We start from the raw sequence: 144,179 nt of genomic DNA on the forward strand, positions 1-144,179 counted from the left end.
TTCTGAGGTCAAAAGACATACACAGTTAAGTGACTTTTTGTGCATATTTAGAAAATACTTTTCCAAAATGACTGGAACAATTTTCAACTATACCAGTGGTGTATTAGTGTATTGTTTCCTGAAGTCCCTTCAAGTGTTTTCACTTGGCAGTCTGATGGGTATGAGGTGGAACTCTGGAACAACTTCTCTAATTCTTAGAGACAAACATTTTATATGGCTATTTTTGATAGTTTGGATTTCTTCCTTTGAAAACTAATTATCCATTCTGTTCTACTATTTATCCATTGAGTAATGACTCTTGGTGTTATAAATTTGAATTGATCCTTAAATATCTTGGAAATGAGACTTAGAGAAATTTCTTGTAAACTTTTTTATCATTTAACTTTCTAATTCTGGCTACATTAGTTTTGTTTATGCAAAATCAATACCTAGCTTCTGCCAGAATACTTTCAAGTTTTCCCAGGAGTTTTTTGTGAAACAATGAGTTCTTAAACCAATTGGTGGGAATTTTGGTCCCCCCCCCCCATTGTTTCTTAATCCTTTATTCAACTACCCTTTTTGGATATAATTTTTATTGCACTGTGATTATGAAAAGATGTGCTTAATATTTCTGTCTTACTGAATTTGTGAGTTTGGTTTTTTTTACATATGTTCTCTAATACAGAGTAAAAATTCTAATTGCTTAAGATATCCATTTACAACATTAATTGCTTGCTTTGTAACAGGCACCATGCTAAGTACTACAGATGCAAAGAAAGGCAAAAGATAGTTCCTTCTCTTTGTTTACAGTCTAATGAGGGAGACCACATAAAAATAACCTCATACAAGCAAATAATCAGTAGAGGGAAGGCACTAGAGTTAAGAGGAATGGAGAAAGGCTTCTTGTGTGTGAGGTGGGGTGTTAGGAACTTGAAGGAAGTCAGGGAAATCAGATAGAGATGAGAAGAGAGAAATACCAGGCATGAGCGAATAGCCAATAAAAAGAGATAGACAATCTTATTTGCAAGAAGGTGGTGATTGTCACTAGATCGCAGTATTTGCTGGAGCAAGTTTTAAGTTTTAAAAACACTCGAAAGATAGGATGAAGTCAAGTGATGGAGTGCTTTGACTTTCAAAATATCCGAAGCTACAGTGTATTGAGTAGGAGGAAATGTCTTTAGAAAGAATATTTTGAAAGCTGAGTGGATACTGTATTGAAGTGGGAAGAGACCTAAGGCATGGAGGTCAACCAACAGATCTGATGTCAGAAAGACCTGTGTTACAATTTAGTTTCTTACACATATTAGCTGTAAACTTCCTTAATCCCTCTGAGACTCAGACAGCTCTTTTCTAGTGGAAAGAGAGCTCTCATCTCTCCATAATCAAAGATCCACTATATATATTTAGTGCAAATTTCTATAGACAAATTCAGTTTGATTTTCACTCTAAAATTGGATTGCATGTGTGCACGTGTTTGTGTGTGTGTGTGTGTGTGTGTGTGTGTGTGTGTGTGTGTGTGTTTGGGAAAAGGATCATCTAGTACAGTGGTTTATAGAGTTTTCTATAGTTGGTAGAACATGTATAGAAAATTCCTCCAAAATCATTATTTTAATGCCTACTAACAGACAACACAAGGTTAATTAAAAACATTAGCAACAACAATAAAAACTTTGAGATGTTTCAGTGTTCCTTGAACTACATTTTGAGAAATCCTGCCTTAGTAGAGGAGTTCTATTTTCTAAAAAGAGCATTACTGATGATGAAAGGGGCCATGAGATCCCTCATAAGATTTAGATCTAAAACAGACTAAAAATTTTAGTTCATCTGGTTTAATCTCTTCATTTTATCATTGATAAAATTGAGGCCCAAAGAGTTTAACTGATTCACTTAATTTCACACAGATATTAATTTTATGGCAGAGCAAGGATTTGAACTAAGGCTTTGGATTCCAAATCTAGTAGTCTTTTTACTATATCACACTGCTTCCCACAGGCTCCTCCTAGCAATTTGCTTTTCCTTTATAGTAACATCAGTTCTTTCTCAGTCATAAAGCCAAAGACCTAATATGTTTAATATTTAGTTTCTGCCTGAATAAAATGAAGGTGGAGGAAGAGTCCAGCTATATTGTATTTAATATCCATTCCAGACTCTAACTATGATTTCATCCATCACACACAAGATCTCCCCTATTCAAAGGAACTGGAATTCAACTTTCTCGGTATTTTTATTTTTTGTTAGTAATAGTGCAGACAAAAGGTATGGTTGATTAAAGTGAGGTTTGCAGATCATCTGTGAATTTCAGTTATCCATATTATACTTGTGATTCATTAGCAGAGTTAATTATATTCATTAAAAGTGAGAACTAACATCTCAAGGCAAGCTGAGATTGTCAGAGTTTAGGAAATATATTTTGAGTATGAGAAATTACTGAGTAACATATATATTTCTGATTATATGTCTCAAAGTTTAATATAACAAAATCTACAAATGTTTAATAAAACAGTACAGATGGAAAAGATGACATTTAACACATATGCTAAGGATCAGTGTGGGGAATACAAATATGAAATGTCCCTCTACCTACAGTCATTCAAAGCCCATTTCTGATTCAGGATGGCAGTGTCTCAAGAGCTAGTCTTAGGAAGACCTGAGTTCAGATGTGCTACTTACTAGCTATGTGATTGTGGAAAAGTCATTCAAACTCTGAGTATGATTTTCTTTGGTTTTAAAAGGAGGTCTTAGTAACCTATTTGAGAAGATTGTCGATCTGATTTATGGAAAGTGCTTTGCAAACTTTCAAGTACCTTATGTGTTAGTCATTAAATGACATTTAATAGCAGTGTTGAAAATATGAAAGATTCAAGTAGATGTCTTCATGTCATGTAAATGGTTTCCACTAAGTTTTATATTGTATTCTGAGAACAAATTGCCACTCATAATGAAAAAGTAAAGATCTCTTCTTTCCCATTATATTTATCAGGAAACAGCACTATAATGAAACCAGAAAGATTACTACTGTGCCTCATGAGACACATCTGACTAGCTTCGGTTTCCCAAATCTTAATATACATAGTAAGGTATGCAGAGCCTCCCAAAAGTCTCCATGCAGTTTTCAAGAATAAATCTGCTCAAAGACTTTTGGAACATCCTGTATAGTCATCATTTTGGTCTCAAAATGGGGGCAAAATGTGGCAGACTCTTGTAAGTAGGAGGGCAGTCAGCCTTTGCAGGAACAATTTGTTCTCTATGGAAATGAAAAAAATGTTACTGAATTTCACTAGAGACATACTTTACTGACGACACTTTGGAAAGAAAGTTTTCAAACAACTGGACAACCTATAGATAAATTTGAAATGAAGTTCTCTTAAACCATTCTACTACTTGGAAATAAGAAATGCTGTGGAAAAAGAATTATGTTAGGAATCCTCTCGTTTTGTGCATGTCCAAACTTATATGGTGCTTTGCAAATAAATAAATGATCTTGATGTTTAAAAGGATTAAATTAGTAATACTTCCATGGCGATTTGTTTCCTTATTCCCTTAAAAAATTGACTTGTTCCACTAAGAAATGTTTTATTTGCCTCAAGGTAATCTTGACATGGGTTTGAATAGGATGTACCTTCAACTTGTGCCTGAAACACTTAAGTACATGGGGATTATCTTTAAAATATTTGATTTCATAAAAAGTAATATAAAACTCTTAATTTTAAAGTGCAGAACTCTGATGGATCCATATTTCACTTGATCATGTGGAGTTGCCAAGGAATTTTGATGATTCTTGTTCTCATCAGCAGGTAGAAGTAACTGAACTTAATTAAGAGGGACTGTTCATGAAAATAACAAGCTGCTCCATGACCTAACTCTAGCTTACTCCCTCCTCTGGCAGAAGGAGAACAGTGGCTTCTCAATATCTTAGAGTCTCTGCCCCCACAGCCTGGTATTCTGAGATATTCTTATGTCTCCATGAGACCTTAAGACCAGTTTCTCTAGCCACACTCAAATGAATTGGCCCTATACATCAATTTCAGGATGCTGTATGTTCCTTTATCCCAGTTGAATTTTGTGATGCCTCTCTAGTTGCCAGAATTACAGTCCTGACTCTGGATTCTGGTGCAGAAGATAATGCAGACAAAATGATAACTTATATTTTCATAGTGTTTCATTGTTTACAAAGGATTTTCCTTATAACATAAACCTTGTGGGGGAGGGGAGTAATCCACATGCTGTGATAAATAGTAATTCTGAATACTTAAAATTCTCCTTTCTTATTTATACTCTACACACACACACACACACACACACACAAACACACACACACAGGTAGTTTTCATAGTATTTAGATCTGGAGGGAACTTAGAGGTTATTTAATTCAATAATTCTTAACCTAATGTCTGTAAAGCTTTTATATTTTGATAATTGTATTTAAATGTATTAAATTTCCTTTGTAAATTACATGTATTTTATGTATCTAAAAATACGATTTTGAGAAGGAGATCTTAGACTTCATTACAGTGCCAAAGAAGTCAAGGACACAAAAAAGTTTAAGATTTCCTGATCTGATTTGCCTCATCATTCTACAGAGGAAAATAGATGCAGAAACCCTCAGAGAAGGAGTTACCTGCTAAATGATATCCAGCTGTTTAGGGTTAGATTTATAATTAGCACCTAGGTCTTCAGATTTCCAATCCATTGTTCCTCCTTCTACAGCCCAAACACATATATATTTTACCCCTTGAAAAATGGCAGTTAACCATAAGGGTAGGGATGGAGAAGGCTAAATTAAGGGTCCTCAGAGGCAGGAAAACTCCGCAAATTTCCTTTCACCCTAAAAAAAGGCCTCTTTGAGAGCTAAAGTAATGTCAATTAAAATCAAGTTGAGAGAAAGCAACACATTTTTTAGGGAGTGGGCCTAAGATTTTGTTGATGTAGCAAACTCATGGTGAGAATTTCCCCTTCATCTCCAAATCCCTTGACATCATCTCCTCATTCTTCTTTATTTCACTTGGATGCAGAAATGTCCTTTCTCCTCTCCAAAACTAAGTCCTCTCTATATTTTCCAGATTCTATCCTCTTCTGTCTTATTTAGTGGATTACCCTTGGCAACCTTCTCCCTGAATGTCTAATCTTCACTTGTCTTACCTGTGTGTTCATTCCTCTCTTGAAGACTAAATACTCTGCTAAGTCCCCTCCATTCTTGGAAACCTTTTGCTAGATTCTACCATCCCTTCAAATATTCACCCTCTTCGTCTCTACTCCTACCACCTTCACTCTAGTTCAAGCATTGACCTCCCACTTGCATTTGTGCCCTGCATTTAAATCCTATCAGAGCCTCAACTGAGTATTTTATAAGCACAGTCTATGTTGCAGGGACTGTGCTGGATTCTGAGGCTACACAGGTACAAACAAAATAGTCACTGCTTTCAAGCAGCCCCCCCTATAATAGATTACTCTTTGGTCTTTCTGTATTCAGTCTTATTCTATTTTCCTCATGGCTACCAAATGATTTCTTGTGGAGCTCTGTCTCACTCCCTGCTTCCACTAAGATCACGTGAGATTCTTTCTGCCTATCCTTGCAGCCCTGCAGAATTAACTTGAATTTACTTTGTTTATATCGGAGTGATAGGAATATGTATATATTTGTCTCTCCCCTCAGACCGTAAACCCCTTGAAAGCAGGAATTAGGATGTTTCCTTTGTGCCTGTGTATCACATGGGAACAGTGGCTTGACTGATAGGGGGACAGAGTTTGAATGTAGAGGATAGATCCCAGATATTGAAAAGGAGCAAGGAATATGTTTATTGTTGATTCTATGTTCCAGTGTTTAGCATGGTCCCCTGGTTGCTACCATTTTGAAGTCCTTCCTTGCCAGAAATTTTCACTCTCTTCTGTTACAAACTCACTTTGTTTTGTTGGGGTTGGTCATCTGTGTCTGGAATTGAAATACTGAAGGACAACACAGGTCTGTGCTATGGAATAACTTTGGGAATGGGTGCTTTTTGGAGAGCTATGCACATAGAATGTTAAACAAATCCTTGCAGTTTTGTCCTGCTGCCCAACAGTAGCACTGCAGTCTTTATTTTGAGCAGTGACATCAGAACATTTATCCATATACTTGTTTAAATAGAAATGGCAAAAAAAGGTGCATTGCAGTTTCTGCTGAGCTGTGGAAGTTGATTATTATAAGCTCCACAAATGAGTCAGAAGCCTTGTCTTTCTAGCCTGAAGTCAAGATTACTGTTATCTCGTTCATTTGACATGACCCTTACCCCAATCCCATTGATGGTAGGGCTCAATCAAATTAATTGGATGACTGCCATGTTTCCATTTGATTTTCTAATGTTATTGCCCACTCTATAGGGGAGCTGTATGTAAGTCATTATTCATAAGTGTATCTAGTTTTATTTTTTGGGATATGAGAGAGGACACCCTTCAGGGGGGAATGAATTATGTTGACTGAATGAACATAGCAAGTAACTCACTAAGAGCACTCATAAAGCAGTGAAATCACAGGTCCAGTCCCTATGAATTTCTTCCCTGATGATCATAAGATTCTATAGTTCTCTTCTGGCTGATGGAGCAGCTACAGTCCCAAACACATATGGAAAAATCTGTAAATATCCAGGTTCAAACACAAATTTTCCTCATATTGGAAATCAATTGCTGGAAAGCATTAGTGCCCAGGTACAACTGTACCATGCTTACTATCACTTTCCCTTTGGACCTAGTACTTCATAATGAAACCAGTGAAAGATGTAGAAGGTAGGAAAGAGAAGGAGAAATAGTTATCATCTAGCTAGCTATTTTTCCTGTGTATTATTGCATTTCTATTCACGGAGCCTTTGTACAAATGCTGTTCCATGCTTGTAATTCTTCCTTGAGTATCATCAGATTTATTTAGATTGCAGCTCAAGTAGGTCCTGTCTTTCTTGGTACCCTCTTTCCCTCCTGAAATAACTTTTCACTTACTTTACTGTGTATACATGGAGAAAATGAGGATTGGAATGGAAAGGGCATTGGATTTCGGGTCAGAAGCCATCAGTTTGAAACTCTTTGAAACTTAGTTTCCTCTTCTTTTAAAAAGATGTTTGATTGGTTGACCTCTTGGATCTCTTCCAAATTCAGCTCTGATTCTGTTATATCCTCCAGGAGAATGGGAGTTATTCAAAGGCAAGGGCTATTATGTTGTCATCTTTGTATGCCAGTATCTACTAGAGTGTCTTGTATCCAGAAAGGATTTGATTCATGTTTGTTAGCTTCTCTTTAAAAATTGAATGGGATCCTGACAAAGTACCTAATTTGTTGCGACATTGTGCTTGCAGGTTTTCAGAGACAATCTTTCTTCTTAATTTGCTTCTAGTTTCTGGTCCATGCTGGCAAGGAAAGCAAGATTTCTGCCTTTCTTGTATTGCTAAGATGACAGTATCTCTTTCCTATTACTGGACAGGGTACTACAGTAGATGAGTTTGCCTAGTTACCCAGGTGTTGATTAGCTAGCATATGATATGTTTTTAGTTTTTTTCCCTTTCTTCTTTTGTCTCCTGCTGATTTCTCTTGGTCATTTGAGTGCTCATTAGCACCTCATCTTTGCAGTATTCAGGGACTGAAAGAAAAGGTGAAAATCAAATTGGTCAGTTTGGGTTCCTATTAGGTGCCCTAACAAAAGACTTGTTAGAAAGGAATTTGAAATTAATGACTGAAATTACAGGAAACTGGTGTATGATTCCTTCTCATGGAAGGTCTGTATATGACAAAGAAATAAGAAATTTTGTAAATATAACAGTCCCTTGGGGAATTGGTTCAAATATACCTTTTGTTCAGTAGAATTGCAGGGGTATGAAGGTCTATTTTTGAGGTACCCTCTTCATAAATAAGGTACCTGGGCAGCTCTTTTGAGGGATGTTTCAGTTCAAATTTTTAACATAAGAAGTTAATTTTGGCAGTATATATATATATATATATATATATATATATATATATATATATATATATAGAGAGAGAGAGAGACATAATCTTAATTGTTTGGTGTGTTTTGGATACTAAAAAAAATCTGGCTTAGGTAGTCTTAAGATATATGCTAAAGCTAGAAAATGAAGCTCTATCAAAAAATACATTGCTGAAGTTGACTATCTAGGTAGGAAGTGAATTCATTGTAGTAGAAGTTTAAAACTAGATGAGGGGCAGCCAGATGGTACAGTGGATGGATATAGTACCAGCTCTGAAGTCAGGAGGACCTGAGTTCAAATTTGACCTCAGACTCTTAATACTTACTTAACTGTGTGACCTTGGGCAAGTCACTTAACTCTATTGCCATGCAAAACCAAATTAAACAAAAAATCTAGATGAACCATAGAATAGCATGTCTAACTACTTCCTTTTATAAATGAAGAGAAGTAAAATTACATATCTAAGATCAAGTAGTAAGTAGTAGATAGAATTTGAACCTCAATCTTATTACCCCAAACAATGTTCTTTTTACTTCATCTTATAGCCCTCTGAACTCATGGGAAACAAAAGAGTAAGACATGGTTTTGATACCATTTTGATTTCTCCTTTGAGGACCTTTATCCTTAGGACTGAAGGAGAAGAAATGACATTCTTCTGAAAGGTGGTTTAGGTAAGCAGATTTTGTTAGTACGTCCTCTAGCACAGAGAGAAGGAAATTATGTTCGCTTGATTCTTCACATGCAAAATGGCCAAAAATCACTGCAGGAAGAGTATCACTCACATTTTATTTCTGAATTCCAAACTGTGGATTTATATAATTATTATAGCTGCTATCTCATCTCAGGATTGTGTAGTTAAAACATAAGATGTTGGGATGCTTATTGGCTCATCCATGGAAGCAGCAAACAAATGTGAATTTAAAAGGATGCCATCAAGTAATGAGGACAAATGCTGACTTTTATTCTTGATAATATATCCATTCCTTCTTTATATTTGAAAATTCTACTGCATCAGACAAATATACTATGATGTGGCAGGAAGGAAGGTTCAAAATAATTTTCATATTTGTCTTTGAATTCCATGTAAAAACATATTGAGAAAACCTGAATATTATACATATATTCTGACATAGATTTAGGATCTAGAATTGTGACTTAATTACAATAGGAAATTCTTGAATAAGAAAACTCCTTCTACCCATGCAGGCTGGCATCTACTCTGCAACCTCTGGTTTTTGAATAGATCATTGAGAGGTCAAGTATCTGAAGTGGGGCTTGAGTCAGCTCTCTATACTGGCTTTCTCAACCTAGAAATAATATACAGTCATTTCTGGATAGGGCTTGCAGTGAGAGTAAATGGTAACTGATACAGCCTTCTATACTAAAGAGAGTCTTGTCCTTGCATTTTCTCCCTATTTTTTCCTTATTTGAGTTTGGTCTTTAAGAAGAGATGAAACAGTACTCCAGAAAAGGCTGTTTCCACTCAACTTGAAGCTGAAGACCTACCAAAGGAAACAACATGAACCACTTGTATGGCCTTTGGATCATAATATATGAAGATCAATCTAAGAGCCTAGGAATGTATAACTTGGAGAAGAGAAGACTCAGAGGAGCCAAGAAATCTAACTTCAGATAGTTGAAGGACTGTGATGTGGAAGAGAGATGAGAGATGTACTATTTATTGCCATAGGTGGAATCAGGAACAATGAATGAAGCTGTAAAGAGGCAAATTTGCCTTACTGTAAAGAAAATCTTCCTTAAAATATGAGAACATTGTAGAATTGGAATGTACTTCCTTGGAGTCAGGAGGATTGGAGTTGGAATCCAGCCTCAGTCACTTGACACTTACTAGCTGTGTGACTTTAGGCAAGTCATTTAGCCCCTATTGCCTCACATCCAGGGTCATCTCCAGCCATCCTGATTTCATATCTGGCCACTGAATCCAGATGGTTCTGGACACGAAAGTGATACTGGTGACTTAGCACTCAAATGTGATCTATGTGCTTGTCATGGCATCACCTCCCTTATATCATGATCTTCTTCATGAATGAAGGACAAATATCATCATCATCATCATCATCATCATTATCATCAATTGTGTTATGCTGGACATGAACAAATTCATTTCATAAATTGATAGCTACTCACTTAATGGTCTAGATTATGAAGTATTAGGGATGGATTTCTGCCTCTGCTTTGTTTAGGGTTAAATGACTATAAGCATAAGACAAAATATTTTAGGCCATTTGTCGTTGTTTCTTTGAGGAACACGGAACAGGAATGAGACCAGAAGGATAAAAGCCTACTTTTTTCCTTAGAGTAACAACTGTGTACAAGTGTTGGCAGCTACCTTGTAAGAGTCATAAGACATTTATTGCAGATAGCAATCTATGGTGTATGGGTCTCCTCTGGTAACAATAAACCTTGGTGAAATGAAGATATGTGATTTTCCTCTGTTGGGAGCAACATCACTAAACATTATTTCCCAGCACTGTCTAGTTATGTTTTTTAATCTCACCAGTAGAAAAACAAGATATTGTCATTTAAAAGTCTACTTATAGACAGAGCCAAGATGGTAAAATGAAGGAACGGACTGAGCTCTCTTAAATTCATCTTAGAGGGGCAGCTAGGTGGTGTAGTGGATAAAGCACCGGCCTTGGAGTTAGGAGTACCTGGGTTCAAATCTGGTCTCAGACACTTAATAATTACCTAGCTGTGTGGCCTTGGGCAAGCCACTTAACCCCATTTGCCTTGCAAAATCCTAAAAAAACATTCATCTTAGAAAAATTTTAAAATGATACCTGAAAACACATTCTTGAGTGATAGAACCAATCAAAGGTCAAGGTGAAACGATTTTCCAGCCCAAGACAATTGGAGGGTTGACAGGAAAGATTTGGCTAAATGAGGTGAGGGAGGAGTACAGTTCAACACCAGTCAAGCCCTGGCAAGCCAGCACCAAGACTTGCTGATTGAATTGGTGACAGTGACTTCTGGAACTCTTAGCCCACAGATCGTAAGATGGCTGGTCTGTGCTAACATAGGGTACAGAATTCCATTGCATTGCCTATACATGGATCTGGGTTGAATTATCAGGGTGAGGAAAAGCAAGGACCCTGATTACAGTTTCAGAGCAGATCACACCTCTTCTTAAATCATATTACCTTGGAAGAACCAAGAGCTAACAGACCCAAAGAGTCAGCTCTGAAAAGCATGACATAAAAATATCTCATGCAGGGGACAGTGCCTCCTCTACCTTGAATGAAAAATTAAGTATAAAGCTAAAAGTCAAGATATAGTCTGGGGAAAATCAGCATACAGCAAAAAGAAAAAGAATCTGACTAAAGGAAGTTAATATGGTGTCAGGAAAAATGAAAACTCAACCTCAGAAGAAAAAGACAAAGTCAAAACAACTACTTCCAAGTCCTCAAAGAAAAATATTAGTTGGTTTCAAGTCTAAAAAGAATTACTGAAAAAACTCAATAAATTATATTAAAAATAAAATAATAGAGGAAGAGAAAAATTGGGAAAAAAAGAAATGAGAGGGATGCAAGAAAATCATGAAAAAGTGTCAACAGCTTTGTAAAGGAGACACAAAAATACTGAAGAAAATAACGCCTTAAAAAGCAAAATAAGGCTAAATGGTAAAAGAGGCACAGAAATCCATTGAATGGAAGAACTCTTTAAAAAGCAGAACTGGCCACATTGAAAAGGAAGCAAAAAACTCAATGAAGAAAAGAATTCCCTAAAACCAGAATTGGCAGCTAATAGATCCATGAGGCAACTTAAAACACTCAATGTGAAAAGAATGAAAAATAGAAGAAAATGTGAGATATTATATTGATCAAACATCTGATCTGGAAAATAGATTGAAGAGAGAGAATTTAAGAACCAAGCCTGTGTGAAAAACCATGATAAAAAAAAGCCTAGATATCAAATTATTAAGGAAAACTATTCTGATATCTTAGAAAAAGATGGTAAAATAGAAGTGGAAAGAATTCATAGATCACCGCTTGAAAGAGATCATAAAATGAAAACTTCTGAGACTATTATAGCCAAATGTTCCCAAGTCAAGGAGGAAAACATTGCAAATAGTCAAAGGAAACAAATCCAATATTGTGGAGCCAGTCAGGATAACAAAAGATTTAGCAACTTCTGTATTAAAGGATTGAAGGATTTGGGATGTAATAGTCCAGAGGTCAAAGGATCTAGGATTACAATCAGGAATCACCAGCAAAATTGAGTGTAAAACTTCAGGAAAAAATGAATATTGAATGAAGTAGAGAACTTCTAAGCATTCTTGGTGAAAAGACCAGAGCTGGATAGAAAGTTTGATTTTCAAATACAAGGTTCAAGAGAAACTTAGAGGGGGTAAATAGGAAAAAGAAATCATAAGGAATTCAATAAAGTTAAACTTTACATATTAGAGCAGTTAGAAGGAATATGCCTAGGGAGAGAGTATGAATATGATTTGACTAAGATTAAGGGATGAGAAAGAGGGATGACAGTGATGGGATGATGTCTAAAAATAAAATTAATGGGTGAGAAAAAGGAATGCCTTGAGAGAAGGGGAAAGAGAGAGGTAGAATGGGGAAAATTATCTTGCCTAAAAAGACACTGAAGAGCTTTTATTATGCAAAGGAAGGTGGGAGGGATAGCAAACATTGCTTGAATATTCTCATTGGAATTGGCTTAAAGATGGAAGAACATTCATATTTAGTAGGATGAAGAGCTCTATATTCCCCTACAAGGAAGTAGGAGAAAAAATAAATGGGTAGGGACTGATGGAAAGGAGGGCAGATTGGAAAAAGACTTTAGAGAATGGACTGGATGAAAGGAGAGAGAGTGGTGGGTGGTGATGGGTGGAATAGGGATGGAGGAAAATACAAAGTAATTATAACTGGAAAATGTTGATAGTAAATTTCTCTGATAAAGGTTTCATTTTTAACTATATGGAGTCAAATTTATAAAAATTCAAGTCATTCTCAGAAAGATAAATGATCTAAGGATATGAACAGGTAGTTTTCATATGAAAGAATTTAAGTTATTCATAGTCATGTGAAGAAAATGATTTAAATCACTCACAGAAAAATACAAATGAAAATAATGCTGAGTTCTCACTTCCACCTATCAAATTGACTAATATGACCCTAAAGCATTGTTGATAGAATTGTGAGCTGAACTAATCATTGTGGAGAACACTTTGAAGCTGTGTCCAAAGCTATAAAATCATGCATATCCTTTGATCCAGCAATATCACTACTAGGTCTATATTCCTTTTTTGGTTGCTTGTTTTTTTGCAAAGCAATGGGGTTAAGTAACTTGCCCAAGGTCACACAGCTAGGTATTTATTAAGTATCTGAGGCTGGATTTGAACTCAGGTCCTCCTGACTCCAAGGCCATTTCACTATCCACTATACCACCTAGCTGTCCCTAGGTCTATATTCCAAAGAGATTAAAAAACAAAAAGGAAGAGGATCATTATGTACAAAAATATTTATATCCATTTTTTCATGGTGGCAAAGAATTGGAAATTGAGTGGATGTCCATCAATAAAGGAATGATTAAATCAGTTGTAGTATGTGATTGTGATGGAATACTATTGTGCTTTAAGAAATGATAAGCAGCTTTTCTCTTCCATGGTGGCTCCAGGATCAAAATGAAATTCAGTCCCTTTGTGACCTCTGACCAAAGCAAGAAAGAACAGCAAGAGGCATTGTACTTCTGTCTCAGCTCCTTAGAGAAGGGAGAAGACATAATATTCCTTCATATACCCCTTCCCATATATGAAGGAATATAATGTCTTCTCCCTTCTCCAAGGAGCTGATACAGAAGTACAATATCCATTCCATGCCCATTAAAAAGATGATGAAGTCCAGGTCTTTCGAGGACAGTACAGAGAACAGCAAATTGGCAAAGCAGTCCAAGTTTACAGAAATGTGTTCTGCACTGAGCATGGATCATGGGAGAAGGCTAATGGTGCAACCGTCCATGTGGTCATTCATCCCAGCAAGATAGTTATTGCAAGGCTAAAACTGGACAAAGATGCAAAAAGATCCTTGAACAAAAACACCAAATCTGGCCAAGTAGGAAAGGAAAAGAGCAAATATAAGGAAGAAACTAGCGAGAAAATGCAGGAGTAAAAATTACATGTCTGTAATTAAATTGCAAGAATTTTTTAAAAAATGGAAATAATGAGCAGGTTTCTTTAAAAAAAAAAGCAAAACAAAACCTGAAGAGTCTTAAATGAGCTGTTGCATAGTGAAGTGAGTGGGAACAGGAGCACAGTATACACAGTAACAGCAATATTGTACGATGATCAACTGAATACAATGACTTAGCTATTCTGAAGAAACCAGTGATCTAAGATAATTCTAAAGGAGTTCTGATGAAAAATGCTATCTACCTCCAAAGGAAAAAATAGATGGAGTCTAAATGTGGAAGGAAGCATACTTTTTTAAATTTTATTTTTCTTTTTGGGTTTTTTTTTTGGCCAGTGTTTTCTAGAAACACAACTAATGTAGAAATATGTTTTGTGTGACTGTACATGTATATAACCTACATCAACTTGCTTGCCTTCTCAATCAAGGGAAGAGAGAGAGAAGTAGAGAATTTGTAACTTAAGGCTTTTCAAAAAACTATTATTACAAATTGTTTTTATATGTAATTGGAAAAAAATAAAATATATCAATCAAAAAAATACAAGTCTACTTAGCTTTGATTTGGAGTTTAAAGAAGTAACTACTTGTTTACCTCATTTTAATCTTCAACTAGCTATAAAATCATAAATTGGGTACAATAAAAAATCAGCCATGTAAAGATAGTGAAAAACTAAAATCACATGAAAAATAGATTCATTAGACTGCTTCTTTATGCATTTAAATTTGAGTGGAATTGTACATTGAATTTATAGATACTTTCTGTTATAATGGAAATCTTATTTGAAGATTCATTTCTAAATCACTTCTAGATATGGTATCGAGTTAAAGTGAGATTTCTATATTATTAGGTGAGACTGAATATGAAAACCAACAAAAAAACCAAAGCCATCTTAGACTTCATTAAGACAGGTATAGTATTCTGGACTAGGGAAATTCAGAAGTGAGCAATAGTTTGGTTAGAAAGATAAGCAAGGTAAGAGATTACATGTGAGTAGAAACTTAATTTTTTACTTTAGTCTATTAGATCATAGTTAATAAAGTATTATTTGCTAGATTATTATACTCTTTTATTTGGCTCAAATGCATTTCAAAATACTAAGCATGTTAAGCTTCCTCTAAAGTACTCCAATTACTCATTGAAGGAAAAATGACCCTAAGTTATTAAAGATTATGCTATCAGAGCCTTAGAAGGGCTCCTATTATGGTACCAGTGATGGGTTGATTATTTTTTTGTATAAAGACTGCTTGAATAAATTCTGAGTGACTCTCTACCACATTGGTTGTAGGATGATGAATTTTTTGGCCTCAGCAATTTTCCAAGATCATTTACCAGACTAAAAAAGAGATATGATCATAGTGAAGAAATTATAGGTCCTTGAAAATGAAAAAATATAATTGATATTTGATGAAATAGTTGATTCAGTATGGTGACCCTTCAAAACTTTTAGATGATGGTGAACTAGACACTTTCTTCATTCTTACTTTCAATCATTTCCAAAATTGGAATCATGCAAAAGACATAAAAGATTTTCAGCTATCTCCATGGTGTACTACACCAAGAACCCTAATGATGTATTCAATAACTTTTAATGTGCTTACTTAGTACCTCTTCACCTACTTACAAAATATATATAAAATATTTCAATGCAACCCCAAATTGGCACCTTCTCTAAAGTATTGTAAAGATTACAGTGATTAAGTACTATACTATAAATGTTTATACTATATCATTTCAAACATTTTCAAAAGATATTGTTTTATGAAAACTATTTTTAAACTACAATATTCAATTCAGAAGAGTCTAGATGTGATATTCATAGTACACCAACTTATAAGCAAAAATCTAACTAATTTTGGAAAGATATGTACATATATCCATTCATATGCATTATAAATGATATAGATATTTGCTTTTTATAGATTTTTTAGCATTTTATTTGCAATATTATTTAGATTTAAAAACAATTCTGCAATTAAAAGACGATTATAAATAGACACACACACATATACACACACACAAACACACACACACACACACACACACACACACACACACACACACACTTTTCAATAGTAAGATTCTTCTTGACACTATTACCACCATAATATTTCAAAGGTGCTATTGAACACTGTGTGATATCTCTTTCCCTGATCTCATATATTACACTATGTTAGTAGTGCATTATTACTTGAATATACTTCAACTTTGGTTTGTCTTCAGCACATTCTTACAAAAGGGACCATTTTAAAAATCTGCAATTAATAGAGCACTGGACTGAGGCTCAGAAAGAAAGCTGGATAATTTGTAAAAGTAGTTAAGTGTTGCATTCTGGGATTAAAATTCAAGCCTATGTTAAGAGGCTCCACTTAAGTCTCCTTCAATCCACTTAGTAAAATTAGAGAATTTAATGGATAAGCAATAGACCCAGTAAAATGAAATGATTGTGTATGCCACTTTAAAATGTTGAATATTCCAATTGCTTTTGAAAGGAAAAGGATGTAGGGGAGGAGACATAAAGATTTTGATAGTAAAGAACTTTTTCTCTTTTGCCTTCCATTCTCTGAGTTTGGCAATGTTGACTTGTAGAAATATATGGCAGAATCCAGTGAAGCTTCATCTGTGGAATTAGTGGATGTGGGGGCTCAAGGGATTGGCCCTGAAATCCATCTTGTTAGTCAATGTAGTTTGATTTTTATTTGACCTGGGGTGTAGTTCTTTCTGAAAATAGACCTAATAGAATACAGAGCTAGAATGTCTCCTGAACCCAAAGACAGAGGCAGTGGTGACCACAGCAGAACAGTGAAACAGGGTTCCCTAAAACAACATCTACTGATATCTGATGGGGTGGCATCCAGCAGGTTACATTGGAATAATATTTGTCACCTTTTATCTAGTTACCTATTATTTACCCATTTCATTCTATATAATCACATGGATTGAGGGGATTCCATTATATCCCCTGATTAATAATTCCAATACATTTGTAATTATCAACCAATGCCTTCATATCCTCTAATTATTTTGGAAGTAGCATTTGCTTTTTATAAAAATTATTTTTAAAATCCTTTTTTTTAAATTGAGTTTCAAATTCTCTTCCTCTTTTTTGGCCCTTCCCTTTCTGAAAACTGCCTGTTCATACCCATGGATAGTTTATCAATTGGGAAATTGCTCTTATTTTTATAAATTTGATTCAGTTCCCTATATATTTGAGAAATGAGTCCTTTATCAGAGAAACTTGCTCTAAAGATGTCTGATATTACTTCATTGTACCTTTTAGGAAAATGTTGTTTCTCTGATTATCCCTTTTAATTAGGTCCATTTTTCCTTTGTTTGAGATCATAATTGTTACCCTTACCTTTTTTTTTAGTTCAGATGAAGCATATTATATATTCTGCTCCAGTCCTTTAATTTAGCTCTGTCTGTGTTTTTCTGGTTAAGTTGTGTCTCTTTATAAACATATTTTGGTTATATATTGTTAGATTCTGGTTTTACATGCATTTTGCTATCTGCTTCTGTTTTATGGGCAAGCTTCTATCTTTTACATTCACAGTTATGATTATTAAACTTATTTCTCTCCATCTCATTTTCCTATGTTTCTTCTTTGTCTTTTTTGCCTCTCTTGCCTCAAAAATCTGTTTTGTTCTAACCACCAGATCCCTTAATCTGTTCTCCTTTTTATCATCCCCTTCCCTTTTTCTTATTCTTTTGCCTTCTTATTTTTCTATAGGGCAAATTATATTTTTAAACACAACTGATTATATGTATATGGATGTGTGTACACACACACACACACATTCACGTTATGTAAAAAAAACTTCCCCCCCCCCTTCGCATAAATTCTTCTTCCTCATACTTTCCTCTTTTTGGAGAGGTCATTCCAAAATATTCGATTCACAACCATGCCTTCTAAATAAATACCTTTTAGCTTCCCTAATAATGTTAAAGTTTTTAGGAGTTACATGTATCTTTTTATAGAATTAAAAACAGTTTAACTTTGTTGAGATCCATATGATTACTCTTTCATGTTTATGGATCTTCAATTTGAATGCTATATTTTCTATTCAACTGTGGTCTTTTCATGAGGAATGCCTGAAAGTTCTCTACTTCATTAAATATCCATTTCCCCTTAATAATTACTCGGTTTTGCTGAATAAGTGAATCTTGGTTGTAACCCTAGGTCTTTTACCTTCTTTTTTTTTAGGTTTTTGCAAGGCAAATGGGATTAAGTGGCTTGCTCAAGGCCACACAGCTAGGTAATTATTATTAAGTGTCTGAGACCGGATTTGAACCCAGGTACTCCTGATTCCAGGGCTGGTGCTTTATCCACTAAGCCACCTAGCTGCCCCTCTTTTACCATCTAGAACATTTTCTTAACTCTGTTCCTTTAGTGTGAAAGCCACTAAATCTTGTGTTTATTGCCTACAACTCTACAATATTTAAATTGTATCTTTTTGACTGAAATATTTTCACTTTGACTTCAAAATGCTTGCATTTGGCTATACTATTCCTGGGAGTTTTCATTTTGGGATGTCTCTTAGGTAGTGATTGGTGGATTCTTTCAATTTCTAATTTATCCTCTGGATGTAAGATACAAAGATGATTTTCCTTGATAATCTATTGAAATATGATGTACAGGCTCTTTTATTGATTATGGCTTTCAAGTAGTTTAATCATTCTTAGTTTATTTATCCTCAGTATATTTTTTTCAATTCTGTTGTTCTTCCAGTGAGCTCTTTCACATTTTCTTTTCTTTTTTCTTTCTTTTACCTCTGTTTTATTGTTTTTCAGTGTTTCATGAAGTCATTAGCTTACAATTTCCACATTCTTATTTTTACAGAATTATTTTCTTCACTGAGCATTTGTACCTCCTTTTATTTTTGGACAATTCTTTTTAAGGAATTCTTTATTTGACAGATTTTTGTGCATCTTTTAACAGTAGACTCATTTTGTTTTTTAGGAAATTGTTTTCTTCAGTACTTTTCTTTGTGCCTCATTTACCAATCTATTAATTGTCTTTAATACTTCTCTTATATCACTCTTACTTCTTTTGTTAATTTTTCCTCTACCATGGTTATTTTTAAAACTTGTAGAAATTTTTATTGGGCTTGGGACCAACTAATATTTTTCTATGAGGCTTTGTCTGTAGTTTTTTTTCATATTTTCTTTTGTTCCTGAGTTTTCTTGGTCTTCTTTGACATCATAGTAGCTTTTTATGGTCAAATTCTTTTTTTGTTGTTTGCTCATTTTTTCCATCCATTTCCTAGACTTTGAACTTTATGTTAAATATAGACTCTGCTTAACAGGGTGTGGGGAGGTACTATGTCAAGCTTCAGGCTTTTTCATGCTGCTGTTTTCAGAGCTAGTTCTAGGTATCTGTAGATTTCTGATGCTTCCAAATTGATGTAATCCCCTGAAAGGTATGGTCACTGCTTTCCCCTTCTGCGATCTGGTCTTTACCAAGGAAGGTGCTCCCAGTTCCCTGCAATTCTAAGCACTAGTGCTCTCTTTATCTTGAAACTGTGACTAATGAACCTTGTGTCTAATGTCCTGCTTGGAATTGTAACCCACCTAGTGCTGCAAAGAGGCCCCTGTAATTTCTTTCTGAGCAGTATTCTGACTACCTTACCATATCTGATCTGAGAGCTGAAGCGACTGATGCTCCTATTATTTTAGCTGCCTCTAAGTTACAATTGATGCTACCATTGTGTGTACAACTGTTGGGTTTTACCTTGGTGTCATAGATCTCTCCTGCTGACCTCCTGAGTTGTTTTAGAGTAGAAAAATATCTCACCTTGATCTTTTGTTGGCTCTACTCAATGATATGCTTTTATCAGTAACTTTTTAATAAATCTAAAATGTTAGAGAGTACTATTTAGTTCTGAGAGGGACAGAAGAACTAAACAAGAACAAATTTGTTCTTCTCTTCCTCTTCTTGCTTTTTCTTTTTCTTTCTCTTCCCTCCCTCACTCCCTTCCTTCCTTTCTTCCTTCCTTCCCTCCTTCCCTCCTTCTTCCTTTTCCTTTCTTCCTTCCCTCTTCCTTCCTTCCTGATAGAAAGAAAAGCTGTTCACTGCAGATCTTTCTTTTCAGAAGTGACCCTTGTAGGTACCATGAATATGTCAAAAGAAGGCTCTAGTTGTGAGGTCTTGGAAAGGAGGAATTTCTTGACTGGTTCTTTGAGTCATCTTTTGCTTCTTCTTATCCTTAAGATACATGTCCCTAACTGGCCTCCACAGGACCAAGAAAGGATTGGATTTAAAACTATACTTAAAGAAAACTAGGGATTCTAAAAAGTAGATCGTAAAGTGGAATCACATTCCAGTGCATGAGAACATGAATAGAAGGTAGAGGTAGTGTGTAAGGTAAAACCAGTATTCAGTTTGCCTTGAATAATAATGATAATAAAAATAATAGTGGCTAACTTTTATATAGGGTATTAAAATTTTCAGAGTGCTTTGATATTTCATTTTATCTTCACAACAATTCTATGGAGTAGGTACTGTTATTATTCCCTTTTTGGAGATATGGAAACAAGCTGAGAGTTTAAACCTTTGCCTTAATGGAATGTAAAGTGTGTTGAAAGGAGTAATATGTAATAAACTTGAATGTTAGACTAGAGCCAGAGAAACAAGGCAGTTACTGAAGCTTGTTGAATCAGGAGGAAGAGACAGACCTGTGTTTTGGAAATATCAGTTAAATCAATTCTGTGGAAGACAGATTGGACAAAGGAGGGACTTGAGGTAAGGAGACTAGTTATGAGATCATTGAAGTAATTTATGCAAGAATCTATTAGAGGCCAAACTGAAGTTGTGGTCAGATTAATGGAAAGAGGACAGATAAGAGACATTGTTGTAGAAGTAGAATTGATAAGACTTGGCATTTAACTATATGTGATATTAATGCATTCATTCAGGGGAAGAGATGAGGATAAAGAGTCTGGAATGAGTAAATGAACCATAGGATTCTACTTTCACTCTACCATCTCAGAAAACCATTTTCGTTTTTTGGCCTTAGTTTCTTCATTTCCCAGATGTAGTTGAACAAAATGCCTCTTCCTTCTGGTTCTAGTATTCTTTAACTCTACAGATGAGCATTTATCAAGTAATTTTATTTTATTTTTTAAACGTTATGATAGAATGACATGGAGAAACTCTTATCTTAATCCCTAAACTCCATCTGCCTTCAGTGTCAGGATAGCAGTGGACCTCATACTATGTATTTATTAAAACTCCATCCCCTTCCCCACTAAAACTATAGAACATGGCAGTGATCTTTGTGGGATTATAGATATTATGATAACCATGAAGCATCAGAACTATCATGGAAAAGTTCAGCAGAGAAGTTCTTATAATGGAGATCCTTTTTATATTTTATAGGAAATGGGTCTTATTTTTTAGAAGAGGAAAGATTTTTGATTTGAAGCATGAATGCCAGGATTTTCACTTTTTAGCAACTTTATTTTTAATTGATGTCATATTACTACTTTGAACAGTATACTGTTAACAGTTAATGCATCATCTTTATAAAATTTATAAATTTATTTTGGGAAGTTCGTTTCCAGAAATTAATTATACATATATATCAGACAGAATTATTGTACAAAAGCCAATAAAAAGTTCAATTAAACATCTAAATAATAAGTTTAATCATAGTCTTAAACTGTACAAACTGATTTGCATATATTTTCATTTGAAAAATGCATTCTATAAAATGAACATTGCACTTCTGGGCTGTCTCAACTCTATTAGTTATTTCTGCTGCATAAATAGACATTCGTCATTTGATCAAACATATTTTTGCTGAGCCTGCAGTTAGTGGGGGGAAATCTTTTTTTTTTTTCTTTGCTTTTGCTTAAAGTCTTTGCTCAAATTCAGATAGTTCTCTCAGTATGAACTCTAAAGTTGCATAAAAAAATTATACCTGTTACATACAAAGTGACATATTTTATATCATTGTCAACCATTCTGAAGTTTCCTATTGTGGTTTTATTGGTTTGGCAAAAATCACATAAATCTCCTTCACTGTTTGTTTGTTTGTTTTCAGATTTACCAACAAAAGAAATTTGGATGTACAGAATACTGCCAAGGCACTACCATTAAGCTTTGCTCATCAGGGAAGCCCAAGTGTGTTTTATTACCTGTTTTATAAAAATTAAAAAAAAAATCTGATTTGTAAGAGACCTCAGAAGTCATCTAGTTTAACACGTAACAGAACTAGACCCCTTATCCCCCCCCATTTCCCCCCTGCCTTCCTCCCTTCCTCCCCCCAACACCCCCTAGACATCTAGATATTAAACAAGATTGAGCATTCTCTTAACAATTCTTTTAATCCTGTGCTGTGGAATTTGGCCAGGAATTAAAATAAAACTCATTGCTTTCTAGTTTTTATACTTTTTACTTTTCTGTTTTCAAAAATACAGGGAATTTGATCTTCTCCAATCCTGTGGTACCTCTCCTATTTTCCAGAATCTTTTAGAAATGACTTGTGTTGGCTCAGCAATCCCATCTGGGTTAGTGACTTAAATTCATCATGGGCAGCTAAGTAGTCTTTTACTCTCTCCTTATTTACCTTAGGCTTAGATACTTTTACATGTGCTTTCTGGGCCAATTGACATTTTAAGCAGAGAAAAGATATATATATATATATATATATATATATATATATATATATATATATATATACATATATATAAATATATACACATATATGTGTGTGTGTGTGTGTGTGTGTGTGTGTGTGTATTAAGAGCTGAGCAGAAATATGAATTAGTTGACTTCATGGTCTTCAGCATGAGTGATCATAAGAAAGATGATTCTATTATCTGATTCTCCCTTATCTAGTCTGTTCTATGGATCAGACTCTGTGTTTGTTCACCATTAGACTATTGCTTTAGAAAATCATTTGAGCATTCAGGAATGCTCTTTTCATGTTGTCCCTACCTCTTTTTTTTAATCCCTCTTAATGTTCTAGGTCTTTTAGTTTTCCAAATTAAGTTTGTTGTTATTTGACTGAGTCCTGCAAAGTTTCCCTTTGATATTTTAATTGGCATAATATTAGAACTGTAAATTAACTTTGTTATTATTCTTACTTTTATTATGTTGGAATGGCACATCCAAGAAGCCCTAAATATTCCTCCAGCTATTGAATCTTCTTTGAAGAACACTTTGTAATTGAACTTGTAGAAGTATTTCCTGTGCTTTGATAGATAGAAGCCCAGATAGTTTATGTATTTTTTTTGATACTTTTAATGAGATTTCCCTTTCTACTATTCGCTCATAAATTTTGTTATCATAGACATGCTGTTGTTTTTTGACACTTTTTTTGTAACCTGCGGCTTTGCTAACATTATATTCTCAATTAGTAGCTTTGCCCTTTCCATAGAATTTTCTTAGTGAATCATGAGATAATCAACAAATTGGGATAGTTTTATTTCATCTTTCCTGTCTTTACAGCTTTCATTTTCTTTTATTGTGTTACTGTTTTTAACTGGCATTTCTAGTCCTATATCAAATAATAATATTGAAATTGAGAATCCATTGGTCCTGTATTTACTAGGAAAGCTTCTAAAAGAGTATTCACATTGTATAATATATACTCGCTTTTAATTTTAGTCAAATATTTTTGTATTTAAAAGTTTCCTCAATGCCTATACTTGGTGAGATTTTTATCATAAATAGAATAATAGTAGAAAAATAAAACTAAAACTTTGTCAAAGGCTTTTTCTGCACTTATTAAGATATACTTGTGATTTACAGTGGCTTTTTAAATATGATGTATTAAGTTTTAATATTGAACTATTGATACACCTCTGATATGAATCCAACTTGATCATGATTTGTTGGATGAATTGTTATAGCTGCTCTTAAGTTTTAAATTATATTTGTCTGATGGACTCTGGAAGAGTATTTTTTCAATTTTGTGGGATAATTTTGTAATTTTGTTAATAATTTTTCCTTCAAAAATTTAGTAGAATTCATCTGTGAATCCATCAGGACTAGGAAATTTAATTTTTGTTAAACTCTTTATGATTAATTCTAATTCTGTGTCTGAGATTGCATTATTCAAGATCTCTCATCTTCCCTTAGGTTGGATATATTGCACTTTGGAAGCTATTCCTCAATTTCTTTGGTGTTTGGAGTTTTGTAATAGCATATTAATATACAAATTAGGTTTTGCTGATTTTTTTTGTGATTTTATTTTTATTTGCAATTTTCTTAACTTAGTTTTCTGCCCTTTTTATAATTAGATTGACTAATGGTTTATCAATTATATTATTTTTTCAAAGTACTTACTTTCAGTTTTATTATTTCTGTAGCCTTTTAATATAGTTTTATCATTTCTCCTCTTTTTTACTTTCTCCTTTTTTACTTTCTAATTTTTTTTAAATTTTAGAGCTGTTTTTACTGACTCCCAGAAATTTTAGTATATGGTTTCATCATTATGATTTTCTTTTACACAATTATTTAGTTCTGTGATTTCTTCTTTTGATCCACATTATGTCAGATTTAATTGTTATGTCTTCATTTAGATCTTTGTGTTTTGTTTGTCTTTCTTGAATGTATTACTATTTTTAGGACACTACAGTACATAATAGATGTGTTTATTATTCTGCCCTTTTCTATTTATTTGCAAAATCTCTGTGTTCTAATACATGTTTACTTGTTGTAAAATTTCCATGTGCTTCTGAGAAATGTGTATATCAATCCTTTTGAATACATGTTATGCATCTTTTACCTCTAGTTTCTCCAGCAACTTGTTTAATTTCATGCAACACTGATTCATCTGTAGGTAGAATATTGGGAGGCTTAGGCCATTATGTTTCAGGCCTCTTTATCTACCATTTCTACTATCTGCTTTCTGCTTTTACCTTTTCTCCTCATAATAAAGATTTAGAAAGAAAGGTTTCTTAATGCCCTCTCTGTTGTTATTTTTGTTCCTGCCCTTGGGTGCTCTATTTCTCCCCTTTTCTTATATATCTGTTGTTTGAGGTATTTGAAAAGTATGCAATCTCTTTACTTTTAGTTTTCTCTCTAAAAGTATTCTGAAAGTCATGATATAGTTTTTAATTAGTACCTATGTTCATGTTTGTAGAGTGGATCACTTTGGTTTGCATCTTGAGCTCCTTTGTTCTTTAGAGCCTCTTCCATTGTCTCCTCTACTTTTTGACAGGTATAGAATAGTCTTGTATTATTCTCATTTTCTTTCCTTCCTTTATATTTTGAAAGTCTTTTTTTCTGGTTACTTACAGAATTTATTGCTTGACAATGGAATTTTTAAATTCTACAGCAGTGTGTCTTGGATCTTTGTAGCCTCTCATTTACTTGCAGAATAGGACTTCCCCCCTCCCCTACCTTACAGACAATCTGTGAATTCTTCCATTAGCATTTTGATTGTTTTGTGTGTGTGTGTCTGAGTTTGTTTCTTTGTCATTATTTCCTGCATTGTTATATTACTTTGTTTTATCTGTCTTGTTCTTTTGGGAAGTTTTTAATCCTCAAATTGTTCTTATGCCTCTTGTCTCAGAAATCACAATGTTTTGCTTGCATGGGAATGTTGGAATGGTCTTGCTTCTTTTCTTCCAGATTCTCCTGTCAGACACTTGATGTTTCACTGACCCCTTATAACTTATGGGGAGTATAGAGCTGGCACCATGTAGATTCTGTTCTTTTCTCTCATACTTAGGGGAGTGCTAAATAAATATCTTTTCTCAATTTCTTCTTTTTCTCAGTTTCTCTAGCAGATCATTGGATCAGCACAGAGCCACACAACCATTGTATGGAACCAGTCCATCAAGGGTTTTTTCCTTTTTTCCTTTTTTCTGTGACTTTGGGAGAAGGAAGCTGGGTGGGAGGTTAATGATTCATTTCTTTAGCAATACCATGGATTGATTAATGCAGTTTTGTCAAAGTGTGTTGGATTGTGTTGTAGAGGAGGCATCTTTAATAATCATATTAGGCCTTAGTGATTAGCCCTATCTACTTTTAGTTCATCAGTTTGGGGGTTCTTAGTGTCCTAGATTTATTGAAAAATTAAAATTATTTTTTCTCTTGTATAATTCTTATTTTGCAGAGAGTTGAGATTTCATGATGATTTAAGAAATATACAGTGTGCTCTCTCATTCATCATTTGTTATCAACAGAACTAGGGAAATTTCAAGAAAGGAGAGATTTAGGGAGAAGTTATTAGATTCCTTTTTTTTGTATTCCTTAAATTTAATGTTCTGATGATAATCTGTATAGATGTATTCAACATGAATATTGGAATGCAGAGCTGGAGTATAGAGGTGGAGATATAAACTTATGAGTCTTATGTATAGAATTCATAGGAATGGATGATCTCACCAAGGGAGATAATGTAGTGAGAGATGTAAGCACAAGGCATTTGAAGAATATCAATGTATAAGGTGTATACAGAGGAAAAAGAATTAGTTTAGCAGACTGGACTTAAGGCATCATAGAGGTGGGAGGAAAGAGTATCAAAAAGCAGGAGTTTGTCACCAGTGTCATATTTAAAAAAAGATCTTAGAAGATTTGAGAAAAGGTTTGTTTTTGATTACTAGTAGGAGCAGTATAGTGGTAGAGATAGAAGTTATATAGGACAGAGGAACTTTGTAAGGAAATTTTGTCAGTAAGTGGAGACTACTGATCTGTATAGATCAGTTCTTAATCTGCTTATGATACATAGATTTTAGGTGGTTCTATGGACATAAATGGGAAAAATGCATATTTATTTTCACTAACCTTTGGTTTCCTTTTTAAATCCTATGGGATTTATTTTATTAATTCAAAAACATTTTTTTCCATTGGCTTCATCAGACTGTCAAAGTTTTCTCTGGTCCAAAGAAGGCCAAAAATTACTTCTTCAGATATTTTATGATAATATAGGTAGAATGCTAGTTTCTAGGGGCAGTTTAATTAAGGGAACATCCTTTGTCTTTGTTTTTAAGGTGCTTAGGGAAAGTTGAACATGTTTGTCATCAGAGACAGTAGTTCTGTCATAAGGGAGAGTTATTGAAAAAAGAGTAAACAATGAATGGAACAAATGCATGTAAAATAAAATAAAATGGAATGGATAGGATGTCAAGGGCACAAGGTGAGGTCTTCCTTAATAGCTTCTCATTTATACACTGTTCCTATGGTCCTTGTTTACTTGGTGATCTGTTTTCTTATTATAGTATTTAATATGCAGGGCATATCTAGTTATAGAGTTGGTGTGACTCTTGGGCACAACCCTGTTATGAGTTTCAGAGTATTCTATTTGACCTTTGAACTGCCCTTTAGATCATAAGATCCTAGACATAGTTTTTTGCAATTCTTTATCCCTTGATCTTCTGAACAGGCCGTAAATGAGATTTCTATCATCCCAATAAAGAATTATTTCTTAGTTTATGGCGGCATTGCAAACTGATTCTGAGGACTCACACATGTTGATAGGAAGATTCCCACTCCTGCATAAATTGGACCATATCCATGAATGTAAGAAAACTTTTAGTGGAGGAAGGGAGGACAGAAGGAGCATATATGCTGCTTTGATCAAATAAGTATGCAGTATGTAAATCCTCTGTCTTGTGTGGCCTATTGCTGAAATAACATTTGTCTCCTGCCAGGTAGAAACAAAATTGGTTGAAAATGCATTAGTGACTAGTCCTACAAAATAGTTGATTTTGATAAAATTGGGAGAAAAATGTCTGGAAGACTCTTGCCTCAAGTTAAAAAAGTATAAATTAGATAGAATATGAGACAAAATAATTAGCTTAGATTCATTATGATTTGAAACAATGCAAAACCCATTTGATTAATACTTTAATATTTTCATCTCATCAATCTAGATTCCCCTTCCATTGTTTCAAAATGAACCCCTTCCTAAATGTTTTCTCATTCTGAAGGCTCCTTTCAGGGAAACTACCCAACATACTACACACCTTTCTTCTGGATCCCATAGCATTTTGTGAATATCAGCATAGAATCTAGGTTGCCCCTCTGTTCTTCCACTTGCCATTTGAGGTGCCCACAGCTTGTCATATTATCTGTGTCCACAATAGTGTCTTTTATGTCACTTTTTAAAACACATATCATCATCAATAATGTATTCCTGCTGTCTTAAACATATGTGACTTTTATATTAATAGAAGGGAAATGATAATAATAATTCTCTACATTTATACAGCACTTCAAAGTTTGCAAAGTGCTTTATACACAACACCCTTGTGAGGTATGCAATAGAGACATCCTTTCCCCACTCTTAGAAATGAGGAAACTGAGTATCAGATAGTGGAAATGATTTTCCCATCATTACCCAGTCAAGAAGTATTAGAGACAGGATCACAATATGAGTCTTCCTGACTTCAAATTCAAAGTGAAATGACATACCATTAAATACACAGGATGTAAATCTATAAGCATCAGGAGAAAGGAAAATTCTCTATGAATTATCTGCATGTATATCAAGTGAATAAATTATTCATGCCTCCTTCCTTTTCATCTCTCAGATTTTTCCTTGAATTCATCTGAGAGATGTCTAAATAACTGTGGTACTTGAGTGGTATATCTAATGGCACTTAAAGCTCAGTAATATGAAGATGGTTCCTAAGAAGTAAGATGTTTTGCAAAGTTAGTCAAGGAACAATTATAAAGGAACTTTTATAAAACATTTATAAAATTATGTATTAAGCACTGAGGATAACAAAAAATCCAGAAAGATAGCTCTTGCCCTCAAAGATTTCACAATCTAATGGGAAGAAACAAACAATCAAGTAAGTTCAACCTAGCTATATACAAGATAAAAAGAAAATTAACAGAGGAAAGCAGGAGCAGAGGTCTACTATCAAAATGAATGAGAACAACAACAAAAAAACACTGACCTTAATAAGTTAACATTCTGACAGGGATGATAAAAATGCCATCTTTGAAGAGGAAAACAGTGACCAAATGTCTACATGTGAAGGCTTAAAGGAGTTTTTGAATTGTTCTCATATTCAAAAAGACCTCTTAAAAGAGCACAAAAAGGATTTTAAAAACTAAAGAAGAAAGGAGGAGGACAAATGGAGAAAAGATTCATGAAAGGAAATTGACTGAAGGAAACAATACTTTTAAAAGTAAAATTGAACAAATGGAAAAAGAAATAAATTCCTTTAAAAGTAAAATTAACCAATTAGAAAAGGAAATACAAAAGCTACCTGAACAAAACAAAATTCCAAAAATTAAAAGTACACAAATAGAAATTAATGACTCTAGGAGACTCCAAGATTCCATCAAACAAAACCAAAGGGCTGAAAAAATAGAAGAAAATGAAAAGTACCTCTTAGGGAAAATGACCGACTTGAAAAACAGATCCAGAAGAGATAGTTTACAAATTATTAGTGTACCTGAAAACAGCCATCCAATAAAATATCTGGATAATATCATGTAGGAAATTATCATGGAAAAACAAGAAGATAAAATAGTGCTTGAAAGACTCCATCTATGATCCCCAGAAAAAATACCCCAAAATAAAAACTCTAAGGAAGATTATAGCCAAATTTCAGAATTCTCAGTTAAAGGAGAAAACACTCCAAACAACCCAAAAGAAGCAATTTAAATATCAGGGGACCACAATCAGGATTACTCAGCACTTATCAGCCTCAACATTAAAGGGCCTGGAATATGATATGCCCTCCAGAAGGGAGGCAAAGGAGCTTGGATTATAACCAAGAATCAACCACCCTACAAAATTCAATTTGTACTTTCAGGGGAAAAGATGGATTTTCAGTGAAATAGAGAACTTTCAAACTTAACTAATTAACAAACTGAACAGAAAATTTGATTTTCAAATACAAGACTCATGAAATGTATCAAAAGGTAAATGGAAAGAAAATAAAATTAAATGGGAAGACAGAACCTGTAACTCTTGAGAATTTCCTTTAGGACAGTTGAAAAGAACATAATTAGATTGAAGGTATGGGTATAAATTGATCATGATAAGGTGATTTACTTTAACTCATGAGGATTGTATTTCTTTTGGGACAGCTGGAGGGAATATACTTGAACAGTGTGGGTACAAATTGTGATGGTAATAATGCTTATGGATCTTGAGATTTGTACTTCTAGGGGCAGCTAGGTGGCACAGTGGATAGAAAAATGTGAAACTCAAAAGCTTGCAAAAGGATGAATACTGGAAATTTTCTTGCATAGAATTAGAAAAAATAAAGAAAGAAATTGCAAAGAAGATGGGCTTTTAGTTGGAGAAGCCAGTAGTTAGAGTTGAGAAGGCAGAGTATTACAGGAATGGGGAACAGCCAGAGTAAATGTTCAGAGGCAAGATATGGAGTGGTTTATCCTTGGAATAGCCAAAAAGTCAATATCACTTGATACAAGAGTAAATGTTGCTGACAAAATTGTAAGAAAACTTGAAATGTAGGGAAATGCTGAGTTATGAAAGACTTTTAAAGTCAAACAGGATTTTGTATTTGATCTTGAAGATAATAGGGAACTACTGGAGTTTATTGATTTGGAGGAGGAGAGGGGTGCTGTGGTCAGACCTTTGCTGTAGAAAAATCACTTCATTGGCTGAATGAAGAATGGATTGGAATGGGGACAAGACTTGAGACAGGGAAACTCACCAGCAGCTATTGGAATAATCCAAGCTTGAGATGCTAGGAGCTTACACCAAGCAGTATCAGATAAGACGGGGACATTTTTGAGAGGTGTTGGAAAGATAAAGTTGACAGGCCATGACCCCAGATCGATTATGAGGAATGAAAGATAGGAGTTGAGGATGATTTGTAGATCACAAGCCTCTGGGACAGAAGGATGGTGTTGTTCTTTATAACAGAAGGGTTAAAGTAGGAAGGGGGAGGGTTTATGTGGGAAGATAATGAATTCAGTTATGGAATCTTTTTTAAGTTTCAGTTTAAGATATCTATTGGACATCTACTTCAAGATGTCTGACAAGTAGTTGAAGCTGTAAGATTGGAAGTTAACAGAGAAATTAAAGCAGGAAAAGTAGCTTTAAGAATCATCATATTCCTTGGGGGAGGCTAGGTGGTGCAGTAGATAGATTACTGGCCCTGTAGTCAGGAGTACCTGAGTTCAAATCCAGTCTCAGACACTTAATAATTACCTAGCTGTGTGGCCTTGGGCAAGCCACTTGACCCCATTGCCTTGCAAAAAAAATTTAAAAAAAAGAATCATCACCATATAGATCAGAGGTGGGGAACTTGTGGCCTATTGGTTATATTGGTCTGGCATTGCCAAGGGAACCATAGGTGTAATAGGACAAAATTCAATAAATCTAGTACCTTTTTAGGGGTGATTTGATTAAATAGTTGACCAAATATGGTCTGTGAATGATGTTATAAATATCCACATGATCCTTGGCAGATAAAAGGTTCCCCACCCATGATATAGATGGTAATTAAATCAATGGGATAACCAGGTGAAGTAAAATAGAGGGATAAAATAAGAAAGCCCAGGATAGAGTTTTGTGTGACATAGATTTAGAGGATGTAATCTGGTTGAGTATCTGTTTAATGTATCTAGCAAAGGAGATTATGAGAGTAGTCTAATAGGAAAAGAACCAGGAGAAAATAGTGTTCCAAAAATCTAGAGAGAAGAGTGAATGAAAGAAGGTGATGAGCAGTATCTTAACTTAAGAGAGAGGAATTTTGATGGAATGATAAAGTTAGAAACCAGATTGTAAGGATTTAGAAGAAACTGAAAGGAAAACATGTGGAGACCTTTATTGTATATGACCTTCTTAAGGAGTTTCACCACAGAGGACAGAAATGATATAGGATGATAGCAGGGATGAAACAATCAAATGAATTTTTTTGATGATGGAGGTGACATTGGCATGTTTCTAGACAGTGGGGAAGTAGCGAGCAGATAGAGAAATTGAAGATTTGATATATTGGGGATGATAGAGGGGACACTCTGTTGGAATACATAGGATGGAATGGAAGGAGTAAGGTCACCTCTTTTTGTGAGATAGAGACGCAAGAGATAATGGAATAAGGTATCTGCATGATAGATAAGAAAGAAAGGAAAAGAGAGAGTTCCTGGGAATGACCTCAATTTATCTGTAAGTTTTGAGGCGTAGTTCTCAGTTGAGAGAATGAGGGTAGGGGAACCATGTGAGATTAGAGGAGGGATTAAAAAAATTGATTGAGCTACAGTATAGAGTGAGTTGATGAGGGAGATGTAGTAGGATTGTATGGCAGTGATGAGGGCCCAGGTAAGATTATGTAACGTAAATTTGTGCTAAACTGAGTCAGATTGTGTGATTTTCTTTACCTTCATTCAGTAGCATATGTATCAGAAGGTGGTGCATGCTGAGAGTGATAAAAGCCCAAGTCTTGTCATACTACAATTGGTGATATGATAAGGAAACTAGGGACTCAAAAGAGGAGAATGTAGAGTTAAACAAGTTCCCCAAGGAGTCAGGTTGGGGAAAAGAGGAGAGGAGATGGATGACCTGAGAGAGCACTAAATGATTGAGGGATTGGAGATCACAATGTGGATAAAAGTAGGTTTGAGACATATATAGGGATTATGAAATTCTTGAACATGGAGGTAGCATATTTGTGAATGATGCCAATATCAAAGGTATCTTTTGTGTATGACTGAGATGGAATAAAAGAGGAGTAGGTCATATGAAGTGAATAGTTTGAGGTACTGTGTGTTTTTGATGTTTGAGGGATATTTACTTTGTATTTTGAAGTCCCCTAATATGGTGGCAGGAGGAGAGGAAAATTGTGAGTCATATGCCAGACTCATTGAAGAAGAAGAATATGTTGACAACAGCTATTAGAATTTTGGGGGGTGTTAGACATGAATTATAAGAACCTCAAAGGAGGAAAAATTACTGCGTGTTGTAGATAGAAGGGGGAAAGCTGGAAATGGCAGGGGAGAGCAAGGAGTATTCCAGCTTTCCTACCTTAACCATTAAAGCCAAGGAGAATGAATGAAGGAGCATCCAGTATTGGAAAGGTAGTTAGACCATGTCATCAAGGTGACCAAGGTTTCAATATTAGCTAGGTGTTCTCCAGTGTGTCATATTGTATAGATTTCCCTAGCATTAGGGACCAAGCATTTTTGACTCCTCCTTTACCATGAATTTTTAGGGTAATAGCTGATCATATGATTAGACTGGAGTGATGTTGCAAATGTTTTCTTATAAGTATCAATGAAAAACACTTTATTAATCAGCCAATATTCACTTAAGTAGGACCAAACTATGTCTCAAGCTCTGTGCTTGATTTTCATAGCATTTGGAGCTAGAAAGATCCTTAGAGTTTATTCATTAATGGATAGTAGTAGTAGCAGTGGTGATGATGATGATGATGATGATGATGATGATAGATTCGGTAGAGCCGAAAAAGACTCAAGATGTCATGTAGCCTAACTCCCCTTATTTTTTAAATTTAAAAACAGACCTAAAGAGGTTAAGTGAACTATTTGTTGTCACACAGGTAGTAAGTGACTGAACTGGAGATAAAAAATCAAGTCTAGGGGCAGCTAGGTGGCACAGTGGATAGAGTACTGACCCTGGAGTAAGGAGCATCTGAGTTCAAATCCTACCTCAGACACTTAGTACTTGCCTTGCCAAAAAATAATCAAGTCTATTTTATTTGTTTTGTTTCTTCTGTTGCTAAACATTTATTAAGCAGTTATTCTGAACATCTACTAGCATTTTTGGTTTCTCATAATTGTTGACTTCCCCACCCCCTTTTGTGAACATATCATTTTATACACACACACACACACACACACACCCCACAGGTGTCATTGTCTGCAAGTGTGGCTGAACAGATGAAGGAGTAGCCTCACCTTTAGAATATGAAGGTTTTCCTTTCCTCCTAAGCCATACCTTTCCCTCCCTACACAGTTTCAGGGATATATGTATGTGAGGGAGTTAGGAAATTTCACGATCTGCTGCTCACAAAAGCCACCCCACTGGATCCCAGAACTTTGGAGTATGAATCCCAGTTACACTTAAAAATAAAATTAACATTTTCTACCTCTTCAAAGGCTTGTAAGTGTGCCACAGATATGAGAGGATAATTTACTAAGTTGTTTATGTTTAATACCTTCGACCCTTAGGTTTCATTGGGAGAAAGTACAATGATTGGAAGTTCTGAATATTGGGAGCTTTTGGATATTATTCCATAAATTTTCTTATTCATGTAGTATCTTTTATTCATTTAGACTTAATTACTATAGATTTGTCACATAATATCTTTTAATCAGGTGGATTTATGTTGAGAGCAACTACTCAGCCTTATTGCTAATCACTGATTCTCAATTCTACTACATTTCAGACTTTCTTAGTGCCCCTCTGATCCCTTGAAATGATATGGCAATGGCCACACCTCAGAACTGAGGGGAACCACCCACGCTTTGTACCCAGATGACTCTCCCCTTCTACAGAAAGGATATAGTACTGCCTCTTAATTTCACTCTGAATCTCCTACCCTGCCTTGAAGAAATTGATTTTATGATGAGTTCACTTTTTTAAAAATGGTTTTCTCTGGAAATGAAATGGCATTGGAAGGTGTCTCTTTTTTTTAAACTGGAACTTGTGCTAGGGATCTTTTTAAACTATGAAAATAGGTTGTTGTCTTTTTCCCCACAGTCAAACTTGTTTCTTTTTGCAAGGAATGGAATTAGTAAAATATCAACAGTAGATAAAGAGCACTGAAAAACTAGATCATCAGATCATATCTTAAATTACATAGCTACCTATCTTCCATTAACTGTGGAATGGTTTCTTTATTGAATATTGTGGAATTTGATGCAGAAATCCTTCTATTCTAACCTGCTGATATTTTCTCCATACTCTGACATTTCACTGTGTGCCTTTCATATAACTATTCTTATTTTAAAAAATCAATGTGAGTAGAAGTTTTTTTCTATGTTACATGACACTAAGATGCCTAAGCATATTAGGAATAATCTAAAATCTTTTGTTTCTTCATTTACAAAATTAGGAAGAACCAGACTAGGTGACATCCAGGGGATCTGCTAGCTTGAAATTGTATGACTTCTGAATTTGTGAGCTTGATTCATTAGCTTCTTAAGTCCAGGAAGATGATACTATGACTCTGAATGAATCAGTTGTCCATTTGAATGACAGGGCTGCTTTGAGCCTGAGACAGAACTTTAATCTACCTCCTACTCTTACTCCAGACCACAGGATCCCTGAGCTGCCCATTAAAAGGCAGACTTTATCAGAAATTCTGTCAGGAGAAGGCTTTCAACAGCCTCATTCCAACTTTTTTATTTCCCAATCCTCATCTCCCATGATTCTCCTCTCTGCATATAGACTATGCTTCAAATAGTCTATAGGCTTGTCTTGGAGATATGGGTTTGGTTCCAGACCACCGTAATAAGGCAAATATAAGTCACACAATTTTTTTTGGTTTCCCAGTGCATATAAAAGGTAAGTTTTCACTATACTGTAGTCTATTAAGTGCGCAATAGTGTTATGTCTAAAAAAGGCACTGTATATATATTAATTGAAAAATGCTTTATTGCTAAAAAATGCTTACCATCATCTCTAGAGTCTTCAATAAGTCATAATATTTTGTTGGTGAAATGTCTTACATCAGTGTTGACATCTGCTCACTGATCAGGGTGGTGGTTGCTGAAGGTTGGGATGGCTGTCACAATTTCTTAAAATAAGTCAACAATGCAGTTTGCCGCATAGATGGACTCTTCCTTTCACTTAAACACTTAGGGACCATTTCAGAATTATTAATTGAACTACTTACATTATTATTGTGTCTCAGTGAATAGGCTCAAGGGAAGGGATAGAGTTGGGAAATGTCTGATCAATGAAAAAACCAGTCAGAATACACATAATATTTATAGATTAAGTTCTACATCAAAACAATTACAATAGTAACATCAAAGCTCATCAATCACATGTCACCATAACAGATATGATAATAATGAACAAGTTTGAAATATAACAAAATTTACTCACATGTGACAGAGGCGTGACTTGAGCACATGCTGTTGGAAAAAATGGCACCAATAGACTTGGTCAATACAGGGTATCCACAAACCTTCAATTTGTAAAAAAAAAAAAAAAAATATCCATGAAGCACAATAAATTGTGGTGTGCCTGTACATCATTACTTCTTTCTCTGTTTTTTTTTAAAATGCAGACCTTTGATTTCATTGGTGTGGGGAAGCTCCCACTATCAATGCAGAACACCAACTTATCTGTCATTTAGAGTATTAGCAAATTGTCTCACATGCTGAGATATTGAATGACTTGCCCATGGTCATGCAGCCAGTGTCAAAAGCAGAACCTGAACCTTCCATATGCCAATCTATGATTATATCATATTGTAGATATTCTAACCCTTCATGGACCATAAAGCAGTTTACTTTCCTCCTGGATTTTGTACTCTTCTCAGGATTACCCTTTTCAAAAATATGTTATCCTTGCCTTGGTAAATTGCTATCTGGTCAGGATCTCTGACCTGGGACATTTTGGTAAGATGCATAGAAAAATGAGAAAATGAACCCCTAAAATTATGACTATGGACATGAAGAGCAGGCAGTAATATCTGTCAAGACTAAATAACTCTTAACATCAAGTGGAGGGGCCTTCCTTCATTCCTCCTTCTTGATATGTGATTCAATTTCCTACATTTTAAAAATATTCTGAGTTTTAGACAGATTAGTCCTTTTCTATTACTTCTAGAAAGCATGTTTAAAGGCATTCAAATGAATTGGTTTAGTTTTTCTTTGGAAGGGAGTTAATGTGATTATTACATGTGGGGAAAAGAGTTGTCTTTTTCATTCTTGTTCATTGGTGTATCTGTAAAAACAGGAAATTTTTTTCTAGACTTTTAACAAGAAAGAATGGTGAAAGGTAATATGCCTGTAATAATTAAGTAATTTATGACAGACATTTTACAGTATATTAAAATAGATCTTTTAAGTTCTTTGCCATCCACTATTGTGATATAATTTTAATCATTTTTAAGATTTAGTATTCAGAATTACCACAAGGTAAATTTTAACTGTAAAACATGACCTTTTTAGTACCTTATAACTTCTAAAATCTAGCCCCAGAGTTATTTAACCTCAGAGTGATTGAGCCTCATAAATTATAGTGTTCATCCTTATATCCAAAATGTATTAAATGCCACTGTATTGTTCAGTAGCTCCATAACAGCAAGCTCAACTTAACTTTACATAGATGTATTCTTTGAAGATAATGACCCAGATTAATAATTAATTTCTGTCATTACTTACTGAATCTGCTGCACCCAGAATGTCTCTTGGCCTAGTCTTGTTGGAAGCATGGTTTGCAGCAGTAGTCGCTCTTTATTACATCCATCTGATGTGAGACGTTCCGGTACCGTGATCTCATCAACCCCCTCCAGTGATGGAGATCTCAACCAGTCTGGGCCTTTTCTACTCTCATCCTTAGACTCACCATGTTTTATGCAGGTTCTTCACAGGGAGTCTATACAACATACTGAGTCCTTTCTCAAGTTTTTAACAAGAGAGATAAATCATGTCTTTAGGCTCATGAATTTTGAAGCATGTTTTATCATTAAGTCTCCCCAGTGGGCTAAGGTCATTCCTTATATCCTTCCTGAGACCTAATAATTTGTTCCTTATTACATTAGATTAGCAGTTATTCACCTTTTTTTAAACTGATTGTTAAATTTTCAATGTGAGCATTTACATTTAAGCAAATAAAAGACCAAGGCTTTATTTTTTTTTGTTGTTGATTGTCTAAATGTCAAAAAGTGATGTGGAAAATATTAATTTATCTTTGACTTAAAAGTATATTGTGTCTGTGTGTGTGTGTGTGTGTGTGTGTGTGTGTGTGTGTGTATGGTTTCACATGTGCTCATTTTCCCAGAAAACCAATTGTTAGACATTAACCAGGACACCCCTGCAGGATTGCCTTTAGAAGTTTGAGGAAGCCTATCTCAGAATTATAGTTTTAAATGAGTAAAGCAAGATATATTGAATCATAAAGGAAACCAGTTATATTCAAGAGAATATTGGGGGAAAAAGTTCAAAATTGGTAAATTGAAAACCCCTGATTTTAAGCTAAGCTTTAAGCCCAAATTTTTTGATCTAATTCTTTCATCCAATATTTGAATTTGTTTTTGTTCAACTCAAATGCAGGTGGTTGAGTATGAGAATTGAAGTAATATCATATAGATATAAACAGGCCTGGACTTGGCTTACAGAGGCCAAAGTTCAAATCCCATTTCGGATCTTGAGCAGCTCACTCTTTTCTGTGCCTTATTTTCTACATATCTAAATTGGAGGGGACAGCTAGGTGGAGCAGTAGATAAAGAGTTGGCCCTGGAATCAGGAGGACCTGCGTTCAAATGCAGCCTCAGACATTTAATAATTACTTAGCTATGTGACCCTGGGCAAGTCATTTAACCCCATTGCCTTTTAAAAAAACAAAAAAACTGAAAATAAAATAAGCATAATAATGCTTGTGGTATGTTCCTCCTAGGGTAGTTGTAAGGAAAATATGTTATATTTCCTAAAGTTCTATGTAAATATAATTAGTACTACTCTATCATGAATTCTTTGCTTATCATTTTCATCATTGTCAGAATAGACCATTTAGAATTTTTTTTGATAAATTCATTTTAAGCCTACTTATAAAAAGTTAACGTATTATGTCAATTCATTAGTAGTTTATTAATAACATTACTCTCAAATATATATCCTATTGCATATCTATTATATAAGAAGAGGGGGTAAGAAAAACTTTAAAAAGTTCTGCCTGAGGGTGACTAGGTGGCACAGTGGATAGAGCCAGCCCTGGGGTCAGGAGTACCTGAGTTCAAATCTGGCCTCACACACTTAATAATTACCTAGCTGTGTGGCCTTGGGCAAGCCACTTAACCCCATTGCCTTGCAAAAAACCTAAAAATAAATAAAAATAAAAAAAAAAGTTTCACCTGAGCAAAGCCTTGAAAGAATCTAAAACTTTCAAGAGGTAGAGAGAAGCATTCATGGCTTGGCGTCTATACAAAGGCATAGTTGGAAAATGAAACCTTGAGTTCCAAGACAGTGTGTAGGCCAGTTTGACAGAGATATAAGGCAATTAAAAGAGAATCACATAAATAAGTACGTGACAATAGATTGATAGATTGAGAAATAGATTTTTTCAAATTTCAGGTGAGGACTTATGTCATATCTTGAAGCTATAGAAAGTCTCTGGTGTATTTTGGGGGGCATTGGAGAAGAGAAATTGGAAAGGAAAGACATTAGGGAAGAAACCAATTAGGTAATCATCTCAATAATTTAGTAAAGAGGTATGGAGGACCTGAAGTAGGATGGTGATCCCTTGACTAAAAAGAGCAGGAGAATGATTAAGCAAATTGTGCTACAAGACTATTAGGGAATGTTACTACAATGTGAAAAATGATGAATTTGATGACTCCTGGGATGCATAGAAAGACATACATGAACAGAGGTAGAGTAAAATAAGTAAAGATGAGAAAAAAGTATTCACAGTAACTTCAGCAAGGTAAATGAAAAAAACAGCCACAGGGAAACAAAAATTCAAAAGTGAAAGATACAAAATTGTTAAGAGCAAGCATGACTTGAATGAAAAGATATGAGAGGCTATCCCTAACCTATCCCTTAGTGGAAGTGAGATGTCTATAGGTTTTAGACATTGGACATATTTTCATTATTTCAGTCTATTCATCAGTTATGTTCATTATTTTCCTCTTCTTTGTTTTATCTTTAGAAATTGTTATATGACATAACTCTGGGAGTGAGAGGAATATTGAGGATAGCTAAAATTATAATGAATATAATTGTGCAACTCATACCTCCAATCATTTGATTGATTGTTGTAGTCATCTTCAATGTGAAGCATTAGTAGCAATGGTAGTAGTAGTAGTAGTAGTAGTAGTAGTAGTAGTAGTAGTAGTAGTAGTAGTAGTAGTAATAGTAGTAATTATGTAAAAAGAGAAAATATAAATAGAAAACACATTTTAAAAAAAGAAGGGGGAGGATATGGAAGACGTAGAGTTAGAATCAACAAGACTTGATTGGAGGGGTGGCTAGGTGGCTTAGTGGATAAAGCACGGGCCCAGGAGTCAGGAGTACCTGGTTTTAAATCCGGTCTCAGGCACTTCATAATCACCTAGCTGTGTGGCCTTGGGCAAGCCACTTAAACCCCATTTGCCTTGCCAAAAAACATAAAAAAAGACATGATTGGAGGGAAAGGGAGGACTCAAGGATGACTGAAGGGAAACTGAATTACTTGGAAGGCTGAGGGTATCCTTAATTGACAGAGGTATTTTTGAAAAGTGTCCTGTTTAGAGGGAAGATGATCTTTTGAGGAGAATGTTGAATTTGAGATGCCAAGCTGGGAATATATATATGAAAGTACATAAACAAAAATGTGCAGTGGATAATGGGCTTGGAGTCAGGAAGACTCAAATTCAAATTTGACCTTGGACACTTACTGTGTGATCATGGACAAGTCATTTTACCTTTTTTGCCTCAGTTTTTTCATCTGTAAAATAATATGGAAAATAAAATAGCATGTCATTCCAGTATCTTTGCCAAGTAAATTACAAAAGGGGTCATGGGGAGTCACATGAATGAGTCATTCACATGAATGAAATGTCTGAATAGCAACATACAACCAAAAATAGAAATAACTGTGTAAAAACCATAACCCTCATTATTTTGTACTTTTAATAAAAAGGTAAACATTGATTTTTAACAAGATATTAATAAAACAACTCCCGTGTCCTCTTAGCACTTTTTTTATTCTGTGTAAATTTTTGATGGTTGTAGCATTAGTATTAATATAGTTAGTCAGTTTGTCTACTAGTCTGTTTGCACTTGTTTTCATTCCTTTTTTTCTCTGTTCTCTTCCTATTAACCATATGCTATTACAGTACTATAATTCTATTAGTATGGCATTTAGTTGATCAAATTTGGTTTCTCAGTTTTTGCCATCATGAATAATGGTGCTATAAATGTTTTTGTAGAGATTCTCTCCACTCCTCACCCCACTAGCTCCATATTTTAAATCATGCTTCAGTATTTATAGAAGACATCCTGGGGAAGAAGACACAGTGTAAAGCTTTCCCATTAAAGAAGACTACACTTTTAGTAAATCTGACATTTGTAAGTCAAATGATCATGGGTAAAGGTGCGCAATTTATGTGCTCCTCATTTGTCATAGAACTGGATTTCAAATTCTAAATCTGTTACTTGTTTTCTGTGTGACTTTAGACAAGTTACTATTAGACCTCGTTTTTCTTTTTCTCCTTTGGATCCCATTCTTTTCATGCATTTCTGTCGCAGGGTATATTGATTATTCCTTAAGTACTTTTAATATCTATTTCTGTCTCTTGGTTCTTTCACTTATGTCTATATTTGTGTTCAGATCTATTTGCATCTACAAAAAACAAAACAAAACAAAAAAGCAAACCCCTTCATCTGATCCTGTAATGGCCGGAGACTATCATCATATGTCCCTTTTAGTTTTTCATTGAAAAAATAATCATGGAAAAGTTAAGACATACTTGATTTCTTCAATTGTCAATTCTCTATAATCTCATTTCCCACCATATAGTCCTATAGAAGCTTCTTTCTCTTGGATTATGATAATTGCTGCTAAACCTGATGACTTTTTCCTAGTGCTCAGTTTATTTCACTTTGATTATTATTGGCTGCCTACTACTCCTGGATTCATTCCTCCATTCATTCCTCTCTTGGTTTTTATGAAATTTTTTTTTCATTTGTCAAATTGTTTCTTTTCAATTTGTTTGCTAGGTTAACATCTGCCTTTATCTTTTTAGTTTGAGTTTTCCCCAGGGCTTAGCTTGGCATTGAATAATTAATTTTGATTGTAGTTGTTCAGTCATTTCAGGCATGTCTGACTGGTCAGGACACCATTTGTACTATATTAGCTCAACCTACCCATAAACAATTAACACTCTAAAATTATTTAGGTTCATTTTATTTCTATATATAGTGATTTGTAGTTGTATCCATATAGTTCATTTTTTATGTCTTGGTAGGTAGACTCCAAAGTATTTATACATTCAGTAGTTATTTTAAAAAGACTATCTCTTTCTATTTCCTCATGTAAGGTTGTGCTCATCAGATACAAAAAGATACTAAAGGTTTGTGTGGATTTATTTAACATCTTGCTACACTGATGAAAATTTTCAATTAATTTTAGGTGACCCTTCAACTTCTCTAAGTAATCATTTCATCTGAAAGAAATCCCAGATTTTGTTTCCTTTTTAGCTATGCTTATTCTCTTAATTTCTTTTTCTTGGTTTTTTGTTATAGCTAGAATTTCTCACATTGTTTTATTCCTCCCTGTACTGGAAAGTCTTCTAGATTATCTTCCTTAAATAATCCTATTTTTAAATATATACAACTTACATTTCCATGCCAAACCCATCAAACTCCCAAAGCATTACTTTCTACTTACCTATAACTTGGGAAAAAATGAACAGAATTCACCTGGAGGAAAAAAAAGGTCAAGAATCTTTTGGGAAATGATGGGAAAGAAGTAGGAAGGGAGGAAGTCAAATATCAGGCTATACTCCAAAACAGTAATCATCAAAACAATTTGGAATTATTTGAGAGATCGAATAGTTAAACAGGTAAGCCACAAACAGATTGAATCAACTTTGGTAGTCTAGAGACATAACCCTGATATACAAGATCATATCATAAACCAATTGGAAGAGAAAGGAAGAAATTCTGTTTTGGGATCTGTAGGTAGGTGAAGAGGCCATGACCAAATCAGTGATGGAACAGATTTGAAAATATTAAATGAACAATTTTGGTTATATAAAATGTAAATAAAATATTTTGTGTAAACAAAACTAATATTGATAAAATAACAAAGGGAGCAGCTACCTGGGTAAAATTCTTGTCAGTTACTCTGATACAGATTTCATTTCCAAGATATATAAGGAATTTATTCAAATGTGTCCAAATGAGACATTTCCCATTGTTTGAGACTAAGTATTCTTTTCTTAACCACTGTGGAAGTGCCCTTGGTACTCATGTACTCTGTGCCACTTGTGTTTGGTACCTTGGTTCTTCTCCATTCCTGCTTGTCCCTCCTTAGGCAACCTGGCAACCTCTTACTCCCAGGGTTTCACTGTATTTAAGCCTGGTTCTATTGAGACATCTGATGAGTTTAGTTTTTTGCAACACAGTATTTTAGAGCTCAAGGCCTCTGCCAGCCTCAACCTCCTTATCAGCAGGTATTATAGGTAGGTGTCTCCACAACCATCCATTCCTCAAATGGCCAAACAGGTAGTTTTTGAAAGAAAAAATTCATACTATCAAAAGCTAGCTCAAAAATGTTCCATAACATTTACAATTAAAGATATGCTAAGGGAAGCAATCCTGAGGTTTCACCTGATTCTCATCAAACTGGTAAAGTTGGTTAAAAAAGTAAAATGAGCAATGTTGAAAGTGCTATAGGACAAGCAGGTATTATTGGTGGATCTTTGAATTGCTAATGATGATGATGGTGATAGCTAGCAATTATATAGGACTGCTATGTATCACACTGTATGAAGTACCTTACAACTAATTCACTTAGTCCTCATGATAGCCTAACAAGTTGGGGCACTAGGTGGTGCAGTGGAAAAAGCACTGGCCTTGGAGTCAGGCGGACCTGACTCCAAGACAATTATTATTACTTAGCGATGTGACCTTGGACAATTCAATTAACCCCATTGCCTTGCAAAAACCAATAAAAAACAAACAACCCCCCCCCAACAATTTAGGTTCCATTATTAATCCTATTTTATATTTATAGAAACGTAGGCACAGTTTCCTTGAACTTAGCTAGTGGATGTGGCTTTATTTTCCTGGGATCCAGGTCTTCTTGACTCTAGGCCCAGTCCTGTATCTGTTCTACCATTTGGCTGCCTCAATTGGTACAACCATTATAGAAAGCAGTTTGAAACAATAACCCAAAATTTCCTAAACTTTTCATTTCCTTTAATCAACCTAAACACTACCAGACCTATATCCAAAGAGATCAAAGAAAGAGGAAAAGGATTTCATCTATATTAAAATATCTTTGTGGTCAAAGAAACTAAAGTGATTTGCTATTTCCTTCTCCAGCTCATTTTATATATGAGGAAACAGAGGTAAACAAGATAAATTAATTTGATCAGTCACACAGCTGGTGTCTGAGGTTATATTGCCTGATGGCCTGGCGTCCAGGGCATCCTGGTTCACATCTGACCACTGGACCCAGATGGCTCTGGAGGAGAAAGTGAGATTGGTGACTTAGCACACTACTACCTCACTCAAATGCAGTTCATATTCTTGTCATAGCATCCCCTCCCTGATTTCGTGATCTTCTTTGAGAACAAAGGACCAACATCATCATATTTGTTTCAGGATCTTAGATATTCAGTATGAAAGATAGATATGATACACACATACACACACACACACTAACACATCACATGCTTGTCATGGCATCACCTCCCTGATGTCATGGTCTTCTTTGAGAATGAAGGAATAAAACATTATTAAGTGCCTACTGTGTGTCACTGTGCTCAGTAGGTGGCGCTGCCTGGACAGGAGTCAGGAATATATGAGTTCAAATATAACCTCACACACTTACTGTGTGACCCTGAGCAAATCAATTAATCTAGTTTGCCTCTGTTTCCTCATATATAAAATGAGCTGGAGAAGGAAATAGCAAATCACTTTAGGATCTTTGCCCTCAAAACCCCAAAAAGATTCATGAAGAGTTGGACACAATTGAAATATAAGGAAAAGAAAAGTAAGAGTTCTTGTTTCAGTGAACTCCAAGTAAAATGGGAGAGACAGCATGTAAACAATTGTGTAAAAACAAGATATATACAAGATAAAGAGGAAAAATCAATAGAGGAAAGGCCCTGGATTTAAGAAGGAATGAGAATGGCTCCCTTTAAAAGGTAGAATTTTTGCAGGGACATTAAACCAGGGAAGCCAGGAGGCAAAAATGAGGAAGAAGAACTTACATTCTGGACATCTGAGGCCATTCTGTTCAGCAAAGATTGCCAGCTCCACGGAAACTGCATGATCTGTTCCAAGAAAGTTTATGTTGGAAGTCTGGGCAGGTATATGATGCAGAAGACAAATATGCAGCTATTTCTGTCAGTTTATTTGTAACTTTAAAAAACATAAGCCTATCCTGTAGCTGGAGTTTGGCTAGGTGGTGCTTTTTCCCCAAGCTGGTAAACCATTTTACCCATTTTTATGAGTTGTGTTTCTCCTTTGCTTCTTCTGTCTTTTGCAATGAAAGAAAAATAAGTTTTTAAAGGTTGCCTTTTTCAAAGGGTCACATAGAACTGCTGGCATCTGGGCTTGATTTATTTATCTAAAGTCAAAAATTGAAGGTGTTTTCTCTCTCTCTCTCTCTCTCTCTCTCTCTCTCACACACACACACACACAAACATATAATTCTTGAAAAAATGCTCCTGGATTTCTTAAGAATATTGTCTGTAATTTTTTTATGATTTAATGATTACCAAATTGAAATGTATGATAGAAAATCATGAAATTTAGGAATTCAAAATCATTTAATTCTGAGACTCATATGAATAAGAATTAAGGGTTAAGAATGCTAAAAATAATTTTAAAGGTCTTTTATTATTATTGTCATTTATTAATTTTATGTCAGGAATGCCTTACCCTATTAAAGATGAAGTATTTGGTGGTTTTATTCTGAAGTATCTGATTTTATTTCCCTGAAATGAATGAGAATGTATCTTGGATTTAGGGTTAAACATACTATTTTGTTTTAGTTTTCTATTTACTGATGATGATTTTTCTAGGTTTCCATGTGAATCTGATTACCTGATCTCATATAAGAAGAAAGAAAATTAACATTTCAGAACCTGAACTAGAATAATTTTTTTAAACAGAAAGTATGACAGCCACATTGTGAAATGTCTCTTTTGTGACTCCTCCATGGTTATGGGATGATACTTTAGTCCAGATGGCTCTAGGGTCACTTTTGATATAATTAAACAGATATCTGTGGAATACCTATTGTATATCCCCCAGAACCATAACAAGGACAGAGTAACCAGGGATGTGTTTTCAGGATGATGAAATATACAAAGGATGTTAAAAGCACTTTCAGTCCTTCAGCAGTGTAGAAACATCTTGGTTTAGTAGTTAGCAAAAATGACTTGTTTAAATAGGAACCTATTTTAGTAGTATGGGCAGTTAGGTGGCACAGTGGATAGAGCACTAGCCTTGGATTCAGGAAGATGGGAATTCAAATCCAGCCTCAGACACTTCACACTCACTAGGTGTGTGACCTTGGACAATTCACTTAACCTTGAATGCCTTGCATCCAGGGCCATCTCCAGTTGTCCTGATTCATATCTGGCCAATGGATCCAGATGACTGGAGGAGAAAATGAGGCTGGTGACTTGGCAGGGTGTCCCCAACTCATGTGCCTGTCATGGCATCATCTTCCTGATTTCATGTCTTCTTCAACAATGAAGGACAAACATCATTATTCTTTTAGTAGTTAGTAAAAATAATTTGTTTATATAGGAATGTACTAGAGGGAAAATACCTCTCTTTCCTTCATTAGTTTCATCCTCTGTGGGCTCCTCTGGGTTTTGACCTTCTCTTTGCTCCTCAAATATCTAGTAATGGCTTCTCAGGATTCCTGACCCCCCATGTAATGAACTTCTGTTCTGTGCTCCTTATCTCAGTTCTGGTCTGGGTTCCTTTTCTCAGTACTCTGAGAAGGAAAATTTAAGTAAGACTTAATCCTTATCTTTAAAGAGTTTACCTGGTAGGATGAATAATTCAGTTTCAAGCTTCTCAAGGTCATCTTTGTAGGTTCTGAAGCACCTAACATAGTTTGTCACTCTCGATGGGCAATTTGTATTGATGATCTGAGGAAGTTGACCAGTACTCACAAGACAAGTAGAGAGGAGCATATTGTAAGCATTTGTCAAACAAGTTGTACCCACAATCCATCTGTAAGAGGGTTATAAGGAGAAGAGAAAGAAAATTCTTAGCTTGAGGGATTATGGAAGGAGAAGGCAACAGTGGAGCTGGATCTTGAAAGATGGTAAAGATTTCTGTAGGTGTAGAAGACTGGGGAAGGAAGTATTGCCAGGAAGAGTGGGGTTCCAGATAGAGGATACAACATGAATAAAAGCCTGAAGACAAAGCCTAAAGTGTATTTGTGAAGGACTAATTGTTTGACTAGAGTGTAGTAGATTAATGGTAGATGAGGTGGCTGGAAAGGTAGACTGATCCAGATAGTGAAAGGCCTTGAATGCCAAGCTAAGATATTTCCTTTTTTTAAATTAGAAAATCAATCAGCAAACATTTCTTTAGTGCCTACTATTGACAAGCATGATGGTGGTACGGGAGGATGAAACATTCTCTATTCTCTAGGAGTTTATATAAAAGTATATATAGAATTTATTATATTGAACATGGTTAAATACACATAGTTAGGAAATAAACATAATAACACTTGGGCAGAGGAAGACTCCTTATGGTGATTGAGTTCTATCTTGAAGGAAAAGAGGGATTCTTTGAGAAAGAGAAGAGTTTTAGGAGATGAACATTATGAAGTCAGGGAGACAAAAGATGAAAGAAACCAAGAGGGCTGGATGGTGGAATGTGGAAAGGGAAATAATGGGCACCAGTGAGGCTGGAAAGATGTTCCTGGCCAGGAACAATTTCTGTAGTACCAAGTACCTGAAGTCCATTCATATTTTAGGGTCTCTTTGATCAGTTTTATTCCTCCTGGCAATGTTGCAGATACCACCCATTCAAAAAAAAAAAAAAAAGCCTTTTCATCCTCTGTGACTTTTCCTCTTCTCTTATAAATCCTCTACAGGCTTTCCTCCCAAGCATGTTAGATGACTTGCCATGACATGAAGACTAGTGTAGCACCCACAAACTACCCAGGAATAGTAATTCTGCTTCTTCACAGAATTTGGGCAGGTTTTTGGATTCAGTTCTATTCTAGTTCTTTCCCCGCATTGTTGATTTCTTAAATTTTGTGGGAAAATTTTGAGCTTTAGAAATTATCAGAAATTATCAGCTCTACTGGAACTAAAAGGGACTTAACAGAAGAATTAGATGGGCTTAAAGTGCTAAAAGTAACAGACTCTTGTTGGATGTTTAAGAAAAAGTCTAAAAGGGGAAGTCACATGGTTTAACTGGTAGAAACCCAGAGGCATGAAAGGCAAGAATGAAAGAAGGGTATTAGGGCAGCACAGTCATGCCCTTGTAGGGTGCCAAAACTAACAGCTCCAGGCTAGGCCAGCCCCCAGTCCTTCTCTCCAGGACAGGAACTCATCTCTGAAACAGGTTATTGCCAAGGAGCTCTAGGTAGAATGGCAGGAAGAGGAAGGAGTCCAAGTTCATGCTTCATGCTGTTTTGAAGTTAGGGTATCTGGCACAGCAGGTATCTGGCTCTGCCCCTGGGACATCAGAATAGTGCAGATGTTTTATGGGAAGGGGAAAGGATTCATTCTTAAGGATGTCATAATGATCACATGCTAGGAGACACGTATTAGCTACTGAGGTTTTCTAGTGTAGTATAGAGGATTCTAGATATGGGGAGGAATTTGTGAAGAAATTATGGCTCTAGCAAGTAGATGATCTTTTGGATGTCAAAATCCTGGGCTAGGCTAGGCAAATTAAATAAAAAAAGATTTTCCAGATAGCAATTAAAGGGAAAAGATGTAGCTGGTCACCAGTGAGAGAGATGTGGGCGAAGAAATTGAGGAGAAAGTTATCTTTTACCTTTTCAAGGCTTGTTTTTTTTAGGAAAAGACCCATCCCTGCCTGCAAGTGAGACAGGAATGGAGACTAGAATACAACTGGATGCATTTTTGAAGCAGCTCAAAAGGACTCAGGGGTAAAGAAAACACTTTATGGATTTACTTTTACAATCTATGCATTTCATCTTTTTGTCTTCTCTAACTCTTAAGGTGGTTAAGGAGATGATGGTAAAGTTCTAATGGCCCCTACTCTCTCCTAGCAATAGTGAAGTGGCAGAAAGCTGAAACAGCCACAGCTGGAGGGAGATTTGGTATGTGGTATAGGAAGAGATTTTTGTGACTGTTAAAAATCTCTGGAATAGAAGGTAAAAATGAAAATACAAGCATAACCTTAATGATAACCATGAATGTTTGTCTCTCATTGGTAGAATTCTCTTAATTTTGTCAAGAATCCATGGCAGTTACCTGGTAATGCTAAGTCCCACTGTAAATATTAAACTTGATAAAAGCAGTCAGTAGATGACCAGAGCATGATTAAGACATAAAGGCAGGGACAGCTAGCTGGCACAGTGGATAGAGCACCAGCCCTGGAGTCAAGAGGATCTGAGTTCCAATTCAGCCTCAGACACTAAATTACTTAGCTGTGTGATCTTGGGCAAGTCACTCTTAGCCCCATTCCCTTAAATAAATACAAATTTTAAAAAAGACATAAAGGCAACATTATAAACTCAATTTGAAACTTTTTCTCGTGTCAGCAATTCAATAGCTCTTTAAGCTGTCTCATCATTATGTCTTTTGTCATAGGCCTTTGTCCTTCAATTCTTTGCCCATTCTTGTTCTTTACCAATTTATGTGGTTGAGGATAGTGGCCTGTTTTGGTTTGGGTTTTTTTTTTTTAATTCTTCATTGAGTACAGAGCAAGAAGCCTTTAGGTTTAAACTGTAGCAAACTGTCCTTCAGTTAAACAAAAGTAATACCTCATGGATGTTGGAAATGAATATATTCCAATAAAATAGTCCTCTGATTTATTTTTTCAATATTTCTTTTAGGTTTTTGGAAGGCAATGGGGTTAAGTGGCTTGCCCAAGGCCACACAGCTAGGTCATTATTAAGTGTTTGAGGTTGGATTTGAACTCAGGTACTCCTGACTCCAGGGCCGGTGCTCTATCCACTGCACCACTTAGCTGCTCCCCTCTGATTTGTTTGTAAAGCAATGTTTTATTTTTTTATTTGTTTACTAGTTTAGTGATCTTTTTATTTTTGATGGCATGAAGAACCAATATGTGTTTTCCAAAGAAGACCTCTGATCCTTTGAATCTGACTCTTTCTAAAAATGTGCTTCAGTCAGACTGTACCATGCAATTTGTTTCGTATTGCTTGTTGATAATGGCTTGTTTTTGTATCTGGAACCAAAAGACTTCATTTGGTTTTGTTTCTTTTTAAATGTCTTCAATGTATTTTTTCCAGTAGACTCTGCCTATTAGTTTAAGTACTAATTTCTTGTAGCAGATACAGTGTTGGATTTAAGTCTGGAAGACTAGTCCCTTGCCACTGATGCCCACCATGTTACCACTGGCAATTCACCCAGTATGAGTTTCAGTTACCTCATTTTTATCATAGGGATAATAGTAACTGTGATGCCTCCCTCACTGAGTTGTTTTTAGAAACAAACGTGATAAAAGATACAAAGCTCTTTGGTGTATATTATAAAACACAAAATAAAATATCAGTTATGATAATCATTATTATCATCAGCCATTTTAAAATCAACACACAGGAATGGAACCAGGGAAGAAATGTGGAAATGTCAAGATACAACATTCCATGAGGGCCTAATGCAGGCAGAAAAATGGCCCAAGGCAAGGAAATGGTATGATCACAAATCTGTTTCTATATTAGTTAGCAGGAAATATACTTCTTAAGCAGTCACACAGTTATCTCAGCTAGGATTAATTTGGCAGATGCTTATTTTGATCAACAAAACCCAATAAAATAGCTTGATTGATTCATATTCTTCCTGCCCAATCTCCTAAGGGGATAAATGTTCTTCATATATCTCTGATTCAGATTAAGAACTATCAGGCTACAAATGTGAGGCTGTGAGATTCTATGTCACTTTTTTCAGTGTATTCATTAATTTTCCATTTCATAAAGTAAGGAAGGAACCAAGCATTTATTAAGAGCCTCCTATTTGCCAAACACTGTGCTAATTGGTATACATATATTTCATTTAGTCTTTACAAAAATCCTCATTAAGTGACTTTCCCAAAAACAAAAGCTAGTAAGTCTGAGGCTATTGTAGCTATACTGAGAACAGTTATGAAGAGGCTGCAAAATGAATGATTATATCTTCACTTACCAAGTTGTGTTCACCTACCCAGTTGTTCTCAGAACATTAAATATAAACATATAATAAGAGCAGGGCAGGGACCTGCCCTTGACTTCTGTCTGAAACCCACCAAAGAAAGATGAGAATGCTCCAAGTGAGAATGATATGGTAAAAATACATGCATCTTCTTCATCAATGAAGTTTTTTGCTTTGATTCTAGACTAGTTCTTTGCCAACAGAGTTGATCCCTTAAATTTTGAATGAAAGCTTATCGGGGGATTTTCCTGTGATTCAAAGGAACTTTACAGAGGAACTAGATAAGCCACTCAGTGGACCTATTTTCAGATGTATTTAAGAAAACTTCCAAAAGTTAAAGTCCCATGGAATTAAAAGAAAATGGTTGTGTTGAATTTTATAATTTCTCGTCCCTTACGTTGACTCTTACAGCAAAGCAACCCTGGAAGGAATTGTTAGTTCTATTTTCCTGAACAGGGAATTGAAGCTCAGATAGTTGAAATAGTTGGCTCATGATTGATCACAAAGCTCTCCACAAAGGAATTTGAATTCAAATGCTCTTCCCAGGAATCAGTCTCAGGAATGGATGAGATTCATTTAAAAAAATATTTTATTTATTTATTTTTCCAGCTGCATGTAATGATAGTTTTAAACAATCATTGTTTGGCAAGGCTTTGAGTTTCACTTTTTTTCCATCCCTTCCTTCCCTCCTCCCTTTTCTTGACAGAAAACAATATAATATAGGTTATATGTGAATAACTCTTTAAAGCATAAACCCATATTATGTTCTGAAAGAGAATAACATGAAAACCGGTTAAAAACAGTAGACAGAGAAAAAAATCTAATACAAAACTAATATGACTTTTAAAAATTGAAGATAGTAAGGTTGGTTTGCATTTAAACTCCACAGATCCTTTTCTGCATATGGATGATATTTTCCAACCCAAGTCTTTTAGAATTGTCTTTGATTATTTTACTGCTGAAATGAACAAGTCCAAAATGATCACCCAGTGTTGCTGGTTACTGTGTAAAATGTTCTAGTGGTTATGCTCACTTCACTCAAAAATCAATTCATGGTAGTCTTTCCAGGTTATTCTGAAGTGCCATCCTTTATGATTTCCTTTTTTAAGGGTTTTTTTTTTTGCAAGGTAATGGGGTTAAGTGACTTGCCCAAGGCCACACAGCTAGGTAATTATTAAGTGTCTGAAGTTGGATTTGAACTCAGGTACTCCTGAATCCAGGGCCGGTGCTCTATCCACTGTGCCACCTAGCTGGCCCCCTTTATGATTTCTTATAGAACAATCATGTTCCATCTCATTTGTATACCACGATTTGTTCAGCCATTCCCCAGTTGATGTGCATCCCCTCAATTTTCATTTCTTTGCCACTATGAAAAGAGTTGCCATAGATACTTTTGTACATGTGAGTTCTTTACCCTTTTTTGTGATCTCTTTGGGATACACACCTAGTAGTGGTATTACTGCATCAAGGGGTATGCACAGTTTTATTGCCCTTTGTCCATAATTCCAAATTGCTCTCCAGAAAGTTTGGATCAGTTTACAACTCCACCAGCAATGCATTCGTGTCCCAGTTTTCCCACATGCCTTCCAGCATTGATAATTTTCCTTTTCAGTCATATTGATGAATCTGATAGGTATGACATGATGTCTCAGAGTTGTTTTAATTTGCATTTCCCTAATCAATAATCATTTAGAACATTTTTATATGACGATAGATGGTTTCAATTTCTTCATCTGAGAATTGCCTTTCCATATCCTTTGACCATTTATCAATTGGAGAATGACTTGTATTATAAATTTGACTCAGTTCTCTGTATAGTTTAGAATTAAGTCTTTTAACAGAAACACTAGTTGTAAAAATTGTTTCCCCACTTTTGTCTTCCCTTTATTTCTTTTTTTGTCTGTGGGTGTTTTTTTTTTTGCAAGGCAATGGGGTTAAGTGGCTTGCCCAAGGCCACACAGCTAGGTAATTATTAAGTGTCTGAGGCCGGATTTGAACTGAGGTACTCCTGACTCCAGCGCTGGTGCTCTATCCATTGTGCCACCTAGCTGCCCCTTGTCTTCCTTTTAATCTATTTTGCATTGTTTATATTTGGGCAAAAACATTTCAAGTTAATGTAATCAAAATTATCCATTTTGTGTTTTATAGTGTTCTCTCTTCGTAGACTGCTCCCATTTTCATAGATCTCACAGATCAACTAATGCTTGTTCTCCTAATTGCTTTATGATATCACCTTTTATGTGTGAATCCTCTACCCATTTTGACCTTATCATGGTATAGGGTATGAGATACTGGTCTATGTCTATTTTCTGCAATACTATCTTCCAGTTTTCCCAGCAGTTTTTATCAAAGAGTGAATTCATATACCAAAAGTTGGAATCTTTGGGTTTATCAAACAGTAGATTACTATAGTCATTTACTACTATTTATTTTGCATCTAATCTATTCCATTGATCCACCACTCTATTTCTAAACTAGTACCAGTTTTGATGATTGATGCTTTATAATACAATTTTAGATTTGGTATATTTCTTTGCATTTTTTCATTAATTCCCCTGATATTCTTGACCTTTTATTCTTCCATATGAGTTTAGTTACCATTTTTTCTAGCTCAGTAAAGTAATATTTTGGTAGTTGGATTGGTATGACACTGAATAAGTAATTTAATTTGGTAGACTTTTCATTTTATTATATTAACTTAGCCTGCCCATGAGCAACTGACATTTTCCCCATTATTTGGATCTGATTTTATTTGCGTGAAAAGCATTTTGTAGTTGTTTTTATATAGTTTCTGAGTTTGTCTTAGAAGGTGGACTCCCAAGTATTTTATGTTGTCAACAGTTGTTTTAAATGGAATTTCTCTTTCTGTCTCTTGCTGCCGTGTCTTGTTGGTAATATATAGAAATGTTGATGATTTATTTAGATTTATTTTATATCCTGCAACTTTTCTGAAGTTGCTAATTGTTTCAATTTGTTTTTAGTTGGTTTTCTAGAATTTTTTAAGTATGCCATCATATCATCTGCAAAGAGAGTTTTATTTCTTCATTACCCATTCTAATTTCTTCATTTTTCTTTTCTTATTGCTAAAACTAACATTTCAGATATGATATTGAATAATAGTGGTGATAACAGGCATCCTCGTTACACCCCTGATCATACTGGGAATGCTTCTAGTTTATCCCCATTACTTATAATGCCTTGTTGATAGTTTCATATGAATACTACTTATCATTTTAAGAGATACTCCATTTATTCGTATCCTCTCTGGTGTTTTTAATAGGAATGAGAACTGTATTTTGTCAAAAGCTTTTTTCAGTATCTATTGAAGTAATAATATGATTTCTGTTAGGTTTGTTATTGGTATGGTCAATTATATTGATAATATTCATAATGTTGAACTAATCTTGCATTCCTGGTATAAATCCTACTTAATCACAGTGTATTATCCTAGTGATAATGTGCTGTAATCATTTTGCAATTTCTTATTTAAAATTTCTGCATCCATATTTATTAGAGAAATTGATCTATAGTTTTCTTTTTCTGTTTTGACTCTTCCTGGTCTAGGTATCAGTACCTTATTGGTGTCATAGAACGAATTTGGCAAAACTCCACCTGTTTTTTCAAATAATGTTAAATTAAATTTTATTTGTTTCATTGGTTTGCATTCTTTGTCTTTCTCTTCTCTCCACTGAGAAAGCAGAAAAACAAAACTTGTTACAATCATGTATAGTTCCACACACTTCCCTCATTGGCTATATAAAATATATGCAAATATATATTTAAAATATAATATGTTGAAAATATATAAAATGAATATATATAATATGTAAAAATATAAAATTCACATTCTCATTTACATCATTATTAATATTATTCACTTTAATTACAAGAGTGGTTTTACTGTCAAAAAGCAAAACCTTCCTTTCTAGTTCTTTCCTAAGCACTATTAATATGTTGTGATGACCTCCTAGATTACTTTCTCAATGCAGTCCTTCCCTACCTCTGCTGTGATTGATGTACTACTTCCAAAAACAAAAAAAAAAAGATCCAAAAAATCAGTATTGCCTTGAAAATATGTCACAATTTTTGAATACTGAAACACTATCCCGAATTCCCTTCTCCCTGATTATTGTCCAGACAAGGGTCCTCTGAGGGATGTTAGGAATGTGTGTGTGTGCGCACATTTACATAAATATATGTGTTTCCTTCTTTTCCCTGAATTAATCACCTTATCATCTGGAGGTGGGTAACAAGCTTCATTATGAATCTTCTGGAATTGTGGTTGATTCATGTATTGATCATAGTCTCTAAGTCTTTTTCAAAGGGATTTGTCCTTACAATAGTGTTGTGATTATATAAATTATTCTGATTCTGCTCACTTTTCTTTCTATCGGTAAGGGCAAGTCCTCCAGATTTTTCTGAAATGATCCCCTTCATCAGTTCTTTTAGTAAATAGTATACCCAAAGAATCATATACCCTAATTTGTTCATCCTTTCCCTAATTGTTGTGTACCCCTTTAGTTTCCAGTTTTTTGCTACCACAAAAAGAACTACTATAAATACTTTTGTTCACGTGAGTCTATTTCTTTCTTTGATTCCTTTGGGGAATAGATGCAGTTCTTGTACAATGAGACTTTTTTCAGAAATGGCAAAAAACAAAAACAAAAAAAAAGCAAGCCTCCTTTTACCACATAATTATGTAACATATATTGACCATGATTAGCAATTGAATAACATTCCATTCAGCAGGTCCAGTTTGCCTGTTCAGAGGCAGTCAATTAATAAATGCTTTAAAAATTAGAAATGATGAGATTTAAAATCATTTACCAAGGTGACCCTTATTTTAACACAATCCAGGGAGAAGGAAGTTTGGGATTTTGTTTCAGTATTCAAAACAATGACACATTTTCAAAGTGATATGGCTTATGTTTTCTTTTGAAAGTAACACATCACAAGAAAGGTGGAATTTTCCTTTAGGAGAGGAGTTCACTGTGAAAATAATCCAGAAAGTGTAACAACATATTATTATCAGCGCTTAGGAAAGCACTAGGAGGGGAAGCTTTGTTTTTCTGACAGCAAAACCACTCTTTTAATTAAAGGAAGAAGTATTATTAATGATGTAAATAGAATTCCTCTCCTTCCCCCAATAACCATGTGGCATTGGTGTCTTCAGTATGAGAGAATGGACTCTGAAATAGCTTATGAATGTCATTACTGTCTACTTATCAGATATTATTAATGTTATTTCTTGTAAAGATTTCATTAACATATCCTGGCAGCAAACAGAATAGATAAGACATTTAAAAGACATTTAAACTTTTAAAAGAATCTTCTCAGGGATTTTCATTGCAATTTTGCAAGAGACTTAGTCCAAAACCCGTTCAAAACAATTTAATCATATAGATGAGGTGATGAGTTGCCTTTAGGGATATTAATTCACCCTCACCCAGGAGCTCAGAATCTTTCTTTGAAGGATAATTTTGTTCTCACATCAGTAAAATAATACAACTCTGGGATAATATACAAGAAAACTGTTTGGGGAATTAAAAGGCCTTGGGTTCAAATTTTGCCTTGGATCCAACTTGGCTGTGTGATTCTTGTCAAGTCATTTAACCTCATAAATTCAATTTGGAGTTTGGAGATGTCTAAGAGGCTGACTAGTTTTAACTTCCTCCACTTTACTGAGGCCCAAAGAAGTTAAATGATTTGCCCAGGGTCTTATAGGTACTTAAGGGGTGTAACTGGGCTCTGAGCCCAGGTTCTCTGATTACAAATTCAGCACACTTTCCACCATACCACCAGCACATACTTGGCAGGGGACTAACTGCATTGGGAGAGAAAGTTCCTCACTGGTAATTTCCTGTACCAGGGAAATCACAGGTCTGCTTCTCTCTTCACTCTCTTCCTTTGGAAAAAATAGTTCTACTTCAGCATAAAATTGGAGGTATATAAAAAATATTATTCAAATTTTAGTAGGCTGTTTTTTTTCCTTTGCTAAGACAGATAAATTTTTTCAACTGGGGTGTGCAATTTTTGTAGTTATATTAGAAACATATTTTATATTTGCATCATTGGAATCATACAATCACACTCAAAGAATGAATATATGAAAAAATCTGAATAAAGAGGTCATATGATGACTTTGATTATAAATATTAAGGTTTCTCAGTGTTTTGATTGGAGCATATAATTGTGTCTTGTGGCGTTTTCTAAAGGAAAATTCTATATTGAAAGGGAAAAAAAGATCTTACTAATATAACAGGTGTGTGCATTTTTTCCCCATAGCACAGCTCTTAGAAGGCCAAACCCCAAGTCAGTGTATTGCCAAGTGTATACTGCTAAGTATTTTGTATTATCCCACTTCAACAGTATTCACTGTTTAGTAATTGAATATTTTTTTTCTTAATGGTAATAAATTAAGTAGGTGATTTATTCTCAGAGAAACCTAGACATAAAATGGAGGCTAGTGCCTTAGTTTGCTGAAAGGAGAGTAAATCAGTGAGGTCATGAATGTTGGTTGGCCAATGGAGTGTTAGATCACACTTTTTGGCACAATCTGGGAAGCCAGGAATTTTCAGAAAGTAAGTTCCATCCCCCTTTCCAGAAAAATTCAGAAGGCAAGAGACACTCAAAGAGAGATGATGTGCATGTAAGGTAGGAAGACATGGTTTTCGGAGAGAACATCAAGGTAGGGTTTTTAGCAATTTCTTTTCAGACATGATTGAATATATATAACACACACATACATTATATATATGTATATTATATATATATATATTTAGTTACACACATAAATATAAATTACCTGAAATCTAATTTTTTTTTAATTTTAAAAGGTCTTAATACCAACTATACAAGAAATATAAAACTATGGACTGTTAGTATTTCAGTTTTTTAATTAACTAAGGCCTGGAGGTGAATTAATTAGAAAATGCAACATCTAAAATTCATTTCTCAAAGATTTTATTAATAGTATTCAAAGTCATTATGGAGGGATGCTAATCCCCATTAAAGCTATTCTTTAGCTAACTTTTAGTAGAAACTACTCATTCAAGGTATTTAAATAACATTTATAAAATTCTTGTAATAGTATTATACCTTTTTAGAATGCAATAAGATCATCATAGGTAGCTTTTTAAAAAAAATATGCATTATACAAATGAATAAATTAGATGGGGTGAGTAGGGTGGAGTGGGATTGTGGAGTGATTTGTCCTTAGTAATAGTTACTAAGATTTTGAAACCTTCCAAAAAGGTCTTAGACTCTGGGGAAGTAGCACTTTTGGTGCCCCCTATTGGCTGTGGATTATATACTTCCGTTACTTTTAAAATCAAACCCTACCTAAGTCGAGGAAGGGGTTAATAACTGAAAGTTGTATTTTTTTCTTTGTAATAGAGTAAGTAGATCCCTTTTAAACTTTTTTTTGAGGAAAACTTTATTTTTGAAGGATTTAAGTTCCCTGTTTTTTCCATAATTAAAAAAAACGGCCTGGTTTCCTAGTGCTTGGCTTTTAGTAGCAGAAGCCTGTTATAGTGATCACCATTCATACTACCTTGGCCGGCTGCCTCTTAAAAAAACCCAGAAATAACAGTAATGTGTAAGCATACTTTCTTCCCCAAGGGAAAATCAACTGGCGGGATTTAGTCATATCTCTCAGTTGACTCTAGCTATGAACCATCAAGTCATGCAGGGAGTAAAATTCCAAATCAAATAAAATTCAAACTGCTTCAATTTGAATTAAAAATATATCTCTAAAATCAAAAAAATGAAAATAGTAACAATAATAAATTTGTTTTGCATTCAAATTTCTTTAAGATCTCTCACCCTACTTAATTTTTAATATGTTGTAGTGACTGTGTATGCTATTACTATTAAACTGACTCTGCCTGGCATGATTTTTATAGCTTTTGCCATATTTCTCTAGATTGTTCCTATTTTTCTTTTTAAAGCAGTGCCATTAGATTCAGTTACTTTAACATACCACAACTGATTCACTCTCTCCTTGTTGGATGTATAGATCATTTCCAGCATGGCCATGAACGTCTATTCATATTAGAGGGCAGAGGCACACAGCAGGACGTGGTAGGAGATTTAATCAAAGGTGGGTCTTTTTTTGCTCTTTTGTCCTATTTGAGGTAGACTCATTTACAGAGAGGGGGCTCTGTAAGGAGCAAGATTTTGTATTTTAGAGCCTATTTTTTGCTTTTAATGTAATATACATGTATTATTTCTTTATTATATAATTTTGCTTCAGATTTTCTTCTCAGTTATTTTTGTTCTTGAAAACTTTTAAATATTTGTGTGATCTTCCACCAAATAGAGGACAACATTAATTGTTCTCTGTGGATCTCAAGATGTTCTAACCCTTAATTATTATGCTAGCATGGGTAAATCAGTCATAACACCTGACTTTTTCCTTTCTAACATAGATTCAAAGATGACTACATCATATTATTGTTGCAAATAAAGCAATTGGAATGTCTTAAAATATAATAAAACTCATGGATTTTCAACCCTAGTAATTCTTACAGTTTTCCAAATATAATTCTTTTGAGATAGACTATTTCTTTTTGTTCTATTTTAATATGGTTTATAAAATATTCAGATACTGATCCAATAAGGTGGAGTCTCCTTATTATTCCTCTTCATTTATGTACTTTTAGGCCATCTCCCACCATACCCCTGGCAATCCTCCTCTCTCTAAAATAATCCTGCTTCCTTCCCTTCTTCCTTCTCTCTTTCCTTCCCAGCATTCTTCCTTTTACCCCCTTCCTCCGTCCTTGATCCTTCCTTCTCTTCCTTTGTCTTTTAAAATTTTCCTTCTTTTTCTGTTTCTGTCACTTTATTGTTATTGAGAATTCCTATTGTGGAAACTCTTTTAACCTGATACAATTTAGCAAAATTATGAAATTTAGAGTCTTAGAGGGTTGCCTAGTTTGCCAAGAAGTTGGGTCGGAGTCCTTTAGACATTATGGACTTGAACATCTAAGTTTTGCTAGCTTCCGTCTAGGTCTAGCTTTCTTTTCTACAAAGCCATGTTGAAAAAAAAATATTCACCTCAGGATTAGAGAATCTAAGTTCAAATTTAGGGATTTGGGATTTAACATTTGGTGTCTGCATATCCTTTGTCATATCACTTCCCTTCCCTTAGTCTTTTGGTAAAATGTGAGCATTGGACTACAGGGCTTGTGAAGCTCCTTCCAGCTTTCTCACTATGGTTTGGAAATCACTATGATCATTTTAAAAATATTCCTTTCCTTTTCATTCCCTTCCTTCTTATAAATGGTAACAATTGTAAGAAATTTCCTATAAAACTATTAGTGAGGCTTCTTACCTCTGATTCACAGAATATGAACACAGTTCCTATTAGTAATTGAAAGCTTTAGGGAGCAAAGTCTGACCTCCCACCTTGGTACAGAGCAGCTTTCTTAAATAAGAGGTTTCAGAAGGTTCTGAGGGATTCATTCGGTAACCAACGTAAGTGCCTGCCTTGTGAAATGGTCTGTAAAGGGTGCAAAGGATGATATAAAGCCAAATGCTAGGTATCCTGTTCTTAAGAAACTTCTTGAACTGACAGCAAATCAGTAGCAACCTCCTCCTCATTTTTAAATCTATTTTCCTGGTTTCAGAGAACCAAAGGATGTCACAGGTGAAAGTTATATTCACTTGCAAAACTTTCTTCTGAAGCACCCCACTTGATTTTTGGATATTCTTATTTCCTTTTATTTTTATTTTTTTTATTTTTTTGTTTTTGCAAGGCAATTAAAGTGACTTGCCCAGGGTCACTCATCTGGGTAATTATTAAGTGTATGAGATTGCATTTGAACTCAGTTCCTCCTGACGTGTCAGTTCTCTATCCACAATGCCACCTAGCTGCCCCCATATGGATTTATTTCTACTCACATCTCCCCCACTGTATATTTGTAAAATGTATTTTTATAACCCAAGTAAAAGTTTAAAAAAAAAGATAGTAAATATCATCCCCAGCTGATGGAAATGTTCTTTTGGAAATTAATTATATGATTTATTTTGTTTAGATCATAAATTTTGATATAGAAAATCCTCTTATCTAGCCCCCTAGTTTTACATGTATTACAAATGCAAAAACTGATAATCAGAGAGGGATGAAGTGTTGTTTTTTTCTATTCTAAGTATACAGAGAGGATTTCACATTCCTTTTGTGACTCAGGTTATATTGATCACTAATGATGAATCCCCTATCCTTTGCCTTCTAGGAATGGATCACCCATGTGTTCACCTTCTGTGAACTGCCTGGTTGGTATCACAGCATGGAGCAGCTTAAGGGTATGTTTCTCACATGGATGCTCTCTGCTGCATGCACAGCTTATCATGGCACTCCATATTTAAGACCTAGGGTTTCATAGGTGTATCTGATGATAGATCTATCATTTTATTGGTATAGGAAACTCCCTCTATCACTACAAAATGGCATCTTCTCTGAAATTTATGATAATACAGATGCCTTGGTCATTGAGAGGTTAAATGATTCACCCAGAGGTCATATAGCCAGTATGTGTCAGAAGTGGGTCTTGAAGCTAGATCTTCCTGACTCCAAAGTTCATGCAGTATGCCAGGGTTGTCTCATTTTATTAATCTTCTTCTAAGTGGGAGCCTACACTTGACCCCAAAAGATATGTGACCAATCAGAGGATGAGAAAATGGATCACATCCTACCGTCCCTGCAGTTGACAGTTGTGGGAATGTTTCTGGCATAACTCTATAAATTCCCAAACACAATTCGGGAATGGTCATTTCCTCTGTGGGTATCCACAACAGTATCTGTAGAGGTCCCATTGGGAAAATTCTGTTCCACTTCCAGTATACTTAACTGATTACTAGATCACATGTCCACAATAGCAGGAATCCCTCACAGGGCAGCCTTGGTGTTAAAGAACTAACAGTAAGTCATTGCTTCTCACACAGTTTGAGCAGCATGGATAGGTTTTGATCATCATAGCATATCTCATTGGGTTATTTTTTCCCTTCAAATCCAACCTTCTTTCAAACTTTGCTATGACTGTTGAGGACCCCACCATCACTCTGGTTCATAAGCTCAACATGATCCTCAACTCATCTCTCTTCCTCATTTTACAAATTCAGTCAGGTGCTGTATCTTGTTGTTCTACCTCCATTCTGTCATCTGCATCTTTCTGCTTCCTGCTGTTTCCTTGACTCAAGTATCTTCCCAATTCAGTCCATTTTCGCTACAGCTGCCAAAATGACTTTTTTTCCAAAACACAAATTTGATTGTGTGTGCCCCTTCTTGATAAACTCCCTATTGACTCAAGGAGCAGATGTTATATCATCTTTGGCTACTCCTTTTTAAATTTCTCTTTATGCATAAATTCTATGATATTTATTATGAGCAATATAGTATCTATATGTAAATTGTAAATAGTATGCACATTGATTGATAGTGCTCAGGTTTTGTTTTGTGGGCATTGTTTTTCTTTTTTCTGATGGAGGTGCACAATCATCAAGGTTTGGGAATTATGGCACTACAACTCCTTGACTTCTCTTCTACCTCATTTCAACTGAGTTTGTTTTGACCACAAGAAATCCTACTGCCTCCCACTACACTGGTGAGTGTGAGGGTGTCCATTAGAAAGTCTTCATTCTATTCTAATTAGCAGTTGGACTGCATTTTGAGAACAAAAACTGTAGTTATTTTTGTATTCCTCAAGTCACTTTTTCTTTGAGTTGGCTTGTATTTATTTCCTAGCTGAGGAAGTAGAAGTGCAGAAGTTAAATGGTATTAGCAGAGTGATGAAATCAGAATTCATCTGTACCAGAGCTGCAGCTGCCCCTCTCTCTGCTCCTTTCCTCAGATATCAGACACCTGGCTCCCAAGTCGTTCTAAATGATTATGAGAGTTTTTTGTTGTTGTTAAAGCAATATGTCGCTGGAATCAGATGGTACAATTTGGAGGTAATAGTTACAATGTGCCATATTGTAGAATGTTCTTTGGAGAGTTAAGGAAATGTATAAAAAAGTCAGCCCTAAGTAGATACTAGGAAATGATAAAAGTTTAAACACTGTTGGGCCATGTTCCTTACTGGTAAGAAGGGGTCATTCCTCAGTGCCTACATCTAGCTAGCTGTCACAAGGGAAATGCTCCAATAAAATAATTCCTGGGAAGGGATTAAGTATTAATGTATTCATTCAACCCAGAGATATTTACTCTTTAAAAAAAAAGGTACATGGCTTTTTAGCTCAAGTATTGAGTCTTTCGCGTTGTAATTTAAGGCATATCACTAAGCTGGAGGAATGAGATTTGAAGGGAGTGGAAGACTTCCCATTGTACTCCAACTTGTACCATGTACTGCCTGCTTTGTAGGGACAGACTCGGAGTTAGGCATAGTAATCCTTGATTTCAATCTATAAAGGACAGGAGAGGTCCTCTAGACCAACTCCTCATTTTATCAAGAAGGAAACCGAGGCCCAAAGAAGGTAAACAACTTTCCCATGGACACCCAGGTAACAGAACTGAGATGCACACCCAGGTCTTATAGCTTCAAGTCTTGTGTTATTTCTCCTGTTCTACACTGTTACATGTTTCTACTTGAACATAATGTCATCTCATCTGAGATAATATTTGTAAAGCACTTAGGACAAAGTAGGTGCTTAATAAACGCTTGTTTTCTCCTTCTCTGCCTTCCTCCCTTTGTGGAGTTAGTATAAGTCTGACCCTTCTTCCTTGTGAAATCCCTTTACATATTTTAAGATGTGTGTAGATGCAAGGCGTTGTTACTATTTTATCATTATCCTCCTCCTCCTCCTCCTCCTCCTCATCATCATCATCATCATTTCCATTAATGAAAAACAAATCAAAATTTGAGGAAGATCACTATCTTAGATGAACTCGACATTCAGAAGACTGGGGGAAGAACTGAATTTGATGGTTTTCTTCAAGTAGTTAAAGGGTTGATACATGGAAAAGGAAGGAAAGAATGAAGGAAACACACATTAATTGCCTGCTATATGCCAGATACTAGATGACTACTGTACTGAGATCTCATTTGCCTTTCACTACAACCCTGGCATGTAAATGCTTTTATTAGGCTGTTTTATTGATAAGGAAACTGAGACTGACTGAGTCCAACCAACTTCTCTAGGGACATGCAACTAGTACATTTCTGTTTGTTTGTTTGTTTTGTTTTTTTGGTGAAGCAGTGGATTTAAGTGACTTACCCAAGGTCATACACAGCTAGTAAGTATCAAGTGTCTGTGACTGGATTTGAACTCGGGTCCTCCTAATTCCACGGTCAGCTCTCTATCCACTGTGCCACATGGCTTCCCCCAGTGAGTACATTTCTGAGACCATTTTTGAACTGGTGTCTTCTTGACTATAGACCCAACTCTGTTTTGGTTGTACCATCTAGCTGCAGAGAAAGGCTAAGGTTACGCACTGCATCCCGGACCATTCACCAGTCATCTTGACCTTTGTCTTGCCACTGGATTTAGATGACTCTGAAGGAGAGATTGAGGCTAAAACTCTGTGCAGTGCCACCTATTCATAACCCACTACAAGTCTTAAGACATCATCGTCATGATGTTACTGGTCCTCTAAGTAGGAAGGACATACCAAAAAATGATTGTTGAAAGCTATCTTTACATGTAGTTGGAAAAATAAATAAATAAAAATTTTAGAGTGGAAATAAAAAAAAAAGAATGAAGAACCAACAACAACCATCTAGCTGCTGAGAGATTAGATTTGTTTGATTTGCTCCCATGAATTATAGCTTTCACCACAGAATGTCCAAGGGGTATTTACTTCAGAAGAACTTCACTAAAATGCTGGTCAATACATAGCCAAGTTAAAGTTAATCATGATGATACTAATTGAAATGCCAAAAGGACTTTATTATGGTGAGAAAAAACAAAACAAAATAAAAAATTCTCTCCTTCCCTCCCCGAACCCTTTCCTATTTGAGAAGGCAATGCAATATGATCTCAGTCATACATGCCAAGTCTTGAACATCATTTTTCCACATTTACCATAATATAAAAGAAAACACAAAATAAAACAATAAAAATCAAGTGAAAGAAGTAAGTTCACCCTGCATTCAGAATTCATCAGTTCTTTCTGGAGGTGTAACTCAGTTTTCATCATGGGTCTTTCAGAATTGGTCATGTATCATTGTCTTGATGAGGGTAGCTAAGTCTTTCAAAGTTGGTCATTCTTAAAATATTGCTGATGCTCTGTATACTAGGGGGTTTCCTGGTTCTGCTTATTTCACTTTCCATGAGTTCATATATGTCTTCCCAGGTTTTTCTAAAACCATCCTCCTTGTCATTTCTTTTAGGATAATAGTATTCTATCACAATCATATTCCACAACTTGGTCAGATTTTCCCCAATTAATGGGCATCCCTTATATTTCCAATTCTTTGATACCTCAAAGAGAACTGTTATAAATATTTTTCTACAAATTTTTCTACAAATATTTTTCTACAAATTTTCTATAAAATTCCCTTTCCTTTGAGTTCTGTGAGATACAAAACTTTATTTATAAATTAATGTTGAGGACTGAACTAGAGTTTAAGAAAAATGATGAAAACAGTCTGTGATACAGAGTCCTGTACAAATGAAGAAAGAGGGAGAAGACAGATTATGAAGAAGGGAGAAAGATGCACCAACACATACATGCAAGATGAAGGGAAGATAGACTGACCAGCAGGGGCCGGGGCTCTTGGCTAGTCATCTGCTTCATGTAGGTTTCCAGCAGGTGCTTTTTAAAATTTGTGGGGTTTGTCCAAAGTTCAGCAGCATGTTTCAAGGCTGGGTTCTCCCAGAAGAGTCTGGATAGATAGTGGCATGATCCTGGATCATACAGGGCTGACCACTTGTCCTTGAGCATGTCCACACAGATATTGTTTTGAGTATCCATGTTAGGATGATGGCAAGGTGTGACAAATTTCACAGTGGGAGCATTATATAGGTAGTCACTGGGGAATTCCAGGGAGAACTTGTTTCTTAGTTCTTCATATATTTTCCCAGCTGCCCCATGGATGGTCCCAACCCTCTTGAAGAGATTATCTGACTCTGGGAAGGCAGAATTTCCTTTGTCTCCAGACATCTACAGAGGAAGAATAAAACTTTTCTGGGGTGAATTGCTGAGCATGCAATCTTAGATGATTCCCTAAGATCCCTTCCAAGACCCTGTGGCCTCTAAAGGGGAGGGAGAATAGTTGGATGAAAAGACAATAGTCTAAAGCCATATTATTTTACTTATGACTGACCTCAATAAAAATACAACCTGGCTGATAAGATTTTTTTTTCTGGGGGGTGGGAATCATCAACTAGTCTTTCTGGTGAAGACTAAATACTAAGAAGTGGGGTTGTAAAATCCCCCATTCTCTAGGTAGCCCTCTGTTTAAAAAACAAAACAAAACCCAAACTGGGAGTTTAGAATCATAGTTCTAAATTGTTGGCATTTCTTCACCTAATGTTTCTTTACTACTCTTATTTGATATTGAAAATAAGTTTTAAGCTCTTGCAGGAATTTTGAACTTGTATACAATTCATATTTTTTCATAATGCTTTCCCTGTAGCTGTTCTGACTTCATTGTCTTCTTCTGAGATTGCTTCTGGCTGTTCCCTGTCCCCACAGAAGCTTTTTATGTTCAGGTTTTGTTGCTATTTTCATTGTTTGCTCATTTTCCCAACTGTTTCTTGATTTGGAACTTTTTGTTAATTTTGGACTCTATTCCTGGAATGGGGGTGGAGGAATACTGTCTCAGACTTCAGACTTTTACACAATGGTGTATTTAGAGCTTTCTCTGAGGAGTTATGCATTTTCAATGCTTCCAAGGTGGTGTGATCTAGGGAAAGATGATCATTAGTCTTCTGGTCTACACTTTTCTTTTCTGTTAACAGAATAGTAGCAGTTTAATTTATTTCAGAATGAGAGATGCAGTTAGCAAACCTTTGAAGCTTTTCTGAAGAGAGCTCCCTTTGTTGCAGGAAAGGTAGAGGTTATATACATATAAATCATAAGTAGGAAGGGAAGGTGGATCACAGCACAATCATTTCCAGGTCTGGAACAGTTTCTTAAGACAAGCCCATGCATATAGGATGATACAGGTGTCCTCGAGTCCTGTGAGAACAGTACTAAAGTGATCATTTCAAGCCTTGGAGGTACAGAATCAATGTTCTGTGACAGGAACAGGTTCTACAGCATTTGTTTTACTTCACTTAACATACATAGGCCTAGGTATGTACTGACCATGAGAACACTATCAAGAATTGGTGGTTTACTCCAGGTTGCATTGTGAGTCTCTGACTTTTAAGCCAGAATCTTATGGAAAAATGGGACTCTGTGAAATCTAAATTATTAGTATATTCATTATACATATCATATAAATTAATATGAAAATCATTTTAATTCACATCCTTAGCCAAAAAGGGCCCCTTATCACTTGGGATCCATGACCCCTTGAGTTGGGGAATAATATTAGGTCAGGGCATCTACTCCGTCTTGACTGAAAGTGCTCTTCTCTGCCCTTGAATTTTTATTTTTTTTAGATTTTTGCAAGGCAATGGGGTTAAGTGACTTGCCCAAGGTCACACAGCTAGGTAATTATTAAGTGTCTGAGACCGGATTTGAACTCACGTACTCCTGACTCCAGGGCCGATGTTCTAACCATTGTGCCACCTAGCCACCCCTGTCCTTGAAATTTTACCCCAACTGTATAGAGAATAGATTTTCGAAACAACTGATCCTTAAGGCTTCCACTTCCACTCTTTTCTAACTGAAAATGTTACTTTTTACCTTTGAACTGTGATCCAAAAGTGGCTATAAGCAATGGTGTGGCCAAATGGCATTTGGTCTTGCATGCAGTGATTTTCTAAGGGTCCCCTTTAGTCTCTTTCTGAACAGTTGTCAGGTCCCCTCATCAACTCTGGCTTAGTAAATGCTGAAGCTGTACTGCTTCTCTCATCACCATCTAGTCCCTCCAAAGGTGTTTTATCCTCCACAGCTCTTTTGCCTACATCCTAAGTTTTGAAAAGTTTGGAAAACTGTCTCACTTTTGATCTTTTGTTTGCTCTCCTACTCCTGAATTTGATTTGAAGCATTATTTTAAAATTTTTTGAAGCAGAGTGTTGGGAGAGCTGATCTGAGTACTTTTTCTCTTCCACCATCTTGGCTTTCCCTAAATTTGTTATTACAAGGTAGTTTATCAGTAGTCTGAAAGACCAGTGTAGAAAGATTGCTGCATGCTATTGCACTTCATTACTCCTGTGACTGCTTAAATATCAGTATTTCCAGTGTTTAAGTCTCTAATATTTTGCTTGGCAATATAAACATTAATGTTATTTTTAGGAGGTGTCCTAAGTTATATAATTGTGAAATTTATCCAAAAATGCTTTCCATAAACATTCAAGGTACCTGGATTCTAGAAATTCAATATTTGGGTTATTTATATTGTGGCTTGGTTGCCCAGGCTCTACATTTGTAAAATATTTTTTTATGAAAAATTGAATTTGATGTGGAAATCAGAAAAAAGAACCCTATTGCTACAAAACCACCTTTGGGGAGATGAAAGATTTTTTCTTTCTTTGTTGTTTTTTTATATAGGGAAGCAACACAATCGCATGCCTATGTGGTATACTTGGCCACATCATATGACAGAAGTGAGCTTCTGACTCCTTTCCCTAATTTTGGGTATATATTTTGTTTCCATCTTTTTTTGGTAAACAGTAATATAGCTATGGAAGTTTCTGTACACATATCTTTTCTTGTTATCAGTAACATCCTTGGGGTATAATCCAAGTAGGAAAATCTCTGAGTTAAAAGGTATAAATAATTTAGTAGCTTTAACTTACATGATTTCAAATTCCTTTCCAGAACAGGTGAAATAATTTACAGTTCTACTACTAGTGAAATGTATACCTGTTTTCCTTTGGTCCCTTCAAGAGTATGTCTTCCCATTATTACCAATCTGCTGGCTTTGTGGGTATGAGGTGATATGTCAAGGCTGGTTTTAATCGCATTTTGCTGATTATTAACAATTTTAAATATTTCCATTTGTTATTGATAGTTTGTATCATTTCTCTTGGAAGTTATTTAACTCATATCCTTTTACTGCTTGCCTACAATTGTTTCCCTTCATATTTGTCTTATTGATTACATTTTTATTGTGTTGTTTTAATGTATGTGATTAATATCTATGCCTTGCTATGTTTTTAAATTAATTAATTAATGAAAAACATATGCTAAGTACTTACTATATACCAAATACTGTGGGTTACTATAGGACCCTGCGCTAATTTAATTTTCTTTTTTTCCCATTTAATATGTATTTTCATATTTTTAAAAAGTTCCAAATTATGTGTAAAAGATTTTCACACTGAATTTTTAAAATTGTATGATTCAAATTCTGTTCCTCCCTCCCACAACTTCCCTCCCCTTGAGAAGGCAAGTGATGTAGCAATTATACATGTAAAGTCATGGAAAACATATTTCTGTATTAGCCAGGTGCCAAAAGAAAATATACATTATCTCCCCTACCCCCCACACACACATACACACATACACCAGGAATAATAAAGTTTAAAAAAACTTGCTTTAGTCTATCCTCAGAGTTGATCAGGTTTTGCTCTGGAGGTGAATAACAGTTTTCATTATTGGTATTTTGGAGCTATCTTGGAACACTGTCTTGATAAGAATAGCTAAGTCATTCACAATTTATTATCCTTACAATATTGCTGTTCTGCCAACCCTCCAGTCATTTATCCTATCTCTCTGATCTTCCAACTCCTCTACCAGTTCCTTGTTGCCTGCAAATACACCTCAGTCTCATTCATCCTGGAAAAAATCCTTTCTGCACTCCTATTTTCCCTTTATTTATCCTTCCTTTCACAGCCAACTCCTGGGAAAAGCTGTCTCTTCTTATTGCTACTGCTCGCTGGCCTCTTATTCACTTTTTAACCATTTACAGTTTGGCTTCTGTCTTTGTGACTCATCAAATTGTTTTCTCCAAAGTTAGAAATGACCTCTTAATATTAACTGTTGTTGGATTTTTTTTTTAGCAATTTGTCATCTTTCTTCACCTCTCAATAGCATTTGGCACTTCTGATTTGACCTTTCCTCCTGGATGCTCTCTCCTCTTGGGTTCTTTGTGATGTAGATCACTTTATTCTTATCTAGGTGACTGACTACACACCACACACACACACACACACACAAACACACAGACAGACAAACCCTAGCCTCTCTTCCTCCCAATTGACTATTGAACATTTCATACTGGATATCCCCCAGGCACCTCAAATTTACCATTTCGTAAATAAAAGTAATCATCTTTTCCTTTCCAAACATCCTTGTTCTGCCACCCAGGTTTATTATCTTGGAATCAACCTTGATCCTTCACTTGGCCTTATTTCACATAAACAATGTGTAGCCACTTCTATGACTGTATCTTCTCTTGCTTATAATTCACTACTTTGTACTTACATGATCACTACCCTAATTCCAGTCCTTATCACCTCTTTCTGAAAGTCTCACCATACTTTCCCAATTCATCTTTCAGCCTCAAGTCTCTGTCTTTGGGTGTAACCTCTCCATACCGCCAAAGTGTTCTTTTTCTAATGTCCACGTCTGACCCAGTCAGTCCCCTACTCAATCAACTTTAGTGCTTCCCAGTTGCCTCTGGAGTCCACATACAACTCCTGTCTGGCATTTAAAGCCTTTCATAGCCTGACTTAATCTGCTTTTTCATCCTTACTATACAATCATTATTCTTCTGAGGCAGTTCTAACTCTGATAAATTTTTTGGTTCAAGTTTGGTATTCATTAGAATGATATGAGATATGCTTAGACCATACAAAAGTTAGCAAAAGAAGAATTAATGAACTATAGCATGAAAAATGTATTTAGCAAGGAAACATTGTTACTTCATAGGGCCTAGTTTCACTTCCTCCACTGTTGCCTTGGTGCCCATCACTCAGAAGTGTGTGTTAAACCCAAGGTACATACTAATTCCTCCTGTACTACACGTTTCTATTTAGGTCACCCTGGACCATTTAAATCTTAGAGACAAATTCTCTATCTTTTAAGGAAAAACTAGTCTCCAGACATGTGACAGGCACCCCAGTAGATGTTGCTCTGACTATGCATGGTTAGTCAGCAAGTGTTTATTAAGTGCATACTCTATATTGAACACTGGGTAATCAGGAAAGACAGTCCCTTTTATGAATACATTTTTATTTTCATCTCTTCCCTGTATTCTTCTGGACTGCTGTTCCTCCCACATAGCATGTGATTTTCTACCTCCATGCCATTGCACAGGCTGATCCTCATGAGCATAAAGATCCATCTCTCCCTTAGGTTCCTGATATTTTTTGTATCTTCACATTTCACCATTAATATGGTCCCTTCCTTAGTCTTCTCCAGTTCCTAGAACCTCTGCCCCGCCATTATCTAGAATTTATATTTTTGTTGTATGTATATCTACATTTTACTGTGTCTGTGTATATATTATTCAACTTTCCCTTCACCCTCCACCCCACCCTACACCAATAGAATGTAAATTAATTAAGTGCAGAAATAGTTTAATTTTTTTTCTTTGTATTCTCAGGGCCATGGGCATCTAGGTGGCACTGCAGGGAATAGAGCTGGGCCTGTAGTCAGGGAGACTCCTCTCGCTGAGTTCAAATCCAGCTTCAGTTACTTCCTAGCTTTGTGACCCTGGGCAAGTCACTTCACCCTGTGTCTCAGTTTCCTTGTATGAAAAATGAGCAGGAGAAGGAATGGAAAACCACTTCAGTATCTTTGCCAAGAAAACCCCAGATAAGGTAGCACAGAGTCATATGAAAAATGACGGAACAAAAAAAAAATGACTGAACATTAAAAATCCCCAGTCCCTAGCATAATGTTTGACTTAGTAGGTACTTAAAAAAAATTAATTGTTTTCTATGCATCCACTGACTAGAAGAAACACTAGGCAGTTTTCAAAGATAATCACTTGCATAGAATGTGAAGACCTATTTTGGTAGATGAAATTTTTTCATCGAGGTGTTCCTCAAATCAATGAAATCACAGATCTGGTTCATTTCCAAAGTTCCTCTTGTACATCTGTGAATATTTTTGTTTCTTTGTCGGCCCATATTGCCTAATATGGAATCTCAAAATCAGTACATTTTGATTTTTGACAGAATAAGTCATTCCATGCTGTGCTTATTATAATTCCATTTTCGTTCATCTTTGTTTCCCTAAGAAATGCACTCACTGTTTTGTATATGTGAATGCGTGTGTATCTTTCCCAAGCACAGATAGCTATACTATATGAGAAGGAAAGAAACATTGCTCAGGCTATTTTTGGCAGGGGTGTGTAGGAGGTTTTGTGATCTATAGGATGATGGAGATATAAATACAGCATTTGGTGAAGCTTTGCAGTAGAAACCTTCTGTGGCATTGAAGGAAATTTCCAACTAAAAAGAATTTAATGTCAGATCACCAAAGTGAGGAAGATTATGCTGTAGTCAGCATACTGGGATAAAAAGAGCTAACCATGCAGAGGAGATTATAACTCTTGTCCTTATTCCCTTTCACTTGAATCCAGTAATCAAAAGATGGCTTTAGTCCTCAAACTTAATTTGCAGCTCTAATTTTATTATTTTCAAACCCTGCTAGATCTCTCGGATAAGCTGCAGTTGTGTATCAGCTTGCAAGATAGGGATATTTTTCTATTATTCTTGATGATAGCAAATAGGAGGGTTTATGATTTTATCTCTTTACTTTCCCCTCTGCACTCAAAAAAAAGTACATAGTCATTACTTTTCTATGAATTAAGTCATATACGTGACTTTAGAAATTGGAATAATCATCTGATTTCTATAAATAATATAGGATTAAAGATTAGAACAATTTCAATAAATATTTATCTTCATCGATTGAGGAGGAAAAATAAATAATCTAGAGCTGTTTTCTTAATGCATGATGGATGTTAAAGTCAAAAATAAAATATTTCAGCAGATGAGAAAGTTTACTTATCCTCTGGTTAACATCGTTTGGTGTAGAAAGGCTCTTCATCTTTGTTCTACACAAAGATTTAGCCATAGTCACTTGAAATTAAATTAGCATTTTCTGTTCTTTTAATGTTTCATTCTTTATTATATTACACAGTGGAAAGAAATTTTTGTAATTTTGTTGCAAGGGGATGCCACATTAATTGCTTCTTATTTTTAAACTAAGTACCAGTATTCTTTTCCAAGGGTTGAGTTAACGCTATTTTAATATCAGCAACATATGTTGGCAAGAAATTAGGATTGAGAATATAGATAACAAATTATCTTATGAATTCTGACAACAGAAATTGTTGGGAAGCATAAATGTTCTCTCTATAGATATCAGGGAGGAGGGACTTTGAGAGAGAACTTCCTGAATCCTTACCCTAGGGATGTATGAAAACTTTGAAACAAGAATAATTTGGCAGATACTTCATGTCTTTGTTATTCTTAGACCTCTTTGGACCTTGCTTCTTGTTTAAAATACACACACACACACACACACACACACACAGGCATGCAGATTTGAATATTGTCTTATATTTTTATCTCACAGTTACTTCCTACATAAGCTTTGCAAACAATATTAAGACCATGATCGAAAAAAATCTAACATTCTTCACCTGGAGTCCAATAATCCTCTACAGAGATGAAGCAAATGTGTTCCTGTATCAGTCAGGAAGAACCAGTATTAGTCATTGCATTTGACATAAATCCTCTTGTCTTTTAGAATTCTTCTCATTAAATCTTATTATAATCATTATTTATTTTCTTAGTTTTGCTTTCTCCTCACTCTATCAATTTATACAAGTCTTTCCATTTTCATAATTGTTACTCTTTTTTTTTGCAAGGCAATGGGGTTAAGTGGCTTGTCCAAGGCCACACAGCTTGGTAATTATTAAGTGTCTAAGGCCGGATTTGAACCCAGGTACTCCTGACTCCAGGGCCCAGTGCTCTATCCACTGCACCACCTAGCCACCTCTCATAGTTGTTACTCTTTACAATATAATAATTTTTGTTAACTTCATCTTATTCTTCATTGTTCCCTTTTCAGTGAAACTATATTTTCATTAGTAGATTTTGCTATTACAGGTCTACCATAAAAGTTTTGTTACAAAAGGGCCTTTCTTATCTGTCATCAACCTTTTGGAGGTTTGTGGCCATTAGTGGAATGACTGGGTCACAGGGGATAAAGAGTTTAGTAATTTCACTACACTAATTCAAAATTGATTTCCAAATTGGTTGGTCAAATGACAGTTCCACCCACTGTGTATTGCTGTATCTCTCCTTCATTTTGTGCACTGCCACCTAATAGTGTTCCATTGTCCATGTGCCTTTAAGTATAATATAGTTTCCCTTTTTATCTATCTTAATAATTTCAATTTTTTACCTCTGTATTATCTGTAAAGATAATTTTACCTCCTGATATTTTTTGGATTGCTTGAGATAATAATTTTCTTTTAGCTCCTCGTTTTCTTTTGTACATTATTTTGTGTCTTAAATAAGTTTCCTTCATCTGAACAATTATGTTGTTTTTTAAAAATCATTTTGTCCTTTTTAATTTAGGGGGATAAATTTTGTCTGTTCCCTTTCAGAGTTATAATGGTTATACTTGTGTTTTCTTTCATCTATTTTAAAAGACTTTTGTTGGTTTCTTTTGTTTTTACCCTGTCTCAATTTTCTAACATATCCTTTCCTCCTAGAAACTAGTTCTCTATACTAGAATGGAAAAAAAAGAGAAGGAAAAACCAAAATAATTTGGTAAAAATAACTAAACATATCAAGCACAACATTATATGAATGAAAATTATTTATTAAATGCTTTCTATGTTACATACACAATGCTCTGTTACTTTATTCCAAATTAAGCTCTGTAGATACAAATTTAAAAATTTAACTGTTCGTGACATCAAAGAGGTGACGTTCTAATAGGGGAGAACACATACTGGGCAAATGACAGCCAGGGGAAAAGGGAGGTATTTTATGGGATGTCACAAGAATGGTAAATGAACAATAGAATAGCCCAATGATAGGGCCTTTCCAGAGGCATTACTAGTATTGATTTTATTACAGTTCTCAGGAGGAAGTAGAAAATGGCTAGTGAGAAGACTTCCCATGTAGTGATGATATAGAATATTTCCAGAGTGAAGATGTGCTATTTCGGTGACTCAGTAGTTAGAGTTCTGGGCCTGGAATCATGAAGACCTAGTGCCAAATTCAGTCTCAGAGCTTTATCATTGTGTGACCCTGGGCAAGTCACTTCACCTCTCTCTGCTTGAGTCTCTTCCCTCCCTTAGTTGTTGTCAGGATCAGATGAAAGTTTTGTTAAAAAAAAAAACCAATTCTTTGTAAAGCTTAATGCAAAAGATAAAATGCTTATTTATTATTCATCATCATCTTCCAAGGAGTATAGAAAAAAATAGCTTAGCTACGCTTGAGGACAAGAATACTTGAACTCAGGTCTTTCTGATGTCCAAGTCAGCTTTCTGTCCACTATGGCTATGCAACTTTAACTCTATTGTGAAACCAACAAAGAGATGGGGTCTTTTTTGACCAAGTATCAGTGATGTGCATAGTATGCCTATGTATACCACTGAACTAAAGCATGGTTTCTACAAGGCATCTTATGAATTAGAAGGATAATTATTCCCAATCCTGCTTCTGACTTTCCCCAACCCCTTTCCCAAAGAGATAGATAAATATCCATTAGTGTACAGAGACACTTATTCCCCTCTTCCTCCCCAATAAATCTTGCTTCCTTTCCTATAGTAGATTGCTTCTCAAGTTTTCCTTCACAATCTGCTGCCTATAAACATTTTTGTAGTCTACTGTGTCCCATTCCCTCATCACTGACTGGGGCCATTCCAGGAATTCTGCATCTCCTCCTTGCCTCTTTTCTTGGGCCTGCTCTTGTGATAGTTAAGTTCTGTAGAAGACTAGGTTGAATTGAATTCCCTCACAAGTCCAGAATGGTATTATAGTTCTTTCAAGAGCCGAGTGCCTGCTTTGAATAGAGATCAGCCTCTCAAACGGCACAAACAGATCATTCCCATGTGGGCCAGGTCGTGCCTTCTACTGAAAATGCCTTTGAGATTACAAATCAATGCTGTATAGAAAACTGTCTTCAAACCCCAAGTTTCAAAGAACTGACCAGAAAGGAAGTGAAGGCGACAATATTTCATGAATATAAAACTAATCGTGCAGTAACTGAGCAATGTTCAATATGATATGTTGATTCCTTCCAAATAGGTGTGCTATCCCTACATTGAGCTGCAATCTTAGAGCTTAAAAAAAGAGCCTGGGGAGGGAGATGCATTTGTACAGTAGTCATTAACCATCTTCAGTAGACAGAGTGTTGATGAAAGATGATTAAGACACATGTCCATGGATGCCCACTGGGTACCATTCTTTTAGGTCAGGAAATTGTATTCAACTGGTACAATGCAGAGAGTCATTGTTATGCTGTGTTTAACCAATGTTTTCAATATCTTTTTTTTCTTTCCAATTAGATTTAATTTTCAGAAAGCACCATGAATTGCTCACAACAGTCAATGACCTTGATGAAGTAATCTTTTTTTCAGTGATTTTCTCATTGATCCAATAAATCTTTACAATTAAATTATATTTTTCTCTATGTAAATTTTCTTGAAGCACCCTTTATTGTAGTCCATCCCTTGGAGCACTCTTGAATTGGTTGAATAAACCCTGTTCAGTCCAGTTCCCTTTGTAGTCTAGATGCCACTACCATCTCCACTGCCATTTTGAATGAGTTAACTTGTCCTCCCCTCCCCCAGCTCACCCCCGTCGTCTTCACTGTCTTAATATTTTACTATGGTTTCTTGCCTTGACCAGTCTCCCCCATCTCCTTGCAAAGTCACCAATTGGAAGGTGCTTACTTCTTCTGCCATGATAGACCCTAATGAAATTTCTGAGGCATCCTCCGAGTCCCACATTTGTGTGCACCCTTCCTTTGAGTTACTCTTGTCTCTGCTGTGACTTATGGAGCCCTCCAGGGTCCAGAACTAGGCCCTCTCTCTACCTACTTTGTTTCCTTTTAAAGTTGACTCATTCCCCTTAATTCTGCTCTGACAAGCAAGGTCTGTTATCTGGGTTCAAACTACCATTACTGGAGTGTGTACTGGTTTGCAGTACTGCTGTTTAGAGCACTTCAGGAGTGATTGTGAGAGTAGGTGCTTTCTTTCCTGTCTTGGTCCCTTTCTTTTCTTCTACTAGTTTCTGCCCATTTTCTGGAGAGTGCTGTCTTTCCTTACTTAATCCTTTTTTTCTAACATTTGCTGGTTTCTGGCCATCTTTTGGTGAAGTTCTAGCCTGGAGGATGGACCATCCATAGTTGGGTGTTTTGTTTTTGTTTTGATTTTTTTTAGTTTTCATTATCATCATTCTGTCTTGAGTCTTTTATAATATTTACAGGGTTTGGTGTTGTAGAGCTGGACTCCTCTTTGACATTTCCCTATTTCCAACATCTGTATTTGTTCTCCAAATAAATAATATTGGATTTTCCTTGAAGTCTGATTACATTTTTTAAAGGGCTAGGGCAAAGTCTCAATTATACTGCTACCTTACTAAACTGGCGTGAATTATTGAAAAGTTTGTTCTCCATATTTTGCCCCTTAGATTATTCCTTATTTGAATTATTTTTAAGAACTTGATCATAATAAAGGAAAGATTGTCCTATACATTTTTGAACCAGGTTTAAAAATATTTGAATACCTATTCATAATGACTTGGGTCCTCAAATTCATGCTCATTATATATTTTGAATCAAAGCTATAAAATCCATTTTCAATTCTCATTAAGTCACAGATGGTGAACCAAGGAGCCGGTAGTTTAAAACATAAGAGCCCCAATAAAATGTTTATTTGACAAGCCAGCAAAGGGTAGAAGTACTGCCAAAATCATTATATGGTTTCTCTGAAGAATAGGAACTGATCTATTTGCTGTTGAACTTCCCTTTGTTTCTTGTACATTGCTGCTTTTGGGATTGAGCTTTGAAAAGGTTAATTTGCTTTGTGTATTGTAAGTGAGATAGAATTGCTAAACATGAGATGAATCTACAAAAAGGAAGTTGTTTTTGTCTTCTTGGTATTGGATCTGACATATTGGCATTACAACATTTCCTCATTTCCCCATTTCATGGAGCATAGGACCTTAGAAAAATTATCTTTACACTTGGTGGACTGAAAAGAAATTTGTGAGACCAGTAGCAGCTAGGTGGCACAATGAAAAGAGCTCAGGCCCTGGAGCCATGACTTGACTTCAAATCTGGCCTTAGGCACTTAATACTTACTTGGCCCTGTGACCTTGGGCAAGTCACTTAATCCCATTGCCTTGCCAAAATTAAAAACAACTATAAAAAAGGATAGGGTTGTTGCCCAGGATAGCTTCTCTGTTTGAGTGGTCTCATTTTGAAGAATGAGGCAGAATACAATGGAGGGAATAAAGAATGAGGATGTTAAGAGTCAATAGAAGGCCTTAGAATAGAAGAAATATAGGGGTTCAAAATGTTGTTCACTAACTTCATAACTCTGTCCAGGAGTAGTGTTGTGAAGGACTGAAAAAGAAATCACACCTAGAACAAAACAAAACTTTAAATCCTCCAATCTCAGAATGGATAGTGACTTTAGAGATCCTTTGGTCTAATTTCCCTTACCACATATAGCACATTCTCCAAGTCAGAGAGTTGATCATCTGTCTTGTGTTTCCAGTGACAAAGAGCTCTCTCACATCCATCACCTCTAAAGCACTATATACATGTGGACGACTGCCACCACTCCAGGAAGCCAATTCTCTTTTTGGATGGCTCTCGTAGTTTTTTTTTTCTCCTTTATATTGAGCCAAATCTTCCTATCTGCTACTTTTCATTTTTCTAGTTTTACTCTTTGGAAGTCAGCAAAAGAAATTTGCATCTATGACAATGGTTCTGATATTTAAAGATTATATTATGTCCAGCTCCTACTCTCAGCCTCACCCTAATTTTTTCTCCAGACTAAATATCCCCAGTTTATTCAACCTTTACTCACATGAAATGATTTCTAGTTCTTCTCCCATCCTGTTTCTTCTTTTTTGGAAATTCTATGACTTCTAAATACACCTTTATTTCAGATTGTGGTACCCAGTCTTCACTATAAGAGATGCTATTTGAGTAGAACAGAGTATAATAGTGCTATATGTGTTGCTACTTTAGTTGGTTAATCCTATCTGACTCTTGTGATTCTATTAGTGGTTTTCTTGGCAAAGATAATTGAATGATTTGCCATTGCCCTCTCCAGTTCATTGTACAGATGAGAAAACTGAGGCAAATATGGTTAAGAGGCTTTCCCAGGGTCGCACAGTTAGTGTCTGAGGCCAGATTTTAATCAGATCCTCTGTACTCCAGGACTAGTGCTCTGTCCACTTTGCCACCTTATTATCAAGTAATCATCAAACACTCATTAAGGGCCTGCTTTGGGACAGGCACTGTGCTAAATACTGAGCCACCATACCATTACTAGAATTTTAAATGCTATTTTTGATGCTTCATTTCCAAATGTCAGTTTTATATTTTATAGAATTTGAAGGCACCTCATAACTTCATTTAAAAAAAATGAATCATTTGCCGAATATTTCTAATCTTAGAGGTTGATCTTTGGATTCCAAAATGTCTACCATAGCTTTTAGCATTAGCAAACACTCTAATACTAAAAAAAATTATCTGTTTTTTTTTTTTTTTTGCAGGGTAGGTACAGGGTATTTGAGGGTTATAGTCTATTTAGGTATCCAGACTAGCCCTATACAAGGTTGTTCTCACATATAAGAAGCAACTAAGGTGAAACCAATTTAGAAATGTTTGGAAACATTGTTTTAAGCCAAATTCCTTTACTTATCTTTCTGAAATTTGCTGAAAAACAATATCGCTGAACATTTCATATTTTTTTGGTAAATTTTCCTAGTTACATGTAAATTAAAAAAAACACATTTTTTGAATTCCTAATCTTCTTTCCCTTTCTCTTTCCCTTTCTTGAGAAGTCAATTTGAAATAGATGATGTATGTGTAGTTATGCAAAATGTATTTCCATATTAGCCATGTTGTGGAAAAAATACAGAACAAATAAAAAAAGACAAAAAAATAAAGTTTTTTGTTAATTTGATACAATTCTCTATATAATTGAGAACTTACTATAAATCCCCCCTTTCCTCAGTTTTCTGTTTTCCTTTTATTCTTGGTTACATTGGTTTTGTTTATGCAAATACTTTTAATTTATTGTAATCACAGTGATATATTTTACATACTATAATGCTTTCTATTTTTGTTTCTTCATATCCATAGATTTCACAGGCAAAATATTTCATGCTCTTATAATTTGTTTATGATATCACCTCATAAATCTAAATCATCAAACCAATTTTAACTTTATCTTGGTATACAGCATGCAGTGTTGGTCTATACGTAGTTTCTTTTCAACTACATTCTAGTTTTTCCAACAATTTTTCTCAGATAATGAGTTCTTAGCGCAAAATCTTGATCCATTGGGTTTGTCAAACACTAGTGCTGTAGAAATTTACTATTTTGTGTTGTGTACCTAATCTAGTCACCAGTCTATGTCTTAACCAGGACTAGATTGTTTTGATGATTACCACTTTATAGTTCGAGATCTGTTATTACTAGGCCTCCTTCATTCACATTTTTTTAATGATTCCCATGGTATTCTTGACTTTTTGTTCTTTTAGATTAACTTTGTTATTATTTTTTCGAGCTTTTTAAAATAGTCTTTGGTAGTTTGATTGGTATGACACTGAATAAATAAATTACCATATTTCCCCATCTTAATTTTGGGGTCCAAAATTTGGCTGCCTTGCCTCTCATGGCCTTCTTCTGCCTGGGTATTTTCAGTTGGGTTTCTTCTTCCCTGAGCCAGACTCCAATTGTTTTCTTTTTTCAGTTGTAGGAGGCCCAAACTGACATTCATTCAGCAGCAAGATTTCCATTCACTTTGACAAACTGTATCACTTTGAACCTGAATTCAGCACTGGATGAGTCTTTTCTGAGTCGTTTCCAGGCAGAATGTGGCAAATGTAACCTAATATACTGGTAACAAATGTGAAATAAGGAGCACAAAGACAACAAGTACAAAAAAGTGGAAAATTCAAGAAAAAAATCTGCAACCACTGTATAAGACCCTCCTATTTTTTTTCGGAAAAGGGTGTGTCTTATACATGGGGAAATATGGTAATTTAGTTAGAGTTATCATTTTCATTTTATTGATTTGCCCTACTCATGAGAAATTAATTTTTCTCCATTTGTTTTATCTGACTTTATTTGTATAAAATGTGTTTCTTAATTGTATTCAAATAGATCCTGGTTTTTGTCTTGACAGGTAAACTCCCAGGTATTTTATAGCCTACCATTATTTTAAATGGAATTTCTCTTTCTATCTCTTGCTGCTGAATTTTGTTGGTAGTTTATAGAAATGTTGATGAGTTGCATGGATTGATTTTATATCCTGCAACTTTGATAAAGTTGTTAGTAATTTCAACTAGTTTTTTTTAGTTGGTTCCTAGAATCCTCCAAGTATACTATCATATCATCTGCAAAGAGTTTTGTTTCTTCATTGCCTATTCTAATTCCTTCAATTTCTTTTTTTCTTATTGCCATTCATAGCTAGCATTTCTAGTATAATATTGAATAATAGGGGTGATAAGGAGCATCCTTACTTCACCTCTGATCTTATTGGGAAGGCTTCTAGCTTACCCCATTACAGATACTGCTTTCTGATGATTTTAGATTGAAACTACTGAACTTTGCAAGGAAAGCTCCATTTATTCCTATGCTTTCTAGTATTTCTTTTAACAGGAATGAGCATTGTATTTTTTCAAAAGCTTTTTCTGCATCTGTGTAGGTAATCATATGATTTTTGTTGCTTTTGTTATTGATATAACAGTATATTTCTAATCTGATTTAATATAGTATAAAGGGCATTACTTGCCATGCTGATCTTTAAGAATATAAATATTGAGAGTTAGTACATTAAGGCTTTCCTTTTGGGGAATTTTTCATAGGATAGTAATGGATGAAATGCCCCTTCAAATTACTCTTTTTCATATCTAATTCTGATATCACTGGAGTTCATGCCAAGTTTGTTTGGGTCATTTCTCTTCATATCCCTTTTTATAGTGAAAGATCATTTTCTAAGGTATTGAAATTTAGTGCAGAGGTGTGAAAGAAGTGTGGTTAACAAAGCCTTTTACTCTTTTTGTACAAGCTTTGAAATTTAAGCCACATTGATCACTATCTTAATTTTTCTCAGTCCTATGGAGGGAATTTTATATGGCACATTTGTGGAACTGCAGAACAGAGATATGCCCTTAAAGAACTTTGTGGTTTAATGTAAGTTGTGGACTATTTCATTTTTTAACTCTACCTTTAAGCCCTGAAAATAATATATCTGTAATGTGAATAGGATTGTTTGATAAGAATGCAAAAAAAAATTATAGTCTATCTTTGCAGGCAAATCTTAGTGGTTAACCTGTCTATTTCTGGTGATTTCTTACAAGAGATTTTAGTAGTTAAAATTCTCTCAACTAAACAATTAAGTGAAAAATCTTGGCAATATACTGGGGAAGCAGGCAAAGTGAGGAGGAGGACAGAGAGGACAGTATTGTGTTGTTTGAGTTCTGCATTGTCCAAAGAACTGTCTTCTTAAAGAACTGTTGCATGGAGTACAGAAGAAAACTACAATTTTGTCTCCTCTTGATTGAGCCTTCTCTGCTGACATTTCATTCACAAAAGAAACAGAGATCATGACTTTTTTGAAAGAGGTCTTTGAAGTTGTTTGACTAATACACTATTGAAGTTTAACTTCTCTATTAGAAGTCAATTATACATTCTCCTTTGCATAGAGATATTTCTAGGAGAAACTGAAGTCAGAAATGACATAATTTACAGTTTTCCTCTTTTGGACTAATTAGAATATATCAAAGAAGGAGGATAGGAACTAACTAGTGATCCCTTGCCCAAGGAACCTTGTCCTCTGGCCCCTCCTAACATGTCAAGTCCTAGATCACTGAAACTCAACCAACCTGGTTGACCCTAATGGCCAAGAATATGTTATCCTTACCTTTCTTTGCAACCTAACATGAATTAATACATGTAGTTCCTTCTTCATCCCCAACCACTTGATTCTACAGTCTTCATTTTACCTTCACTTTTATCTACTTACCTCATGGTTTCTCCATAGATTTCCTTTATTTCCTTACCCTGAACTTTCCTAGATTTCTAAAACTCAAATTCTCTTTTACTACTGAAATCAATAACAGTCAGGTCCTCTTCATATTGGAAGACCATTAATATCCCATTATTTTTCTTGGTAGGAACACATCTCCAGCTAGGAGATGTAGAGCAATGGCCTTGAAGCCAGGAGAACTGGAGTTCAAATCCAGCCTTAGGCACTTGCCACTTACTAGCTGTGTGACTTTGGGCAAGTCACTTCACCCTGATTGCCTCACATCCAGGGCCATCTCCAGTCATCCTGATTAATATCTGGCCACTGGACCCAGATGCCACCAGAGGATAAGGTGAAGCTGGTAACTTAGCACATCCCCCCTCACTCAAATGTAATTCACGTGCTTGTCATGACACCACCTCTTTGATATTGTGGTCTTCTTCGAGAATGAAAGAGAAGCAACAACATCAAGAATGTAACCTCCTTGAGAGTAAGGACATTTCCAGTAATTGAGGTCACAGTATTGGTGAACAATCTCCCACCAACTAAGTCATCCATCTTTTTAGTATCCTCTTTAGAGACAGAATAATCAGTGACTTGGTTTTATTGTGTATCTGGCATTTCTCATGTTTCCTGTGTTCTCATGATTGCTGATTTTTAATAAGAAGGGAAGGTTACTCCCTTGGGATGATTGAAAGTTGATAATGCTGTTTCTATGTTGTAATGATACCTTCCCTCTTTCATTTCTCCTTCTCTTCCTTTTCCCCTCCCTTCTCCTCTTGACAGTGAATAATTTGATATAGATTATACATGTGCAACTATGTTAAATGTTTCCAGTGAAAGAAGAATCAGAACAAAAGGGAAAAATTCATGAGAAGGAAAAGAAACATAAAACATATTGTAAAATGTGAAAATAAAATGCTTTGGTCTGCATTTAGACTCTACAGTTCTTTCTCTACGTGTGTGTGTGGTATTTTCCATCACAGGTCTTTTTTGTCTTCCCTCTTTATATGCAAATATGTTTGCTTAATTGAAGTTCATGTGTATGATGATATTTTAGAATAATGTTGGATGAAGCTGCCATATGACCTGATTTCTTGGATAATTTCTGCCATAACCGCTGACTGTTGGCTGAGTAATAATGGACTTCAATGAGTTGGAAAATCTTTTTCCTGTCCAGGGATTTGTACTAATAGTCAGGTAACTCCTACCAACTCTACTGAATTTTCTTGCTTTTAGATTATTTGGAGTGCTTTGGCCCATCCTTAGGATATCTCCATTTTGGCATCGAATAAAATAAACCATTGACCAGTGAACTAATCCAGATCATAGAAAATAACCATTATATTGATCTGATCACACCACCACCTAGGGATCCTGGATGATTACCAATTGCTGCTGTCATTTGTCTCTAAAAATTCTGGCTTTTGCTGTCCTTCATAGAAGTTGGAAGAGGGAACTAGTTCTAACTATATACCCAATGAAACATTAAAATGTTGACTGTAGTATTTGTATTTCAAAGTACTATGTTGTAGAAGCGAGTCTATATAGCCTCCCCATTTCCTGCCTATAATTTGCACCATCTCTGCAGATTTGGTTGGCATGATAAACACCTTAAACAGAGTTCTAATGAGTAGGAAACAATTATAGGCCATAAAAATAGAGACATCTGCATCAGTATCAGTCTTAGATTATTGAACAGGAGGGAAGTAGCTATAGAGTTTCTAATGTTTCATTTTGAACTCTACCTGTATTGGAGTCACTTTAGGATGGCTTTGTATGAATTCATGATAATTTGACTAATTTCCATAAATTTGCATTGCTGATGTTATTTTAATTTGTGTCAACAGTGTCATTCTGAATATCTCATATAGGCATACAGGTATGAAGCATAATACATCATCCAAGGGAATTATGTCTTTCTCAGTGAATAGATAATTATAAATAAACACACAAGTCAAGTTCTTCTGTTCTTCTTTTCCAAGATTACTACAATACCTTTTTGGATTCTAAAATGCCATTACTGAACCATTGAGAGATAGCTTTTCCTTGACTATCAGTTGTATGTGAAATTTGTAACACTTATTAGTTTCAAGGAGAATTGTCACAGTGAAAGAAAACAGGTGGCATTCAAAATTTGAAACTTTTTTCTTGGTTACCGAAGAATTCATTAAATTTTTTTCTCACAAACTGGTAAGGAGTGTTGTGACTAAGACTGAAATCACCATGGAAAATATTTAGCTTTAATGTATATGATATAGAACAAAGATGTCAAACTGTCCTTCAACAGGAACAAGATTAAAATATGATTAGAAAATATTTAAAATATTAAATGAAAATAGAGTACAACATAGATAATGCTAACTTGTGGTTTTCTAAGTCAATATGCATCTTCAGGGATCCATTTCTATTTGAATTCGACACCATTAGTATATAGATATTAGCATAAAATTTCACTTGAGATCTCTGTGTAGCAAAGCATAGAAGATAATAGAGAAGATTTTTACTATTTTCACTTGTGACAAAAGTAGATTATCCATTATCCATAGCTAATTATGGAAAAGTGATTGTCTGTTGAGTGAAAGGAAGTTCAGAACTAATCGCCTGGAATATAGTATATTGTGTTAATAGTCTGCATTCCAAGATCTCATTCTGTTCTCTCAAAAGGATTTATTAAATTTACTGTAAGTGTGCATGTTGGTGTATACAGAATACCTTAGATATAATACAACTTTTAAAAACATAAATACATGCAGCTTTGAAGCTGTAGTAGTAGTTTAAATAGCCACAATTTAATTTTAAAGAACAATACTTTTTCTTTCTTTTGAAAAGTACTCTAAGTAGAATGATCATGAGTAATCACTATTAAAGGTGAAGTTCCAAGCAAAAGCATGTGGTGTGTTTATAGATGAAAATCGAGTGATTTAATCATACTATTATTATAACTAACTTAACAGGTTCAGTTACTGTTTATATTCTGCAGGTTAGTATAATAGTTTATCTCCATTTGTTATGGGATAGAGCAAGGCCTGATGACTTTCTGTTTTTCCTCCCTTTCCCCTTTGTCTTTACTGTTTTGTATGATACTGGCTTCAAAGGCTGAGTAGTCTCTCTGCTCTTAGAGACCATAGAGCTTCTCATTAGAAAGGAGTCATTAGTTGGGCCTTCTCAAACCTTTTACAACTTGGTCTCTTCCAACTTTTTCATTCTTCTAAATATTTAACTGCTGCCTCCTTCCTCCCCTTTGCAGGAAATCTGTATTACAATGATACTGGCTTCTTTTTATTCCTCTCATAAGAGGCTCGATCTTATGACTTAACCCATTTTCACTGACTGTTCCTCATGCCTGGAACTTTTTTCCCTGGTCTTCCCCAAATTCTTCCTTTTCTGTCTTTCCTTAAGCCTCAGCTCAAGTCCCACCTTCTACATGAAGCCTTAACCAGACCCCCCTTAATCTTTGTCCCTCCCCTGAAAGTTAACTCCAGTTTATTCTGCAGATAGTTCATTTATACTTAGTTATCTGCATCTTCTCTTTATCATTAGATGGTGAGTTCTTTGAGAGGGGAATTTTATTTGCCTTTCTTTCTGTATGTCCTTAGCATCTCGCATAGTGCCTCGCATACAGTAGGAACTTAAAAAAATGCCTTTTGCCTTAGTTTGACTCCTGCTTGGAATTTCTCCCTTTACCAGTCTGTGAAAGGTTTGTCTAGTAGTCCAACAGTCTCATTTAATGAATAAAGAATCTGAGATTAAAGAGGTTTAAAGTCCCTCCCAGAAAGAGATGAAATGCTTTTGGATGGGAAGGAAAATAAAATTACAAGATTTTTACCAATTTTCAATAGTTTCGCTTCTCTGTGTCACCTTTTCCTAATATTTGTTTGTATAATAGTATTTTTTAGTTTTTACTGTTACCTTTAACATAAGTGTAATTTCCTCCAGAATATCTCTCCATTCCCCTCTTAGGGAGCCATCCCATATTACAAATAATTCTTAAAGAGCAGAAAAATAAAGAAAAAAGAGAAGGGCAAAAATATCATCAGTACTTAGTATACTGAAAAAAGTCTGAAAACCTGTGCCATGTTCAACATTTGTTGAACTCCCACCTCTGCAAGAATAAAGGGGTCACATCTTATATTTCGTCTTTCAAACCATGTATTTTCTTTTCAAATTTGTAACACTTGTTTTGATTACTTTTTTTGGTATTGGTTATTTTTTCCTGTTTATTTTGTTGTATTTTATTGACTCTGCTCATTTCACTCTGCATTAGTTCATGTGGATCTTTCCATGCTCCTTTGTATTCACCATATTTATTCTTATAATTAGTAATATTCCATTACTTTCCTGTTTGGTTTACTGTTATACAACCAATGGGTATGTTAAGTTTCCAGTTCTTTACTACCACTAAAAATGCTTATGTATATACATATGTGTGTGAGAATGTGTGCATAAATAATGTGTTTATAGTGAATTTCTTATTAACTTATCATATCTTTATCATTCCTTGAGGTATCAGCTTAGTACTAAAATCTCTGGGTCAAAGTAAATAGACATTTCACTCACTTTATTGAGATTATTATAAAATGTTTTCCCAAACAGTTGTATTGATTCACAGATCCATTAATTTACTAGAATGCCTATCTTCATAACCCCTGCAACATTGACTTCTACCCAAATTGCAGGATGTAAGGTAAAATTTCAGAGTTCTTTTGATGTGCGTTTCTCCTGTTATTAGTGATTTGGATTGCTTATTATTTGATTGTTAATAGTTTGAAATTATTTTTTATGCATATTCATACTTATGTTAATTGTTTACATACGGAAGCAGTTTCCCAACCTGCACCCCAGGGAGAACCAAGCACAACTTGGAAGATCAGCTTCTGTTGCTGGGAACCACTGGTTACCAGGTGCCCTGGAGCTATTCCCAGGAGGCTAAAGTTTATTCTCTCTGGCTGGGCTGCCCCTCTAACCCCGTGGAACAGAGTTTTCTCACTATTTTCCAGATTACCTTGGGCTGGAGAATTGCCTCACTGGATCTTTCTGTGGATTCTATCTCTTGAAAATTTAGTTAGACTCATAATTTTAAGACTTTTGAAATATTTTGGAGAGAGCACCTAGGAGAGGCTCTTCTCCTGCCACCATCTTGGCTCTGTGTCTGAAAATAATGTTTAAATAACAATTCAATAAACAATGAAGGGAAGACCAAGACAAGGTGTTGTTATTAATGTGTATAAACAATTAACATAAGTATGAATATGCATACACACACTGTGTGTATCCAAAACAAAAAAACAGCTATATGAGACCAAACACTATTCTCCAATGGTGTTTGGTCTCATACCAGATAAGTGTTCAAAGAATAAGAGCAGTGCTTCTGTTTCCTGGATCTCTGTCAGAAAGAGCTCAAAGCCTAGGCCCTGAGTGTGGTCATGGAACATAGCACACTCAGCAAGGCTGTGGCAGTTAGCACTGCCTGCAGCCCAGATGCAGGAAACAGAAGCAGGCCTTAGGAACTGACAATCAGGAGCCTCCAGGCAGCTGCTCCCTGAGTGCTCAACCCAAGGAAGGTACGGGAGGAGGGAGACTGCCGAGGTCTGTGCTCTGTCACTGGAACAGGACTCTGGGGCTCTGACCACATTCAAATCCTGATCACAGTCTAGGCTCTGCCATAGAACAGCGCCCCCCCCACACACACAAGTCCTGTGGCAGAGGGGTGCACATGTGGTCATTCACAGACCAGGAGAGCAAGTCAGAGCCTCACATACTGAGGTTCTTGTGGGGGTGTCCCAAGCAAACTCAAAAGCCTAGGAAGCACCTCAGAACCAGGCACAGGCTGGGGAAATGAGAAAAAAGAAAAAAAGGAACCTGACCATTGACAAATACTTTGTCTATGATCCCAAAGAGGATCAACATACTCAATCTGAAGATGAAGAAGTATAAGCTTCTGCATCTAAGACTCCAAGAAAAATGGAAGTTGGGTTCAGACTATGACAGAGCTCAAAAACGAGTTTGAAAATCAAGTAAGGGAGATAGAAGAAAAATTGGGAAAAGAAATGAGAGAGATGGAGGAAAAAACATGAAAAAGAAGTCAGCAGCTTAGTCAAGGGAATCCAAAAAAATGCTGAAGAAAACAGCATGCTAAAAACCAGCTTAGGTCAAATGGATAAAAGAGTTCAAAAAGTTATTGAGGAGACAATACTTTAAAAAGCAAAATTGGCCAGATGGAAAAAGAGATAAGAAAGCTCTCTGAGGAGAACAAATCCTTCAGGTGTAGAATGGAACTGAAGGAAGATAATGACTGCAAGAAATCAAGACCCAGTAGATCAACACCAAAAGAATGAAAAATTAGAAGAAAATGTGATACATCTCATTGAAAAAATGACTGATCTGCAAAACAGATTCAGGAAAGATAATTTAAAAATTATTGGGATACCTGAAAGTCATGATCAGGAAAAGAGCCTTGAACTCATTTTTAAAGAATTCCTACAGGAAAATTGCCCTGATATCTTAGAAGCAGAGGGCAAAATAGAAATTGAGAGAATCCACCAATCTCCCCCAGAAAGAGACCCAAAAAAATAAACCAACTCCCAGGAATATTATAGCCAAGTTCCAGAACTCCCAAGTCAAAGAGAAAATATTACAAGCAGCCAGATGGACACAATTCAAATATCGTGGAGATGCAGTCAGGATCACATAGGACTGAGCAGCAACTTCATTAAGGGCTGGTAGGGCTTGGAATATAATATTCTAGAAGGCGAAAGAGCTTGGAATGCAACCAAGAATCAACTACCCATCAAAACTGAATATCCTCTTCCATGGGAAAAGATGGACTTTGAATGAAACAAAGAAATTTCAAATGTTCCTGGTGAAATGACCAGAACTAAACAGAAATTTTGACCTTCAAATACAGGACTCAGGTGAAGCACAGAGAGGGGAGGAGAAGGGGAAAATATGAGGAACTTAATAATGATGAACTGCTTGTATTCCTGCATAGAAAAATGATACTGATAATATTTATATGAAACTTCTCATTTAATAGATTAGATAAGAAGGAGTTTTTATAGATGAAGCACAGGAGAGAGCTGAATTTGAAGACATAATTTATTGCAAAAATGGAGTCAATGGGTAAAAGGAAAATGTACTGGGAGTAAGAGAAAGGAAAGATGGAATAGGCTAAGACATTTCATATAAAAGATTTATTTTGCAATTATATGGAAATGGGGAAGGCGAGGGGGAATGAGGGAACATTCACTCTCAGAAATGGCTCAGAGAGGAAACAGCATACACACTCAATAGGGTATAGACATCTAGAGAAAAAAGGAGAGAAGGGGGACAGGGGCAAGGCGATGTGGGTGATAGAGGAGAGGATAGATCATAGGAGAGAATAGTCAGATATAATACATTTTATTTTTTACTTTTTTTCACGGGGCTGGGATTGGGTGGCCTGTCCAGGACCACAGGGCCACATGGTTGCTGTGTCTCTGGAATGGTATGTGATCTTGAGGCTTCTTGGCCCCAGGGCTGGTGCTCTGTCTGCTGCACCACTCAGCTACCCTACAGAACATTTCAGAAGAGGGACAGAGTGAAAGGAGAGAGAAAATATAATATAGGGTAGTGGGGAGGAATGGATGGAGGGAATTACAATCAGCAACAGCCACTGTGGAAAAATATGGAAATAACTTTTGTGATGGACTTATGATAAAGAATGTGATCTACCTGAGCCAGAGCTGATGGTATCAGAACACAGAACAGACTGAAACACATTTTTTTTCTCTTTCTTTTACTTTATTTCTCATGAGGTGTACATATTTTTGTGGGGGAGGGCATATTATGTTTACTGTTAAACAAGAATATTTTAGTAATTTATAAATAAACTCATATTAACCAAAAAAAGAAGCCAGGAGGGATGGGAATTCAGGAAAGCATGGAAGGATTTGCATGAACTGATGCTGAGCAAGATGAGCAGAGAGATATTGTACAACCTAACAGCACCATGGGGGTGATCATCATCCTTGATGGACTTGTTCATTCCATCAGTACAACAATCAGGCACAATTTTGGGCTATCTGTGATGGAGAATACCATCTGTATCCAGGAAAGAATTATGGACTTTGAACAAAGACCAAAGACTATTATCTTCAATTTAGGAAAAAAAGTTATCCTATTATATAATTTTGCTATCTCTTTTATATTAATGTTTCTTCCTTAAGAATATGATTTCTTGGGGCAGCTAGGTGGCGTAGTGGATTAAACACCGGCCCTGGAGTCAGGAGTACCTGGGTTCAAATCTGGTCTCAGACACTTCATAATTACCTAGCTGTGTGGCCTTGGGCAAACCACTTAACCCCATTGCCTTGCAAAATCTTAAAAAAAAATATGATTTCTTTCTCATCACATTGAACTTAGATCAATGTATACCATGGAAACAATGTAAAGACTAACAGACTGCATTCTATGGGGAATGGGTGGAGGGAAGAAAGAATAGGGGTAAATTTGTAAAACTCAAAATAAGTAAAATCTTTCATAATTTTCCAGGTAGAATCAGTCTACAATTATTTATTAAGCCCACTATGTGCTTTGAAATTCATATAGTTAGATGTTTTTATGTCATAAGTTACACATTATAGATCAGAAGGGAAGTGAAGGAAAGGAGAATAAGCTTTTATAGAATATATTTTATGAGTCAGACCCTGTGTTAATTGGTTTTACAAAAATCATATCATGTGATCCTCACAGCAAAGTAGAGACTATTATTAGCTCTATTTTGCAGTTCAGGAAACTGAAGCAGACAGAGCTTAAGTGACTTGCCCAGTAATTGCTAGACAGTAAATGTCTGCGGCCGAATTTGAACACAAGTCTTCCTGATTCGAGGCCTAGAATCACTACACTATCAACTGCTGCTGTTTCATATGCCATTCATATGATGTTTTTAGCAATCATTTTTGACATTTAGAAGAAAAGAACATTCAACACTTGATATTCTTTCTGTACTTCCATATTTGATCTTGCCTACTTTTTGTGCCTTATGCTGTCACTGGGCAACAGTGAATGAAGAGTTAGGCCTGGAACCAGGAGATCTACGTTCAAACCCATTTACAAAAACTTCCTAGTTATAGGACCTTGTGCAAGTCATTTAGCCTGTCTGCCTACGTTTCTTTATCTATAAAATGCAGATAATAACACCTACCTAACACGGTGGTTGTGAGGATAAAATGAGGTGACTGTAAGGCACTTTACAAACCTTAAAGCAATAAATGAATAGGCCATTATTGTTGTCTGAAATCTCTACTCTTCTGTTTAATTTTTCAAACCCTACATGCCACCCCTAAAATAATCTATCAAACCTGTCAATAACTCTCTTAGTTTCCATTAACTTAATATTTAAAATTTTATTTGTTTCCTGAAATCATATTTATATATGATATGAGCTCTCTGTAAATTTTTCTTTTTTCTTTTTTTGTTTTTTCTTTTTTTTTTCTCTGTAAATTTTTAAACAAGTTTTAAGTGCATATATGGTAAACCTCCCAAAGTGACTATTTGGAAATTATACAGCCCGGGGCAGTTTGTGATGAATAGATAGCAGAAAAAAATAGAGAAAATTGTAGTGAATTTTGTTATAAAGTATAATCAGAAATTCCACTCTTCCTGTGTTCATAATTAAAATAATAAGCCAAAGTTTCTGCAAAACATTTTCTTCACTATAAAATTGTTTGGAATTCACATTGGAGACTTATGATAATTTAACTTTTTTACTCTCACCTTAACCACTAAATGTTAATTGGCTGTTTGCTGGAAATACAGATTAAGGTTTTATAGTGTTTTCATTGTGAATTTTGCAAAACCTATAAGCTTCACATCCTTCAGAGGTTTATACTTTAGTTCTTATGAATAAATTATTTATCATGGAGCTGTATAATATGTTAAGCACAGATCAGAATCATAAACTTTTAGTCTTGGCTTCTAATTCTGGCTTTCTATCAAGGGTTGAAAAAAAATCATTGCACAAAGTAATTCCTGGGATCCAGGTTTGGGCAAATGAGTCATCATTTTTCCTCCCTGATCCTAATGCTTAAATGAACAGTGTCTTGACCATGCCACTCATTTTGCATTTGGGCTAGTACCTAGTGTCCATTTCCTAGGACCGTCACCTTTATTCTTTATAGATGGACTTCATCTTAGGTACCATTTATGAATCAATCATCTTCATTACTTATTAATTCTGATAAAACAGTAATAGAGGATTCTGGACACTGATCTAAGAATGCATTGCCATTCTAGAAGTGACAGATCCATAGAGGATGCTTTCTGAATATACCCACTGATATATGTCATTCAGCACTTTGTAAATAGCTTGGGAGAACTATAAACATCATCTGTCAAAGGAATCTAGTTACCCTGACCTCATTATCACACGTCTTCTTATTTTACACATTTTCTTCATGTTAAGATTTAAATTGTTCTGCTTTCTTAATGTAAATCCAAAGACTAGAAGCCATCTATAACCCAGCTTTTGGCACAGGTATTGATCTTGTCTCAACAAAAGGATTATACAATGCTGGCCTTCAGTGTATTTTGGTATAAAAGATATATAAGAATGATGGTGAAAATTTTACTCCTCATCATGCTATTATTACTAGTTACTAAATTAATAGCTAGCAAAAATGAGTTTATTGTATTCCTTTTTGGTGACTAGCATATTCATAGGTAATGAATTTCTATTTATATGTCTCTTCCTTGCTCTAAAAATGAGGAAGGAACTATAAATATCTTCACATTTAATTTCTTGCATAATTGTCCCAAATGAACACATAATATATCTCAAGTGCACTTTCTCATAACCCAGATTTAACTGTAAACCAAACACAGGAAGAAATCAGACATTATTGTGTATTTGAGATGTCATTCAAGACCTGGAATTAACCATTTTTAGATGTGCTTTATAAGGATAAATCTTGAGGGCAATATAACTAATGGTGATTTTTAAAATTAAAATTATTCATATTCTGAATTTTATTAAGATTTCATTTTTCATTTCTTTTTACTTGTTTTGGAGAACTCCTTATTTAAACTATATGTTTTTGCTTCTACAGTATGTTTTAAACATCAAAACTCTTGAGCCTTACAACAATTTAATTTTCTTCACAATTCTTACTTATATGCATTATTTCATTGGACTATAAGAATGCCTTGCTCCATTTTTGCTTAGACTGTTTTTCTTATGTCTTCAGCCTGTGGGTGATAGTAAATCATTCTATGTAGATTTTTGTCCTTAGGAAAGGTCATCTGATTGAGTGTTCCTCACCCAAATTAAGACGAATAAAATAGCTTATATACAGTCCTGTTCCTGACTCTACCATCCCTGATTCTAGCCTATAGAAATTCCCTAGAGCACATCAGCTGTTGCTGTCTCAAAACACAGTTGTAGTACTAGAGGAGAAAAAAAGTGTCCTTTTTATGTTTAAAGATTTTAAGAAATAAAAACATTTTATAGCAAAAGAAGCTTTTAGCAAAAATGCCACTGATTTGATACAAATTACAATATTGATAAGAACTAATCACCCTCTAATTTAGTCACTATAGAATTTATATATTACTTTTTTTCTTATGTTTGTTTCTTTATTTTGTTCTTGAGACATTAGTACAAATTCACTTTGCCTTGTCAAAAAAGAGAAAAAAGGGGTCGGTTAGGTGGCACGGTGGATAGAGAATTGGCCCTGGAGTTAGGAGTACCTGAGTTCAAATCCGGTCTCAGACCCTTAATAATTACCTTGCTGTGTGGCCTTGGGCAAGCCACTTCACCCCATTGCCTTGCAAAAACCTAAAAAAAAAGAGAGAAAGAAAATGAAGTTGGCATATAACATTATGAATATTGGTTATAACATTTTAAATATATTTATGAAATTTGACATATTAGTAGTAACTTTGCTTATCCACTTCTTATTCTGAATTGCCTTCTTTTCATTTCTCTGCTTTTTCAAAGGTTTTCTGCCTATTATTTTTTTGAGGAAGAATTGTAACTCTACCATCACCTCTATTACTATTCATAAATCCGATCCCCCTAAAAACGTTTTCTTATAACTAATAAGTAGAGATAAGTAAAACAAATTCATATATTAGTTGACATTCAAGACCAGTATTTTATCCCTTCTCTGCCAATATATTCAAAGTATGCATCATTGTCAGTATTCTGGAATTGTGATTAATCGTTGAATTGAACAATACTCTTAAGACTTTTGAAGTTGCTTTCCTTTGTGTAGTTCAGGTCTTGGGGCTACTTTCCCTTCCAATTCTTACTGGCATGTTGGTTTCCCAGGGCACGGTTGATCATTGGACTCACCACATAGAATATTAAGGATTTGGGGGACTTTTTAAACTCCCAAAATCCCCTTGATATGCTTTCCCCCCAGAGATCAGTTGGTAGCACTTAGCAATCTAGGTTTAATTAGCTTTTAGAAATATAGAAATATTTCCTAAAGTGGGAGAGTATGAGTAGTTGGAATAAAAATTTTCCTCAAAACTAGAGGCAAAATCTTCCATAAATATATGCACAATTTAGAAGAAAGCCCCAAGCTCAGAAAACATGTGGCAAAGAGATCTCTCACTGTTTTCTGGAAGTGATTTGTTTCCCTTTGTAGAGTCCTAATGAAGTTTCCTTTAGATATGATGTAGCCAGACCCCTTGTAGTAGTCTGAAACTGCCTTTTCTCTGTGTTCCTAGTTTGTTTCCCAACTCTTAATGCAGATGGCACCTTCAGCAACTGCTGTGCCAAAGACAGAGGCTTTCTCCTCTCCTCCCATCCCCATCCAACGTGATGATATTTCAGGGCCTTGGATCAGAAGGGAAAGAAATAAGTATTTTTTGAGCATCTATGATGTTCTAAGCACTGTACTAAGCCCTTCACAAATATCTCATCCTCACAACAACCATGGGAGGTAAATGATGTTATGATCCTCATTTTATAGATGGAGAAACTGAGGTAGTTAAGAGTCTTTCCTAGTGTCACATAAGTAAGACATGTCTGAGGTACGATCTGTAATTTGTCTGCTCAACTCCAAACCACTGCTCATCCACTTTGTTGAAGTTGCTCTCTGTAGGCTGACCTGGCACTGGAATGCCCAGCTCTTAACTCTCCTGCTAATTTATTAAAAACCCACAATGAGTAACTGATGCTTCTCTGTCAGTCACAATATTTTTTTTCTTATGTAACATCATTCCATTTTTCTTTTATTATCAGTTCTTCGGCAGCTTGTTTAGCTACTTCATTTATTGATTTGATTCAGCAGAGGTATTCTTCCCTGATAAAGTTATCAACATTCTGTGAATTACAGTAAGTGAGATAGAGAGATTGATTCAGTTAGCACCACTAAAATTATCTTAAAATGTACTCTTGTATTGTATTCTTTGGTATTGTTCTCCTGATTGCGCTTACTTCAATTTGTAGCAATTTGTAGAAATATTTGTAGGATTCTTTGAATAGAAACCTTTTATCATTACTTATTCTTTACATTATATTTACATGGCATCATTTCTTCTCCCACCCCCTAAATTATAGGTACTTTCCTTTTCTTTGGTGGAACAAAAAAGTGCTGCCAAAAATGATTTTTGCACATATGGTCCCTTTCCCTGTCCTTGATTTCTTTTGTTGGTATATGCCTAGTAGTTTTATTGCTCAGTTAAGATGCAAAAATTTTGCTGAATTTTTATCATTTGGGGCCTATTCATGGCTTTATCAGCAATGCCTTGGTATCCCTTTCCTGTCACTGCCCTTCTAAGTTTTATTATTTTCTCATTTTGCAGTCTTTGCCAATCTGTTCTCTCTCAGGGAGAACTTTAAAGTTGTTTTAATATGCATTTTCGTTTCTGTTATTTTTTAGTGTAGAGTTTCAAAAAAGAATTGTTGCTAGTTTGCATTTGTTCTTTTGAGAAGTACATGTTCAGATCCTTTGACCATTTATTTCTTAATGAATGACTCTTGACCAAAAAAGAAACTGATTAGTGTTGGAGTTATTGGTGGAGTTGTAAACTGATCCAACCATCTGGAGAATAATTTGGAACTATGCCAAAAGGACAAAAAAACAAAGGACATCACTTTGATGCAACAATACCACTACTAGGTCTGTATCCCAAAGAGATCATAAAAGGGGGGGGAACCCATATTTATAGCAGCTCATTTTGGAGTGGCAAAGAATTGGAAACTGTGGGAATGCCCATCAATTGGGGAATGGCTGAACAAATTATGCTGTATGAATGCTGGGGAGTACTATTGTTCTGCTAAAAATTATGAGCAAACAGAATTCAGAAAAGCCTGGAAAGACTTGCATGAACTGATGATGAGTGAAATGGGCAGAACCAGAACATTATAGACATTAACTGTAGCATTATGTGATGACCAGCTATGATGATCTTCTTATTATTGGCTTGTCTAATGACCAAGGACAACTCTAAAAGACTTGTGATGGAAAATACCATCCATATTGAGAGGAAAAACTATGGGGTCCGAATGCAGATCAACACACACTATTTTCATTGTTTAAAAACTTGTCTTATGTTTTTATTCTTATTTTTCTTTCACAACATGACTAATATGGAAATATGATAAACATGATTATACATGTATTATCTGTATCAGATTGCTCACTGTCATGAGGGAAGGGGAGGGAAGGGAGGGAAACAGGAAAATACGGAACTCAAAAATTTACAAAAAAGATTAATGTTGAGAGCTATCCTTGTATGTAATTGAAAAAATAAAATAAAATGACATTCAAAACCAGAATGACTCAAGTTGTTTTATATTTGTATGGATTCCTTATATGTGTTGACTATCATACCTTTATTAGAAAAAAATTATCATAATGATTTTCCCCATGTATAAGACACCACCTTCTTTGAAACCTTTGGGTTCTAAAAACTGGGAGCATCTTTACAATGGTTATAAATTTTTTTTATTTTTATTTCCCGCTTTTTTGCATTGTTGTCTTTGCGCTCATTGTTTTGCATTTGTTACTGGTATAATAGGTGTTGTTTTGCCATGTTCTGCCAAGAAATGGCTCATAAAGATTTTCATCCAGTGCTGAATTCAAGTTCAAAGTGATCCATTTTGCCAAAGTGAATGAAAATCGTGCTGCTGACAGCCAGTTTGGTCCTCTTCTAACTGAGGAGACAATCCAAGACCAGCTCTGGGAAGAAGATACTCAACTGAAAATACCCTGGCAGAAGAAGATAATGAGGGGCAAGGCAGCCAAATGGCCTGAGTTCAAGCGGGAATTGACGCTATGGATTGTCCACCAAGATGTATTTTATACATGGGGAAATATGGTAATTATTTACCTTTTAATTCTGATTATTTTGATTTTATTGGTGGAAAAGCTTTTCAATTTTCTATTATCAAAATTGTCTATTTTATCTTTTTTTAATATTCTCTAACCACTGTTTGCTCAAAATATTTCTGGAATAGTTGTAAAATATATCTCCTTTTCTTCTCCCTTAATTTATTTCTGGTACAATCTCCAAAATTTAGGCTATTAGGTCCATTTGGATTTTATTGTGACAAGTACTTTGAAATCTTGGTCTAAAGCTGATTTTCTAAGACTACTTTCTAATTTTCTTAGAAATTTTGTTTAATATGTAGTCCTTAGAACAATAATGTGTTTTTCTGGGGTTATTGAGGCAGACTCAGTTTCCTCATCTATAAAATAGAAATAATAATGGCACCTATCTCTCAGGGTTGTGTGGTGGGAAAAAATGAACCAATACTTATTTGTAAAGTATTTTATAAATCTCAGAGTACTATAAAGTTGCTCTATCATTATTATTATCAAACCATATGCTGTTATATTTCATTGATTCTAGATCTTGTGTAAATATTTTCCATTCATTATGATTATCACTCCAATTATTGTCATTTCACCCAAAGTATAGTAAAATTTTCTCTAAAATATCATTTTAGGGGCAGCTAGATGGCACAGTGGATAGAGCACTGGCCCTGGAGTCAGGAGTACTTGGGTTCAAATCTGGTCTCAGACACTTAATATTTACCTAGCTGTGTGGCCTTGGGCAAGCCACTTAACCCCATTGCCTTGCAAAAAACCTAAAAAAAAAGAAAAAGAAAGAAAATGACATTTTAACTCAATGCAAATCTTTTTTTTCCAGTTGTTTCTTGTAAACAACTAATCTTTGGATTCTTTTCCCTAATCAGTTCTACAACCCTCCTTTATTTTATTGGCCAGTTCATTGCATTTTCATTTCCATTTCTGTTTCTTGTGTTTCCCCTTCCCTTATATAATCTTTGCCTTGATTTGCTGTCCCTTACTCTACTCATTGTAAAACAGAAGATGATGGTGTAAGGAGCAATGGTATAAGTAAGCATCTATCACATGTGTGATTTGTACTGGGCACTGTGCCAAGCACTTTACAAATATTCTTTTATCCTCACAACAATCATGGGAGATTGATCCTATTATTATTATTTTCACTTGACAGATGAGAAACCTATGGCAGACAGGAGTTATATGACTTGTTTTCCCCTCTGTTATGTTCTCTTTTTGCCTTGATTTGCAGATATACTGACCTGAGGAAGGGGCAATCCAGAATTTAAGTGGTCTTATGTCCCTCTTCTTCTTCTCCTCTCCACATAGTCCTGACCCTGATCATTGGTTCTTAAAGTTTCTTTCTTTCCTTCTGACTTTCCTGTTTCTCATAGCCATCTCTCCTTTCCCAGTCCCAACCTCTTTCTCTGATGAATTTTATGTATTTATGCATCAAATTCTGTTCATCCCTTCTTTGTTTGGTTTAGATAATAGTGTGAAGCTTGTAAGATGTCTTCTTGATCATTGTTCCATCTGATGTCTTTTTAAAATATTTGTTGGAGTATTAATTGGAGATCTGGGCTGCTTTATTATGCTTCACATTGACGTCTCAATCAAATGAACACAGTGCATTTTTCCCCTAAAGAAAATCTGGGTTCGTTTTTGTAGTTTTCATTTGGAACAAACCAAGCCTGGTAACCTTAATGATTTGTCCAAACTCATCAACTCACTAGTAAAATCTGGACTAAAAAGCAGGTCTGAAATTTCCTATCTAGTCAATATTACTGTTTGTTCTTACTGTTGTTGCTATTGTTAATCGCTCCTTTTTTGATCAATATTTTATTTTATTTTTCCAATTACATAATATGAAAGTTTTCCAATATTCACCACCTTGCATATTTATAAGTTACGCACTTTTCTTCCACCCTCCCTTCCTCCCCCTCCCCCAATCACAAACAGTCTAGTGAATGTTGTTCATGTACATTTGTGTTTAACATGTTTACGTATCAGTCATTTTATGTAAGATGAATTAGGACTACGGGAAAAGAAAGAAAACCAAGGAATACTTAGGAAATGCATAAGAGAAAATTTTAAAAAGTAAACATAGTTTTCATTGTTCTTCCTTTTCAAAGAATATCATGACATCAGAGAGGTAGTACCATGACATCCATGTGAATTGAATTTGAGAGAGGGGCTGCTATGCAACGTCATCAGCCTTACTTTTTCCTCCACAACCACTTGGATCCAGTGTCCTGATATGAATCAGTATGACAGATGACCCAGAATGGAAGGCAATTAGGGTTAAGTGTCTTGACCAAGGTCTGAATTGGAACTCAGGTCTTCCCAGTTCCAAGGACAGTGCTCTATTTACTGTGCCACTGGGTTTCCCATTCTTAATCTATCAATGAGCAGTTTAAGGGTACCACAGCTATTATTGATTCTTCCAGCTTCCAACTTTTTTAGATTAATAAAATAATGAATGGTGGGACTAGAAATGCTTGTAGTTGGGGTTGAAGGTAGAAGTTTAACTAAAAGTAACAAGTAAATTTGGAAATTATTACAAAAGGATTGTCTTCCATATCCTTAGAGTAGAGGAGAATTCATTTGCTACCTATGTGTCATTATATTAAATATTATACATCCGTCTCTTAGACCCATTCATGTGGTCAAAATAATGATTTTTGTCTAAAATAGTGAGCTGTGCAGCTGGAGAAATTTTCCTCCAGATGCTGGTGCGTCACTTTGAATTGTTGTTATAATAGAACATTTGTTTCTTTTTGTTCCTATTTGCATATGTACAAATGACACAGTTGTGGAGTCAAACCAAACATCTTATAAAAATACAGTAAAAGGCTCATTTAAGAAAACAGCATCATTTATTTCTTATATTGAGAGCTAGCAATAAAAAAGTAATGAAAGACTTTGTGATTCATCTTTTGAAGCCTTTTTACAGTGACCTAGATAATCATCGATTATTTATAGCTTGAACCTATTGAATGTTACCTTCTTATACAAATCACTTAATCTAGAGAAAGGCCTATTCTAAAAAAAAAGAAAATATTTCCCTTTTGTTCTTTATTTGAATATTAGGTTTAAAATGGCACTACCCCTTCCTTGGTTTTTGCTTAATACAGTTCATCATTCCACAAACCAGTGTATTAGAAACCATTTAAAATATATGCAGTGAATGTGGTCCATTATTGGCCTTCTAGACATTACATTTCTGTAATGAGTATGAACATGGTCAAGATATCAATATCATCACTGCCCTGCATTTGTCATGATTTTTTGACTTTCCTCTTTGTATTACCCCTCCAGTCTCCATATCCAACTCTCTTGTACAGTCTTATTTTTATTCATTTCTAAAATATCTCCACTACACCTCTCTCTCTCTCCATCTCCTTTTTCTCTATCTCATCATCATTTGGCATTGTTGTTTCACTCTGCAAACAGAAAACATTGTATTGGGTTTTCAGGAAGGACTAACATCTCTGGTATAAATAAGAGTCTACTGAGCCATTTTCAAGACTGCTCATCCACCTTTGGTGTCCACCTCTCACCTGTGGCTCCAAGAAGCTGTAGTATGCTTGGAAGCTACACTATGGTACAACCCTCCTCGCTAATGGGCTAAACTAGCTTGAGGGAATTAGTGGGCCTCAAACTTGCCCGTGAGTCAGGGAGTTGCAAAAGTGTGAACACTTCCCCTAGTGGAATAAGTAGATGATAACAGTTTATTCCAGTGGTCATAAAGGCAGCTCTTAGAGCTTGGTCAGACATCAAAAATACCAAGGTTGTCCATTGCTTTCCAGATCAGGGTCAGTGCTCTATCCTCTGTGCCACCTAGCTGCTCCTTTAATTTTTTAATTTTACCTTGCAATTATTAATGGTATATGTGACTGTTTCTGGATGATACTTCCCCAAACCAGTGAATCAGTGGGGATTCATGCAGGACCACCACTATCTCCTGATCTATCCTCCATTAATTTTGGAGGCAGTCATATAAGAACTGTTGCATATTCATGTAAACCTTAATTTTTAGATAACCTTGAAGGATATATGTTGAATGCTTATTGAAATTTCTTAGTATGAAGACAGGAAGTAGAGTGGGAAAAGAACTGTTGAAATAGGTTCTGAACTTCTTAAGGAAGACAGGAGAATGTCCTGGAGAATCATAGAGAAAAATCACTAGCATCTTGAATGATAAATATAAGTTTAATGAACTTCAAAGAAAGATAGATTATTTGGTGTTGGTGGTTATAAGAGAACCAGAAAGTAGTGATGGGAAGCCAAGAGTAATCTAACTTCCTCCCCATGGCCAATTCTTGAAGAGGAGACCAGAGAATCTCTGTCATAAATATGGTGCCCAGTTTCAGTGAGTGGAAAGTGATGGAAGAAGCAAGAAAGGAAAATTTTTTAAGATGGAATTTAGGTTGTTGATTTTCTTGACCCATGGAACAGAAATTCCAGAAAGCACAGTGGAAAGGGTGGATAGCTTTAGAGTTGAATGTTGTTGAAGTTGGGTAAAGGGCATTGGCAGTACGGGAGCAGTCAGTGGGGAAGTAAGAACAGGACATGAATAGTGGTAGCTGGGATTTTTGAAACTCTGCCATAGGGAAAGAATGGCAAGGTGAGATTATGCTAATCATTGAAAAAGGAGTTGTTAGGTTATCATTGTCCAGGTTATGCTGAAATAGATTTCCATTATATCAGGCAGCATCATATAATCATATACCTTGAATGGTGAGAGGATTATGCCTGGGCAGGGCTTTGTAGGTGACTAAAAAGAGTATTTTGTGCAGGGAAGTGTCTATATATATATATATATATATATATATACACACACAGAGAGAGAGAAATATATTAGGCTATATTTAATGAAAAAGCAATAAGCTTTTAAAAAATACTAATTTCCATGTGGTAGGTAATAGCCCAGTTATTGAGGAGGCTAGCATAAAAGTGAGATAGTGGTTGTCTTTAGAAAATTCACATACTATGTAATATGTGTCTTCCATGGAGATAAAGCTTATAACATATCCTGTTTATATTCTATTTCTCAAAGTAATCTTTTTTCCTGTTAAGTTGATTTTTCTGTTTTTACTCCCTGTTGTGGCCTTCACAGGTAAATTCATCCCTCTTGAAAAAAGGTAACGCTTTTTGCTTTTCTGAGTCTGTGTTTGGCTAATCTTAGAGCCTTGAAGTTTAGAATTACATAGTCTAGAAGGTCAGTGCTTATATTTACTTATTTTAATCTATCATTTGGATTTCTTTGTCCTGTCCATTGGTATTTAGTGAAAGCAAAGCTTTAATAAGTAGCCAAACTATCAATGAGGTCAATGCTAGAGATTACTCAGGATACTCAGTGTGGCAGAAATGACCCAGGGATCCATTGACTAGGTACTGTTGCCAATGATACAATCAATGATGTAGAGATAGGGAAAAAATCTCACAGTCTTAAACTCAGAGCACAAGCTACACTGAACAAAGGAATCAATGCTTTCTGAACATTATTTTTAAACTACATTATACATCTTGGTTATATAAACAGTATGGATGCAATATAATTGAAAGAACAAGTAAGAGAAGATAATAATTAACAGATCAAAGAATAGATGACAAAAGGAGAACACCATGTCTCTTGGGTAAAACCAAAAACTATTTGGGTAGACCAGAACCTGTAGTTCTTAAGATTGATTTTACAGACTCTAACTAACTATATGACATCTTTTTAAGGAAATTTTAGGTAAATTACAGTAAGAATCCTAAGCCAGAAATTGTCGTATCACACTAGCGATTGATTTTCAAATGATCTTAAAGAGGGTAAGATAACAAAAGAAAGGAAGTAAACAGACTCATAGTTTTTGTAAACCACTGTACTTCCTTTTTCATCTCTATGGCAATCTATGTATTTTTTTTTATAATCATAAGAATATGATAAAAGAATGGAGTTTTCACATTATCTGTAGTGCAACAAAGCTTTCCTGTCATGGTAATAAGAGATTTAAAGGATTGGTGATCCTTCTGTGTATTCTTTTTATTGATTTTTCAAAAGCAATTGACTCAGTAGAACAAAATATCGTCTTAAAGGTTTCCCTCACGCTAGATATCATCTATCTTAACACTTGGATTTGGCAGATTCCGAATATTGAAGTCCTATACAGTAAAATGTGGCATTCTCCTTTTTCTACCACTTAAATTGTCTAAGAAAAAAAACCAAATAAACCATGAGAGTCTCTGTTGGGGCAGAGCCTGCTGTTGGGAAAAGGAGAGACCCTGTTGTATGACTCCCAATTTGACTCTTGCTTTCTGATTTACTTTAGTCAAAGTAAATTTGTTGCAACTATCTAACAGCTAGTCACAACTTTGGGCTATAACTCATGCTTCTAAGAAGGGAACCGGTATAGGGGCAGCTAGGTGGTGCAGTGGATAGAGCACCGGCCCTGGAGTCAGGAGTACCCGAGTTCAAATCCAGTCTCAGACACTTAATAATTACCTAGCTGTGTAGCCTTGGGCAAGCCACTTAACCCCATTTCCTTGCAAAAAAAATGAAGAAAGAAGTGAACCAGTATAACTAGGAGGCACAGCTCTGTAGTAAAACTGAAAGCAACTAGGAAGATGCAGTCAGAAAGTACAGCAAGGATGCTTTATTGAGGAAGTTGGACTAATACACATGAAGAAGCAGTCTTCTGAGATTTTAGATGGACATAAATGCTCAAAATAAGAAAAGTCCTATGGATTTTATAAGTTTCTTATGCGGGCAAAGTAGGCCCAGGTTTTGGAAATGGGCAGCCAGGGAAGCTTGCACTTGGATATGAATTAAGATTCCTGACTCCCTCTCAGGAAAATGCAGGGGAGAGTAGGAAGGTAGTTGATGTGCAGACTCCCTGATGATGGAAAGAAGCCTTTGGGTCATTGTTGCTATTGTTCTTCAGGTAGGTCTTCTGTGATTCTATTTGGGGTTTTCTTGACAAAGATACTGAAGTGGTTTGCCATTTGCTTTTCCACTTCATTTTACAAATGAAGAACTGAGGCACTTGCCAAAAGACATGCAATTAGTTGGTGCCTGAGGTCAAATTTGAACAGAGGAAGATGAGTCTTCCTAACTATAGGCCTGACACTTTATTCACTGTGCTACCTAGATTAATTCTGACAAGATGATTCAAACATTTTTTCAGCTTTTGGAAGGCTTCTTAATTTAAATGTTTTAGGAGGGTTTTAAATTATTGTACTGAGGGCAGCTCGGTGGCCCAGTGGATAGAGCACCAGCCCTGGAGTCAGGAGGACCTGAGTTCAAATATGACCTCAGACACTTAATAATTGCCTAGTTGTGTGGTCTTGGGCTAATTACTTTACCCCATTCCCTTGCAAAAAAAAATACTGTAGTCACCATAAGTATTTTTCTTTATTCCCTTCTTTCTCCCTTCTGTATCAGTTTATAAAAGTTTTTCCAGGTTTCTTTGAATTCTTTATATTTATTTTCCTTGCTCCATAATAGTAATAATAATAATCCATTTTATTGTGTCAGTTTAGTTCTGGAATTCATTTATTATTAGGGACATAGTTTCTTTCCAGTTTCTTGGCATTGGAACTTTTTTCCATTCTTATTTTCTCTCACAAAAGGTTTTGATTTACTCACAGTGAATCAAATGATTTAGCCCATGAAATACTTCAGTGCTTTTGGTTTTTCTGCTATTGATTCTCTAAGTTCTCTTTAAGTCTGTAGTCCCATAGATTTTTTCTGTTAACCCCTCCAATGATCTCCCACAGGTTGTACAAAACTATTTTACTTCCTCATGTTTTTCAAGTAATTCAGCACCCTTGAATTCCGAAACATTGAAAATGATGCTCTCTTCCTATAAGTATCGGGACAGAAAAATATTATTCCCAGAGGTTAGAATTGACCCTCTAAGTTGATACCTCTGATATGATAGTAGCCCTCTTACCATAAACAAGTCATTCAGACATTCCACTCACCATGAAACTCTGTAAGGATAAAAGTCTGAGAACCAAATGAAACCTCACACACTTCCCTCTTCCTCTTAAAGTACAGAACCTTATCATGCAGATTTCTGTCCTATGAACACGTGGCCCATGGAATGATGCCATTTAGATACCAATAACTGGAGCAACAATCAAGAGTGTGTTTGAAAGGTGAAGGAGCAGTAGTCAGAAGGCTCCAAAGGGCATCAATAAATCTATAGTGGTCATTTCTACAAATCCTCCTTAACTATTTCTCAGCTGTCAGTGTCTCGGAAGATTTCTTCTGCCCTTTGATCAGATGATTTGTCTTTGAAATATCCTTAGCATTCTAGTGCTAAATATCAAGGGTTCTGTTTTGACAGAATGAGTTCATCTAGCAAACATTCAAAACCTGGTAGCCCTTCCAGTAGTTCATGAACCATTGTATTTAGAGCTCTGAGGCACAAGGACTTATGCTACTGCTTAAGGCTTGGTTTCTTTTTTCTTTTTTTTTTCCTTTAAAGCACTGCAAATTTGTTTCTCTGCAGTAGTAAAGGTAACATAATTTCTTTTCGATCACCCTCTTCTTTGCCTAACTGTTAATGTTACAAACTACTGTTATCCATTTGTTTTGTTTTTCCTTTAAATTGTTTTATTTCCTCCTGTTAAGTGAAATATCTAGCTAACACTGACTCTAGGCTTTCTGATACATTGCTTTCCTTGGTTTCACAAGGATAGCTAAATTTCATTTCTTTCTAGTTCCACCACTGTAGTTGTTAACAGATAAACTCGATTACACCAGGAAACAACTATATAATTTCCAGTAGAGAGGTGAATGACTAAAACCCTCTATTTTTATTTTGGAAGGCAACTGAGAGCACCAAGATTTTAAAATATTTTCTGGTCTCAACGGCTTGTTTTACTATTTTCCTTTACCCTTTTGTTAACGTTCTACATTTTCTAATTTGGTGACTAGTTCTTGCTGACCCTCCATGAATAAATGAATATTAGATTATTTTAATAGCTGAATTAGCCATACATATATAGCTAGTTTTGGAGGCAGGAAGACCTGGTTTCAAATCCTTTCGCTGACAAATATTAACTCGGAAACTGTGGATGAATTACTTAGCTTCTCGGGGCATTGGGCTACTTTCCAAGATTCAGAATTGCATTTGAATATTGCTGGTATCCATTAGTGAAATGAATTTCTGTGCTTAAAAATTCCTTATCTCACTGAAATCACAAATGTTAAATATACTCACCTCCTTCTGCCTTCCTCACCCCAAATAAATTTTTCAGTCTCATGGGACACTTTCAAAATAGATCTAGACTTGAATTCAATTCACTGAAATGATAATATGGACCATCTATAAGATATATGACTGCTTAATTCACTTTGTCTCTTCTTATTTGTAAAATCGAGGTCATGAGACTAGTCCTTTCTATATCATCTGAAGTATCATTAGGAAAATTCTTGGTAATCTTACAAAGCAGTATAAATATCATGAGCTATTAAATATCTTATTGGTCTAAATAACTTCTGTTGATCAATTTGATATTCAATCATTAAAGCTTTCCAGATTGCTTTCTTAATAGTGACTTTTAATTAAAATACCAAAATTTCTTACCTACTAAAATACAGGTTATTATGCTGGCAAAATATGTATTCCAGATGGTACCAAATGAAACACCCTCAAAATAAATTATATTTATTCTGAGTATACAAGCCAAAATTTCAGAATGATCTCCTTTACCATTTGTTATTGCAGAATATCCAGCTCTTCAAGGAGATACACTTTTCTTTCAGATATTCTACATTACAGAAATGAATTTGAATAATGTTAACCCTTTGTTTCCCAATTTTAACTGGATAAACATAGTAATGGATATAAAGCTTTGGGAGGAGACCTTCTCTTAATTTTATATTGAACTCATAAAAACATACATGGAAATAGACAGGTTTTACTGTGTCCCACTTTGTCAGAACCTGGCTGGGTCTACATGACTCTTAAGCCTTTGGGTGAATATTGATGAATAAAGATGTTTCTACTCATGTACTCACCCAGCATCTTGGAAATGGAGATTTTCAGTCTTCTTCCAGCTATGTTGCTCTCTTCCATTCAAAGAAGGCATACAATTTGCAATGGGGTCCATATGCTATGGTGGTTTTCTTCAAGCGTATACAGATGTAGTAATATGTAGACTTTACTAACAAAATAGAACTGTCTACACCCCTCCCCCAGAATTATAATTCAACAATACTCTAACCTATCACCAAAAAAGCTGGACAAATAATGTACTTTTATGATACTAAATCATATCCCCTCAAGGAGTAATATATCTAATATGATTTCTCTAGCTTTGTCAGGTAGGCTCATACAGTAGAGAAATTTTCAGAGGACTGAAAGGTTACACTTAAATGTACTTTGGGTGAAATTAATTCTGTATAATATAAAATCATTCTAGATAAAAATCTCTAAAATGTTCAGCACACTATTTCCCTGAATTCTTAATTACTAAATGCTTGAGATATTGCAGGATTCAATGCAAAGAATACTGGAGTAAGATTTCATCCCAACTTCGTCATATGCTACCTATGTGACCTTGGAAAAGTTGTTTAATTTCTCTGATCAACAAATTTGTAGAAAGCAGAATAATCTTCATAATAAGGACCCTCAGAAGCCAACGGCAAAGGTTTTTCATAGGATCATAGTTCCAAATTGAAATGACCCTCAGAGGTCCTGTACTTTAATTTTACCAGTCAGGAAGTTGAGGCCCAGAGAAGTAAGCGACTTATCTATCTACAGCCATGTATGTATTAAGAAGCAGAGCTGAGATTTTCAGCTGGGTTGTCTTCTTTTAAATCCAATACTCTTTTTTATTATATCTTCTTTCACAAAATTTTTTGATTTGATAAGTCAGAGAAGTGGGGTGTACATATAAAAATTTTCTATGAAAAAATGTTTATAATTAATTCTTCTAGTAGCATTCAAATGAAAGTTACCTTGAGTTCTCTGAAAACTTCCCTTACATCTAAGCCTATCTGACCAAATCACAGCTAAGGTATACTTGATAGGGCAATTATTACTATGTCCTCTTTCAGAAATGCTTAGTGTTTATTTCATTCTTGTGCCCAGAGAAAATGTGAAAAGAGTTGTAATGGCATTGATAGCTAGTTCAGTCAAAACAAGAGTGAGGAGGATGGTAGACATAGGGGGTCAACTAAATAGGTTGACTTAGGAGAACAGGAACCAAAGAGCCTTCCTGAAGCCTTGAGTCATGAGAACAAAAGGAATGTGGACAGAATTTTGGCCTTGCCATTGACTGTGTCCTCCCTACTGAACTTTTATAGTTCTTGTCCTTGCTTTTTAATTTTTCTCTTGAGCTTTCATTTCTTATTAGTACTAGCTTATCTTCTACCTTCTTCCCAGATAGATAATCAAACTTGTCAAAATTAAGCCTAAAATAAAAGTAGCTTTTCAAGCGAATTAGGATCAAGATATATGAGCTTTATGTGGAAAGAATTAGAAGGGGAAGAGTCAATAGATGATTGTTTCCTGAGGTGACATTATTGTCATGAAGGAGAGCCAATCAATACCAGTGGCATCAATCAGATTATTGATTGCACCAATAATTCCATGAGAGTATGAAGTAATAGGTACAATTATTGATTTTCTATTTCTTCCCCTCACTCTGAAACAGAAATGAGGAGCAGCTCAGTTATATACAGAATTCCAGAGACTTGAGTTCAAATGATTGCAAGTATGTTCAGCAACACTACTCTTCCCCAGGGAACATCTAGAAAGCAGAAGGGTTGCTTTGATATGTACTTTTGTCTTCTTAGACACAGAGCAGCATTATAAATACATCTTTAGAGTTCTCACTTGTTTTCAGGATTTTGAATTCAAATCTGGAAAGTTTGCAGAGAAATTAACTGAGATCTAGAAAAGAAAGTGATTTGCCTAAAGATTTAAGTACCAGTATCAAGATTCATACTTTGGTGATGATGATGATGATGATGATGATGACGATGATGACAACGATGACGACGACGATGACAAAATACAGCATTTTATGCTTTGCAAAGTGATTTATATAATTTAGCTAATTGAATCCCCATGGAGTCCCATAAAAGATTTGATCCATAACTGTAAATTTTTTATTGACACTGAAAGAAAGTCTAAATAATATCTTTTAATTCCATATGGTATTTGATGATTGAGTGGCATGTTCCTGAAAATATATATATATATATATGTATGTATATATATATATATATACATCATTTATAATACTCTATATTATATCAGTACATATTTGTGTATGTGTGTGTGTCTATGTGTTGTTTGAGGGAAGTTTATATTTGCTTTTCCTATTATTGTTTGTTTCAAGATGGTTTCAGAGAGAGATACCAAAAGCTGTTATAAGTACTCAGATTTCAAAGTAGATTTTTATGAGTAATTATTGCCTTCATCATAAAAAAAAATTACCTTTTCCTTCAACGTTTTTGTCATATAGAATTTGTGAAAGAAAGGCTGTATCCACTTTCTTTATGATTTTCTCCTCCAACACCTAAATTTACATCTAATTTTGTAAGTTTATCCAGCTAATCATTGCAGGTAATGGTTCACATATTTTACCTTTGAAACCAATTTTACTTTATTGGTTTTTTGTATCATACAAGTTTCTATGTACCTCTTCTCACCCCACCCCACCTCAATGAGTTATCCCCTGGAACAAAGTTTGTTTTTTTTTTAAAAGGAGAGGAAAAAATCAGCAAAATGTTCAGTAAAATCTACCAGCCCATCAGTCTTGTCTTGTAGCTTATGAAATATATGAAGTGGGAAGGCAGGGGTGCATTTTTCTTTTTTTTTCCCTGAGGTCATTGGTCAAAGTGACACAGAAATGAGTTTCTGTTTTGCTATCTCTAAACTGTTATGGTTGTCATCCATTTTATTATTTTTGTTCATCTTACTCTGCATCAGTTCAGGTGCTTCCTCATGCTTTTCTGAATTCTTCATAGGTATTTTTTATAGCAGAGAATAAAAAGTGATCTCTTATTACATTCACAAATCACATTTGCTTAGCCATTCCTCAATTTCTGAGCTTCCACTTTATTTGTAGTATTTTGTTGTCACAAAAAAAGTGCTGCCATAAATATTTTGGTGTATTTAGAATTTTTCTCTGTATCTATGATCTCCTCAGGGTAACAGGGATATAGACATTTGAGCCACTTTCTAAAATCCTAATTAATTTATAATTAGTTTGGATCAATTCAAACCTCTGCCATACTATGTTATTTAATAGCTAATAATAATAGCTAACAATGACATCTCAGTTTAACTTTTGCAAAGTGCTTAACATTTTATCTCTTCAGGTAGTTATAAGGAAAGCAATTTGGCAATCTAAAGCAGTCAAAAAATTTTAATATGTCTTTAAGAATCATTTTGAAGATTTTTAAATTTGATATGTAAAGAATGCAATTTCAATTTTGGGAAAATACTTGAGGATCTATGCTATTGACCTCCTTATTCTCAGCACTATCCCGAAACAAACCACATGGCAGGGATTATCCTCACACAATAATAACAGCCTTCTACCTCCCACCCCCAATTCTCTGGCACCTCAGAAAATGAAGGTTTTTTTCAAGGGCTCAAAAGATATAGATGTCCATATTTATGTATATAGCAGGATTTCTTTTTAAAGAGGATTTTTTATAAGTCTTTCCTGTATTTTTTTGCTTTCCTGTATTTGAGAACAGATCAAGTGGCATGAAGATAGAGAGCTGATGTTGGAGGCAGGAAGATTTCAGATCAAAGCCACTTCTGATGTACAATCTGACTGTGTGATCTTTTTTTTTTCTTTTAAAAATGATTTATTTAATAGTTTATTTTCCCCCACTTATATGTAAAAGCACTTTTTGACATTCATTTTTTAAAATTTCTGCTCCAAATTCTCTTCCTCCCTCAGTTCCCCCTCCCCCCAAATTGAGAAGGCAATCAATTTGATATAAAGTTCTATATATGCAGTCATGTAAGACATAGTTTTATATTAGTTACATTGTGAAATAAAACAAAGACAAAAAATGAACACAAGCAAAAATAAAGTTGAATAGAAATATGCTTCAGTATGCATTCAAACTCTGTCAGTTCTTTCACTGGAGATGGATAGCATTTTCATCATAACTTGTACAAAATTGTCTTAGATTTTGGCTGTCCAAACTGCAGCTGGGGTGGAGGTGGGGGTTGCATGTGGCCTGCAGTGTCATTTTATACAGTCCGCCTGTGGAGTTACTAAATGCTTTAGTAAACAAAGTTGATCTACTGCAGAGTTCTTACTAAAATGGCAAATCAGAATATATTGTCTATTGTTTCAATAAAAACTTTTAAAAGTAAGGTTGGACAGCCCTGGTCTTAGATCATTGTATTGCTGAGAATGCTAAGTCATTCACAAGTCATCTTCATACAATATTACTGTTACTATGTACACTATTCTTCTGGTTCTGTTCACTTCACTTTGTATCAGTTCATGTAAATCCAGGTTATTTTGAGAGCAACCTACCCATACTTTCATATAATCGCATACTATATATGAATCATATATCACAACTTGTTCAGCCATCTCCCAATTGATGGGCATACCCTCAATTTTTCATTCTTTGTCACCACTAAAAGAACTACTCTAAATATTTTTGTACATGTAGGCCCTTTTCCTTTTTGGCTTTTTATAAAATTTCTTTGGGATACAGACCTATGGGTGATATTGTTGGGTCAAAGGATATGCATGATCTTATAGCCCTTTGGGCAAAGTTCCAAATTCCTCTGTAGAATCAGTTCACAGCTTCACCTTTAGTACATTAATATCCCAGTATTCGCACATCCTCTCCAACATTGTAATTTCCCCTTTCTTCCAATTGGATAGATGAGGGGTGGTACCTTAGAGGTTTTGTGCAATTTGCTTTTCTCTAATCAATAGTGATTTAGAGCAATTTTTCTTTTTCTTTTTTTGGTATTTTTTTCCAAATTGCATGTCAAGATAGTTTTCCTTATTTCTTTTTGGAAAGATTGAGTTCCATATTTTTCTCTCTTCCTTTCTTCCCTCCCACCTCTCCAAGACAAGTAATCTGATATAGGTTGTATATGTACAATTAAGTTAAATATATTTCCATATTAGTCAAAATATAAAAGAAGAATCAGAACAAAAGGAAAAAAAAACCATGAGAAAGAATAAAGGAAAACTTTAAAAATAAAAATACTTGCTTTGGTTTGCATTCTGATTTGATAGTTCTTTCTCTGGATAAGGGCAGCTAGGTAGCACAGTGGATAGAGCACTGGCCTTGAATTCAGGAGGACAGGAGTTTGAATCCGGCCTCAGACATTTGACTCTTACTTGTGATATGACCTTGCGCAAGTCACTTAACCCTGATTGCCTTGCATCCAGGACCATCTCCAGTCATCCTGATACATATCTGGCCTCTGGACCCCATTGGCCCTGGAGGAAAAAGTCAGGTTGGTGACTTAGCACAACAACCGCCCCTCTCAAAACAAATTTACATGCTTGTCATGGCATCACCTCCCTGATGTCATGGTCTTCTTTGAAACGAAAGATAAACATTCTTTGGATGTATGGCATTTTCTGTCACAAGTCTTTTGGCATTGTATTTGACCACTATATTGCTGAGAAGAGCTAAGGCTATTATAGTTGCCTATCACATAATGTTGCTATTGGAGAGTGATTTGTCTTATGATTATAGATAGCTTTTAAAAATTATTTAACATTTTATTTTTATACATTTATATAATATTTTATTTTTACATATACATCAATATGTATATATTTATCTATATTTTTGAGAAATGAGATCTTTATCAGAGAGTTGCTATATTTTTTCACTGTTATGATTACTATTTTCCTGCATACTGTTTCCCCCCATTTATCCTATTCTTTCTTACTTTTTCACTGTATCCAACTTCAAAAGTATTTTGCTTCTGATGAGTGCTTCTCCCAGTCTTCCTTCCCTTCTATAGTCATACTATTCTCTTATCACTCCTCCTGCTTTCTAGGCTAAGATAGATTTCTATACCCAACTGAATGTACCAACTCTGAGGTTCAAGTATTCCTTCCTACTACCTGTCCCATCTTCTCTTCAGCGTAGAAGCTCTTTTCTCTCTCTTTTATGTGAGACAATTTGTCTCACTCTTCATCTCCCTTTCCTCCTTCTCCCAGTGCATCCTTCTTTCTTACCCTTAATTTTATTTTGAAGATCATTCCAACATAAGTACCATCTATGCCCCCTCCTTTTAACTGCTTTAATAATGGTAAAGTTTGTAAGAGATACATGTATTACTTTTCCATATAGAAATATAAACAATTAAATTTTATTGAGACACTTATATGATTACTTTTTCATGTTTACCTTTTTCTTCATCTTTTGATTCTTATGTTTGAATGTTAAATATTCAGCTCAGTTCTATTCATCAGGAATGTTTGAAAGTCTTCTATTTCAAAGAATATAATTTTTTTCTCTCTGAAGGATTATCATCACCTTTGTTGGGTAGGTGATTTTTGGTTTTAATCTCCTAGCTTCTTTGCTTTTGAGAGTATAAAGTTCAAAGTCTTCCAATCCATTAATGTATAAGCTGCTAAATTTTGTGTTATCATGACTAGTTCCATGATATTTTAATTTTTTTCTTTCTGGCTGCTTGTAATATTTTTTCTCTTTGACCTAAAAGCTCTAAAATATGACTGTAATATCCTTGAAATTTTCATTTTGTGATGTCTCAGATGATTAACATAGGCTTTTAATTTCTATTTAGCCTCTGTTTCTATGATATCTGGACAGTTTTCCTTGATAGTTTCTTGAAAGATGATGACTAGGTTCTTTTCTTATCATAATTTTAGAGAGTTCATATGCTTTTTCCTGTGAGATATTTCATATTTATTCCATTTTTTCATTCTTTTGACTTTGTTTTATTATTTTTTGATGTTAATGGAGTCATTAGCTTCCATTTGCCCATTTCTAATTTTTAAGGAAATGTTTTCTTCAATGACCTTTTGGATCTCTTTTTCCATTTGTCCTTTTCGGTTTTTCTTGCAAATTTTTGTGCTTCTTTTAACATTAGGTCAAGTTTGAATTTTAAGGTTTTATTTTCGTCAGTACTTTTTTTTATCTCCTTTACTGAGTTACTAATTTTCTGTTCATAATTTTCTTGCATCATTGTAATTTCCCCCCAATTTTTCCTCTGTCATTCTTATTTTTCTTTTTTAAAGGCTCTAGAAATTCTTGATAGACTTGGGTCCAATTGGCATTTGTCTTTGATCTTTGCTTGTACCTGTTTTCTCATTGTTGTATTTTTCTGAGTTTATATCATAATCTTCCCTGCCTCCATAGTAACTTTTTGTGATCAAATTATTTTTGTTGTTGTTACTTGCTCATTTTGGGGGGTCTATTTTATGACTTTGAACTGTTTTGGTTGAATTCTACTCACCTGGAAGAAGGGAGGTACTTTCCCAGGCTTCAGGATTTATTTTTAGATTTTTCAAGGCAATGGGGTTAAGTGGCTTGCCCAAGGCCACACAGCTAGTTAATTATTAAGTGTCTGAGGTCAGATTTGAACCCAGGTACTCCTGACTCCAAGGCCGGTGCTCTATCCACTGTGCCACCTAGCCACCCCTTCAGGCTTTTTTTATACTGCTATTTTCAGAGCTAGTTTTGGGGAGTTTTCAAGATTTTGGTTCTTCCAAGGTGGTATGATCTGAAGAGAGGTGTGGTACTGTTTTCCTGTTCTGCTCATTATTCAGGAAGGCACCCTATTCCCTTGCAGCCAAAAGCACTACAGCTTTGCTTGATCCTGCACCTGTGACAAGGTCCCCTGTTCTCCTGTAGCTGCAAATGCTAACTCTCCTGTCTGTCTTCGAACTAAGTCCAGAGTCCCTCTTTTCTTGTGATTGACCACAGGCACTCCTGTCTTCCTTGGAAATGAAACCAGAAATGTAATGAGTAATTGAATTGCCACTCAGTGCTAGCTATACCTAGTGCCAGCAAAGGAAAACCTCTGGTCTTTTCCTAACTACTTGGGCCACCCCATTACTGTCTCTGGGGTGAACGCTCCTGAAGAGGTACTACTGCTGCCATTGCCACAGTTGGAGAATCCTCCAAGAACCACCACTGTTGCTGCAGCCCTGGTGCTTAGGACTGGCCCCCATCCTGATATCACAAGACCTGGGGAAAGTATATCATCCTATCCTTTTGTATGTATTACTACTCTAACATTTAATTTGATGAGTTATTTTGAAGATATTTGGAGAAGAAATTTGGAAGAATTTGGCTGAATTGCTGCTTCTAATCTGTCCTCTTTGCTCTGCCCATACATGTATATGTATGTATGTATGTGCATGTATATGTGTAAAATTATATACTTGATTTAAAGAAAAGGAAATTGAGGCTCACAGAAGCAAAGAAAATTTTCCATGATCAAATAGTTATTAAGAAAGGGAGATAGATATTCTTTATTTCTCATTTATTGTTTCAAGTTTTGTCCTGATTGGGAATTGAAAATGGGTATTTATCTGACTGTCAAAACTTCTTAGATTTGAAACCCTGAGCAAGATGTCATGAGTACTCATATAACTAAGTGCTACTGAAGTCTGTCATAAAGGGCATGGATCCAAAATTGTCAATCTGTAGTTGAAATTCAACTCTAGGTTTTCCAATTTCAAATCCATCAGTATTTCTTCTAGCTCTAGCTGTTGCTGAATGCAATAGTGTCCTCTCCTGACATTTAAAATTATTTAATTAATTACCTGCACATATATTTTTGTTACAAAACCTTATCATGTGTTTTGTAATACCTTTTCATAAGAAAATTAAAGCAAAATGGTATATGTTCAAAGTGCTATATGAGAAGTACGATATTATTCTTGTAGAAATATATTCTCAAATATCTTTTTTTTCAATGACCCAAGGATGTGTACATATCCATTGTGATAGTTTCTTATGTGGTGATTTGTATTTTCTTGTTTCTAAGTCTCACAAATGCAATGTTAATCTAAGAGAATTCTAGGCATGGGAGCCATTGAAATACCAAGGTATGCTTGGGGTGCTATATAACATGACAATATGGAAATCTGTCTTACTTTTGATGATGTCTTAGAGAAAGAAACTTATTATTTATGATCTTTTCCTAGTGTTAACTTATCTTTTTACTTTGTAAGCCTAAATAAATAATGACTAAAATATGTTTGGAAAAATCACAACTCTTGTATTTACTGAAGACTGACTTTTTTGGGGGGGGGAATGATGATCTTAATATAAAAATCATTGGATCATAAATTTAGAGTTTGAAGTGACCTCCATCTACTATAGTGCTTGACTTTTACAAATGAAGAAGCTGAGTAGCTGGGAAGTTAAGGTATCCTTTCTCACTTAGGTAGCTAGTTGCACAATTCCAGTTTGAACTCAAGTTCTTTGGTTTGAAATTTAGCATGCTTTTCTCTCTATTATCTTGCTTCTTTATTCAATAATACTGCCCTTTTAGCTCCGCTAACTTTTAAAGTTAACGCTAATACCAGAAGCAAAACTCTGATTGAATGCATTATCAAAACTGTTTTAGGGGTGGCTAGGTGGTGCAGTGGATAGAGCACCGGCCCTGGAGTCAGGAGTGCCTGAGTTTAAATGCGGCCTCAGACACTTAATAATTACCTAGCTGTGTGGCCTTGGGCAAGCCACTTAACCCCATTTGCCTTGCAAAAGCTAAAACAAAACAAAACAAAACAAAACTGTTTTATAGTGAAGTTTGAATCTCCATTTCTTACTATTGTACAAACTGTAGATTGTTAGCACATATATATTGAATTTATCCTGATTATATAATTTTATGATATTGATTTAATAAAGAAGATAGCTCTGTATTGGCATTAGGAGATCTTTATTCTAGTTTCTCTTCTTTGTCATAACCTCCATATAACTTGAAATGAATCATTTAACTGAAAGACTCGATTTCTCCATTTGTAAGGAGATAGTATGTAAGTTCCCTATTAACTCTTATGTTCTGAGTTTGGGGATTCTACAACTTGATGAGATAGGATAGCATCATGACAGGGAGCAGTCACTTAGAGAATGTTGGGGCTATGGCTGAAGTGTCTTATGCAGGCAAAACATACTTCCCAGTGACAATTTGAGAAATGCGGGAGATAAATATTCTTTATTTCTCATTTACTGCTTTGACAATTTTAAGCTGAGTTGGAATTGAAAATGGTTGTTCATCTGACCAAAAGAATTTCTTAGATGTGAAACCCTGGGCAGATAAGTGGCACAGTGGATAGAGCACCAGCCCTAGTCAGGAGTACTTGAGTTCAAATCTAGCCTCAGACACTTAACAATTGCCTTGCTATGTGACCTTGGGCAAGTCACTAAACCCCATTGGCTTAAATAAATAAATTTTTTTAAAAAAAGATTTGAATTCCTGGGCAAGGAGTCATGAGTAGTTATGTAACTTAGTGCTCTTCAAGTCACTCATGAAGGGCGTAGATCCAGAAGTCACAACTTGTAGGAATAAGGACATAATTGGTCTGCTTACCTGCCAAAGAATGCTGTGGTCAAATTGATTAAGATTCTTAGAGGACAGTGCCTGCTTATTTTTTAATAAAAAAATATGCAAAATGCAAAGAAATCTTACTTGCTAAGCTTGAAGAGAAAGGTTGCAAGTTTACATTTGAGTTAATATAAAGCATAGAAAGCTATATAATTGGAAAAAATGCTTCAGATTATTATCAGATCCCAAATGAGTTCATTATAATTATATTTAATTCAGCAAACGACAAGAAATTTAATAAAGTTGAGGCCCTGTCACTTCTCTTGAACGTAGAAAGATTTTGATCAGTCTAGGTTATACATTTTTCTTTGCTCATTTCAACTTTCGAATGGAACAACTCAAAATTAATAGATTTGACCTGAGATACACTACTGCAGCTCCTGGAAACTACTGAATCTTACTTAAGTAAGTATGGCTAGAGGTGATATTTAAATCTCTTTCCTTTGTTTTAATGTTGCTTATTTTCTGTGAGGAAATGAAGCACAATACCTTTTTATGATGTGACTTGGTTTGATTTTCTTTTACAGTAAACAAACCAAAAAATAGTTATTTGGAAATCATACTCAGGCCTTTTGATTTTCTATCTCTATACATTTATTCTTAGTTTTCTCCCCACCCCAGTTGAAATAATTGGAAATGCTCATCCTAGCCAAATCTTATCCATCTTTTCTAAACCTTCTTCCTTCTTCCATGAAGTCTTCCCAAATTTTAGTGATTTTTCCCTATTTTTAACTCATAACAATTGCCATTAAAGGACTGAAGTCTTTTCAATGCAAAGTAACATTTTTTATTGTTTAGGGGAGTGAAAATTTGGAAATGTGTTGGTTTCAGATTTAGAAAAAATATATATTGAGTTTTTTGAGAGCCCTTCTATTTTTTATTCTTTTTATTCGTTGATTTTTGTGGTAAATTCACAAGAAATTAAAAAACATGTTAAATAATTTTATCTGGGTTTTGGTAAATGAAATAAATTTGTCTTTCCCCCTAAGTTGACAGGCCTTATTTATTTTCTGTAAAACTTTTCACTTTCTGTTTAAATAGATTTCATTAATCTAAATATTTTCCAAAACATCTTTCCCCATTTCCTTAAAACAGATCACTAACTTTATGAATGCTTCATTTCATACAATTTTTCAGATTCAAGGAATACATGACCTTAGAGCTTCAAGTATCATAGGATTCCTAGCTTTTGAGTTCTAAAATAGGATATTTACATTATTTAAATTTCATACTTTACTCCATATTATGACTTTTTTCTCTCTTTAAAATAAATTTATATTAGAAAAATAATTCTTCCTTGACTGATCAATTAAATGGATTTGTTTACAAGTTTTTTCATATGCAAAATTATGTATTGATATATCTTCCTATATCTGTGTCCATCTCTCTCTCACCACATATGTGTGTGAGTGTATCTATACATATATAATAAATAGTACATATATATATATATATATGTATACATAATGTTTTTGTCCATTCTTAAAGAAAACCATGACATCAGGGGAGATGATGTCATGACAAATATATGAATTGGATTTGAGTGAGGGGGTGCTGTGCTCAGTCACCCACCTTACTTTCTCCTCCAGAGTCATTTGGGTTCAGTGGTCAGATATGAATCAGGACGACTGGGGATAGCCCTGGATATGAGGCATTCAGGGCTAAGTGACTTGCCCAAGGTCACACAGCTAGTAATTGGTAAGTGTCTGAGGCTGGATTTGAACTCCTGTCCTCCTCACTCCAAAGCCAGTGCTCTATCCACTGTACTTTCCTATATATAGATAAAATACATATATATATATATATGTATATATATATATATATATATTACATATATGAAAGTGCCAGAATCACTTCTTTGAAGTAGAATTGTCTAGACCTGTTATTTGTACGTTATTTTCATTCATACTCTCCTATCATTTGAAAATGGTGGCATTCTTGGAATACACTGTGGTACTGTGGAAAGATGGATATAAAGTTAAAGGTTAGGAATTCCTGCTCTGCCATTTACATGGCCACTGAATTATATTAGACTTCATTTTCTTTACCTCTTAAATGAAGAGGGTTCCATTAGGTTATCTCCAAGATTTCTCTTAATGCTAAAATGATAATCTCATGACCTTACATTTTATAATATTTGTTTATCAAGGGTGTTTAACCTTCAAAATGTCCAGGATACTGAAGAATTTCCTTACCCATTGGACCCATTTTTTAAAAGGGCTCCTGAGTAAAGCTTCTGGGCCTGCATGTGCTGGTAAATCTTTAAGAAATGGCACTCTGAAGAAAAAATATCCCTGCAAGACATACATCTAAAAATAATCTTCTTTATTAACATGTACTCTATAATGTTCTTAACTAAATAATCAAAAGAAATCAATCCCTTATTTGTAGAGTTTGCCTATGTCTGCAGTATAAATGTTCACCCCCCCACCATTTGTATCTGGCCGTAGTACATGCCTGTTTTAGGTTAAGGGGTCAAGGACAAAGGTATTGTGTAATAAAATATCACTTTGCAGGGCAGGAGGGACTGCAATGAAATTACGTTGACAAACTAGAAAAATACGTGGGGTGGATGACAAGCAGTGCCATGAAACAGCAGGGTTCAATAGTCTGACCCCTAAAGCTGTTTATTTAACACAGTAGAATGATTTGGTTTGATATATTCTGCCTGACACTGCAGGTTTGATCTAATAAAGGCTTTAAATAGTTTAATTTTGACCAGTCTCACCATTTTTGCTGGAATGTTCTTATGTTACAACCTTAGGTAGGCTGGTTTTTTTTATAACAACTGACATAAGTCTGGCCTCATATGATCTAGGACTTCGGAGGAAGACACTTCATATCTCCTCTCTATAATTAGGCATTATTTTCTTTCTTATGATTCAGTAGTACAGAAAGTTCCTTCTAATTATGATAAGTGATTATTAGAATACTTTTATGTTTCCAGTCTGGGGTTCTTAGCAAGTCTCAGAGTAGCATAGAATAATTTTTAAATTGTTGATAATTTTTTGAAGAGATTTGAGTGTTGGCACAAGTTGTCAGTGTAAAAGATCATTTCACTGTAATAATTTTTTAAAATAAATCTATATAAATCTCTCTCTATGTATGTATATATATAGATATATATAGATATATATAGATATATGTATATGTTAGTGCCCCCTGACTGTCTTTCTGATGAATAGGTTAAATTTTTACTACTTTGACTTACTTTTTCTGAATATTTGAGATAAGGATCTATTCAATCTTTTTTTTTTATTCTTCCACTAGTTTGAATAAAATTGATCTATTCTAGAGGAAATTAAAATATTTCTCTACTTATAATGCATTATGAGTATTCTAAATATCTATTCAGTTGAATTATAACATTTACTATATTATATGTTATTTATAATATTATATATTATTATACTTATGCATAAGCATATACATTTGAATATAATGTGTTAATATATTCAAACCTATGTATATATGCAGGTCAGTCAGACAGAGATTTTTATGATTTTACTGCTTTTATGATCAAAATAGTTTAGAAAATTCTTCAGGAAGGAGCAGATAATATCTACCTAAGAATGTCTTGTTCAGTTATGGTGAAATATGTAATTATTTTACATCTTTGAAGGTTAAGCAAAACAAATATAAAAGGAAGCAATAGAAATGAGATTTCTCTACAGCATTGTTTGTGTCCTTTTGTCATTCTGCCATTGTGAGCTTTCCTCTTTCCAAAGGCTTTTCAAATTTCTTATGCTCCTTTTTCTTAATTATTTAATAGCTTCGAACTGAAAGGGACCTCAGAGATCATCAAGTGTAAACTCTCTCACTTTACACATGAGGAAACTCAGAATAATGCTTCTAAATGCATAAAATTTCTCAGAATAATGTTCTTTGATCCAGAAAATGCATGAGGTTACAGGATTATGAAAAAACAAATATATGGAAATAGTTACTAAAATTTAAAAGACACCACCCAAAAGTCCAAAGGCCCTATGTTTATGTTGTTCAGTTTTTAACAGTCAACACTATGCGACCCCCCTTGTGAGGTTTTCTTGGCAAAAATACTGGATTTTTACCTATTTTCTTTTCTAGCTCATTTTACAGTTGAGGAAACCGAGGCATAGAGAGTGAAGTGACTTGTCCCTGGTCACACAGATGACTCAGGTCCTGGAACTCTAAGCATTGCAGAGCCATCTAGCTGCCATATATTCAACACCCCTAATAGGGGGTGACTCTCGAAAATGAACCTTTGAAGCATTCTCAGAAAGAGGATTCAGACTTATAGAAGGAAAGTCAGGAGAGATCATTGTCACAGAAGCTAAGGGAGTAAACAGTGTAAGCATTACTTCAGTGGCTCAGTGTTTCCCGAACTGTCTTTGGGAAGAAAGGTCATCCATAGTGTTGGGTATTACAGAAAGGTCAGAGTATTGGGAGAAGACTGAATGAAGTCTATTGAGTTTAACAATTGAGAGATAATTATTTACCTTTGTTAGTGGAAAAATATGATAGGGACTAGAATTTCAAGGGAAAGGAGAGGAATGAATGGGTGATGTGAAAGTGGAGTCAGTGAAATGTAGACTATTTGGACTAAGAGTTTAGCAATGAAAAGAAATACATACATGACCAAAGCTCTCTGAAACTTGGCTCATTTGCCCTGAAAAGAGATTAATAAACTCTGATTTTTTGTTGTTGTTTTGGCGAGGCAATGGGTTTAAGTGACTTGCCCAAAGTCACATAGCTAGGTGTCTGATGTCAGATTTGAACTCAGGTCCTCCTGACTCCAGGGCTCTATTCACTGTGCCACCTAGCTGCCCTGGGCCTAGAATTCTGAAGATGATTTCTTAGTTTTTGCATTCCCTGCTGACAAATGAATAGGTTAATGCAATGATACTGTGATCAGCTAATAAGTGACTACAGCTTTGGACTTGAAGTTGGCAAGGTCTAAATTAAAATCCAGCCTTAGACACTTGACTCATTTTGTGATCTTGGGTAAATTCCTTAATCTCCACCAGTCTCACTTTGTTCCTACCTAAAATGAGGATAATAATAGAGTTACCTGTCTTTTTTTTTTACATCTTTTTTTTTGCAAGGCAGTGGGGTTAAGTGACTTGTCCAAGGTCATACAGCTAAGTGATTATTAAGTGTCTGAGGTCAAATTTGAACTCAGGCCCTCCTGACTCCAGGGCCAGTGCTCTATCCACTGCACCACCTAGCTTCCCCTAGAGTTACCTGTCTTAACAGAAATGGCAGAAGGGCTATACCAGAGACAATGACAAGGAAACATCCTTCTAGCCCACAGGGCTAGCCTTTCACCAGTAAAGTCGAATAGATTTTGATAGTAGCTTAACCAAGATTTGGGAGACTAAGGTTAGGGAGAAGGGAGCTAGAAGCCTGGGCCTGAGGTTAGTGTTGATTCATGGCTAGACTCTGGGAAAATGAAAAGCCAATCAACACACAACCTTTAAGAAGAGGAGCTTTGAACCATTTCTGTAGGTCTTACTCTTACTGAGTGACTCTGTGTCTCTGTGTGTGTGTCTGTGCGTGTGTGTTTGTGTGTGTGTGTGGTAGGGTGGGGTTAACTTTTCCTGGGTTTCTTCAAAGAGTCTTCTATATCCCTTACAGTGCCAAACAGGGTCATGACGAGGAGCAAATGAAATAACATGTAAAGCACACGACCAAAGTTGAAAGCTTAATATGAATATTAGCCATTATGATCTATTACTTCAGCACCCATCTCATTCACATCATGATGTATGTGATTTGGAATAATGATGCCCCAGGTTCTTAGAGCATTTTTTGAGGAAGAGATCCCAAGACTTCATCAGTTTTAAGTACTTATCTCATTGGACACTGTAGTACCCTGCTTACAGAAAATGAAATCTTATAACTCCCACTCATTTCATACTTTTGCATTCATTCAGCCAGAGTTGACCAAGAACCTCTTGTATATTTGGGGGAAAGGAGGTTCTTATTCCAAGTGTTACATATATATGTGTGTGTGTGTCATTCTCCCTTATCTGCCCCTAGTCACAGCACTAGTGTCAGAGGCCCTTCCATTGAGGCCTGTGGTTCCTGAATGCAGTCCTTGTGTTCTAAGTTTCCTAAGTCAAGATTTAGGATGTGTGTGGCTGATGAAACCCATTAGTCACTTCCTAGGCAATGGCTAAAGCTTCTAAGAAGAGGTTTGACTTCATTTGAAGGTGGAATTCTGCCAGATAAAATATAGCCCAAGTTGGGGTGGCAGAGAGAAAGTAAAGTAAACAAACTTTCATGAGAGGAGATATAAAGCAAAGGGGACTTCAGGGATAAAGGATACTGGGCAGTCGACTGGGGTCCTGGATGGGGAACCAGAATGAATGCAACGGGGTAGGTTTTTATAGGCTTCTTATTTGGGTCAAACAGGATCAGGCACTGGGGGTAGGGAGCAGGTTCTCAGATCTGGGGTGTAGGTCAAGGTCTGAGATTTGATTCTATTTTATGCTTAGGTGGATAGCGGGAGGGAGGTCTGGTGAAATGTGGCTAGTTCATATCCAAACTCCACTTGAGGCCAGAAAAGGAATGTTCAGCCTTTGCTGCTGGTCTGTCCTTGACAGAGTAACTCAGAGCTCTGGGGTTTGCGAAGGTCTTCCTTTAACAGGATAGGGGCACTCCTGTATTTAGAAATTCAATCAGTGGTCTCTTTGTCCTGACAAGGAAAGGAAGTCATCTGTAGGATTATCTCAGTGGAATCATCTAGGGTCCTGGTGATGATATGTGGCTGACCCAGATTGTCTCCGAGACAAAGTGAATCTAGAAATCTGAGAGGAATGGAAGAATTATAGAGAACGTTGTCCCGAGCCCTAGAAAGCCTTGTTAGATATTGTCTCAATTTTTTGTGCATAGAATTTCCTACTTTAGTTCCTGTATATCTCAATGAGATGTAAAGAGCCAGTGATCTTGTGATTTTTATTTTTATTTATTTATTTTTTTTAGGTTGTTTTTGTTTTTTGCAAGGCAATGGCCTTAAGTGGCTTGCCCAAGGCCACACAGCTAGGTAATTATTAACTGTCTGAGGCCGGATTTGAAATCAGGTACTCTTGACTCCAGGGCTGATGCTCTATCCACTGTGCCACTTAGCCGCCCTGATCTTATGATTTTTAAACAGAACCTATGGACATTTTTTTCTTATTAGAGTTTAGAATGGAAGTACAGAATGATTTAAAATTTTAAATCCTTTCCTTTAGGACAAACCAAGATATGGTTCACAAAAGATTTCTAGTATCACCTATTATCCTTATTTCAGCTAGATGGCGCAGTGGCTAGAGCACTGGTCTTGAAGTCAGGAGGATCTGAATTCAAATCCAGTTTCAGACACTTGACCCTTACTAGCTGTATGACCTTGGTCAAGTCACTTCACCTTGATTGCCTCGCATCCAGTACCATCTCCAGTCATTCTGAATCCTGTCTAGCCACTGGACCCAGATGCCCTGGAGGACACAGTGAGGTTGGTGACTTAGCACAGCTTCCCCTCACTCAAATCCAATTCATGTGTTTGTCATGGCATCACCTCCCTGATATCATGATCTTCTTTGAGAATGAATGACAAACATCATCATATTTGTTTCAGGATCTCAGGTATTCAATATGAAAGACAGAGATGATACACACACAGACATATTGCATAGAAAGCAAGATTTGAGTAGCACTACTGGAACATTGTACAAAGTTGGTTAAATAAACTGCATGTATTATTAATAATAATAATAATATACCTTTGCATAATACCATATGTAAAACCTTTGAGATTTTATCTACAGAACTTCATTGACTGCAATGTTTGGTGTTGAGAAAGCCTTGCTCATTAGTGGTAATTAGACTCTTTAAAGATTTCTGTTCTACAGAGGAAAAAAAAATCAAATTTAAAGGCAAACAATCTATAGGAGCCACTTTGAACACAGGAGGGAGAAGAAACTTTCAGGAAAGCACATGGCATTTCCTCTCTCTTTTGAGTATTATGACTCTAATCCTACCTTTTTTTTTGAGGTAATGGGTTAAATGACTTACCCATAGTCACACAGGTCCTCCTGACTCCAGGGGCAGTGCTCTATCTATTGAGGCACCTAGCTGTCCTAATCTTAGCTTTTAAAAGTCTCAGGCACTACTGTGTTAATATTGCCAGGAGGCAAGGGAAGGTTGCACCACCATGGCCTTTATAGAAAAAGGAGGCCTTAAAGGACTCAACTGTGGGAGAAAGGATGGGGCCTGGAGGAGGGATATTTCAGTGTTCCATTATGAGAAAAGAGGTGAAATAAGCTTTTGGAGATCAGGAGTCAGGTGCAGAGATGGTCTGAGGGCAATCTCTTTTTTAACCTTTGACTTAGGTAATTCAGTCAGGGACTTAGGGTAAGGGGGTAGCAGGTGAGGCAGAGCAGGGCCTCACACTGAATCCAAAGGCTTGAGTATATACACCTGGTGTATATACTAAGCACATACCAAATATATATGCTCAACACTTCCCAATCAGAGATGAAGCTCTGCTCTGTCTCACCTTTCACCACCCCCCCAATGTCCCTGGGTAATTGCTACCACAGGAAACCTGTGCAGATGACTTAGCCAAGACTCTTGTGGGAATGAGAAATTCCTGAGAAATCCCCATGCATATTCATCCAGGATCAACCTTTATTGGGGTCTGTCTTAACCACTTTCATCCTGGCATGGACTTTTGCCTTTATGTGGTCCCTGAAAATGGAGGACACTGATTGGATTCTGCCTTAATGGACAAGGAGGTGAGAATAGAGGTCTTGGCAAAATGGATCAGATAAATTTAAGCAATATCTTGTGAAACTTATCAGTCAATAATTACTTATTAAGTTCCTTATAAAAAGGCCTAGGGTTAGGTGCTGGTAATACAAAGAAGAAAGACAGTCCCTTACCCTCAAGGAGCTCATAATCAAGTGAAGGAGACAACAGCCAAATAATTAGGTAAAACAATCTGTATTGTGGATAAATCAGACATGATCAACAAAAGGAAAGGCACTGGGATGAAGAGGAATCAGGAAATTCTGTAGAGGGCTGAATTGCATTTGGAACCTGAAGGGTTAGAATGCAAAGATAAAGAACATTCCAGGAATAGGGGACCATCAGTGAAAAGGCTCAGAATTCAGTCATGGAATGTCCTGTTTGAGGACCAGCTAGGAAGTTAATTTTCCTAGATAGAAGAGTAGATGGTGGAGAGGTGTAAGGTACCGGAAAACTGGAAAGGCTTTATAAAGGGCTGCTAAATGAAGGATCGCATATTTGATTGTGGAGGTGATAAAAGAAGGATTGGAGTTTATTATGTGGAGAGTGAATGGTCAGACCTAAGGTTTGGGAAGATCACTTTGACAGCTGAGTTTCTCCTCTTTGAAAGCCTTTTAGGAAGGCTAAATGACTGCTTATTAGGTTGGTTATAATGGACCTTTTTTCCTAGTATTACCTGGAGTAAATGACCATGAAGACCACTTTTAGCTCTAAAATTTCTTGGATTTTATGAAAATCAGCACCAGTTCTTTCTTACAAGACTTGTTTTTTGAATGTGTGCTGATTTTTGTTATTTCATCTTACAAGCTAATTAAAAACGAATGCAATTCAAAGAAACAATGTACTATTATCATCTAAAAGGGTTAGTTTGACTTTTTCACGAAATGTCTTTGTAATTCTTAAAAGTTTTATGACTTAGGATTTTTTTTACCAAAGGAGTCTGTCACAAAAGAAGAAGGAAATGTTTTTGAATACCTTCTTTTTCTCCATGTACTCTATATCTTACTTCACCTTCCTATTATCTGGTCACCTAATCATCACGTAATGCATTTGTTTAGGTAGTATCATTTTAGGTTACCTCTGCTTGCTGTAATTTTCATTTTTGACAAATAACTGATTAATCTCTTGAACCTCATTAAGAAAAAGTAAATGAAACAAAATTACCTAGATTAGAATTTGGTCAGACACTGAGGTTAATGCTCCTTCCTTCTGAAAAAAAAATTCTGTAGTCTGTTTAATGACTACAAGCAATTAGAATGTCCTGTGCTGAATATTTTACCTAAAAGAGTGACCACCTACAGAAGAGAATATTTTAATGTCATTCTGTGCGTACTCGCCCATTATTAACCCAGAGGAAAAAGCATGTCTTCTTGTTCTCTGAGAACAGTTCTATTTTTTTTGTTGTTTTATTCTGAGTCTTTTAAAGCTGTTGTCTATTTTAAAAATTGCATTGATTTAATTTAATCAATAGATTAAAAATTTATGTCTATCTTACTTGATAGAATATACTTTCAGTCAACCAAACTAACATAATGGAAAATATATTACGCCCAAAACAGTCATTAATTTATTATCAACAGAAAAAAAGGATGTCTTTTTTTAAATTTAATGATTTGTTACTGAATTTGACTGTTGTATTTGACCAAAGTTCTGGTGCCTCTCTGCCTATTCTATTTACATTGTTGCCGACATTGCATTTTTGGCTATGTATTTTTGACTATAATGTCTCGATTTTGCAGTACTTCATATGAGTTTTCCCATGTTAAAAAGAGAAAATGTATGCCTTGATAGTGTCTTAACTTTGACCCCTTTAAAATATATGTTTCTTTTTTTCTTATTGTTAATTTTATTGAAAATGATGTCAGTGTATTTTGTTTTGATGCAACCAGAAACAATTTCTTCCCTGAAACCGAGAACAGGGTTCCACTCCTTCTGGTTCTCCTCCTCACACTGAGCCTGCAACCTTGACCAAGCATGGCAATGCAATAGAGTGCTGCTCCCTGTGTCGGGAAAAGATCCCCTGTAATTTTCTTCTGACCAAGTGTCTGATCCCCTTCCCATCTCTAAATTGAGACCTCCACAAGCTGCAAATGCTGATATAGTCACCCCCACAGCTTGGAGGAGCAGAGTTTTCTGCTGTGAGACTCCAGTGAGAGAGATCTTTCCTGCTGACCTTCCATGTTGTCTTCGACTAGAAAATTGTTTCTCTTCATCGTTTTTGTTTGTTCTGCTGCTCCAGAATATATCTGAAGCCATTATTTTAACATTGTCTGGAGGGAATTTGGGGGAGCTTAGGTGATTGGCCTTTACTGGGCCATCTTGATTTCACCCTAGAATCATATTTTTAAATACATAAAATAAAGCACCTGGGATTACAAAGGACAGACAAGTCTGGATTTTTGCCAACAATACTGACTCAGAGATTTTAAAATGAGAGTGACTTGGTATAGTAGAAAACTTTGTATTAGGAATCGAAAGAATTGGCTTCTAGTCATAGTTTGGGCCCTAAACTCAATATGAATTACAATTCACTTTAATTCCACAAATATGATATGTACCATATAGCAATTTTACAAGAGAGAAAAGTCCTAAAAATAAGCACAGATGGCATTTGCAACTTATGATTTCAGGAAGCCTCTGCTCTATAAAACACTTTGTATTTTTCCTGGGATAGAATTAGTATAATTCAAAAAGTACAGGGTTAGGAGCCTCAAGACCTGGGTTCCTACTTTGACTCTGTCATTAATAAACTATGTGAATTTATAAATCATTTTCTCTTTTTGAATTTTCATTTCCTCAATTCTGAAATGAGGGATGCTGATTAGGTGATTTTCAAGGTCTCTTCTTCTAGTTTTAGCAATTTAACTTCAGCCTTTCATGTGCCCTGCAAAATAGCATTGCTAATTTTGAGTAGCCTGTGCAGGTACATTTCTCTGTCTCTGGGGGTTTATAATAGCCAGTTTCTTTGATCTACTGTATTTACTCTTTTTATCTCAGAATGACATTGAGAAAATGCATACCCAGAAGTACTATCATTAGGATAGAAATACTCTGAAATCAGGAAGTTAGATTACTTCGTGAACCCCTACTACAATCAGGGCATCTAGATGGTGTAGTGGGTAGAGCACTGGCTCTCAAGTCAGGAAGATCTGAGTTCAAATTTGACCTCAGACACTAGCTGTGTGTCCTTGGGCAAGCCACTTCACCCTGATCACCTCCCATTCAGGGCCATCTCTGGTCATCCTGATTCATATCTGGCCATTGGACCCAGATGGCTCTGGAGGGGAAAGTGAGGCTGGTGGTTTAGTACAGCACCCCCTCACTCAAATCCAATTCATGTGCTTGTCGTGGCATAACCTCCTTAATGTCACCGTCTTCTTTGAGAATGAAGGACAAAAAAACCCATTGCAAACAGAGCATTGAGTTAGTAGTCACTATGACCAAATGTCAAGGAACATTTGAGGAAGAATGAAAGAAGGGTAACCAATTTTCTGTGGAAAATGAATGTTAGTGATGATGTTTGTTTTTTATTCTTAAAAAAGATCATGACGTCAGGGAGGTGACATCATAAAAAGAACATGAATTGGATTTGAGTGAGGGGGTGCTGTGCTAAGTCACCATCCTCATTTTCTCCTCCAGATCCATCTGTGTCCAGTGGCCAGATAGGGATCATGATGATTGGAGATGACCCTGGTTGCAAGGCAGTCAGTGAAGTGACTTGTCCAAGGTCACACAGCTAGTAGGTATCAGGTGTTTGAGGCTGGATATGAACTCCTCTCTTCCTCACTCCAAGGTCAGTGTTCCACCTAGCTGCCCTGAATGAATTATTTTTGTATTATTAAATATTAATAAGTACAAAGTAAAAGTTAATGCCTAAAAGGGTTATTTATCTGAAGTTGGAAAAAAAAAGCATATACCAGGAGTTGTGTTGTATTCAATTTTGCTACTTAGCAATATGGATTTTTGAGTAAAATAATTTGTTCGTATTTGTCAGAAAGGAGGGATAAGGGAAGAAAAATGACTTTTGTTGCTGTTCAGTTGTTTCAGTCATAGCTGACTCTTAGGATGCCATTTGGGATTTTTGTAGCAAAGATACTGGAGTGGTTTGCTATTTCCTTCTCCGCCTCATTTTATAGGCAAAGAAACTGAGACAAATAGGGTTAGGTGAATTGCCCAGGGTCATGTAGCTAGTACATCTCTGAGGCTGGTTTTGACCTCATGAAAAGGAGTCTTCCTGATTCCAAGCCCAGGGCACTATCCCCTGCACCACCTAGCTGCTTAAATTATTATAACAATTCTGCAGCATTGTTCTCTGAAAATGGTTTTCCTTTTAAAGCAAGTGACCATTTACAACCGCAAGGTTTTGTTGTCATTTTTAATCACTTGATACAAAAAGACCCCAGTTATTCTGCAAGATCTATAAAGTTGCTGAAAACAGAGGAAACTATAAACCATAGTAAATGCCTCAGGTAATCCACTATTCAAGACTCTATTTTCCTCACAAATTAATATTCATAAATCAACTGGAAGGTTTCGCCAGGCTTAGGTAAAAATGAAAACTCAAGTACACAAAAGACAAATCTTTTAACACCATCAAGAAGAAAATATAGTGTGAATTTTGAATTCCTTGCATTGCCCAAAGATTTATTTTTTTTCCCCTGCATTTACTGTGGCCCACTGGAAGCTAGTGTCAGGGAATAAGGAAGCAAAAGTGATATTGACCTTGTAGAAATGTACAACTCTGAGGATGAAACTTCCTGCTTTGAACATAAGATAGTAATGAGCAGCTCCATATTAAGAAATGACAATGCACTTAGTTGATTCCCTTGTGAAGGATAGTCATTACTTGTAGATGATTTCAATATTGTTGAACTCTTTTGACCTCATTAAATCTCTGAACTAGATTAGATTGATACAAATGATTTTTTTTTTTGTGATCACTATCCCAGCATTGCATCACTTCGCCTTAGAGAATCCAATTGGCATTACATACATTTTTCAGTATTTCAGACAATGGGTTCAACTCTTTTTAAATTGTCTGCAAAATTGGAAGTCTTAGCCAGCATAACTAACTAGCAATTCACAAATGATGTTCTTCTGATAAGCCAAAATCATTTTTGCATCTCATAGAGATCATAAATAACTTGATGAGTAATATGATATAAAAGGAAACATAGGGATCATTACTTGTCTGGAAAATGAAGTTCAAATATGAACTTCAAATCAGAGCACTTTTTTTTATTCCTCCAAGATTAAAAACTCATTTATAGAGTCAGTTTTTGTCCTTAGATTTAATTCAAAGGGAAAATGTGTTTCATGTCACATTATGGAGGCAATATTATAAGTACTGATTGAGCATCATCGGATACTTTTCTTAGCAAATAAAAAAGCAGAACACTCAAAAAAGAAGGCATAGGACTTGACTGGTCTATGAGAATTGGAGCTGTGCTTCCTAGCAGTCAATTCTAAAGTATTTATTAAAGAGACAGAGGGTATACTATTTTGTTCCTAGGCATTTAAATTTTTCGCCAAAATGTAAATATAATTTTTGATCTGAAAGTATTGATAAGTTTAGATCTTTATAGCTATATCTAATAACTTTATAGTTTATCAAAGCAACTGTGGTTTAATTGAAAAGGTACTCTATTCCTAGTCTACCATGAAGAAGAAAATGTGTGAATTTTGTGTCCTTTACAATGCCCAAAGATATTTCTTTTATTCCTGAATACATTGTGGTCTAGTATCACCAGGGAATAAGACAGTGAAAATAATATTGACCTTGTAGAAATGCAGAATAAATGCTGTTTTCTGGATGATCTTGGATAAAACACCTTCTAAAGGCTTCCATTTTATCATTTAGAAAATGGGCAAGTAATAACATCACACTCATCTCCAAGGTCATAATGATGAAATGATATATCATTTATAAAATGCTCAGTTAAAATATAAATTGCATGTGTATGTGTATGTATATGTAGTTTTCCACCTGCATTGTTATTTTATTTAGTGGCTGCTAAGTGGCGCAGTGGATAGAGCACTGACTGACCTTGGAATCAGGAGGATAGGAGTTCAAATTCCAGCCTCAGACACTTATTAGCTGAGTGGCTTTGGGCAAGTCACTTCACCCCAACTGCCCCACATCCAGGGTCATCTCCAGTCATCCTGATTCATATCTAGTCACTGGATCCAGATGGCTCTGGAGGAGAAAGTGAGGCTGGTGACTCAGCACAACTCCCCCTAACTCAAATCCAATTCACATGCTTGACATGGCCTCACTTCCCTGAAGTTGTGCTCTTCTTTGAAAACGAAGGACAAGCATAATTATTAGCATTATTATTTTATTCAGGAAAGTTTTAATATTTTGATGTTATTGAGCCATGAACTTCTCAATCACAAATTCAAAGATAACCTGAAAAAGAATCAAGGAATGGGAATACAAGAATCATTAACAGTATCTGAAAACTTCAACCATGAAAAAGACTAGATTTCAGACATTTAGAACTAAGAGGGGAAAATGAAAATAGAAAAAACTACCAATAACACCTAGAAAGAAACCTCAAAATGAACTAAAAAAAAAACCCAACTCAAAATTAAATCCAATATGATAACTAAAAATACAAAGCTTGCAAGTTAAACAAAATATTCAAGGTATCCAAAAAGAGAAAGTATTAAGGAGCTATATAGTATTGAGGATTACACAAAAGCTCCCTCTATATAGAGGAGAGAAGAACTTGGAAACATTATTCAGAAAGTCAAAAGATAAAGTGTGGATTGTATTCACTATGCAATCACTGTCTTGTAAAATGAAGGAAAAGCATTGGGGACAACCTAATAAACTAAATTTCTATAATTTTGTGATACTCTTATACCATGCGTGACTTAAAGGATCTGTCACTATGTATTGGAAAATTAGTGCTTTAAACATTAAAAATGTAGGTGTTACTTTTCAGATATTTATCATAGATACTATTCATCTTTGATGTCATTTTGATACCATTAACATAAAATTTTCTTTGACTTGGTATGATATTAAACCATTGCTGAATAAATGCTTACTACTCTAATCTATTGATGATTTCATTTTAAATTTTGCTGAAAAGCCATGTAATGAAAAAGATGAAAGCATGCCTTATTTTCGACAATAATAAAGTATACTGTTTTGATTCCATTTCCTGTTTTTCTCTTATGGTAACACCATATTTTTTTGTTTACAAATGTCTCTATTGATATGGTTTAAATAATGTATTTTTCAGAAATATATATGAAATGTAATGTATGATATAATCACATAATATGATTTAGCATAACAATAATAGGTAATTGATGGATGAAGCAAATTTTCTATTTAAAGCTGAAAATAAATCTATGAAGTGTTTCATTTTTTAATCTCTAAATGTTACATATTTCTTAAAATTTATTTTATTATCTCTATTATTTATTTTCTTAAACAAACAGCCCTACCATTATAACTTAATAGGAAGGTCATTCCATTTAGGTCCCTACCTATTTCATGAAATGGAAAAACCAAAGTTCAGTTTTCAGAAATTATTCGTTAAGTGCTTTCTGCATTCTTATGATTATATTAAATATAGAGAGATTTAAAGTACTCAAAAACACTAATAGATCACTAATAGTCTTGTGACTGGTAATTAGTTATAACATGTATGGGTACTTGGAAGCATTTGATTAGATATAAAGTGAACTGAGTTGAGAAAATGTTCTGAATTTGCAATACTAATATTGATTTATTGTGCAACTTGAAGAAATGCTTTAGACATAAATGTTTTGATAAAAACACACTCTATGTGGGGGTGGGGGTAGGGAAGTAAGATTAAGGGAAAAATTGTAGAACTCAAAATAAATAAAATCTTTAATAAAAAATAAAACACATACTAATAGGCCTTGTTTCCAACTGTCTCTGTACCAAATTTTCTTTTTTTTTCCCCCCAGGTAGTTTTTTCTGATACCGAGAGGATTTCATAGAAATAAGAAGTGAGAATTAAGGGTCATGACAGCCTTCTTGATAATGAAACAAACTCTTCATAATTTTTAAACATCAAAGAAGTTATTTCCCTAATTTTCCCCATATAGAGTTTTAATTTTGAAGGAGAACCTTATTTCAGCTTTCATATATCCATTCTAACCCCACTGGGTTCCTTCTTAGAATGAAAGGAGAGAATGAGAAAGGTTGATAAGTTCTGATAATTCATGGGCTCTGGAGAGATGAGTGGAAGGGAATATTGTGATGGGAAAGATAAGCTTAAGAAGTAATTGTTTTCTTTCTCATTTTCCTTTTCAGGTATCCCCAGTATGACTAACTTCATGCATGCAAGTGGTACATGAAACCGGTAAGTTGCTATTTTCATCTTTTAAGGATATTGATTGAAAGAATCAGAAAAATGGATTTTTTGCATTTCTGTATTACATTATGGTATTCCCTCTTAGGACTTTGCTAGTTGTAAACCAGATAGTTTTATTTATTTTTATATGATTATATATAGCTTTAATTTCTTTTTTAATTGTTATTTTATTTTTCCAAATACGTGTTTTGAAAGCTTTTCAACATTCATCCATATGCCTGTATATATTTTTAAATTACAAAATTTATTTCCATGATCTCTTCCCACTCCCCCCCCCCAGTGGCAAACAGTCATGTTAATATTGTACATGCACATTTTTGTTAAACTTGTTTACACATTAGTCATTTTTGGTATGAGGAATTTAGGATTAAGGGAAAGAAATATAGAAGAGATAGTTTTTAAAAAGTGAATGTAGTGTTCATCAGATTTTGAAAGCTTTTTTGTTTTGTTTTATTTCTCTTCTTTTGGATGGGGATAGCCTTGTCCATAGGCAGTCTCTTAGGGTTATTCTAATTCTTTGAACTACTGAGAGGTTGTTATTAATAATGGGTGCATTGTTCTCCTTGTTCTGCTCCCAACCAGGGAGTTTTAAAGCAACACCTTAACTTAATTTTCAGTCTATGCAAATACAAAACTTAGTTGATAAGAGAGATTTTATTCCCTTGATTTTACTAAACTGTTGTGATCCAGTTAGCCAAAAGTTAAATACAGTTCTGTATTCAAACACTGCCCTGATCAAAGTGAGAGTTTTCATATCCATTTTTAGTCTACCTATGTCTTTTTTTTGTGTATCCATGCTAACGTTTAAATTCTCTTTTACCATTTGTTTGGTCGCAAACCAAAGTGACTCAGAAAAATAGCTAGTTGTGAAGGAATTAGTTTTGAAATTATTTTTTTTCCTCAGTTGAGTAGATTGTTATTCCAATTTAAAGGGAGTAATCTCTTCTTTTAGAGCATTTTGTGTTGTCTGAACTCAAATGAAATATACTTCTATAACTTAGAATTTGAATGCAATTGCTAAATCAGATTGTTTATCAGTGATGTGATGAACCGGTCCAGGAAAAACTTCAAGAAGAGTTTTTAAGTAAGCTTCAGAAAATCACTGATACAGTTGCTGGGGAACTTAGAATCAATAGGTAAATACTGGTGAGGCAAAGAAAAACTGAAGGACATTGTGGAAGCATAAGTGATTTGTTAAGTGGAATTTCTGGAAACTGATTTTGGGGAAAACATTTGACTAAATTATCTAAGATTGCCACTTCAGCAAAGTGACAGTTTCCCATTTATTTGGGAAGATGATTCACGTAGCTTGAAAAGGGGAACAATAGCCTAAGAGATTTATAGAAAGGAAGTCAGGCAAGAATTAAAGTGTTCCTCTGTTAATTCTGTCTATAGTTTCTTCCAGGATCTCTGGAGAGGTAAGGGAATGGAAACTTGCTGAGAATCCATTGTGGAAAATCTTTCTAAGCATCTATAACAAGAACTAAGCAATAGATAGTAGATTCATATATATATGTGTGTATATATATATATAATGATATATGTATCATATTTATCATATATATGTATGGAGATATAGAAAATGTTCTTTCAGAGGGCAATAGAAATATTGATATATATAGATAGATAGATAGATATTGATATTAAAAAGACAAAATAACCACCTTATGATGAACTGTGGAGCAATTTAGATTCTGTATTTAAAGTAGTATGGTACAAGTGAAATGAGTTAGACTCATTCAGGGTCCTTAAGCCCCACCCTGATTGTTCTCCATCTTGGAAGCAGAGTGGAAAGATATATTTGTGTCATGAGACTATATTGGCATTTCAGAATTATCTTCATGCTGTTTACTCTTTTTCTTTTTTTATAATTGATATTTTCTTTTATTTTTCCAGTTATGTTATGAAAGTTTTTCAATGTTCATCCACATGCATATTTATAATTACCCTCTGCCCTCCCTTCCCACCCCACTTTTATCAGCAGTGAATAGTCTAGTGAACATTGAACATGTACATTTGTATTTAGCATGTTCTGTATGAGGAAGTAGGATTCAGGAACAGAGAGAAAATCATGGAACAAGAAGGAAAAAAATGAGAGAAAATTTAAAAAAAGTTAACCTAGAGTTCATTCAGATTCTGCTGTTTTGGTTTTTTTTTTTTGGTTTGTTTGTATGTTTTGTTTTATTCATCTGAATGAGAATAGCATTGTCCATAACAGACCTCCTAGGGTTGTCCTAGCTGCTGAGAGGAGCTTCATTCCTCAAAGCTGATGAACTCTCAATATTGCTGTTAATATATACAATGTTTTCTTGGTTTTGCTCCCTTTGCTCAGCATCAGTTCTTGTAATTCTTTCCATGCATCTCTAGAGTCCTACCATTCATGATTTCTTTTTTGTTTTTGGGGGGTTTTTTGTTTTATTTTGGTTTTTTTTTTTAGGTTTTTGCAGGGCAAATGGGGTTAACGTGGCTTGCCCAAGGCCACACAGCTAGGTAATTATTAAGTGTCTGAGGCCATATTTGAACTCAGGTACTCCTGACTCCAGGGCCAGTGCTCTATCCACTGCGCCACCTAGCTGCCCCCATTCATGATTTCTTATAGAACAATAGTACTCCATACTTTTAACCTGTGGGTATCTTGCTACTTCAGATATGTTTCTTGTAAACAACATTGTAGGATTCTATTTTTTAATCCATTCTGCTATCATCTTCCATTTTATGGGAGAGTTCATCTCATTCACATTGAGTTAAGATTACTAAATCTTTATTTCCCTCCATGCTGTCTTTCCCATTTGTACTTTTCTCTTTCCTTTCCTCTTATTCCTGCTCACCAATGTTTTACTTCCTTTCCACTTTAAATATTTTTATTAAATTTTAACTTTAAATTTACTTTCACTTGTACCTTTGCCTTCCCTTTTATCAGTCCCTTCTTCCCTTTTCTTTCCTTTTCCCTACCCCCTCTACTTCCTTGAAGAATAGAATATATATTTTTTTCATTTTTCAAGGCAATGGGGTTAAGTGACTTGCTGAAGGTCATTAAGCTAGTTAATTATTAAGTGTCTGACACTGGATTTAAACTTGGTTCCTCCTGACTCCAGAGCCGATGCTCTATCCACTGCGCCACCTAGCTGCCCCTTAGAATATAATTTTAAACACAATGGGGAATGTATATTATTCCCAATCTGGGGCAGTAGGATTTACCTAGTGTTCACACCATTCCTTCTTTCCTCTGCTATAATTGATCTTTATGTCTTTTCACTTGGCATTATTTATACACTAATGTCTAGTCTTCTAGTATAGTCCTTCTTTGTGTTTTTATTGTTTTAACCCTGTCTTGTACTTGCATCCCTTTTGTCAAAATATACTCCTTTTATCTGGACCTGATAGAAGTACTATCAAAGTACAGTCAGTCAAAGGTTAATTGCTTGCTTGATGGATAAGCAGCATTGCCTCATAGTCACTAGGTAGCCTCCCCTCTTCTGCCTCATTAGAAATACACTTCTAGGTGAGGCTAGGTGGCGCAGTGGATAAAGCACGGGCCCTGGAGTCAGGAGTACCTGAGTTCAAATCCGGTCTCCGACACTTAATAATTACCTAGCTGTGTGGCCTTGGGCAAGCCACTTAACCCCATTTGCCTTACAAAAAACCTAAAAAAAAGAAATACACTTCTCAAGAGTCATGAATCACATCATATTATAATAACTTTATACCTTAATCCCTTTTCATGTGCCCTCCATGAACACACAAGTCCATCATGAAAAGTAAAATTATTTCAAGAACAATTTGTACCCCTTCTCCAAGCATACTTCCTTCAATTGTAGTCAAAGCTTAATGCAAAGTATATCTCTTAGGATGTTTTCATGTCCAGTTCCTTTACATATATTCTCTCCCTCCTTCTCTATAGAACTCCAATCACAGCCCTACAACCCTCTCCAACCAAAGCATCTGGCACATTCTTTCCCATTGTCCCTTTAGCACCCTAACCATTGTACTAAAAGCCTCTTTAACTAAAGTATGCATTAATATCAGATCACTTCCAAATCTCTTTATGTACAACCTTTTGAAGTAGGCTCCCACTCTCTGCCCTATTCTTTTATAATCTTCTAAATACCCAAATACCTAGTCAAGTAAAGTCATTTTTGATTTAAGAATGTATAGAACCTCTAAGTGCTCAAAGTTTACCCTAAGTACTGGGACAGCCTGAAGGTCTCTGTTAAGAACTTAAGCATTGATTGTAAGGCACAGGACCACCCTGCATAGGGTACCCTCATCAGAGAATGTGCTGAGCTCTAAGAGCAAGGCAGAATTAAAGTAGCTCAAGGGAAATGTGATATATATACAAATTCTAAATACAAATTCTTCAACTATTTTTAACCCTTCAATTATCCTGAGAGAAATACAATTCTCAGGAGATACAAGTGTTATCTTCCCTTTTAGGGTTGTATACAATTTAATGTTCTTGACTAATATTTGTTTTTCCCCCTTTCCATTTACCTTTTTATGCATCTCTTTAGCCTTTTATCAAATTCCCAGTTCAGTTCTGGTCTTTTTATCAGGAAATTTTGGAAATCCTTTATTTCATTGAACATCCATCTTCCCCCCCCCCCCCCCCCCCGGGGAGAATATGCTGATTTTTGCAGGGTAGTAAATTCTTGCTTGTAATCCAATGTCCTTTGCCCTCTGGAAAAAAAAAAACATTACAGTCCCTCTAATCCTTTAACCTTGAAGCTGATAAATCCTATATAATTCTGATTGTGCTTCCTTATTTTTGGCTGCTTGTGGTATTTTCTCCTCTATTTGAGGATTCTGGGATTTGACTATGATAATCCTTGGAGTTTTTATCCTGGTTTCTCTTTCTGGAGGTGATCTGTGAGGGCTATTTTTTCTTCTTATCTAGTATATTTGGACAGTTTTTTTGTGAAAATTTCCTCAAAGAGATTTTCCAGGTTCTTTTTATTTTTTGGTCTAGGCTTTCTGCTAGACCAATAATTTGTGAATTATCTCTTCTGGATCTATTTTTCATGTTGTTTGTTTTTCCTAAAAGGTACTTTATATTTTGACTTTGTGTGATGGAATCTTGATATCTCATAGATTCATTAATTTCTATTTGACCAATTCTAATTTTTAGGGTTTTATTTTCTTCAGTTAACTTTTGTGTTTCCTTTTCCAGTTGGCTAATTTTACTTTTTGCTGAGTTGTTTCCTATTTTAGTTGGTAAGTTTGAATTTTAGATGAGTTGCATTCCTTTTCTAGTTGGTCAGTTTTATTTTTTGTAGAGTTATAGTTTTTTCCAGTTGATTATTTTTACTTTTAAAGGAGTTGAGTTCTTTGGTCAATTTTTCATAATTTTCCTGCATGGCTCTCATTTCCTTTTTCCTTTTTCTTCTTCCTTTCTTCTTTGTTTTTTTAATTCTTTTTAAACTCTTCTCTGAGGTTTTTGCTTTGAGTCCAATTCATAGACTCCTTTGAGAATTCTCATATAGGTAATTTCTCATTTCTTTCTTCTTCTAAGGTGGCATTTTCATCATTTCTATTTGCATAGTAGCTTTCTATAGTTAGTACTCTTTTAGGTCTTTTTTTGCTGATTTTTGATTGTTTGAGTTCTGCTTCTGGTGTATAGGAAGTATGGAACCAAACATTTTGTGCTGTGGCAGGCTTCTGATTCAGGAGTGGGATTTCAGCTGGTTCACATTGTTTCATTTTTTTTATGTTGAGTTTGGTGAATTGGTTATTGAAATAGCAATTGTAATTAGGGTTATTTCTAAAGTGGGCACCCAGGAAACCTCCCAGTGGAAATCACAAATTTACATTCCTCACTTTTTTTTAACATTCATCTACACCACAGCATTTTCTAAGCATCTGTAGTAATGTTCGTTCCATCCATGGGTGAAAAAACATTGAGAACTATGCTTGTAACTTTTATTTATTTCTTAAAACTCATTATATCTTTGATGAAATGCTGCTACATTTTAATTCCCTCATTTTTGTTACTTCAGTGAACAAACAGATAATATAAAGAGAAACAGTGCAAAACAACCAGGGGGTGACAAACTGTCATTTGTTTCCTCTTTATGTATGTCTCATTCCCTTGAGATATTATGAATGTGCTGCTTCCTGAGCAGTGAAACCCATAGGAAGCTGACTCATGATAAACTGATAGAAATACAGATTTGAAGGGTTATCTTATTATGTATTTTGGAAGCCATTGAAGTAGAAGAAAAAGAGTTAGAATAGGTACGATGAGTTTTGCTTTCCTTTCTCTCCCATAACTCTCCCATCTGAACAAAAAGAGTAGGTAAAGCAAAACCAACCAAAATATTTTTAGGGTCTTCCAAGGTATGCCTTAACTCTGTCCCTGTAGTCTGTCAGCTCTTTGCTTAAAGGAGAGAGATGTGATTCACTATTGTTTTTCCAAACTAAAGATGGATTACTGTAACGAGAAGAGTTCTTATATGTTTCAGTGCTGTTTTACTTTCTATTTTTGCAGTCATTCTCTATTTTTTTCAATTCTACTTAGTCCTCTCTGTGCTGTTTCACACAAGTCTCAAGCTTCTCAGAATTCTTCAAACACATGGTTTCTTAGTACACGATAAGCGACTCTTCTAGCCCACTGTATTCAAAGGGTACATTATGCTCAGTCATTTCTGAGCAATTAGATAACCCCTTTATTTTCAGATGTTTACGACCATAAGAACTAGTGTTATAAATATTATTGTATATTTATAGAAACATATTATCAAGTATATCCCAAATGATACAGTTCCAAAAACCAAACCTTGGTCCTGTTGTTTATATAATAGTAAATCTGTAAATTAATTTGAGTAGTATTGTCATCTTTACTATATTAGCAAGGACCAGCCATGAACAGGGAAGAGTATTAAGCTAGTTATTTAACCTCCGCAAAGAGTGCTTTGGAGTAATATTCAAAGACCTGGCTACATTTTGGTAGGTTAAATCTCAGATATTTTATTGTCTTTTTTTTTGAATGGCATTCATTTTTCTATTTTGATCTATATATTAGGTATATACTAAGCTACAGTATTTCTTGTTACTTTTCTATGTAAATACTAGCACTAGAATTATATATTTCAGAAAAGATATATAGTTTTAATTGAGTTGAAATTGTATATATAGTGCAGAGGGGTCCAACCCTAACTTCTGACAGGATGCAGCCCGTTACACTGCCCTGTGGGCCAAATCAGATTCAGTATTAATTTGGAAATATTTAACAAAATAAATAAAAATAGAGCATAGATAATGCTAATATGCAGTTTTCTGAGCGAAGGGATAGTTATGTGCAGTTCCATGACTCCTAGTTTCCCTTTAAATTCAATACCACTGGTATAGTGAATAGAATTCCAGCCTTCTAGTTAAAACACCTGAGTTCACATTATCAGATCTTGGATTTCTGACATTTAAAGGACTAAACAACCTGGCCCCCAACCTACCTTTACAGACTTATTATACATTATTTCCCTTCACTGTACTTCGGACAAACTATTATTCCTTTTTGTTCCTCATGTACATCATTCCATCACCTGGGTGCATGCATATGTTCTAGATGTCCCCAATGCCAGGAATATAGGAATATGCTCCCTTCTCTTCTACCATCTCCCATTGTGTGCGTGTGTGTGTGTTTGCATGTGTCATTATTTGTTTTTTTCCAATTACACGCAAAAATTGTTTTCAACATTCATCTCTGCAAATATTTGAGTGCTGCGTTATTCTACTTCCCTCTCTC

The 144,179-nt window shown here is 35.2% G+C and overlaps 2 pseudogenes; one reads left to right on the forward strand and one right to left on the reverse strand.

The window, feature by feature from the left end:
- The first annotated feature begins 13,578 nt into the window (after nt 1–13,578).
- On the forward strand, nt 13,579–14,062 carry LOC141500833 (large ribosomal subunit protein uL24-like; annotated as a pseudogene).
- A 22,805-nt stretch (nt 14,063–36,867) lies between these two features.
- Nucleotides 36,868–66,351, reverse strand: LOC141498634 (ubiquitin-conjugating enzyme E2 C-like; annotated as a pseudogene).
- Nucleotides 66,352–144,179: the final 77,828 nt, after the last annotated feature.

Source organism: Macrotis lagotis, chromosome X (genome assembly GCF_037893015.1).
Source record: "Macrotis lagotis isolate mMagLag1 chromosome X, bilby.v1.9.chrom.fasta, whole genome shotgun sequence".
NCBI classification, from domain to species: Eukaryota; Metazoa; Chordata; class Mammalia; order Peramelemorphia; family Peramelidae; genus Macrotis; species Macrotis lagotis.